Source organism: Malus sylvestris, chromosome 13 (genome assembly GCF_916048215.2).
Source record: "Malus sylvestris chromosome 13, drMalSylv7.2, whole genome shotgun sequence".
Lineage (NCBI taxonomy): Eukaryota > Viridiplantae > Streptophyta > Magnoliopsida > Rosales > Rosaceae > Malus > Malus sylvestris.
This window is the reverse complement of record NC_062272.1, coordinates 12,889,158-13,030,287: the sequence shown is the minus strand read 5'-3', so window position 1 is coordinate 13,030,287 and position 141,130 is coordinate 12,889,158. Positions and strand designations below refer to the sequence as shown.

The 141,130-nt window shown below is 37.7% G+C and overlaps 14 protein-coding genes, 2 long non-coding RNA genes and 1 pseudogene across 25 annotated transcripts; 9 read left to right on the top strand and 8 right to left on the bottom strand.

Annotated features, from left to right (window-relative positions):
- The first annotated feature begins 8,105 nt into the window (after positions 1 to 8,105).
- LOC126595697 (protein SRC2-like) lies at positions 8,106 to 9,294 on the top strand. Its single transcript, XM_050262003.1, has one exon. The coding sequence runs from the start codon at positions 8,269 to 8,271 to the stop codon at positions 9,145 to 9,147; it is 879 nt and encodes a 292-aa protein (XP_050117960.1). The 5' UTR covers positions 8,106 to 8,268; the 3' UTR covers positions 9,148 to 9,294.
- Positions 9,295 to 30,036: 20,742 nt separating this feature from the next.
- Positions 30,037 to 30,753, top strand: LOC126595257 (protein SRC2-like). The gene has a single exon (XM_050261615.1). It carries the CDS (start codon positions 30,037 to 30,039, stop codon positions 30,751 to 30,753), a length of 717 nt encoding a protein of 238 aa, XP_050117572.1.
- A 6,679-nt stretch (positions 30,754 to 37,432) lies between these two features.
- LOC126597312 (flowering-promoting factor 1-like protein 3) lies at positions 37,433 to 38,063 on the top strand. Its single transcript, XM_050264097.1, has one exon. It carries the CDS (start codon positions 37,469 to 37,471, stop codon positions 37,790 to 37,792), a length of 324 nt encoding a protein of 107 aa, XP_050120054.1. The 5' UTR covers positions 37,433 to 37,468; the 3' UTR covers positions 37,793 to 38,063.
- A 4,690-nt stretch (positions 38,064 to 42,753) lies between these two features.
- LOC126595256 (chaperone protein dnaJ 16-like) lies at positions 42,754 to 43,718 on the bottom strand. Its single transcript, XM_050261614.1, has 2 exons — positions 43,282 to 43,718; positions 42,754 to 43,156 (listed from the first exon to the last, which is right to left on the bottom strand). The coding sequence occupies exons 1-2, from the start codon at positions 43,716 to 43,718 to the stop codon at positions 42,754 to 42,756; spliced, it is 840 nt and encodes a 279-aa protein (XP_050117571.1).
- A 6,402-nt stretch (positions 43,719 to 50,120) lies between these two features.
- Positions 50,121 to 54,390, bottom strand: LOC126597705 (vesicle-associated membrane protein 724-like). Its single transcript, XM_050264511.1, has 5 exons — positions 54,089 to 54,390; positions 52,155 to 52,296; positions 51,930 to 52,050; positions 50,598 to 50,660; positions 50,121 to 50,502 (listed from the first exon to the last, which is right to left on the bottom strand). Exons 1-5 carry the CDS (start codon positions 54,276 to 54,278, stop codon positions 50,353 to 50,355), a joined length of 666 nt encoding a protein of 221 aa, XP_050120468.1. The 5' UTR covers positions 54,279 to 54,390; the 3' UTR covers positions 50,121 to 50,352.
- An 8,331-nt stretch (positions 54,391 to 62,721) lies between these two features.
- Positions 62,722 to 64,682, top strand: LOC126595193 (uncharacterized). 2 transcript variants are annotated; one of them, XM_050261569.1, is made up of 7 exons: positions 62,722 to 63,000; positions 63,117 to 63,155; positions 63,299 to 63,352; positions 63,440 to 63,493; positions 64,091 to 64,144; positions 64,235 to 64,306; positions 64,400 to 64,682. In XM_050261569.1, exons 1-7 carry the CDS (start codon positions 62,941 to 62,943, stop codon positions 64,487 to 64,489), a joined length of 423 nt encoding a protein of 140 aa, XP_050117526.1. In that variant the 5' UTR covers positions 62,722 to 62,940; the 3' UTR covers positions 64,490 to 64,682. The 2 variants fall into 2 exon arrangements, with proteins under 2 accessions (XP_050117526.1, XP_050117525.1); XM_050261568.1 differs by having other exon boundaries at positions 62,725 to 63,000; positions 64,394 to 64,682.
- Positions 64,683 to 67,446: 2,764 nt separating this feature from the next.
- On the top strand, positions 67,447 to 68,741 carry LOC126597187 (heavy metal-associated isoprenylated plant protein 36-like). Its single transcript, XM_050263957.1, has 3 exons — positions 67,447 to 67,580; positions 67,677 to 67,752; positions 67,895 to 68,741. Exons 1-3 carry the CDS (start codon positions 67,548 to 67,550, stop codon positions 68,548 to 68,550), a joined length of 765 nt encoding a protein of 254 aa, XP_050119914.1. The 5' UTR covers positions 67,447 to 67,547; the 3' UTR covers positions 68,551 to 68,741.
- A 524-nt stretch (positions 68,742 to 69,265) lies between these two features.
- Positions 69,266 to 73,180, bottom strand: LOC126597694 (probable protein phosphatase 2C 40). Its single transcript, XM_050264502.1, has 4 exons — positions 72,847 to 73,180; positions 70,694 to 71,878; positions 70,253 to 70,517; positions 69,266 to 69,590 (listed from the first exon to the last, which is right to left on the bottom strand). The coding sequence occupies exons 2-4, from the start codon at positions 71,873 to 71,875 to the stop codon at positions 69,463 to 69,465; spliced, it is 1,575 nt and encodes a 524-aa protein (XP_050120459.1). The 5' UTR covers positions 71,876 to 71,878; positions 72,847 to 73,180; the 3' UTR covers positions 69,266 to 69,462.
- Positions 73,181 to 75,180: 2,000 nt separating this feature from the next.
- LOC126597713 (uncharacterized) lies at positions 75,181 to 77,945 on the bottom strand. 2 transcript variants are annotated; one of them, XM_050264523.1, is made up of 8 exons: positions 77,744 to 77,943; positions 77,486 to 77,632; positions 77,266 to 77,378; positions 76,976 to 77,068; positions 75,892 to 75,994; positions 75,733 to 75,807; positions 75,511 to 75,606; positions 75,181 to 75,399 (listed from the first exon to the last, which is right to left on the bottom strand). In XM_050264523.1, the coding sequence occupies exons 1-8, from the start codon at positions 77,834 to 77,836 to the stop codon at positions 75,343 to 75,345; spliced, it is 777 nt and encodes a 258-aa protein (XP_050120480.1). In that variant the 5' UTR covers positions 77,837 to 77,943; the 3' UTR covers positions 75,181 to 75,342. The 2 variants fall into 2 exon arrangements, with proteins under 2 accessions (XP_050120480.1, XP_050120481.1); XM_050264524.1 differs by lacking the exon at positions 76,976 to 77,068 and having other exon boundaries at positions 77,744 to 77,945.
- Positions 77,946 to 78,981: 1,036 nt separating this feature from the next.
- On the bottom strand, positions 78,982 to 80,492 carry LOC126597363 (40S ribosomal protein S21-2-like). Its single transcript, XM_050264150.1, has 4 exons — positions 80,370 to 80,492; positions 80,194 to 80,265; positions 79,954 to 80,086; positions 78,982 to 79,245 (listed from the first exon to the last, which is right to left on the bottom strand). Exons 2-4 carry the CDS (start codon positions 80,241 to 80,243, stop codon positions 79,183 to 79,185), a joined length of 246 nt encoding a protein of 81 aa, XP_050120107.1. The 5' UTR covers positions 80,244 to 80,265; positions 80,370 to 80,492; the 3' UTR covers positions 78,982 to 79,182.
- Positions 80,493 to 85,041: 4,549 nt separating this feature from the next.
- Positions 85,042 to 85,703, top strand: LOC126597444 (protein RALF-like 33). The gene has a single exon (XM_050264241.1). It carries the CDS (start codon positions 85,099 to 85,101, stop codon positions 85,477 to 85,479), a length of 381 nt encoding a protein of 126 aa, XP_050120198.1. The 5' UTR covers positions 85,042 to 85,098; the 3' UTR covers positions 85,480 to 85,703.
- A 1,668-nt stretch (positions 85,704 to 87,371) lies between these two features.
- Positions 87,372 to 103,897, bottom strand: LOC126596287 (heat shock factor-binding protein-like). 5 transcript variants are annotated; one of them, XM_050262824.1, is made up of 5 exons: positions 103,150 to 103,897; positions 102,970 to 103,017; positions 102,525 to 102,548; positions 102,398 to 102,440; positions 87,372 to 87,720 (listed from the first exon to the last, which is right to left on the bottom strand). In XM_050262824.1, exons 1-5 carry the CDS (start codon positions 103,150 to 103,152, stop codon positions 87,572 to 87,574), a joined length of 267 nt encoding a protein of 88 aa, XP_050118781.1. In that variant the 5' UTR covers positions 103,153 to 103,897; the 3' UTR covers positions 87,372 to 87,571. The 5 variants fall into 5 exon arrangements, with proteins under 5 accessions (XP_050118781.1, XP_050118780.1, XP_050118779.1 ...); XM_050262823.1 differs by lacking the exon at positions 102,398 to 102,440 and adding an exon at positions 88,275 to 88,317 and having other exon boundaries at positions 103,150 to 103,578; XM_050262822.1 differs by lacking the exons at positions 102,398 to 102,440; positions 102,525 to 102,548 and adding exons at positions 88,275 to 88,317; positions 88,402 to 88,425 and having other exon boundaries at positions 103,150 to 103,567.
- LOC126596289 (uncharacterized) lies at positions 101,491 to 102,391 on the bottom strand. The gene is made up of 2 exons (XR_007613938.1): positions 101,810 to 102,391; positions 101,491 to 101,726 (listed from the first exon to the last, which is right to left on the bottom strand). It is a non-coding gene; the product is annotated as an uncharacterized LOC126596289 (long non-coding RNA).
- A 3,871-nt stretch (positions 103,898 to 107,768) lies between the features above and the next one.
- Positions 107,769 to 112,883, top strand: LOC126596286 (MDIS1-interacting receptor like kinase 2-like). 4 transcript variants are annotated; one of them, XM_050262815.1, is made up of 3 exons: positions 107,769 to 107,808; positions 111,096 to 111,832; positions 112,313 to 112,883. In XM_050262815.1, exons 2-3 carry the CDS (start codon positions 111,100 to 111,102, stop codon positions 112,708 to 112,710), a joined length of 1,131 nt encoding a protein of 376 aa, XP_050118772.1. In that variant the 5' UTR covers positions 107,769 to 107,808; positions 111,096 to 111,099; the 3' UTR covers positions 112,711 to 112,883. The 4 variants fall into 4 exon arrangements, with proteins under 4 accessions (XP_050118772.1, XP_050118775.1, XP_050118774.1 ...); XM_050262817.1 differs by lacking the exon at positions 107,769 to 107,808 and adding an exon at positions 110,490 to 110,783 and having other exon boundaries at positions 111,191 to 111,832; XM_050262816.1 differs by lacking the exon at positions 107,769 to 107,808 and adding an exon at positions 110,490 to 111,022 and having other exon boundaries at positions 111,191 to 111,832.
- Positions 107,949 to 108,815, top strand: LOC126595255 (MDIS1-interacting receptor like kinase 2-like; annotated as a pseudogene).
- On the top strand, positions 109,027 to 113,263 carry LOC126596290 (uncharacterized). The gene is made up of 2 exons (XR_007613939.1): positions 109,027 to 109,428; positions 112,952 to 113,263. It is a non-coding gene; the product is annotated as an uncharacterized LOC126596290 (long non-coding RNA).
- A 1,607-nt stretch (positions 113,264 to 114,870) lies between these two features.
- LOC126596288 (heat shock factor-binding protein-like) lies at positions 114,871 to 117,836 on the bottom strand. Its single transcript, XM_050262825.1, has 5 exons — positions 117,720 to 117,836; positions 116,359 to 116,406; positions 115,905 to 115,928; positions 115,778 to 115,820; positions 114,871 to 115,219 (listed from the first exon to the last, which is right to left on the bottom strand). The coding sequence occupies exons 1-5, from the start codon at positions 117,720 to 117,722 to the stop codon at positions 115,071 to 115,073; spliced, it is 267 nt and encodes an 88-aa protein (XP_050118782.1). The 5' UTR covers positions 117,723 to 117,836; the 3' UTR covers positions 114,871 to 115,070.
- Positions 117,837 to 141,130: the final 23,294 nt, after the last annotated feature.

Genomic DNA, 141,130 nt, shown 5'->3' with positions numbered 1-141,130 from the left:
GTTGTAAAAGTCAATCCCTATCACTTAAGTGTTTAAGTCCCATCATGATACTACATCTTTGTAGTGAAATCCATCAAATTTCTTTAGGTCAATTGCAAAGAATAAGACTCCATAATCCTTATTTCATTAGGACTATCATATTACTTAAGTTGTTAACAACTCAATAAACAAGTGGCCTACAACATAAGTAATCCAATACATCATTAATTGTCATTCACAACCTTACATCACTGCCTCCGGAGGATAGCAGCGGCAATCAGAAGAACAATCGGTGAAGAAGGCACAGATAGATAGCTCCGTCGACCATTCTCCTTCGCAACACTGTCACTTCTAGTTGGATTTTCTGTTGAATAAGGGTGGCTCGCATACAAGTTTGAAAATGTTATGAGAAATCATGTGAAATCTTTGTGATTCGGGGAATCTATACATTGGAAAATTTCTGTAACATGTAGGAAATTTTGTACCTCGTGTTTGAGGCATTTCGATTGCAACACGAATTGAGTGTTAAAGTTATTAGGGTTTTCTGTTATCGCTAGGGTTTTTCTGTTATTGCTAGGGTTCCTAGCTTTTAGGGTTGTTATTCAATAATCCCTATACTTAAGGGACAAGTATGCATTTTCTGTTTTGACATAGTCTTTACCACGATTCTAGGAGCTATAAAATCGTGGGCAGCTGTTATCCTTTTTCAGTTTCATTGTAAGGCTATTTAACAGCCACAAGTGTTATTCAATCTAATAAGAATTCTCCCTGAATTGTGAAAGCTCTCTAGTGTTGCATTGCTGAAACTCGTGTGGTTGTTCTTTGGTTCTAACATCTGGTATCAGAGCCCCGATACGGGGCCTGATCAACAGCTTGCAATCTAGGTGCTAGAGTGAAGAAACAAACATGGCGTCCGAGAACAGTTTCGTGCAACCAGCTATTCCAAGGTTCGATGGTCATTACGACCATTGGAGTATGCTGATGGAAAACTTTCTTCGTTCCAAAGATTATTGGAACCTGGTGGAAAATGGAATTACTGCTGCGGCAGAAGGGTCAGAATCCAGTGAAGTACAGAAGAAGACTATGGATGAACTAAAGCTGAAGGACTTGAAGACAAAGAACTATTTGTTTCAAGCCATAGATCGATCAATATTAGAGACTATCCTGAAGAAGGATACTGCGAAAGATATATGGGACTCCTTGAAGCAAAAGTATCAAGGAACTGCACGTGTAAAACGTGCTCAGTTGCAGGCTCTGCGTAAGGAGTTTGAGGTACTCCATATGAAGAATGGAGAAACAGTCACTGATTATTTTGGGAGAACACTAGCCATAGCAAACAAGATGAGGACTCATGGGGAGAAGATGGATGATGTGGTAATCATAGAGAAAATTTTGAGATCCATGATTTCAAAATTTGATTATGTGGTTTGTTCCATCGAAGAATCTAACGATCTGGACACCTTATCCATTGATGAGCTTCAAAGCAGTCTACTGGTCCACGAGCAAAGGATCAGCCGACATATGGTAGATGAACAGGCTCTCCAAGTCACTCATGGAGTCCAACAAGGAGGGCGAGGACGAGGAACCTTTCGAGGAAGAGGAAGATGACGGGGTAGAGGGTTTGACAAGTCAACCCTAGAATGCTATAATTGCCATGCACTAGGGCATTTTCAGTGGGAGTGCCCTAAGAAATCCAAGGAAGAGAAAGCAAACTTTGTGGAGACAGAAGAAGAGATGCTACTGATGGCACTCGTGGATATCAAGGAGACAACAATGGAGCATATTTGGTTTCTGGATTCCGGGTGCAGCAACCATATGTGTGGCAAGAAGGACCTGTTTTGTGAGCTTGATGAGAGTTTCAGAGAATCAGTTAAGTTGGGAAATGATTCAAGTTTGACCGTGCAAGGCAAGGGAAGCGTGCGAATGGAGGTGAATGGCATCATACATGTGATCACAAATGTTTTCTATGTGCCAGATTTGAGAAACAACTTGTTGAGCATTGGTCAGTTGCAAGAGAAGGGACTTACAGTTCTCATTCAACATGGAAAATGCAAGATCTTTCACGCTGAGAGAGGATTAATTATAGAAACCACGATGAGTCACAATCGAATGTTTGCAGTGTTGACTCGTTGCTCTCCAAAGGAACAAAAGTGTTTCTCCTCTCTCACCACAGATCCAGCAAACCTATGGCACCATCGCTTTGGGCATCTCAGTTGGAACGGGCTGAAAGTACTACAACAGAAGAACATGGTGAGATGATTGCCTCAGTTCATAGCCTCTCAAAGGGTGTGTGAAGATTGCTTGGTAGGAAGGCAACATCGAGATCCATTTCCCAAAGAAAGCCTATGGAGAGCCTCCGAGATCCTCCAACTGATCCATGCAGACATATGCGGGCCAATAAACCCTACTTCAAACAGCAATAAGAGGTACCTTATTACGTTTATTGATGATTTCAGCAGAAAAACATGGGTTTATTTTTTGGTAGAAAAGTCAGAAGCCTTTGGCGTATTCAAATCCTACAAGGCACGGGTTGAAAAAGAGACTGGAGCATTTATAAAAGGTCTGAGGACAGATCGAGGAGGAGAATTCAACTCACATGAGTTTGCAAACTTCTGTCTTGAGAATGGAATTCACAGGCAACTAACTGCAGCCTATACTCCCCAACAGAACGGGGTTGCAGAAAGGAAGAATCGCACCATCATGAACATGGTGCGAAGCATGCTGTCAGCAAAACAAATTCCTAAAACTTTCTGGCCTGAAGCAGTGAATTGGACGGTGCATGTGTTGAATCGATGCCCTACCCTTGCTGTAAAGAACAAAACACCAGAGGAGGCTTGGAATGGACACAAACCATCTGTGGATCACTTCAGGATTTTTGGTTGCATTGCACATGCTCATGTTCCTGACAATAGAAGGGTAAAGCTCGATGCCAAAAGCTGTAAGTGTATCTTGCTTGGGGTGAGTGAAGAATCTAAAGCATATCGACTGTATGAACCTGTTTCTCAGAAAATAATTATTAGTCGAGATGTTGTGTTTGAAGAGGATCAACAGTGGAAATGGGGAGACAGTCACAAGGAAGCCATAGTGACAGAACTTGAATGGGACACTGATGAAGAGAATAACTCATCAAGGAAGGAGAATGACCCCGAGTCTGATGAAGATGAAGCTGTGGGAGAAACTGAACCTGATTCGGATTCCAGTGACTCATTGGTTGAACGGGACATGCAAAGTAATGAGAGCTCACCCCACAAGGGACGAACTCGAAGACCACCAGTGTGGATGAGAGATTATGAGACGGGTCAAGGCTTATCTGATGAGGAGGGTGCTAGCATGGCTCACTTGGCGTTGTGTATTACACAAGATCCCACTACCTTTGAAGATGCAGTGAAGTCTGAGAAGTGGAGACATGCCATGGATCAAGAAATACAGGCCATAGAGAAAAACAATACGTGGGAATTGGTAGAGCTACCACCAGGAGGGAAAACTATTGGAGTGAAGTGGGTGTTTAAGACAAAGCTGAACGAGAATGGCAAAGTGGACAAGTACAAAGCTCGTTTGGTTGCCAAGGGCTACTGTCAACAGTATGGAATTGACTATGCAGAGGTGTTTGCACCAGTAGCACGTCTAGATACCATTCGAATTGTCATCTCTCTCGCTGCACAAAGGAATTGGGTGATATACCAGCTTGATGTTAAATCTGCATTTCTGCATGGGGAGATTGATGAAGAGGTGTTTGTTGATCAGCCACCGGGATATGAACAGAAGGGCCAAGAGTCAAAGGTGTATCGACTCAAGAAGGCTTTATATGGACTGAAACAGGCCCCCCGAGCCTGGTACAGTCGTATAGAGTCATATTTCATAAAGGAAGGATTCAACAAGTGTCCTTATGAGCATACTTTGTTCATAAAGTCAGCAGAAGGAGGTAAGATTTTAATAGTATGTCTCTATGTTGATGATCTCATCTTTACTGGAAATGATTATGCAATGTTTGAACAATTTAAAAAATCGATGATGGAGGAATTCGACATGACCGATCTTGGCAAAATGAGATACTTTCTTGGTATTGAAGTAAATCAAAGTTCTGGAAGGATCTTCATCAGTCAACGGAAATATGCTCAGGAAGTCTTAGAACGATTCAACATGGATCAATGTAACCCAGTACTAAATCCTGTGGTTCCCGGCTTTAAACTCACGAAGGATGAGGGAGGTATTGAGGTGGACAGCACTGTCTATAAGCAGATGGTGGGAAGTCTCATGTACCTAACAGCTACACGACCTGATCTAATGTTTATTGTAAGTTTGATAAGTCGATACATGGAACGACCAACTGAGTCTCATATGCAGGCAGTAAAAAGAGCTCTGAGATATGTGAAAATGACTGTTGATTTAGGGATATTCTACAAAAAGGAAGGAACTGAAGGGCTTACTGGATATACCGATAGTGATTATGCAGGTGATCAAGACGATAGAAAGAGCACTTCAGGTTATGTGTTTATAATAAGCTCAGGGGCTGTTTCTTGGTCCTCAAAGAAACAGCCAGTTGTAACCTTATCCACGACAGAAGCAGAATTCATAGCTGCAGCTTCGAGCGCTTGTCAAGTTGTATGGTTAAGAAGAATTCTTAACAGTCTTGGTCAGGAACAAAATGGTCCCAGCCTAGTGTATTGTGATAATGTCTCAACAATCAAACTTTCAAGGAATCCTGTGATGCACGGTCGTAGTAAGCATATTGATGTAAGGTTTCATTTTCTTCGAGACTTAGTTAAAAGTGAAGTTCTGGAGCTGGTACAGTGTTCAACTCTAGAACAAATTGCAGATATTTTCACAAAACCTTTGAAGGGTGATGTTTTCTTGAAGTTGCGAGGATTACTGGGCATCTGCAAGTTTTCAGAAGTAAACTGAATGTTTGAAGTATTCAGTTTAAGGGAGGATGTTAAAGTTATTAGGGTTTTCTGTTATCGCTAGGGTTTTTCTGTTAGTGCTAGGGTTCCTAGCTTTTAGGGTTGTTATTCAATAATCCCTATACTTAAGGGACAAGTATGCATTTTCTGTTTTGACATGGTCTTTACCACGATTCTAGGAGCTGTAAAATCGTGGGCAGCTGTTATCCTTTTTCAGTTTCATTGTAAGGCTATTTAACAGCCACAAGTGTTATTCAATCTAATAAGAATTCTCCCTGAATTGTGAAAGCTCTCTAGTGTTGCATTGCTGAAACTCGTGTGGTTGTTCTTTGGTTCTAACATCGAGAATCTGTTTACCTAAACTTCATGTCTGAGATTGCTGCAAATGCAAGGGAAAAATTCGCGTTTGCTTGTTACGGGTTTTAATTCTCTTTGTAGACATGTTTCCGCGAGTGCGAAAGGCGAATGTACTGGTACTTCGAGTCTTCGACCCGAAAAATATGTAAGAGGATGTACATGTTTCTGTAAGCACGGTGCTTCGCAAGGCGTCAAACATGTTTCTGTAAGCACGGTGCTCTACCGGTTTCCGACATCTTGGATGCCTCTCTAGTCCTTCAATCTACAAGGCCCCATTAAACAGAATTCGTATGACCAACCATCATTGCATTAACATGGAAGCATTTTCATGCACAATTTTCTTCCTTTGTATTCTTGGGAAAATTGGAAGATACGGACAATTGTTGTATCCAGTTACTTTCAGCAAAAGATCTTGCTCTTTTCTGGGTGCGTGGCCCTTTTCATTGATTATTTCAATTCAAATATCTAAACATGTCAGGTTATTTTTATAAGAGCGGGGAAGGAAGAATCGTATTTAGGATCTCAAATACTACGGTTAATAATGTTAACTAAGCCCCTGAAAAACTAGCCAATGTGGTTCATGTCCTTGTGAGACCTCATGACAAATATTTTCAACCAAAACAAATATATATTGATTTCCGAAACTGACGGAAATCATCCCCTCATGAGATTGAAAAATTCAAATATTTAGTTGAAAACACAAAAAAGAAAATAATAGAAATAGAACCAGATGCTTACCGAAATTTTTTATGACTTAGAAGAGATTTTACTATAGTTACCACCATCATGACTAAATATAAAATATTATACATATGTTAAGGTAGGTAACGCATATTTTGCGTACATATGTTAATTTAGGTAATAGCCTAAATATGATTACACTACAGTCAATTTTGATGGAATGGGTCAATTTCAAAAATTATTTATGATAAAATTCTTTAAAAAAATAAAATATAGCCTGCTTCGAGGTAGGTGTTGCAGTTTGGCTTACTTTTCAAAGTGTTCTATATAGCTTCTTTTTTTTTCCTTCCCCGTTGCATTTACATTTCAAAGTCTTTCTTTAACACTATTCTATTGTATTGGAAGATAAGTTTTACAAATAACTAGGAAGAACGAGTCAATTTAAGACGATGGACGTCAGTGATGCATAAAACATTCATCTTTGGGATGCAAGTGCTTCTTCTTTATCTGTTTTTTTTTTCCTGGTCAATGACTTTTTTCTTTTTCTGAACTCGATCTGCTTTGGGATGCGAGTGCTTTTTTTTTTTTTCTTTTCTGGTCAATGACTTCTTTTTCTCAACTCGATCTGCTCTAGAAATGCAGTTTCCATTTCCCTTCTTCTGGTGCTCAAAACAAAGACCAGTCAACCCTAAACATTTCTATTAGGTCATCCGTTGGTCGCTACTTTTAACAACCATCACTCATTCTATTCGTGTTATTATATCAATACTTAATTTAATAATGAATGAGATATAAACAAAATTAGACAAAAATATATCACATAATACTTAAATTAATCACAACTAGAAATAGTTTTACTTTAAAGATATACAAATTAAACGTACCCAGAAGTCAACATATGTGGAGCACTACCATCCCTTTGAGTAAACTTGAACCCCCTTTTACATCTGTAACCAGTAATAATTTTGCTAAAAAAAATTTAGCCACCCTCCTTGTCTCCTTGACTTACAATAACTAGTAATTTACACTAAACCCTAATTAATTTTTTTTAATTTACTTGTAAAAATATAACTAAAAGGCACTTTTAGATCACCAAAAGCGATTCCAATAATGTTTGACGTAAAAGGTTAAAAGTCCTTTATGCTTCTTCATGAAACACTTCAATTCCGAGTTTTCCACAAAGCACTTGTGCTTCTAAATTTCAATAGATGTACCACTTTTGAATAAGAGTATTTTTTTTAGAGAAGTATTTACAAACAAGCCTTAAGTGTTTACTAGAAAAGATCATGAATAATACTTGTATTCCCTTTTAGGGATAGACTCATTCCCACTTGCAAATAACGCAGCTTCATTGTAGAGATTTCATAATCAGAATCCTTTAATTTCTCAATTTTCATTGACAATCATCCGTAAAAAATCATTAGAATGAGAGATTGTTTAGTCATTCAAATGTATCAAATAAATGAACGAGTAACCAATAATATGTTACTTGGTTGTTACACCATTGATTTTTTTGATATATTTTGGATGACTAAATATAATCTCCAATTGAAATAATTTTTTGCATGGATAATATTCTTTTATATGAATGATCTTGAAATGAAGATTAAGAAATTGAACGATTCCAATTGTAAAATTTCTATAATGAAACTACGTTATTTGCAAGTGAAAGAATGAGCATATCTTCAAAGAGGGAATGCAAGTATCATTTAAAGATGATATGTGGTGTGGAAGATTTCGGCTTGCTTCTAATGAAGGCGATCTATTATTTTTGAAACAATTATTAATTGTGAAGATATTATATTAAGCATCTGATTAAGCTATTGCACCAAATGTTCCCAGATGTGATTCACCCTTCACCAAGCGCTGACCTAATCTCTCTGTGTTGATTAATTAGTGTTTACTGTTTCACAAGTGGTGAATTGTTTTCGTTGTTAAAGTTAAACAATTCTAAAAAGATTGCTAGTAGCCAAATCTTACCGAATCACTCATAATTAGTCCTTTTTTTTTTTTTTAGGATTTATATAGACAGTCTCGATTATTTTTTTAATTTTTGTTTTTACCGATCGTTTACCAAGACGTCAGAAACTTCGAACTTAAAACTTAATCTAGTGAAGAGAACATTTCTTAGCAACTCATCTTCAACCAACTAATATTCGGATTCGAACTCTTTTCCCCCTTAATATTTAATTTAGCATAAAATATTGCTTGTCTGGAAAAAAAAATAAAAATTTAGTGTTTGCTGTTTCAGACTGTCACCGATATATAATAAAGCTTATGAGCTTTTCTCTTTCCCAACCCAAATCCCATTTCCCAAATCCCGTTCTCTCTCTCTCTCTCTCACTCAAAAATGGAGCAGAGGATCCTAGAACTCGAACTCATCTCAGCCAAAGACATCAAAGACGTCAACCTCTTATCCAAGATGGACGTTTACGCCGTCGTATCCCTCCAGGGCGACAACGTATCTCGCGCCGGCAAGCAGAAAACCAAGACCAAAGTCTCCCAGGGATGCGGGACCCATCCCACCTGGAACTTCCACATGAAGTTCGTTCTCGACGAGTACCTAATTCAGCAGAACCGCATCTCCCTCGTCTTCAAGCTCGTCTGCCAGCGCAGCCTCGGCGACAAAGACATCGGCCAGGTCGTCGTCCCCGTTAAGGAGCTCTTGGATTCCGTAAAGGCTGACGCCGCCTCCATGAAGTTTGTCGCTTACCAAGTCAGAAAGCCCTCAGGGAAGCCGAAAGGTGAGCTCGAGTTCTCATACAAATTTGGTGACAAAGTGGCGGCTTCAGAGGCGACGCTGACGGCGGCTTCGTCAAAGGGTAATGAGCCGGTAACGGCCTATCCAGTAGTTGGACCGTCAGTCCAGCCGGTGGTGGGGTATGGTGGATACCCACCTCCAGTTGGCAGCTCTGCTGGGCCTCCGCCACCTGGATACGAGTACCCAGCGCCACCGCAGGGATACGGGTACCCGCCACCGCCGCCACCAGGGTGTGGGTACCCACCACCGCCACCAGGGTATGGGTACCCGCCACCGCCACCAGGGTATGGGTACCCTGGGCCGCCATCTGCCGGGTATGGATACCCACCGATGCAGCAACCCCAGCCGGAAGCAAAGAAGAAGAACTTTGGGATGGGGCTGGGAGCTGGAGTGTTAGGAGGGTTACTAGGTGGGATGCTAATTGGAGATATGGTATCTGATGGCGGTGGATGTGGTGGCGGTTTTTAGTTTTTTGGATGTATGCCTTTCAACTTTTTGTTAAGAGTACTGAAATTTCTTTTTGAATTGTTTTCTTTGTTTGATGGTATCATTGTAAAGTTCGGTATTGACTTTTTGTGAATCTGATGAATTGCTAGCAAATTTTCTTGCAAAATGTGACATGATATTTCATGTTTGATATAGGTAAATAGCAGTTTGGTACAACTGGAATTTTTAAAAAATTGGGTAAAAAGAAGTTGGGGTCTAAAATGTATTTAGGAAATATCTATAATCAGTTTTTTTTTTTTTTACAATTATGAGTGGGAAAAAAACCAAAAGGCTGAAGCAGCAAAAGCAAGCTTAAAAAAACCGGCTTATTTATTCCGAAACACATGTATATTGCCCATTAATTGAGAGTGGTGATGAATAATCTCATAATTATCATGTTCAAGGATCACATGAGATAGAAACATTAAGAAATAGTATAGCCGCAAGTTTGAGGAAAGCATTTGGTTAGACTACTTTCACAGTGAACAACTTTTGGTTTGTTATTCTATTTAAAGTATGTATCAGTTGATTATGGTATTTTAAGTGCATCAACAATGTTGAGCACTTGTACTAATGAATTTTAGTTATTTAGTTTGAAATATTTCAATATTTTGAAGTACTATGTTGTAGTAATTAGTATTTGAGATATGTATAAATTAGAAATAAATACATTTTCTTTTAAAATTATGTTTAATAATTGACTTTTATTTGTCAAATAATTAAATTAATACAATCTATTAATACACAATCATATTTATTAATTATATAAAAGTTTACGAAACACTGTAACAATGTTTTTTTTTGCTAAAGTTATTTTTATAATATATTTTATAAGACACTTTACTGTTTTATTTCACCACATTCGCATGCAAATTAAAAGATAATTAATGAAGAAATACAATGAGAAATCGCCAAAGGAGAAATTATAAGTGTACAAATCATATCCTTAATCTGGTGGACTGTTGGTGGAGGGTTAAAAGGTCCAAGTATCCAAAACACACAGAGAATTCCAGCACGAAAGCTGCTGATAGATACTACCACCTCAACCAAATTTCCAAAACCCATTACAAAATATGCTCAATTTGGAGAAAACTCATCTTAATTAAGACTAAATTAAATAATTTACATGGCATGAGATTAACCAACAATAATTTTTTTTTTGTCAAACAACTATTTTAATTGATGAGACTTCGTCCCATATCATGGACTGCAAAGATGGATCAATAATACTTTTATTCTAACATAAAGTTTTTGCCACGGGAAAAAGTAATCGAGATTAGAATATGATGGATTACAAGCCAACATCATCTTGATCATATTCCAACAGTATTTCTACTTGGTTTATCAGGACCCTTATGTAAAAACCCTAGTTATTAGGGAAAAAAACAAAGAAAAACCCATCGTAGGATTTTCTTTTATAATAAACCCATAGTAGGATTTTTTTTGTCAACAATTACAAAATCATCAAAAGTTGGTGCAGTTTTTTTTCTCATGGCGTTGTTGCGATAGCGTAATGGGATTTATACAGTTAGGTTTTGTGTTTTGTATTTATTTATTATTTTTTTTTTTTTTTGGTTTGTGGTTTTGTCATCTGTCCCCCAGACAAAGGACTATGAAGACCTCTTTGTCATGACTCGTATTAGGGTTTTGATGTAAGATCTTGTTCTCGGAAGCGTTATCTTTCCGTGTGAAATCAATTTCGATGATGGTGTTCATTTTATTTGATTAATGGAATGAAACTGCAAAAAATTAGAACATTCTCATATGCGTGTATATCCAATTGACACTTAAGATATCCTTGACGATCATGGGTATATATCCCTTCAATTCAGGTAATAAACTTATTCAAGTGAGACTCACTTCACATTAACTTTCAACGATTTGAACTATTAAGTTTCATATTAAATTTTAATGATTCAAATTGTTAAGTTTTAGGTTTTGCCTCAAAAGAGCATTGCTGCTAAAAATAGAATTTTATGGCTTAACTTTTCTGTATTCCATAATCTTGAATAAAAGTACATACAATCATTGTTACGAAAGGAAACAAAAATAAAGGACACAATATTCTTCCTAAAACATGACTCTAATCATTACAAAATATTTACATTCCTTTTCTCCTAAGATATAGATTCACGCCAATACTCCCCCTCAAGTTGGAGCATAGATGTTACACATGCCCAACTTGATAAGTGAATCATTGAACCTCCTACTACACACGGCATGAGTAAGGATATCCGCAAGTTGTTCCTCTGAGTTCATGAACGGTATTGACATAATCTTCTTTTCCGACTTTTCTTTGATAAAATGTCTATCAACCTCAACATGCTTAGTCATGTCATACTGTACCGGATTATCAACTATTTCTCTAGCAAACTTATTGTCACAATACAATTTCATCACCTCCTTCTGTTTAAAACCAAGACCCCAAAGCAACTTTCATAGCCAAAGGATCTCACACACCCCATGTGCCATACCCCTATACTCGGCTTCGGCAGAGGACCGTGATACCACATTCTGCTTCTTGCTTCGCCATGTAACCAAATTACCTCCAACAAATATGAAATACCCAAATGTAAAATGTCTGTCAGTCACATCGCCTGCCCAATCAACATCAATAAATCCCTCAATCCTCATATGTCCATGATGTTCATACAAAATTCCCTTTCCCAGGGCATACTTCAAATATGCCAAGATTCTCATTACTGCCGCCATATGATCCACACTTGGTGAGTGCATAAACTGACTAACCACACTTACGACATAGGCAATATCCGGACGAGTTTGAGACAAATAAATTAGCCTCCCTACTAGCCTTTCATATCTACCTTTGTCAACCGATTCCTGATCTAGATAAATCCCCAAATAATGTTTCTTTGTGATGGGAGTGTCCATATGTTTACATCCCAGCATGCCTGTTTCCTTTAATAAATCCAGAACATATTTACGTTAAGACAAGAAAATACCTCTAGATGATCGGGCGACTTCCACTTCGAGGAAATACTTCAAATCTCCCAAATTCTTCATCTCAAATTCAGCAGCAAGACTTTGTTCTAATTTCATCATCTCATCCGAATCATCACTTGTTATTTCATCCACATAAATAATTAAGGCTGTCACTTTACCACTTCTCCGTTTCACAAATAACGTTTGATCAGAGTGACTTTGATAATACCAAATCCTCCCCATAACTTGAGTGAATCTACCAAACCATGCACGGTTTGATTGTTTAAGCCTGTAAAGTTACTTTCGCAACCTACATACTCCGGTTTTCCCTCCGACATTATACCCCGGAGGAAAATCCATATATACTTTTTCTTCCAGGTGCCCATGAAGAAAAACATTTTTTACATCAAACTATTTCAGTGGCCAATTCAAATTTGTAGCTTGTTGATGCACAAAATCAGTGAGGACTTTGGTACAACAGAAAGTGTCAAGTTTGTGACCTTCGCTAGATTGCTCCGGTCACTAATGTGGATAAGTATGTAAATGGATAGAGACAGGGAAGCAAACACAAGATGTATGTGATTCACCCAGATTGGCTACGTCCACGGAGTAGATGAGTTCTCATTAATTGTGAAGGGTCTACACAAGTATATAGGTTCAAGCTCTCATTTAGTGAGTACTAGTGAATGATTTAGTACAAATGACATTAGAAAATATTGTGGGAGAATGATCTCCTTTTACAGAGGAGAGTTTCTAGCTTTGTTTTGACATTGACACGTGTCGTGTTGTGATTGACTTCTGATGTTGACACATGTCGCGCTATGATTGACTTTTGATTTTGACACGTGTCGCACTGTGATTGGCCTCCTGGTTTGAGGGAAACTCTTCTGGGTCCTTGATGGTATAACGTTGACCAGTGCTCAATAGTTTCAGGATTGGTCAAGTATGGTACAAACAGTGCTCCCCTAAGTTCCCGAGTGAGGGAATCTCCTCGGTTGGGGACTTGCAAGATCCAAGCCGCTGAGTAATCACGAAACTTCTAAGTACCGAAGTGTGGTATCATTTTCACTTGCCTTATCTGTCTCATAGGTTGATGTGGCATCTTCTCTGGAAATACTTTTCCTCCATCCAAGGGTGGTATCTTTAACCGGTGGAGATGCACAAGGTAATGTATCAATTTCACTTGAAGCTTACTTGTAGTTTCAGGCTTGGTCAATCGTGATACAAACCATGTAGTAGAAGTCCCCCAAGTCATCGAGTTAGGAGATCCGCCGAAAGAGGTGACAGACAAGGTAAGCAATCAGTCCCAGATCAGAAGTTTGATTTCGAGTTCCGGCTGATTGTTCTCATTCTCCCTATCATGCAGGCAGCAGGAAAGATAAAGAGAAGAAAAAGGAGAAGAGATGATATGAGATACTTTTTATTTTGAAGAAGTAACTTTTCAAAGGCTTATTCTTGAACTGGGCTGGAGGGTTTTCTGGTTTCCTCTAGAGTATAAGGTCGACTTAAGAATTTGAGGGTCAAAACAAGTCCATTAAATCAAGAGTGCGTTCGACCTTGGTGATATGAGATACTTTTGCTGTTGACAAAGTAATAGATGAATCGGCACGTGTTCTGTTGCGTTTATCTCCACATACTTCCTTGTATCCTTCTCACTTGCCCTATCTGTTCTTCGGGCAGATGTGGTATCTTTTCTGAAAGCATAAGATGTTGAAGATGAGTACTCGAGAGCAATGCCAGGTAAGTAATCAGGCAAGAGGTTCTAGGCAGTCAGTTCCTGACTGGAAGCTTGATTCCAAGTGCTGACTGATTACTTCTTTCTCTTTGTCTTGCAGGTAAGAATAATGCCAAAAGAAAAGACAAGGAAAAAGAATGATATGGGATACTCTTGCTTTTAACCCTAATGATATGAGATACTCTGGCTCTGGTGCGGCTTGTTTGCAGAGGTATTATCGTGGGGAAAATAAGTTGAGTATTTCAAGAGATTCTACTGAGAGTGCCCTCTCGGATGTGAAGAAAAGTTGAGCATTTTTTTTTATTTGCAGGTTTGCCTGGCTGTGGAGGATGAAGGTCGACATATATAGGAATTGTCCCAACAGCGAGTAGTAACGCTATTCCTTTACCCTTCTCGGTCATAGCAATGTAGTGGGAGCTGCAAGATTCACATGTTTTAACTTTGTCAGAGCACTTTGAAAAAGTGGTCTGTGGTATCTGGAAAGTTGATGTTGCGTGTGAAGATTGCAGATAAGCTTTATCCAAGGAAATCTGGCTTTCGAAATTCAAAGAGCGGTACCTCTTCGATTTTCGAACAAGCAATCCTGTCTGGGACCTGGCTCTCGAGATTCAGAGAACGATGCTTCTTTGATTTTTGAGAAAGCAATCCTATTGGGAGTCTGGCTTTCGAGATTCGGGGAGCAGTGTCTCTTCGATTTTTGAGAAAGTAATCCTATTGTGAGTCTGGCTCTCGAGAGTCGAATAGTGGTGCCTCTTCGATTTTTGAGAAAGCAATCCTGGTGGGAGTTTGGCTCTCGAGATTTGGGGAGCGGTGCCTTTTCAATTTTTGAGCAAGTAATCCTGTTGGGAGTGTTTTCTCGATGTGAGTAAAGGTTGGGCATTTTTGTCAATCTGCCTTGCCACGGAGCACAGAGGTTAACACACACATGGACTTTCCAGTTATCAAGCAGTGGTGCTATTCCTTTACCCTTGTGGGTAATGGTAGGGTAGCTGGACCTTCAAATTTTATGTGTCTAAACTTTGTCAAAGATCTTTGGCAAAGTTATCTCTGGTACCCGATGAGCTGATGTTACGTGTGGGGATTGTCAACATATTTTACTCAGGAAAATCTGCTTCTTGAAATCCGGAGAGTGGTGCCTCTTCGATCTTTGAACCAACGACCCTATTGCCTTTTCTTTTATAGGGGCACCAATTGTGTGCAAAAAGTACGTTCAGAGAGTTATTGCTTGCAAGAATTTTCCACTTATTTTTGTACTTCAGAGATTTATTGCACCTCATTTCTCCTTCATCATTCTGAGAATGTATGGCCCATCCGATTGTTGTTTTGACTTGAACTTTGGTGAAGAGGTAGCCATGCCTTCTCAGGACAACATATGGCGCCCATCCTTTTTATCCCCTACTAGTCATCTTACCGTTGGGGACTCTGTGATGAAGAATGATATGACCGCTGCGGTGGTGGCTAGGAATCTTCTCACTTCTAAAGATAACAGACTACTTTCCAAACGGTCTGATGAGTTGGCTGTTAAGGATTATCTGGCTTTCAGTGTTCAGTGTGCAGGTTCTATGTCTAATATGGCCCAACGCCTATTTGCTCGAACCTGCCAAGTTGAATCATTGGCGGCTGAAGTGATAAGTCTCAAACAGGAGATCAGAGGGCCTAAGCATGAGAATAAATAGTTGCACAGGCTTGCACATGACTATGCTACAAACATGAAGAGGAAGCTCGACCAGCTGCATGAATCTGATGGTCAGATTTTATTGATCATCAGAGGTTTGTGGATTTGTTCCAAAGGCATTCATTGCCTTCGTCATCTGGGGTTGTACTGCGTAATGAAGCTCCAAATGATCAACCTTTAGTGCCTCCTCCTTCTGGGGTTCCGCCTAGTATTGAGGCTCCGAATAATCACCCTTCTGTGCCTCCTCTTTCTGGGGCTCTACCACTGCTGAGACTTCTCCTGAGCAACATTTGTGAAGGTTCCCCCTTGTTTGTTTATTTTGATTCATGTATATGTACATATTTGTAACTTATCAGAGATATCAATAAATAAGCTTTGCTTCATTTCAACGTATTGTGTTAAATACACCAAGGCCTTCTTCATTAAGTTCCTTGAATTTTTTTTCTTTTGTTGAAGCTTGTATGTTGAAGCTTTTGTGAGTGAAGCATGTATGTTGAGCTAGTGCTCCCTTAATTTCCCGAGTGCGGAAAACTTCTCGGTTGGAGACTTGAAAAATCCAAGTCACTGAGTGGTCGTGAGACTTCCGAGTATCAAGGTGCAGTAGCATATTGTAGGAGTCCCCCAAGTCTCCGGTCGATGAAGTTGACGAATGAGGCATTTCCTTTCTAAGTGGTAGCCCAAAACTCTTCCTTCATATATATTTGTTATGAAAGTTATTAGGCCCAAAGAAGAGGAGGCCTAGCCAATTTTTTTTTTCAAATTTTTTTTTCGAATTTTCGAATTTTCGAATTTTTGAATTTTTGAATTTTTGAATTTCTGAAGAAAAAAAAATATATATATTTTAAGCTTTGTGGGTGAAGCTTTGGTGTTGAAGCTTTGTAGGTGAAGCTTTGAGGTTGAAGCTTTGTTGGGTACTATGAATTGATTTTGCTTCACACTATCTTGATCATGATAATGTGAAGCTTTTGTAGGTGAAGCTTTTGTGTTGAAGCTTTGTAGGTGAAGCTTTTGTGGTGGGTGAAGCTTTTGTTGGTGAAGCTTTTGTTGGTGAAGCTTTTGTAGGTGAAGCTTTTGTGCGTAAAGCTTTTGTTGGTGAAGCTTTTATGGGTGAAACTTTTGTAGGTGAAGCTTTTGTGGTGGGTGAAGAAACTTTTATGGTGGGTGAAGCTTTTGTAGGTGAAGCTTTTGTGGTGGGTGAAGAAACTTTTGTGGTGGGTGAAACTTTTGTTGGTGAAGCTTTTATGGGTGAAGCTTTTGTAGGTGAAGCTGTTGTAGATGAAGCTTTTGTGGGTGAAGTTTTTGTGTTGAAACTTTGGAGTTGAAGTTTTGTAGGTGAAGCTTTTGTATTGAAGCTTTTGTAGGTGAAGTTTTAGAGTTGAAGCTTTGTACATGAAGCTTTGGAGTTGAAGCTTTTGTTGGGTACCATGAATTGATTTTGCTTCACACTATCTTGATCAAGATAGTGTGAAACTTTTGAGAATTTGTAGTTATCCTCAATTGATGAAGCTTTTGTTGGTGAAGCTTTTGTGGTGAAGCTTTGTTGGGTACCATGAATTGATTTTGCTTCACACTATCTTGATCAAGATAGTGTGAAGCTTTTGAGAATTTGTAGTTGTCCTCCATTGATGAAGCTTTGTTTAATTTCCCTTTTTTTTTTGGAAAATTAGAAATTTGTTGAATTTCCCAAATTTTTTTTTGTTTTTTGGGAAACTAGAAATTTGAAAATGTGGGAGAGACAACATATACAAATTTTGCTTCCACACTGTTGAGCAAGAGATTGTGATGCAAGCCATACCTTAGAGTAGTCAAAGGTTTGGATGAACCATATAAATTAAATTTGCTTCGAACAGTCTTGATCAAGAGTGTGTGAAGCTTTCTACGAGTTGTAGTTGCCCTTCATTGATAAAGCTCTTGTTGGCACCATAAATTGGTTTTGCTTCACACTGTCTTAATTAAGAGTGTGTGAAGCTTTTGAGAATTGTGGTTAAACTCCTTTAATGAAGCTTTTGTTGACACCATAAATTGGTTTTGCTTCACACTGTCTTGATCAAGAGTGTGTGAAGCTTTTGAGAGTTGTGGTTGCCCTCCATTGATGAAGCTCTTATTGGCACCATAAATTGGTTTTGCTTCACACTGTCTTGATCAAGAGTGTGTGAAGCTTTTGAGGATTGTGGTTGCCCTCCATTGATGAAGCTTTTGTTGGCACCATAAATTGGTTTTGCTTCACACTGTCTTGATCAAGAGTGTGTGAAGTTTTTGAGGATTGTGGTTGCCCTCCATTGATGAAGCTCTTGTTGGCACCATAAATTGGTTTTGCTTCACACTGTCTTGATCAAGAGTGTGTGAAGCTTTTGAGAATTATGGTTGCCCTCCATTGATGAAGCTCCTGTTGGTACCATAAATTGGTTTTGCTTCACATTGTCTTGATCAAGAATGTGAAGCTTTTGAGAATTATGGTTGAACTCCTTTGATGAAGCTCTTATTGGCACCATAAATGGTTTTGCTTCACACTGTCTTGATCAAGAGTGTGTGAAGCTTTTGAGAATTGTGGTTGCTCTCCATTGATGAAGCTCTTGTTAGGCATAAATGCTCCCCTAGTTGAGTTGTCAAGCTTGAGGGTTTTTTATTATTTTTGAATGTTAGGAGTTCACATGTACAAGTTGTACAACTCGTCTTCTGGTAGGTGGAATGAATGGTGAGTTGCTTTCATCACTTGGTTGGTGGTATGAAGGTGAGTTCTTTCATCACCTTTAATCACATTTCATCACCTGGTTGGTGGCACGAAGATGAGTTCCTTCTTCACCTGGTTGGTGGCATGAATGGTAAGTTGCCAAATGATATTAGAGTACGGGTTGTACATTTCATCACCTGGCTAGTGGCATGAAGGAGAGTACGTGTTTTACATTTCATCACCTGGTTGATGGCATGAAGATGAGTTCCTTCTTCACCTGGTTGGTGGCATGAGTGGCAAGTTGCCAAATGATATTAGAGTAAAGGTTGTACATTTCATCACCTGGTTGGTGGCATGAATGGCAAGTTGCCAAATGATATTAGAGTACGGGTTGTACACTTCATCACCTGGTTGGTGGCATGAAGGAGAGTACAGGTTGTACATTTCATCACCTAGTTGGTGGAATGAAGATGAGTTCCTTCTTCACATTTCATCACTTGGTTGGTGAGAATAAAGGAAAGGTGTCGAGGCACATTGTAGCAAGTATCGAATGACACAAAGTATGTTGAACCTTTTCGAAGCACAATTGGCTTATGTATAAATGTGTTGGAATGTATGATTGAACGAATTTACTGTGAAGCTGTTCGTTTATTTGTATAGTCTTGTTGACATATACTTAGACTTTGTTTCATGTTGGAAACATTCATGTTGAAGCTTTGAACCCGAGTGTTTCATTGCTAGGAATGCAAGAGGATTAGAACCGAGTTGTTTAAATCACCTCTTTATTGAATTCATGCCAAATAGTCTTCGTTACATAGGATGCTGAACGGCTGAAGCTTAACACTTGTACAATGTGAGTTTACTTATAATAGTACTTCAAGTGATCAGCGTTCCATGGATGGCCAAAGGTCTTGCCATCGGAGCTTCTAAGCTTGTAGGAGCCAGGGCAACTGATGCCAACAACTTCAAACGGTCCATCCCAGTTTAGACTAAGTGTTCATTCACTCGAGACTCTATCGCAGAGTAATCTTTTCTTCAATACCCAGTCCCTCACTTTGAAAGAATGAGGTTTGACCCTTGAGTCATAGTAGTTGGAGATACGCTGCTTGTAGGTGACATTCCCCAAGTGAGCCTGGTTTCTGTGTTCCTCGACTAGATCTAAGTTGAGGGTAAGTTGTTTGTCATTTTCGCTTTGCACGTAGTTCTGGACTCGGAACGTTGCTTGCTCAAGCTCAACTGGGACAACTGCCTCTGTACCAAAGGTAAGTGAGAATGGGGTTTCTCCTATTGATGTCCGATACGAAGTGCGGTATGACCAAAGAACTTGGGGTACAAATTATAGCCAACAACCTTTAGCCTTGTCCAAGCTGGTTTTCAAAGTTCACTTGATTATTTTGTTGATGACTTCAACTTGTTCATTAGACTGGGGATGAGCTGGGGAGGTAAAACATAAGTTGATGTTGAACTTAGAGCAGAACATCCTGAACTTATTGTTGTCGAACTGTTGCCCGTTGTCAGTGACTATCGCATTGGGAATGCCGAATCTACAAAGGATGTTCTTCCATACGAAGTCTTCTATTTTTTCCTCAGTAATGGTTGCCAAGGGTTCTACTTCAGCCCACTTTGTGAAGTAGTCAACTGCAACGATTTCATAGCGGACCTTACCCTTCTTTGTAGGCATTGGGCCGATTAAATCAAGTCCCCATTGGGCGAAGGGCCAAGGGTTGATCATATGAGTGAATGGCTCAGGAAGGGAGTGAGGAATAGTTACGTAGCGTTGACACTTATCACATGAGCTAGATATTCTGATGGCAACTTGGTGGAGTGTTGGCCAGTAATATCCTTGGTGAAAAGCCTTGTGTGCTAGGAATCGAGATCCAATATGATCTTCGTAGACTCCTTCATGTATTTCCCGAAGGACAATTTCCGCCTCCGCCGGTGTAAGGCAACTTAGGTATGGTAGGTTAAAACTCCGCTTGTAGAGTTGGTCATTAATGATCAAGTAACGGGTAGCTTTGTATCAAATCTGCTTAGCTTGGACTTTGTCATTTGGAAGGGTGCCATGAGCAAGGAATCTATAAATCGGGGTAATCCAACTATCCCCCTGTTATGAGTTGCACACTTCCGCAGCCATGATGCTTGGTGCTACCAACAATTCGATTTGAATTTTTCTCCCAATCTTGTCTTCCACTGCTGAGGCGAGGCAAGCCAAAGCATCTGCATGACTGTTTGTCTCTCGAGGAATTTGGGTGATCTGGTAGTGGAAGTGCTTGAGCAACAATTGTGTTTGTACCAGATATGCTACCATGGAGCTATCCTCAGCGTCAAAGTTGTTGGTGACCTGGTTAACCACCAATTGGGAGTCACTGAAGATATCAATTCGTTTAACCCTAAGGTGTTTAGCCAAACGTAAGCCTGCTAGGAGGGCTTCATTTTCGGCCTCATTGTTCGACGCCTTGAATTTGAAACGAAGAGCATACTCAATCACCACTTTGTCAGGGGTCGTTAGGACTAGCCCTACTCCACAACCATGTTGGTTAGATGAGCCATCAACATATAGACTCTATGATGGGGCTATTGGCTCTATTTTCTGAGCTTCCGAGGGTAATGAAACCACTTCTTTAGGAGTAGAAACAATGTCAACAGGATATGTAAAGTCGGCGATAAAGTCTGCCACTGCTTGGTCATTCTCAACTGGCTTTGTTTGGTAGGAGATGTCAAACTCACCCAATGTTATCGCTCATTTGATCATTCGCCCCGAAGTGTCAAGACTTTGGAGTATCTGTCGAAGATGATGATTGGTAAGCACGATGATAGAGTGTGCTTGGAAGTAAGGGCGAAGTTTTTGAGCATACATGACCAATGCTAGAGCCAATTTCTCAATGTTGGAGTATCGTGTCTCTGCATCTTGTAAGGCCTTGCTAGCGTAGTAGACAGGCCGTTCGACATTACCATCCTTTCGAATGAGAACATAACTTACTGCTGAAGCCGATACCGACAGATAGATAATAAGAATGTCACCAACATTAGTTTTGGATAATAGAGAGGCTTTACTCATGTAGTTTTTGAGGTTCTTGAATACCTCGGCACATTCATCAGTCAATGTAATGTACTTCTTACTTCCCTTAAGTGCTTTGAAGAAATGAGCACATCTGTCTGTGGCCTTAGAGATGAACCTAGTTAAGGCTGCCACCTTACCAGTAAGGCTCTGGATGTCTTTTGAAATAACCGGTTCCTTCATGTCGAAGATTGCTTTAATCTTCTCGGGATTAGCCTCAATGCCTCATTGGCTTATCATGAAGCCTAAGAATTTGCCAGAGCCTATGCCGAAGGCACATTTGTTGGGATTCAACCTCATTCGATACCTCTTCAGAATGGTGAAAGTTTCAGATAGCTTAGCGATGTGTTGGTCAACATGTTTGCTCTTAATTAGCATATCATCAACGTAAACTTCCATGCTCTTCCCCAATCTGTTCGGCAAACATTGAATTAATTAGTCTCTGATAAGTCGCTCCTGCATTCTTTAGGCCGAAAAGCATGACTTTATAGCAATATAGTCCCTTGTCAGTAGTGAAGGCTGTGTGTTCTTGGTCCGGAGGGTTCATGAGGATTTGATTGTATCTTGAGTAAGCATTCATGAAGCTCAGAAGTTCACACCCTGCCATAGAGTCTATAAGTCAGTCAATGAGAGGAAGAGGAAAGCTATCATTCGGGCATTCTTTGTTTAGGTCGGTGTAGTCGACACACATTCTCCACAAGACCTTGTGGAGCAAGAGACTTTCTTTGGTCGAATTTTTCTTAACAAGAACCACATTTGCTACCCATGTTGGGTATGTAAGCCTCCACGATCAGTAGGTCGTTGTGAGGGTAAATGATACCTCTTTGTTCCTCATGGTAGAAACATATTGGATCCTAATTAGGCTTTTGATACTTGCCTCCCCTGATTTCTTCCATGTGAAACACTTGGTGACCAGGCCTTAAAGCCCGTTCGTTATTTTTCATGGCCCTATTGGAAGATTTAGATATGGGTGTGCCGCCGCTTATGGAATATATCACATTCACTTAGCGTTGGTTACGGTTATCCCTTAAAGGGTGAAGGAGGAATCAATCAATTTTTCCTTCACGCGCCAAAGCTTCAATATGATCACGAAGGGTGATACACTTCTCACCATCATGGCCATTATGTTCATGGTAGCAGCAAAACGTGCCCGTGTTCTTCGTGGGCTTGTAACTCGACTACCTCGGCATTGGCTTCGGTATCAGGTGTGCTATGATGGGGTAAATGGCCACGCATGTGGTGTTCAAAGGCGTGTATGTCTCATACCTCAGGGTAGGGCATGTCTTGACATGTGCTTGGCCCACTGTGTTGACTGCCTAAGGGCAGGCATTATCATGGCGATACCCTTGGTTATTGCGATAGTGTACAAGTCATCCACAGAGTGTACAAGTCATCAGCAAAGTGCAAGTGATCGATCTGGAAAATGTGTTGAGAAATAAACAGTTTCCTTAATGTTTCAAATGAGTCTACCGTCTCAGGTGGAAAATGACAATACCAGTTTAGAGCTCCGCCAAAGAGGGTGGAGGGGAAGAGAAGACATCATTCTTCGTCGGTGTGCATCCGGTATCCCATGGTGGACTCAAAGAGGTTAAGGTGTTCAATCGGGTCCTCCTTTCCAGTATAGAGTTGCAAGCCAAGTTTCTGCTTTGTCTTTGCTTGGAGAGGTGTCGAGGATCCTCCTTGTAAGAGGGCTAGGCCTAGGTTGGTTCCAATCATGTATCTCAGCTTGTCGGTCGGCCTTCAACTTGTTTACTTCCTTAAAGAGCTGTAGGACAAGAAGGTCCTGAATGGAGTCATGTACCACTGGAACTTTCTTTCGTAAATCTCCATCTCCTCTTAGAAGTATGAAGGTTTGATCAAGAGCATGTGATTTTTCCCTGGACTCGCCGTACTGACTTCCAAGGTATGTCTATCGGAACATCTCTGAGTCCTCTATACCTTCGTGTTTCTCTAGGACTTGTTGCCCCTTCCCCAAATTGGTAATCGGCTTGGGATATGGAAGGGGACCAAGTCTTTCAAAGACCCTTAGGTCATTGATCTTCGAGCTTACATGGATGAAATTGTCTCGACGTTGCTTTAGGAAGTCTCGATAGTCGCGAAAGACGACTTTCGATCCTTCCACTCCTTCTGTAAGGAGGTGTCTTCCTCCACTCCTCCTGCTTCGGATCGAAGCAGCTGGGTTGATAGAAGTCTCATATTGGTCGCCATTTCGATGAGTAGCTCATTCCTCAATAGGAATACCCATGTCGAGGGCAAATGACCCTCCGTGTTGGGAGCACCCAGTTGATGGTTGACTTCCACAGAGGTGATAAGCTCGTGTGTTTTAGTATATCTAGTCTCGTGAAGCATCTCAAAGACCTTCTCATACTGCTCTTGGAGGATCTCATTCTTCATTGCTATCTTGTTGTTCTGAGCCTCCAGCTCATCGACTTTAGCCTGAAAAGCAAACTTATTTTGTTCATTCTTTCATTGCTTGGCACCAGGTGCAATAGGGGTGTCATTTTGTGTGTTGTGGCTTCCTTCGCTCCCCATGTTGGAAAGGAATGCCTGGTCAAAAAAAAGTGTACGAATGGTGGAAACCAGCTTAACAAAGCTAAAGAGAGTGGGAATAAGTGTCGTTCCCACAGAAAGCGCCAAATATTGATGCACAAAATCAGTGAGGACTTTGGTACAACAGAAAGTGTCAAGTTTGTGACCTTCGTTAAATTGCTCCCGTCTATTGTGGATAAGTATGTAAATGGATAGAGACAAGGAAGCAAACACAAGATGTACGCGGTTCACCCAGATTGGCTATGTCCACGGAGTAGAGGAGTTCTCATTAATTGTGAAGGGTCTACATAAGTACATAGGTTCAAGCTCTCCTTTAGTGAGTACTAGTGAATGATTTTGTACAAATGACATTAGGAAATATTGTGGGAGAATGATCTCCTTTTATAGAGGAGAGTTTCTAGCTTTGTTTTAACATTGACACGTGTCGGGTTGTGATTGGCTTCTGATGTTGACACGTGTTACGCTATGATTGGCTTCTGATGTTGACACATGTCGCGCTGTGATTGGCCTCCTAGTTGGAGGGAAACTATTCTAGGTCCTTGATGGTATAACGTTAACCAGTGCTCAATAGTTTCGGGATTGGTCAAGTATGGTACAAACATAGCTAAAGAAATAAGAACTCGTACTGTATTCATCTTCGATACTGGAGAAAATGTTTCATGATAATCAACACCATACATTTGTGTATAACCTTTTGCTACTAACCTTGTTTTATACCTGTCCACTGATTTGTCTGCCTTGTATTTGATTGTAAAGACCCATCTACACCCAACTGGTTTTTTTCTTTTGGTAGCTCCATTACCTCCCACGTATCATTCTTATGCAGTGCCATCATTTCTTCATCCATTGCAATAACCCATTTAGGATCATTCAAGACCTCCTCAACTCGGGTTGGTGCTTGGATTGCTTCCACATTATTTACCCAGGCTTGACGTTTCGGTGCAAGGTTCGAGCATGACACATAATTAGCTATTAGAAACTTCACTTTTCCTTCAAGAGAAAACATGTCAGGAAGAACACCATAATTTTTCCTTGGTGGCAACTTATACGTACTCATAATATTATCCAGATTAGTTACATGAGCATCAGTTGTATTTACCTTAAGAATATTCAGAGAAGACACATTGGGTGGCACTATTGAGCTCAAGAGAAAGGGGGTATGAGTTCGGTAGTTGTTGGTTCGGTAGATTCATGTCGATACTCTGCATCATACTCAGCAGATTGTTGCAGAGAAGCTTCAACTGTCTCGGTGCCCGGCAACTGAACAATATTTGAATTTTCAGCAGGCTGTTGCCGATAGCCCTCACTATCTTCATTCTCAGCAGTGTCTTGCCGAGAGCCTTCACAATTTTCTTTTTCAACACACGCTTCCCCTGAGCTACATATTACATTGTATAGTATCTCCAACCACCCAAGATCACCACTAGTATTCTCCCCCTGGTGATCCGAATGTGATGGAATCAAAACATAAAAATACTCGCCGAGAAAGTAACATCCATGGTCACATACATGTGGCGAGTTTTAGGATGGTAGTACTTATACCCTTTCTGTTGGGGAGCAAACCCAAGAAAGACACACCAGATAGCACATGGATCTAATTTACTACAATGAATCTTGTGAATATGAACATAGACTACACATCCAAACACACGAGGAGTGAGAGTATTAGTGGACACTACGGGAACAAATTTTGTCAACGCTTGGAGAGGTGTACGAAAGTCCACAACCCGGGATGGCATACGGTTAATCACATACACGGCATAGGTAACGACTTCAAGCCAAAACTGTTTAGTCACGGTCGCACCAATAAGCAAGGCACGAGCAGTTTCCAAGATATGATGATTCTTTCTCTCAGTAACCCCATTTTGTTGCAGAGTATGCGGACATATAGTTTGATGAATAATCCCCATTTTTTTTGCGGAGTATGCGGACAGGTAGTTTGATGAATAATTCCACGATCTTGTAGAAACTTGGATAACTCAAAATTTATGTACTCTCCACCATTGTCAGAACACAAAACTTTAATATCAGATGAATACTGAGTTTTAATCATCTGTTGAAACAGACGAAACACTTCACAAACCTCACTTTTATTTTTCAACACTTACAACCAAGTTATACAAGTGTAATCATCCACGAAAGTAACAAACCACCTAATTCCTGAAGTAGTACTAACAGGGGAAGACCCTCACACATCAGATTGTACTAGCGCAAATGGAGAAGATCTTCTATTCATACCTAGAGGGAATGAAGCACGAAGACTTTTAGCTAAAATACATACCTCACATTTCAATTATGAGTCTTCAATACCACTTAACAAATTAGGTAATATATGTTTTAAATAATCAAACGATGCATGCCCCAAACGACGATGCAATAACAATACCTTCTGTAGATTACTATTACGTGATGCATGAACCAAATTAGCTCTTCTAGGAACCACGCCATCCACATAATATAGCCTATCTCTCTTAGTGCCACGCCCAATGATCTTATTTGTCTGAATATCCGTAAGCAAGCAAAATGAATGATACATTAATACAACACAATCCAATTGTTCAGTGACTTAAGGTACAGACAATAAATGATGGGACAATGATGAAACCAATAAACAATTATGTAAGGGAAGAGAGGGTGCAAGAGACATTGTTCCCGCTCCAATAACAGCAGCAGTGTACCATTGGCAGTTGCCACACACTTTCTATAAAGATCTTTCATGGACTAAAACAAAATTCTATCATATGTCATATGATCCGTTGCACCGGAATGTAAAATCCAACCGGTATTGGTCATTGTAATAACAACCAAAAAAGACAATCACAGGTACACGATAATCACAGCACCCCACCAATTACGGAACCACAAGCTACAAGAACAAACAAGAAACAGCCTTTTCTTTTTTTTTCTTTTTTTTAAATGACTGTAGCAACGGCAACCCATAAATACGGACAGCAATCCACATCACTTGTAGAACAACAATTGCAGTCAACTTTTGCAATAATCAGTTGCAACAATGGCAGGTAATACACACAACACAGCAAAACTAACTTCACCAAAAGACAGTGTATCAACAATTAGCAGTCCAAAAACAAATCTTATATGCAAAAAACAGACCACCCATATGCTGCAATCCAGCAGGACCAACAATACCCACTGCACGACAAAGACCAATTCACGACACCACCAGTAGAAATTATACACGGTGCACAATTGCATAAGCACAACACCATACACGGCAGCAGCAAGATCAAATTGCTGCAAATCCAATATACATAGCCTGATCGATTCCTGCAACAAGCAGCGTAGGAACAAGTCGACCGAACACAGCAACGGAAGCAAATATTGTTTTACAGTTTATAGGGTTACAGCAAACTAGACTCTGATACCAAATAGAACTTTACAACCTAACTTTTCTGTATTCCATAATCCTGAATAAAAGTACATACAATCCTTGTTACAAAAGGACACAATATCCTTTCTAAAACTTAACTCTAATAATTACAAAATATTTACATTCCTTTTCTCCTAAAATATAGACTCACGCCAATACTAAAATCATTCAAATCCTCCTCAACTGGAGTTGCCATTTTAGTATTATTCTTGAAATATCGTGTTCGTCTAATATTTTTTTTTTTGAACTAAAAATATTATCTACACTAAGGGGTGGGGGAGTGGGTTAAACCTCACAATGGGCTAAGCAAAATAATGTAGTTCAAATTCGTCTTTGGCAAGAATCAAACCTAAGACATCTTACTTACGAGTGAAGATGAATACCACTAGACCGTAATACTAAATGGCTAATAATATCTTATTAGTTTCATGTGTATCTAATTTTCTATAAGATTAATGATCTTGCAATAAAAATTAAAACATAAACAATTCATATCCTTGAAATAAAATCTGAAGTAGGACCTCATAAATGTATCTCACCCTCAAATTAATTTTTTGATAGGATTTTTACCACATACAAATGTAAGGATAAAAACACTTAAAATATTTACAAGAGAATAAGGTAGTTGTAGTAAAAATGCTCATGTAAGATCGTTCCCACATCTCACAGGGATTATTTAAAACAATTTATGTAAAAACCAAATCTTAACTAATTATTTAAAACAAAGTTTAGAAAAGGTTGTTTTTGGACTTAAAATAATAACAACGAATTTCAGTAAAAAAATTACTAAAAACATTAAAGAAACCAATTTGAAAGTAACCAATTTTAGAAAACAATGACAAAAGACACTAGGGTTTTGTCGTCACCTTAACAATCCTATGTAGTTTTAGGAATTATTTATGAATTTTACATGCAACTTTGAAGGTTAGGTTTTCCTTATGCATATTCTCCTCGTGATATTTAAGCAAGAACGTATATCTAACATTCAATTCGTTTGTGATATTCGGATCAAATGTAAACTTGCATGACTCATTAAGTTTTTTGAAATCCTTTTGAAAAACCATGCATCCCTTAAGAATGTGATATTCACCTTAAGTGAAATTTCACTTATCAAACATAAGAAGCCCTACTCAATCCTCCAATGATATTCAGACCAAATTGTATCCGATTACTTATTTAAACATCTTAATGGTAGTTAAGCATTAAGATATAGAGACAGTTTAAACACACTGATTAATAATTCAAAGTATGCATGCATAATATCATAAGCAATTAAATAAAGACTACATATTCATGCTAAGGCTCATGGTCTCATCCTAGCAAAAGAAATTAGTTACACACAAATATTGTTAAGAACATGGATATAAAACACCTTGTAAATAAATTTGAATCGTCAAAAGCTCTCTAAGCCGAATTCTCCATAGTAGTGCATCGAGAACCCTAATGGCTAATTAATCTTATTTATACTACTACAAAATAAAATTCTTCCTAGAAAATGTCTTAGAATAAAACTAGGAAACAAAATAAATTAAGAGAAACTAGAGAAACAATTTCCTACTCAAATATGGAAACAATTTCCTAGTCAAACATGGAGAAATCTGCCAGCAAACTGATCAGCCACGTTCCGGGCTCAAAACAGCTCAAAAAAAAGACCCAAGACAACTTATTTTAAAGATTAAGATGTTTTGAACATATCTCCAAAAGGGTCCAAACCCATAAAATGCCATCTTGGATGCCACAAAGTCCAAATAAGCCCAAAACGTCATTTTGACAGCTTCGTACACTGGTCCCTTATTTTATTGTCATAAATAAACTGCTCAGTAGAAAATTTTGAAACTTTGACACTAACAATCTGAGAGATTTACAAATATCCTCTGATTTGAATCACTCCAAAATTCAACTGTTTGATCACTTTTTGCTCAAAATGAATTTGCATGTCCTACATTAAAAAATATAAATCAAAGTATCAAAATTTCACTTAAATAATTACCAAAGCATACTATAGGTCGTACCCAGTGCACAAGGCTCCCGCTTTACGCAGGGTCTGGGAGAGGTGAATGTCGGCTAGCCTTACCCCCATTTATGGAGAGGCTGCTCCCAAGTCTCGAAACCCGAGACCTACCGCTCATGGGCGAAGGCACTTGTCATCGCACCAAGTGCGACCTCTTACCAAAGCATACTATATATATATATATATATATATATATATATATATATATATATATATATAGTATCAAATCGACTCATCATCTTTCTCAATGGAAGTGGGAACGACAATACATGCCAAACTGGATTTTCGTTTTTTTTTTTTTGTAAAACAAAGGTTCTACCAATTTATTTTTCACTAGTATTTCGTAGGAATATATTTTCACTGGTTAAGTTGGACTCTTGGAGAAGAAGTATAACATATAGATGAAATTAGATTTATCCTTGCCGAATTCTTTTCTACTTTGGATGGTACTCCCTTTCCTATTTTGTCACTACAAAACTCACTTTCTCCTGTAGAATAAAGTACTACTGCAAAACTCAATGAGTATTAGAATCGTATATATATGCATTTTTAAGATGAAGAAAGGTACTATATATATGTTCTTAGTAATGAATCTGTTTTGTAAAAGAAATCGTTTTGAAGATGTCTACACATTAGTTGTATCATGCAATCTGTACTCTCTTAGAATTCATATAGGAGTATAACTCCAATTTTCTTATATATCTCTCTCCTTTCTTAGTTATAGCCCAAAATTTGGATTTGAATTATTCGATCCCCTCTGAGCACCTATATACTCGAATATTCTAACCTCTCTTTAATTAACCCTCTCTCTCTCTCTCTTTCTCTCTCCCTAGATTAATGGGGCATATGACACTAGAAGTGGAGCTCATCTCAGCCAAAGACCTCAAAGATGTCAACTTCTTTACCAAGATGTCCGTATACGCCGTCGTCTCCGTCCTCGACGGCGACTCCCAAGAACAGCAGAAAACCAAATCCTTCGTATCCCAAAACTGCGGCACTCATCCCACCTGGAATAACTTTCACATGGACTTCACCGTTGACGAGTGTCTTGCCCAGCAGAGCCGCCTCGCCCTCGTCTTCAAGCTCATCTGCAAGCGCCGCCTCGGCGACAAGTACATTGGCCAAGTGGTTGCTCCCATTAAAGAGCTCTTTGACACCATGGCCAACCCCAACTCCACCATGACGTTCGTGGCTTACCATGTTATTACAAAACCCTCAAGTAACCCCAAAGGTGAACTCCGCTTCTCTTACAAGTTCTGCGATAAAGTGGCGGTTTCACCGGCGGAACCGCCGTTTGCTTGGCCGCAATTCCAACATGAACATACCGCACGGGGGCCACCGTATGTTCCAAGGCAACCTCAATATGAGGATACTGCACTGGCACCGCCTTATGTTCTGCCTCAAACCCAATATGAGTATACTGCAACGGCACCGCCATTTCCTCCCCCACAACCCCGATATAAGTATACTCCATCTGCACCGCCACTATTCGTATACACGTCCCCGCCACCCCGATATCAGTACACTGCATCAGCACCGCCACTGTATGGATAACCGTCTCCTACCAAGAGTACCCATGCCAGCGGCAGTGCCAGGTTACAGGTCTCCGTAGGTGCAGCAACTATGCCCCCTAGGCAGCTGGTTCGTGGGACTCCACATATTGTCAAATTGATTTTATGGTGGAACCTATGAGAGAAAGAATCTTGTATGGGCTTATGGTGGAACCTGTGAGAGAAAGAATCTTATATGAGCTTATAAGTAAATTAGACTCCTCTCCATATTGCCGATAAATTTTATGGTGAAGTCTCAACTTTCTTCAATAAGTACGCGGTTAATGTGATGGTTGTTGATGGTTCTTAATTTTTTTACCTATATGTGAATTTGAAATTAATAAAATGGGGTTTGTGTTTGAAGCTAAAAAAAGTTAATTAGTAATTAGGCTCTTACTAATTGGTTCAACTTTGTTATGATATGCAGGAGTTAGTCACTTCTGCATGTTTTGTTTCCAAATTATATCTCAATCTAAATGTTTTTAGTAGGGGTTTCGTCTAGTAGAGTTGAACTCATTACTTGCTTATATATAAACGGATTTCTGCTCGATGGTGGTTGCCTTTCTGTATGCATGCTTGGGTGTATCTGGTGATGAGGCTAAACATTTGATCAACAAATGTAAGGCTGTTGTTGCTTACATGGCATAACCTTGAGCTTTGAATCAGCTTGAAAATGTTTTGAACGGCTGGGAGTGAAAGGAGGGCACATGAAATACAAGGGGAGAGATGTTATAGTTTGTCTAGATACATGTTTCCATTTAGGGTTTGGTTTCATAGTCATTGTGAGACAACAAAACTTAATTAGTATTTAGGGATTGGATTGGATTAACACCGGTGGCTTCCTAAGTTGTGTTGGATTGTATAATCAGAGGCTAAAGGGTTTCGAAGAGTCTAGAACTCTATGTTGGCGTGAGGATCAAGAAATTGGCCATCAGGTTTGTTCTTTTATGAATGGAACTATATGACTCGAGCCACTAAAACTACACTCGAGGCCCAGAAGCATTCTTGGTTAGTTTTCGGCTCTTGGACCATGGAAGCTCAATTCTACCTTGTTCACTTTAGGTCTATAGCCCACAGTCCTTTTAACAAACAGCTCCTATAAGTACCTTAGGCTACTGAATGTCCACCAATTATTTAACAATAAGCAGGGAATATCATCAAGCGTAACATCACCTTCCATGTTTTTATTTTTATTATAACTGATATTTCTACTTTAAGTTAGATTAAGAGAAGGGGGTAGGTTTTGAATCCAAAATATAGTAGGATGTAGATTAAGGTTTATCCATTAGGACAATCCACCATTTGCGTACATCTCATACTTACATAATATATACAGTTAATTTAATAAGAAGCGAAATCTAACCTTTACAAATTAGTACGAAGAATAAAAATGATCGATCTTGTCATTGTTAATTATTTTGGAATATGATTAATATAAGAATTCATCCCTTAATTAATTTTTGTTCTTATGAAAGGATTGATCCTACATTCCTCATGTTTAGTACTTTATTCTCAAAATCATGGTAAAATGGCCTAAATCCATCTTTTTAAAACAAAGTTAGGCATGATCTAATGCTAGATAAGCACATCATTCTCTCTAGCTAGTTGCTTTATTTTATTTTGTTCTCTTGATAGAAAAATTCTCTCTCGAAGAAAAATTCCCATTTTTATATCTTAGAAGAACCTTAAGACACTCAAATTTTAATAAACCCAAATATCCAATGAGTTTTGCTGTATTATAATACAAGTATGATGGAGAATAAGTTCGGCCACACAGGCATGAGAGAGGGCATTGGTTATTTAAGAAACTACTACTTAAATTAAGAAGGATAAACATTTGGGATTTACTCATTGCAAGGGGAAAACCCCCCTTTTAAGATGTAACCAAAGATTACAAGGTGCTCCATTTTCTTTTAGATTATATGCATGGAATCCAGTTGCCTCTCCATTTTGAAAATTAAACGGATCTTCCTCTCAAGCACTCTTTAACAACTTTGGAAAGATATGGTTATACCGTCAAAGCGTCTAAATACATGGGCAAGGAGTTTATCAAAATATATTATGGCATTTTCGCACTTTACTTTTGTTCCACAGCATTCCTAATTTTGTTCAGTCATTAGATCGAATAAATCAAAAGAAAATCAAGAGATTGAAACAAGGAGAGAGCTGTAGAAAAGAAAATGAAAACTTACATGAAATGTGATGAACATATATGATGGTAGGAGGTAAAATGACTAATAATAATAGTTCAATGGGAAAATTGGCCAAAATAAAGATTCAAGCGAATCGAATAAATTAAGTTGTGCTTTAAATTCGATCCATACATAATTTTTTTTTAATACAAGAAATAGGGATAAAATGCGAAACTAGGACCTTAGGTGCATAAGTAAAACCCTCTTAACCATAACCACAATCCCCTTGCCATCCGTACATAATGCATTCACGTGAATAACGAGAGAATATATAAGCATAGGGGCTTGCCCAAATATATTACTATATATTTTGGGGAGAACCTACATTTCTTTTAGTGATTGAGATAGGTCATTCCTTTATTCTTTTAAGGAAGAGGTTACATATTAAAGGATGATATACAAATATCTTGCTTAATTAGTTAAATCGAGTACTTAAAAATTGGCTGTTCTTGAGGGACAATCACATGGGCATGTTGTATACATGTCACAAGTAATAGAGCTTTCCTTACTTTATGGAGATATATACTTACTGTGACGACATAGAGAGCTAGGGTTAAAGCAAAACAACCATGCATGATGATGAAAAAAGCTGGTCGAGGATATATAAAAATATTCCCTAAAAGTAACTTGGAATTTCCAGGAAAAAAAAATGGTTTGAAGAAAAAGATGGGGATTTAGATTTGAGAGAATCATTGATATCTGAGGTGGAAAATTTCTCTGTACACGTCATGATCTTGATGCACTGAAAATTCGATTTGGTTGCCTTGCTTTTCTCTGAAAAAAACAGAAAAGGATGGTGAAGGTAACATTTTCTTGAAGTTTCTAGCAAAAGTCTTGATAAAACGCATGCATGTTGCCCGTTTGTGAAGATAAACTACATATCCTAGCAAAATGAACGTGATCAACGATTTAGAGATAACAATTTGACAACATAATAAATGCATATGGTAAGACAAACACTTCCATCAAATAAAAGTGATTGTTCTGGAATATTTCAAGAATGATCGAGTTGTATAGTTGTGGAAGGAATTAAAGAAAAAACACTTGAGAAAACCAGGGCCGGGGCGGTGGTCCAAACTTATGAGATTGTTGAGAGGAATTTCATGAGAGAGATGTGACAAAATTGGAAACCCAATTGGCAAAGTTCATTGTCATGAGAAGAGAAATGCTGGGTTAGGTCGGGTTGGGAGGTCTGTTTCAGAGGGCCAAGTGGCTGGAGGAGGAAGAAGCAAAATCTAACAAGGGCATGATCATAGCACTGTGGGAAAAGAGAATGTGTGTCCTAAAGGCCAGCATGCTATATGCATATATCACACCATCTCCATTGGTTTGGTTGGGTGGGACTGGATTCTGCTGGAATCCATGGCTGCCGGTCTTTTTGGAAATTTCCAAGTTCCAAGTTGTTGGTTACTCCCCCTAAGAGTCTTAAGACAAAATAACCCTAGCTAGGTACGTACGTAGCTAGCCAAAATAGAAGATGCGAAAACTATAGGGAGTCTCATTGTACTTGTTCATATCTAGAATGCTAACTCTATAGCAATTTTTGAACATGAATTTTGTTTATTGTGTACAATAACAAAAAAGAGATGAAACTATCATGGGGAACATGTACAAATTTACCATATGACCTCTTATGTACTTTATTGAGTTTCTCCATAATACGAGTCTTATTTGATAAATATATAGTTTTCTACATACAGAAATACTATTGCTACAATAAAACTGAATTCCTACTAAAAGGGGCTCGTATAACACACAATGCTAACCTAGTAATAACTAATACATTTCACCTAAGTGTGCTGGCAATGCATAAGATCATAAATATAAGGACTTTAAGTAATGTTTTTCAATAAGAAATAATATAAAAATTGGAGGCAAATTGATGAGGCAAGTAGTCAACAGTTAGGCAGATAACACTACTGCAATCCGCATGCATTGGCTAGTGGGAGCTGGGGGGATTCACATTGGTCATCTTTCTACAGATAGTGAATTAGCATGGTACTCCCAAATATCCTGCTCTCCAAGACTCCAACAACTAGACTTTAGAATCCTTTTCATTTTGGTCCCATCATTCACAGCTCATATCTTTTGCCACAACCATTCACATTCTTTGAAAAAGACATTAAACTTTTTATAATTGTACAAGGCCTTGAGCATCTCAAAATTTTCCTCTCAGAAATTTTATTCCACGGTCATCCAACTACAATATTGAAACCGAGCGACACTTCCCTCTATATTCTACTTGAGATGATTTTCAAAAACATATAAAATTATACCTTTCATGTATATGAATGTGACAATCAATTCAACTATGAATATTTATACTCTTGTCTCGTTGTATTATCTAACGACATTAATTAGTTGTTTATATTGTGTTGGACTATATAAATTGATCGATCAATATGCAATAATCCAAAATCACCAATCAGGTGGCTACACGGGGGTCTTGAGAGAGCATCAAATAAACTGTGTCACATTCAATGTCTTTAAAAATGGAGTATAAGGGTGCGTTTGTTTGCACCGGACTATCTCAGACTGGACTAGCTACAGGGACTAAACTGGACTGATTTAGACTAGACTAAGCTGGACTAGCTTAATGAAGTGTTTGGTGTAGTGTCGGACTAATTTATGGACTAAAATTATTTTAAAGCCCAAAATATTTTTTTATCATTTTTAATTTACTTTTACTTTAAAAAACAAAAAAAGTCAAATATTATATTATAAAATATTATTTTTAATTTACTTTCCTTTCTCTTATCTTCATTGTTTCTATCAAACTCTGCATCTAACCCCTATCTCTCTGCCGTTCTCTTTTCTCCCAATTAGTCAAATCTCTCTCCTCTTTGCCCTCCACTTCTTGCGTTCTCAGCAAATTTGGGGGTTTTTGCAATTCCCAAATTCTCCCATTCTTCGTGTTTTGGCCAAAAAATGTGTTGAGAAATCGGGTTATTCGTCGTCGAATCTTCAAACAGCTTCTGGGGAGCGGTGAAACCGGCTTGCAGCAAGGCCTGGTGAGCTAACTGGCAGGAAGTGGGGGATTGTGGAGTCAGGGGAGTGAGAGACAAAGGTGACTTGGGGAACGCTTGGATTTCTCGAGACGCTGCAAAACCCATAAACGGTCTTAGTAGTCCGATGCTTTTCGGGGTCTCTCGCTAAGACCCCCTAGCGCGCTCTTTAGTCCATGCGAATCCCACCTAATCTCATTAAAGTTAGTTCCTTCTGCTAACAAACACTGGACTAGACTAACTCTTAGTTTAGTCCAGTCCAGTGAAAGCTAAGGAGGTCAAACAAACACCCTCTAAGTGTTACAATGAAAATTTCACCTAAAACTCAAAACATTCCACTTAAAGGTATATAAGGTAGCGTACATACCTAAGTGACTTTTAGTTAAAGCTAAAATATCATATTTTTAGTGTAAAAATATGATTTTTCGTTAAAGTAAACAGTACCGCAAGCTTTTCGTTAATGTTCTCTATTTTTAGTTAGTTTAGGTACTAGTTGAAAAGTCAAATTAATTTGTTAGTGAAAATGACAATAACGTCCAACCCTACAATCATATTTCATAGTCATTAACCTTCCCAATGAATTGTGACAAACGTGCATATGTAAGACTTTTTTAAGAAGGAAAATTTTTCACGACGTTAGCCGCTTTAGGGCATACGGTTTAGTTCTAAGATTTTGGGCGCCCAAGGACATTCTATAACCCTAAACCGAAAATGATCAACCCCAAACCTTAATGGACCTTCTAAAACCCTAAACCCTCAAAGTCAACCTCGGACTTTAAGGGACCTTATGAAATTCTAAAAGAAATAAACTTGAGAAAAAATGGTAATTACCCATGTCTTTTATTTAGTCATAGGTTCACTTGCAATAAAGTTTGTGGCTTATCCTTAAATATTTAATTGGCCTTTGATATTTTTCCTTAAATATAGTATTTTTTTCTTAAAACTTATGTTCAACTTGATATTTAATAATCTACCTTATAAAATTGGCAGCAGCATACAAATATATATATCCATATAATAATTTATGCCATCAAAACCACAAAGTTTAAATCATGATCATTTTCTATCAGTCATTTGGTCTAGCTAGCCAATAAGCTTTCTCGAGAATAAGTCTCCAACCTAATTATATTTTTTCACAAACAAAACAAAGATTCCCAATGTGGGGTTAAAGCCTTAGGAAGAAAAAAAAATTAAGGAAAATAAAAACAATGATTCTCCTATCGGATATATGATATGCCCATAGGTGATTGCTACTGGTCCATGGCTGCATGTCCCAAACACCATGACCCTTGTTGTATCCTTACTAAGACTACCCCGCAATCAAGTGGACCCCACCTTACCCTACTATACCCGCATCCAAACATGCCCATAATTTCATTTCTCCAAAATTTAACCTCACGACATTTCATTTTACCTATAAATACACATACCCTCCTACATACCCAACATCATACAAACAACACATTCTCACTCCTCCCTACGAGCTTTTGCCTGCAGTTGCTTAACCTTCTCATCACAAAACATGTCTGGGGTTTGGGTTTTCAAGAATGGCGTCGTCCGGTTGGTGGACGGGGCGGATTCCTTGCAAGGCTCCAACTCTCGGCCGCGCAAGGTGCTTGTCCACACTCCAACTGACGAGGTCATCAGCTCTTATGCCGTGCTCGAACGCAAGCTGTACTCACTCGGTTGGGAGAGATACTATGACGATCCAGACCTTCTTCAGTTCCACAAACGATCCACCGTCCATCTCATCTCTCTCCCCAAGGATTTCAACAAGTTCAAGTCCATGCACATGTATGACATCGTTGTTAAAAATCGCAATGTGTTTGAAGTGAGGGATACGTAGTCCTTGGACTAGTTTGTGCAGCGTGCTGGATGTATTTGTGATGACTTTGATTCTGTGCTAATTTGTGTGTGTTTGTAAGTTTTTGGTTTGGAGCTTACTTTTGAATTTTGGTTTAGTTTGGCATGGTTTAGGGTTTAGGGAAAGCTAATTAAGTATAGTAGTTTAAGGGTGTGTTTGGTGGTTGATTGTTACGTTGGGTAATATTACAATTTGTATAAATTTTTATTATGTATCGTTGTGCAATGAAAATTGGGTCTCGACTCTTGCGTTGTGTTCTTTGTTCCACAGCCTCTTGTTTTCTTCGAGAAGATCAAAAGACAGCAGTTTCACTCCCTTTATATTAAATCTCTACCAAAAAGAGAGGCGAATTTCGTAATGTTTTTAGAGAGGTAAATTCCACAGAAGTTTTGGCCTGCCTTGGTCACTCCCTGCAATCTTTCCAAGTTTGCATGGAATTATGATTTTCGGTCTCTCTTGATCGTTCTGGTTCTGGTTATGGCAGGAGGTTTGGGTTGTAATTTTCTCTTTTCTTACCTAAACCCTAATAAATTGTAATGTTCAAGGAGCTTGTAGGTTAATAGCATTTATCCTTCCCATAATATTGATCGTACATAAAAGAGATCCATTTCAATCCAAAATATTCGAAATGATTAATTATAGGTTTCACAAATATCTTGTGGATGAAAAAGATTGATCTAAATGATTGGAAGTGAGTGGAATTTTGAAGTCACAAGTGATGTGGAATTTCCATATGGCATACATGTGTAGCATTCTTGGCTTTTGATGGTGTCTTGTTGACGTGGACTATGAGAGGAAGGGGAAATGACACGTCTCTTAATTTGCTTTGTATGCTTTCATGTATGTTGGGTGTGTTAAGATTTTTTATTTATTCATCAATAATGTTATTCTTACCATATTTTTGTATCACAATTGCATACCATCTTAGGTAGCATCTAATGTGGACAATCACATCATCTAAATTAATTAGTATTTAATTTCAAAATGTTAATCAATATTAATAAAAAGATTGTTAATTAAATAATTATTGTGGTATACGAGGAGTCTTCTTCTTCCACCTAAGATTATTTAAGTGTTTTAATTAATAAAAAGATTGAAATTAAATTATGTAGCTTGTCCAACTCATGTGCCACTTAAGATGGTAAAGAAATGTGGTATAAAATTGTGGTAAGAATAACATTAATACAACAATATATTTACAATAATGTTATTCTTACCATAGTTTTGTACCACAATTGTATATCACCTTAGTTGGCATCTAATGTGGACAACCACATCATCTAAATTAATTAGCATTTATTTTCAAAATGTTAATCAATAATTAATAAAAAATTGTTAATTAAATGATTATTGTGATATACGAGGAGTCTTCTTCTGCCACCAAAGTTTTTTATTTATTTTATAGAGGAACAAAACTTATTCATATGACATGTGATGTCATAATTGTTTATTTTAATTGTCTTTGCATTTTCAATTTTACCTCTTTACGTTTAAAGATGGATTTTTGTCTCCTTATATCTCTCCTCTTTTTTCTTCGGTACTCTCTATTTTATTCCCTCCTGGCAACCCCTCTCCCCTACTTCTTCATACTTCTCTTGCTCCTACTCTTCTCTCTCGTAATATTCCCTAGATTTATGAGAACCATAGAGATTTTTAATTTTATTCTAGTATTTTGTTTTTTAAGTATTTGATTTTGAGGTTTTGATGATTTGGAAGCCTGAATTTTGAAACTGATATTGCATAAATGCTGAAATTTTGAAACTAAATTTGCAGAATTGTTGGAATTTTGAAACTATTCTTATAGAAGTGATGAAATTTTGATACTGATCCTGTAGAAGTGTAGGAATTTTGAATGATCTTAATTAATTGCTGAATTTTGAAACTAATCTTGCTAAAGTGCATGAATTTTGAAACTAATCTTGCACAAGTGCATGATTGTGAAACTGATTTCTAAAAGTGCGTGAATTGTGAAACTGATATTGCAGAAGTGCATAAATTGTGAAACCAATCTTACACAAGTGTATGAATTGTGAAACTGATCTTGTATGAGTTAGTTTTTATGGATCTAAAATCAGTTTGAAGTTTCTATAGATGGTGTAGTTTAGGACAAATCTATTGGGGGCATGGCTAAAATTTTGAATATTTGGTTTGCTTTTTTTAGTCTAGGTTTGTTAAGGTTTGGTGTGACATCCCACATCATCCAGGGGAGTGGATCCTGTAAGCCTTATATGTATATTCTCATCTCTACGTAGCACGAGGCCTTTTGAGAGCTCACTGGATTCGGGTTCCATCAGAACTCCGAAGTTAAGCGAGTTCACGCGAGAGCAATCCCATGATGGGTGACCCACTAGGACGTTCTCGTGTGAGTTCCCAAAAAAAACTATGAGTGCGTGGTCGGGGTCCAAAGATGACAATATCGTGTAACGGCGGAATCGAGCCTGGGATATGGTGGGGGCTCGGGCCTGGATGTGACATTTGGGCTTTTGTCTCTTCTTGAAATGATTCAACACTAGTGGAGTTTTATGAAATATATTTTATATTTTTGTCCCTATAGGTAAAAGTTTCATATCAATTAATACCTAAGAGACTTAAACTAACCCACACATGAGTCAACTATAATAATTTTGTTGATGCACAAAACCGGAGGTCTTGGAACAACGTAAATCCGATCGTGAATCTGCATGAAATGTAAATAACACAAGATGTATCGTGGTTCACCCCAAGGTTTGGGCTACGTCCACACTGATATTGTATTTATCTGAGATGTTGAAGAGGGAGAGAGATGGAGCGCTTCACTGTGATGTGAGAGCTTTGAGAGGGTGAGAGTATGGCCTAAGAATTGGTCTCCTCTAATTGTGAGGGTGAGGAGTCCTTTTATATAATAAGGGCTCCTCACTTATTACATATTTTCCCTTTCCTTTATTACATAATTACATTTAAGTCCCCCAAGTATTTGTACGAGATCTAAATACGGAAGCCCTAAGTATGGTACAAACAGTAATCCCCCAAGTCTTCAATCAAGAGAGTCTTTTTGCTGAAGACTTGAAATTCAATCCATGTGTGGGCTGAAGTAACCAGATGTCGTCTAGGACTGATACTCGATATGAGGCGGAGCTCAATCTGAAATGATGCTCAACTAGAAGTAGCACATGTTGCGAGGCTGCTCAGCTTGTGGCTTATGTTGCCTTGGTTGGCTCGGCTTGTGGCATCGAAGGTGAGTGAGTCCCTTTTTATAGATTAAGGGTTCGCTCCTCAATACATAAATGATGGGCTAGAGTTGATGCTCGCAGCAAGGCGGTTGCTCAGTAGGCGGCGATGCTCTCTAATGAAGGTGAGGGAGTCCCCTTTTTAAAATAAAGGCTCGCTCCTCAGTACATGAACAATGGGTTAGGAATGATGCTCGAGACGAGGCAGTTGCTCAGCTGGCGGCGATGCTCTCTAATGAAGGTGAAGGAGTCCCTTTTATAGAATAAGGGCTCGCTCCTCAATACATGAATAATGGGTGCTCTCTAATGAAAGTGAGGGAGTCCCTTTTATAAAATAAGGGTTCGCTCCTCAATACATAAATAATGGGCTAAGTCCCCTAAGTATTTTTCATGAGGCCTAGTTAAGGCCCAATATATGGTATATAATGTAGTCCCCCAAGTCTTCGGTCAATAGAGTCTGTTGGCTGGAGACTTCAAATTGAATCTATGTATGGGCCGAAGTGGCGGTTGTTCGGAGGCGGTATTTGTATACCCTGCACTGAAGCTTTGTAGGTGAAGCTTTGCAGGTGAAGCTTTGCAAGTTAAGCTTTTGAAGCTAGAGCTTTGTAAATGAAGCTTTTGAAGCTAAAGCTTTTGTAAATGAAGCTTTTGAAGCTAAAGCTCTGTAAATGAAGCTTTTGAAGCTAGAGCTTTTGTAAATGAAGCTTTTGAAGCTGAAGCTCTGTAAATGAAGCTTTTGAAGCTGGAGCTCTGTAAATGAAGCTTTTAAAGCTATAGCTTTTGTAAATGAAGTTGAAGCTAGAGCTCTGTAAATGAAGCTTTTAAAGCTAGAGCTTTTGTAAATGAAGCTTTTAAAGCTGATTGACATGAGTGATGCTCATGAATGTTGACATGAGTGATGCTCATGAATGTTTATGTATGATTGACATGAGTAATGCTTATGTATAATTTGGGAGTACTGGACGTACTTTTGATCACCTGGTTGGTGTTAATAGCGGCAGGTTACCGAATAATTTTGGAGTACTAGGCGTACTTTTGATCACCTGGTTGGTGGTAATAGCGGCAAGTTGCCGAATAATTGTGGAGTATTGGGCGTACTTTTGATCACCTGGTTGATGATAATAGCGGCAGGTTGCCAAATAATTATGGAGTACTGGGCGTACTTTTGATTGCCTGGTTGAAGCTATTTTGGGCTTATCGGCCTTCGCCCTTTACACAACATTCCAGCCCATTTATTTTTGGCTTGGCCGTTTTTTTTTTATTATTATTACCCTCTGATGAGGTTATACAGATGTCTTCGAAAGATAAGAAAAATAAATTACATCATTCTGATGGGGTGTTTATTCCTTGATTTTGCAGTGTCCCCATATGCTTCCTTTTTGCTTTCTCTTTTCACTTTCTTTTTCTTTTCTTTTTTTTGTGTAGGCGCAGTGGATTTTGATCTAAATCTGCCAATAGCATTGCTTCTGTCAGTGCTTTTGCTTTTCTTCTTTGTGAGCACATGACCTCTCCATGACTGCACCACTTTTTCTTTTTCTTTTTCTCTTTTCCTTTTGCTTTCTCTCTGTCCTCGTTTTCTGCTGCGATCCCAGCTCATTTCTTTGCCCACCCATGTTCCCCATCCCTGTCTGATGCAATCCTTTAGGCATAATTTTTTATAATCTCCAAATCCTTAAAGTAAGATCATCACTGCAGGTAATCATTACTAGTGCTCGTGGTATTCGCAGGAGATGGGATCTAGGGGTCGGCGACTACCCCAACACCTTGCCTTGATACGTAATAGCCTGATGTCCCACTGCCATCTCCATACTGGAAAGTGTACGAACACTGGTTATTCTGCGTGGAACAAATAGAATCTGATTGAGATCTAAGACTGCACTTTCGATCTGAGCAAGAAATGAATTGTGACGTTGATGAACTTCTAGGAGGAGAAGCAGATGATCTTTGACTGTGATGATCTTTGAATTCCAGATGAAACTGAATAAAATGCAAGTTGTGAAGCTTGATGTGGGCCCAGATCTGCTTGACAGCTTCGGCGCCGGAGGATTCCTTGACACTGAGGAAGCTTCCCAGAACTTGAGGGATCAGAATCGGCTTCATAATCCCGAGGGTGGGTTTGGGCTTGGTCGAAAGATCATTTCTGGCAGGGGTAAACATGTACCATACCTGTTGCAGATCTTGCAGATTTTCTCCTTCTCCATGGAAGATGAAAAGCACCGAATCTCTGTTTTCTCTCTCTCTAAAAAAAATTTCGTTATAGAGTGCCCCAATGGAAGTGGACGAGCAGTGACCATGCCATTTAGTGCCTCCTCCAAGACAGTAACTGATACGGTGGTCTTTATTGGCACTCCAAGCTTACTAAAAAGGGCATCAAAAATAGTATTTACAGCACCCAAACTTGAAAGATCTAGCCCCAACTCATGGCTTTCTGTTTCAACAGCCTGAAAGCCGGCAGTGTCATACCGACGCCGTTTGTCTGGATCAGATAATATATTATAAGAAAACGTGACCTCTTTGAAGATATCAGCTGCTTTAAGGTCATTAGCATTTTTGTCATGATGGTACTTGAAAGCCATTTTCCGGTAAGCACTTTTGATTTCCTGGTCGGTGGAATTCCTATTGAGGCCGAGGACCGTATAAGGGTCTCGCCGAAGCTGTTTCTCAGCTTCCTGCTTCTCCGATTTCGATCGGCTGCCGGGCATTTTCGAAATTAACAGTCGATTTCTTCACAAAACCCTAGAAATTGCCTCTCGATTACCTTCAAAACACCAAATTCACAACTCCTGGTTGAAATTTTTTTTTTTATTTCAAGGAAGTGGCGGAGGCAAATCAGCTGTCGCACAGCACCGGAGCATCAGGAAAACCTAGAAAACCAAGAGGCAGAAAGACTCCATGCACATCCAACCTGGAGCCTTACAAGAGAAAGCAGAGAGGAAGAGAAAAAAGAGATGGAGGGAGAAGCGATCTTGATGCATCGTCTGCGATTCCTTGGTGATTTGCTCGATCGAGACTCTAAATTCGTGGAAGTCCTTGCTATTAAGCAAGAATCGTGAGGAGTCGGAGAGCTTGGAAATTAAGAAGGAGAGAGGGCCTTTGGTCAGGGCTTGGAGGGCGTCAGACTCCATCTGCGACGGCGAAGATTGGTCCACGGTCACGACATCTGGGCCCATGGAGGTTGTGTAAATTGGGGAGGTTCTGGGAGTCCAAGAAAGAAGAATAAGCAGCGACCATAGATCTGGGAGTCCATGGCGCCTGAAAGATACGGCGAATAAGTCGGACTTGCCGCTACGTAGCTGGCGATGATAATGTTGGTGCACAGGTTTTGGAATGGGTTTTTTGTTTAGTTTCTATGTGTTTTTTCAAAGAGATGGAGAAGTGATGGTGTTTAAGGGATGAGTTTTGGAGCTTAGTGAATGCTTTTTCTGGAAAAGCCCAGTGAGGTTTGTGGGTTTTTGCAGATTTTGCAGATTCACGGTGGAGGTGAAAGAATGAAAGAGAACCGACACGACTTTTCGTATCGATTCCCACAGACGGCGCCAAATGTTGATGCACAAAACCAGAGGTCTTGGAACAACGTAAATCCGACCGTGAATATGCATGAAATGTAAATAACACAAGATGTATCGTGGTTCACCCCAAGGTTTGGGCTACGTCCACACTGATATTGTATTTCTCTGAGATGTTGAAGAGGGAGAGAGAGAGAGAGCTTCTCTGTTATGTGAGAGCTTTGCGAGGGTGAGGGTATGGCCTAAGAATTGGCCTCCTCTAATTGTGACGGTGAGGAGTCCTTTTATACAATAAGGGCTCCTCACTTATTACATATTTGCACATTCCTTTATTACATAGTTACATTTAAGTTCCCCGAGTATTTGTACGATATCTAAATACGGAGACCCTAAGTATGGTACAAACAAATGTAGTTAGAATTCGCCTTCAAAGAGAATCAAATTTAAAACTTATAACTTATAAGAAAAACATCAATAGCTATAATATTAAGGAACTATTTGGCACTACAAAATCTGTACTTCAAGTTTTCTATAGTTTAAAAGGAAAAATACACATATAAATGATGAGCAATGAAATTTTTATAATGCCAATAATAATGCCCTAAGTTTAAACGGCACATGTGTCAAGATTTTAGATCCATGGGTTTTATAAGGTATCGTTTGATATGCAGACGGGACGGGACGGAAGGGGGAGGGAGTAAAGATGCCCTCGGATGGAAACAAAGAGGAAGAAGAAGGAGACAGAGAGGTTATAATTTTGTGTTCCACGGATGTGGAACAAGTCGTCCAGGGAGGTGAGGTGGAACGAAAATTTACCCAAAAGTTGTCTCGTGGAACAGCGTGTTCCACTCGTTTTAGACGCACCAAACGTAGGACGGAATATCTCGTCTCACTCCATTCCGTCTCGTCCAACGTACTAAACAGTACCTAAAATACACATGGGAGTTTCATCATGACAAAGTTTGGTGTAACTAAATATAATTTTATTAATCTCGATGTACGACTAGTGGTTTATCATGAATCGATGAAAACCCAATATCATTTCGCTAGGCCAATCATTTGCTTTGCTTACCAACAATGTAGTTCCGCCACGTGTTCATATACAAGTGGCGGGGTCTATCCTTTCAGTAAAATGCATTCAAAATGCCGAAACTGCCCCTATGCAAACCGAACAAGTGAAGGCAAATTATGGGGTTTTCCTAGCCCAAAAATGGAATAATATAGCCAGGCAGGCATGCAAGCTTGCAAGTCGCATATTTTGGGTGACAAAACTACGATTTTTCTTGAAATATTCAGACTTTATCTGGATAAATAGTAAAATCAACTTTTACTCGAAACCGAAAATTTTGCCAAATATGGAAATATACAACTTTGTCAAATACCAAAAAAAATTGTTTTGAATTTTGACTTGGGAAATATATAAAGAGAAATAACGAAAAGTTCAAAAAAAAATTAGTTTTAATGAAAAATGACAAATAAATGTGTAGTGAATAGTATCATAAAAAGATAAAAATGTGATTTTTCGTTAAAAGTGAACAGTACCGGAAATATTTCGTTAAAACTCCCAAATATATAAGCAGATATGTTATTAGTTTGAATTTCTTTGAGGCATCATATTGTTAATTATTCAATCTGAATGTCTTTTGATCAAAGACAGTAACACTGAAACCTAGATTTATATTGAAGTTTACCCTAATGACCGTTCATCTCGTAAATATAGCGATAAGTATATACGCCTATATCTTCATTAATCACCAAGTTAGAATTGTTTCATTCACTAATTTTTTTCATAACCAAGTTTGAATTGTTTCATTCACTAATTTTGTTCATTGACTAATCACATAACAGTTTTTTATATATTTAAATCTCGGTTAATATAATCAAAACTTCATTATTTATAATGTACATACAAGATACTAATGTACAATGCACATGTCATTTAGGATCAAATTTTAGGGTTCGGCATTATGATCAGCACGTCCAAAGTGTAGATTAGGGTTTGGCATTATTATTTTTTCCTCTTTAGGGTATTCTAAATAGTTTCCCGAGAAATATGAAGCCCCATGCATGCATGAATGAATTCAAAGATTTTGCAGCCATCATCAAGCTGCCATGCATGGAGCATGTCCAAGCAACATGTGCTATAAAGAAAAGCTATGGAGGAAAGAGATCTCCTGATAAGTATCCTAAGGAAACTCCATCCTTTAGGTTTAGGGCGATAATTGTTCGGGCTACTGGACAATTGGTAATTATTATCTTAGTCAACAGTATTTGGCCGAGTGCATCTTCACCTGTAAATAAATTGCTCAAACATTTGTCATTAAAAAAATAATATTACCCTTAATTTCGAATAGGACTTGTAACCAATCACGTCATGACACATGTTATTACCCGAAATTACATTTGCCGTGACATCATCCTAACGTCAGACTGCCTCAGACGATGGGTTGGGCGATTGTGGCCCGATCTAGCAATCGGGCCTTCTTTTTTTCTCTGTAGCCCGACTGATTGCGCATGGACTGGAGCTTATTTTGTTGGTTTTGGTGAATTGCATCATCCAATTTTTTCTGGCAATTGGGAGGGGTAGAGTTGCTCTAAAAGGAAAGGACTGAGGCGCTAAAAACTCATGTGGATAAGAATATATCATCATGTGTCTATATAAAAACTCATAATTCATCATAATATTGTAGGTATATATGCCCATCCCTTGTTTGAATGGGGTACAATCACTTTTCGTCGAGTGGTCAGTTTCCTTCAAATTAATGGCCTTCTCAACAGTTTCAAAGGGCAATAATAATCGAACAAACCAAAAACCAACTGAGAATAAAGATCGATATATATAATATATATAGACATATATGATGGAGAAGAGCCAGCAATATTGGAGCTCTTTGTTTCTCTTTTTATACTACATATATTATATATCCACTGATTATCCACAAATGATGGAGCAAGAGAGATCCTATTTGTCTTTTATGAGTTTGATTTTGACGGCAAGATCAGAGCTTTTGTCATGTCAATGCCATGCAAACCAGTTTCATATGAATTGTCAAATATTTGTTAGAAGATATTATCAATGAATTTACAGTCATATGTAATTCCATGCCCACTCGGGACTACGTATCGGTATTGAATATATTATCCTTTTGGCCAGAAAAGTAGGGGTGAAGAAAAAAAAAAAAGAAGTGAGAGTCTGAAATTGTATTGAAATTCAACCTTGATTATTGTTCGGCCAAATCATTACTGACATTGTTCAATTATATTCACGATTTTGATCCTAACTAAATCAAGCCGAAATGTTCCCCCAGTTCTAAGAAATGTTTTCTTTTTTGCTACTTTGTAAGGGAGTTAAATACTTTTTATCGAATACAAGTAATATTCTACATTAATATACCCTAAAGAAAGAATTTGAATCGAGGACGCAATCAATTAAAGAAGAAGACCTATGTTTGGATGAAGAAATTTAAGATTATTAAGGAATTTTAAAATGACGAAAATTGAAATGATGGGATTTTATTTTCTAGAATTTGTGAATTTTCTTGTTTGATTATGTTTGGATGAAGGAAATAAACTTGGAATTTGGATAAAAGTCAAAATTTATAAATTGACATGCATCAATTCCTTTGTTTGGATTTATAAACATAGAAATTTAGAATTTCCGCGTGAAAAAAAAAACTTGGAATTTGAGGCCTCTAATTCCCAAGTTTAAATTCCATGTAAATAGGGGTCATTTCCCAATTTATATGATTGAGAGTTTAACATTAACAAATTCTATTGTTCTTTTAGGTTAACCAAATAAGAAAATTCACAAATTCTAGAAAATAAAATCCCGCCATTTCAATTTTCATCATTTTAAAATTCCTTAGTAATCTTAATTGAGAATGGAATTTGTTAATTTTAAACTCTCAATTATAGAAATTGGGAAATTACACCTATTTACATGGAATTTAAACTTGGGAATTGGAGGCCTCAAATTCCTAAGTTTTTTTTCACGCGGAAATTCTAAATTTCTATGTTCATAAATCCAAATAAGGGAATTGGTGCATGTTAATTTATAAATTCTGACTTTTATCCAAATTCCAAGTTTATTTCTTTCATCCAAACATAGTGTAAGAGTCATATTAATTAATTACTTACAAAAAAAAAAGTGGAATACTTAATCTAGTTTAATTCTAACTCGTTTCTTGGCCATGTGACAAAAAAAAATTCAAAAAGAAGACCAAATAACTCCATTATTGGTGAGCCAAACATGATTAAATAATGTAATGACAAATGTATGTTATCAGTCACATGATAATATTAATATATACAAATTCTATGATTTTCTAGGGGAACCCTAAACCCTAATCCACCAAAAAGGAACCCTAGCCAGCTCTAATTTCCAATTGATTGGGAAGACCATTGGGACGATGTATAAACTTCAGTTTAATTAGTCTAAGCACGCCATTCGTACTATTATAATTTATTTGTTACTTTTCTCAAAGTTCTGTTCTAGGGTTTGAAATTATGCTCAGCGTTACGTTTTTCAAACTATGTAACTGTTTTGCTTCTGCTGCGCCTACCTTAATTTCATGGGACTAGTCTTTTGGGAAATAATTTCATGGAACTAGTTGGACTTGGACTCTCACGCAGCACTTAAAGGTCGGTGCATTAAGGCAAAAAAATATTGAAGTTGTTCAGCAAGTTTGGCAGGCCATGACTTATGATGCTTCTAAATGATTATTAAAACTTCAGGGAATAATGTGTCGGAAGTGCACCAAAAGATGACTAAGTTAGGGCTCATTTGATAACCAGCTCGCTTTTATTTTTTTATATTTTTCTGCATAGAGAGAGAGAGTATGAGGAAAAACATATCCTTCAGTTTTCGGAAGAAAATTACCACAAGTGGCCTAAGCACATAGTTTAGACCGTTCACGTTCTCCTAGAAAATCAAGGTTTAAGAAAATTATGATCACCCGCTATTCGATTTTAATCTAACAGTAAAGGTCGTACCCAGTGCACAAGGCTCCCGCTTTACGCAAGGTCTGGGAGAGGTGAATGTCATAAAACAACAAAAGTTAAATAATTAATTACTGTTAAATAAGATTTGAAAAGGTGAGTGACTATAATTACCCTGGTATATAGGAGAACAAGACCGCTCATGTAAATTCTTTTGGTTTGCATGTCGTATAGAGTAGAGTATGACAAGTTCACATTTAAACTGTCAACTTAGGGCCACACATAATATCGTTACTCGTTAGAGGATCATTCGACATTAGCTGAAAAAAGGCAAGGAATTTGTAGCTAAAATGGTTTACAACATTTACTCGTGTACTCGAGCTCTATGTTCCATTCCCCTAGCCCAAATATTTGTTTGTGTCAAAATACATAAAAGAACTAGCTGAAGAGTATTTGTCTTGCCTAGTTCCGATAATATCCGACACACGCAGAAAGAAGACATCATTTGACAGCATATGATGAACATCTAGTATTCTGAATAGTAGCGTTGAGCTTCTCGACCCTTTGCCTAAGGATTAGTCAGTTCTGTTTAAGCTTCTTTTGGAACATATTAGGAATATCCTGATCTAATCAATCATGTAAGATTCAGAAACGAAAAAATTAATCACCAAAACCTTGTCTGCATTGTCGCCATATCAAAATAAAAATCTAGAAACATATATAATGAACAATTTGATAAAGCCAAATGTAAGAATTCTCTCTCTCACGCTATCCCCTCGCCTGCCCCCGGCCTGCCTCTCCCTCTCCTTCTCCCTCCATGTTCAACACAATCTGTTGAAATGAAGCTCATGTATCGCATAATTCGACAGCATTGCTTTGTGCCTAAATACTACTAGTTCGTGCAGTCAAATCCATGGCAAATAGAAAGCCAGATTACCAGGACCAGAAGTACGAGGATTCCGAAAACGACCAACTTTATCTTCATGTTTTGATACCACATTTTCCTTCTTATTTGTGTTCCCTTATTTTTGTAATCTTGGGCCTGAAAAATGCAACAAGCAAACTTATTCAGCACTTAACCAAGGGGTTAATACAGATGACAGATAAAAGGGCAGGGTTGATCTTGCCTCCACTTACCTGAGAACGAAGATCTTCAGTCTTGTCAACAAGAACAGTCAGGTTTTCCCCTCTATCGATAGCCTGAAAAGCATGTATAGGTGGAATAAGCATGAAATGCAATATCTACGGCCTGGTTAATTGGTGTAACGAATCATATAATGCAAGGTTTATACATCCCAGATGGTGACTGCAAAAAAAGAAGACGTACTGGACTAATCTCACTAGAATGAATAACCAAAGTTGTAACGAGAAGCTCTTTCTGTTCAAGTGTTTATTGGGATTGACAACCAAGAGTCACTTTACTCAATTGTGGTAATTTGTACAATGAGAAACCATATGCCTGGTAGACAGAACTATGAATTCGTACTTAATGCTAGTAGCATGGGGCTACCTTGTTTGCAAACAAGTAAAGTACTCCAACCACCAATACAGTACAGTACAAATACAGGGACCTCCCATACGATTCTAATAATTATATATAATCGAGTAAACTTTAAAAGCTGACATAACAGAGTAATAATACATATAGCACCACAGCCAGCAATGTAAATCACGACAGAAGCCCCTATACCCCATTCTATCAGTCCATAACACCTGTGAATTACAAAATCACAATCAGAGAGTGACAAACAAACAAGGTCTCCTTGCTTCTTTATATCTTTCTGATCCTTCTTAGTTTGGGATTCCTCTGCTTTAGGGATTAGGAACTATATCTGAATTTTTTTTTACTTCCTCTAAGGAAAAGCTTGCCACCTTGATTGAAACGCAAATCATTCCCTTGCCAAAAGAATTAAGAAAAAAATACTCTTCAAACAGATTCTCCATGCATTTTTACTCTCTAAAGCTATGGATTTGCCATTTTCGATGACCACCACACGCCTCGGCAAACCCCAGCACCAACATTACCACACCACCACCATGAATAAGTCACTCACATTCATGATGAAGCCATTTGACACATCCACTATGAGGTCACATCTCTTCCTATTACTAATAACTGCTAGTTGTTAGATTTTATCCATCGTTAGATTTTCATAAATTTTTGAAAGGCTAAGTTCAACAACTTACTTGATTAAGGGCAACTTAGAAATTTTTTTAGTCCCACTTAGTGAGGACCAATGTGTCTCTCATGTACAAATAATGAGGGAGGTCTAAGTAGACTTTGGAAAGACGGGATGTATGTGTTTGCTATAAGAAAAACAGAAGAAAAAAAAACAGGAAGACAAATAACAAACTTCTGGTAGAAACATCACTAATTAGACCTGCGTGAGCAGATGGTATATCAATAACTAAAAGCATTCCTACTTTGACAGTGAACAGATGCACTATATCTGAGAAAAGAAACCATACCTTATCAATATTCTCTAACATTATACTTTTAACTTCTGAAACTTGCGCCTTCACTTTCAAAAGTTTTTCAATCTCTTCTGCATGATCAATTATATACTTCATGTGCTCTTTCATAACTGGTCTGTAATCTTCAAAATCATCTCAGTTTCCATTTGGACAGAAATTTGTTCTCAAAAGAATAGAGTTACTTGAACATAATCTATCATGATTCACGAATGAACATACCCGAATTCCTTGTTAAGACTTTTGGCAACAGCCGTATCTGCTTTACCACCCCCATATCTTTTTCTGAAGTCAGCTCTCACTCGTTCTAAAAATGCAATAGATATCTGCTTGCCGACAGAGTCTTTGGCAACAACACAGTATGCTGCAAATTCCATAAAACACGGATAAGAGGTCTGACACCAAAAAACTTCCCCCTCAAAAAACTCTCAGATTCAAAGTACTTTGATTTGGGCACACACATAGATGCATCAACAAACTACGGGCTGGTTTGGTATTGCTGTGCTTTGAAAAAAAGCTGTTGTGAGAATAAGCGGATGTGCTGTGAGAATAAGCGGCTGTGAAATAAATCAGTAGAGTGTTTGGTAAACTTTTTTGTAAAAGTGCTTTTGGGAAAAAAAGCAGTCTGATAGTGGATCTTTTCATTAAAGGAGCAATGTAGCTCTGTGTGCTTTGAAAAAAAGCCAATTTTCCAAAGCTGCAAATAGCAGCTTTGACTTTTTCCTTTGATTTCAGCTTATTCTCACAGCAGCTTCCAAAATAAGCCCTTTTTTTTCAGTTTACCAAACACCTAAAATCCTCACAGCTTTTTTTCATGGGTGCTTTTTTTTTAATCACCTCACTCCCAAACCACCCCTACAGAAAATAACAAATTGTACTACTAATTCGTTAACATCCAGTTCATACAGAAACTAAGACTATCTCAAGCTTATTGTCCAGGTTAAAACCGATAAACTTTTAAATCTATATACAACATTTATTGAAATGGACATTTGTATGCAAATAGTACTAGCATGAAACATAATAAAATAAACATATAGCTATTGAAATGGTTCAACCCCAAGCTTAGATGAACTCACAGGTCATCTCTGTGGCCAACTGATAGGCAAAAGGCTAGAATAGACAATTTTTTTGCCTTTTTAGTTAAAGAAGGCCAAAAGCCTAGAGCTGAGAGTCGAACTCTCAGTGTGGGTGTGCGTGTGCCGTAACAGCTCTTAACAACTACGCTATGAGCGTCCACGAACTGATGCTAAATTTGATTTGAGTCATATAATAGCTATCTATTTCCATAAAGTAAGGGATCCAAAATACGGGGCAGTCAATTAAATTATGGGTTGCATCCTAAAGAATGCATGGTGTAAGTACAGGCTCTACTATTAAATGAACGCAATCTAAGAAATGTGATACCAATCCATGGAGACTAAAAAGTTTGTTTTTTTCTCTTCATAGTGAACTAGAGAATTCAAAACGCCATTTGAATTTTCAGCATCTAAACGCGGAAAAGCATTGATCACATTTACTATTATTCAAATGGTATTTAAAGTGCTTCCTTCTTCTTCATCTCATAATTATGTAAATTATTTCATCAAGTTCCTTCATTTTCAACAATTCAACCAAATCTACTCACCAAAATTCACCTGATTTCCAAGCCTAGTCAATATTAGCTAAATGCCTAGTGAATTGAGCTAAATGCCAAGTCTTCTAATTGTCGAAAGCCAAAAAAAAAACAAAAACAAAACGAGACTCAAAAATTCAAAAATTTTCTCAGCAACCAAACTGAAGAAAGTTGAGGTTTTACCATACAATATAGGAAGTAGCCCGATAACTTATAGATATAAGCACATGCAAGGTCCCTTCTTTCCCCGACGTGGGATTCATACTCAATACAAACAGTTTAAAAGACTGAAACTTTACCAAAGGCTCCGAAAACCAAGCAAACCCTAGTTCAAAAAGCTCACTAATTTCCAACTTCCCACTACAAACCAATCAAATCCCAGATCATAAATCCTCACATTTCTCTCTTTCACATTAGATCCAGCTACTCCGGCATGCAATTCAAGCTCCCGGACTGTCTGTTTTCCAGGAAAACAAAAGAAAATCATACAGAAACAGAAAGTAAAGAGATCAGCCAGCTGGAATCGAATAGAACTACGCACCGTATCCATCCTCCACGAGGAAATTGAAGGTGTGGTGATCGCAGTTGTAGGTGAACTTGTTGTTGGAGGAAGGAAGCTTCTGGAGACACTGCGCCGCAATCGCGGGGAAGTTGCCGGTGAACTGGGTGTACTCCGACAAGATCATCGTACCTCGGGCCACGAAGCTGTAGATGAACGATTCCTGAGTCATTGTCGAGTTGGCGAGTGAGCTCGCTCGGAGGTGTGGAAGCAGCGGTAGCAGGCAAAATCGAAGGCTCTGGTTGGTCTTTGTTTCTTTGTTATGAAGTAAGAACTTTTGCTTTTGGGGTTTATGATGCTTAATTAATTATGCTTAACGCTCATCATTAAGTCACTAAAACAGTGGAGTCTTGAATTAATTATTATTTTAATTGAATTTAGTGGACAGGGATGTGATTCAAAACTGTTTGAGAAAATGTTTTTCCTTGGACTGAAAGTCGTAAAGCGTCTCTCTGCTTTGACCGGTGTAGACTGTAATGGCGGTAATGCCCCTGCTTAGGCGCGAGGGCACTGTAATACAATTGGCGATCCAGGTCCGCAGAGGAGGGTATTCTGGGAAACACAACCGATTACTAAATAAAAAAACAGCCGGCGGCGTTTGCAGTTTTTCTGTCACCTTTCAATATTTTGAATTTTGGCTACTCGGTCGTCTTGAAAAAATGTTAGTTAGTTTACCAATTCGTAATGAGATTTAAAGGAAACAAAATCTAAATTCGTTGCCTTGACGATTGAGTTGTGAAAAGTCAAAAAAAATAAATGCGTGAATATTATCTTTTTAAAAGTTTAGTACTGAATTGTCATGTCCTTGTGCATCAAAGTTGATCTTGTGAAATTCTCATATTTATCGTGAAATTTTTTTTATTGTTGATGATTTGGGTCGTTTGAGTTTGTCATGCAATTTGGGTCCAGTTTTTTTTTTTTTAGCAAACTCCTCCTTCTTGCCATCTGTTGCTAATTGCAAATATAATTGGGTCTCGTGACGTCATGATATTCTTATGTAATCTTTCTTTTCTTTCAGGTTTATATTGTGACAGCCCGTCCCGGGATATTTGTTTTGATGGTGTGAAATGTCGATTCTACCCTTGAGAGTGAGTTGTGGTTGTGTAAATAAGCTAAGAAATTAAACAATTGAGTTTACTTATTTTCTTCCTAACCTTTTGGACCCAATTAGAACCAAAGGTTCTAATTGTTTTGGTTAGTTGTAAGAAAATTTGGACCACACACACTCTCTCTCCCGTTGACTCCCTTTCTCTCTCTTCCCTCTCGGTTTTTCTCCATTTTTCCGTACAATGTACGGACAAACCTCAAACCAAATCATTTCGTTGCAGATCGAGGTTGTGATCGATGTTTTTGGACTCCTTGCAAGCTTAGGACTCGAATGGTGGTGATAGTTGGACATGAAAACCTCGAAAAACCCGAGAAACCATAATCTCCGAATTGAGCACTGTTCATGCAATCGTGAATGTGAGGTTTTTAGAAGATTTTAAACTGCTAGTGAGCTTTAGAACATCTTCACGAAGCTCAGAGAAGAAAAACGAAGTGAATTGGACGTCGGGTAAGTTGAGTTTGGCGAGTTTCAAGTTTGGCAAGATTATCGAGGATTCTTCGGCGAATTCTCATGGATTTTAGGGCTTTAAATTGGTAAGGTTTTGTTCTTCTCGTTGTAGGCTTCAATTTGATATAAATTTTGTGAATTTTGGTTGAGAATCGAAGAAGATATGAAGGTTTGATTGTTTTTCCAAAAACCAGCGCCGGCGAGATTCTCTAGCGAACCAAGGAAAACGAAGGAGAATATTCCGTCAAGTCTGATGGAATATTCTAAAGGCGTTAGGTAACGCCGTTAATTTCTGTTAAGATTTAACGGAATATTCCTAACGGCAATTAAGTTTCAGTTAGGGTTTGACCGCGCGTGGGGACGCGTCTGGCCATGTCTTGGCCGACGCGTGGGAGGTCGAAATTTTTTTCTAAAAATATGGGGATGTTCTCGAGGTTGAGTAGGTCTCAGTGGTATATTCAAATACCCCATTTAAGCATTGTATGAGAAGTTATTTCCTAGTTTTGTGTATGTACTTCAAATAACGTTTATTCAGTTATTTCGCATATAGGTGAGACCTATCCTGAGGACGAGCACAATCAAGGCTCAGGGACTACAACTCTTTGACATATCAGTGAGTGGGCTTTTGGTTTTTCCGTATATACCTATATACTTGATTTTTCCCAAAAAATGAATTTGAATGGAGTTACGTTTTGAATTGCCATGCAAAGTATCTATCTATTTTAGTATGCATTAGTAGTTGCATATATATATAATTGGTGTTACGGACGCACAAGTAAATACCAGGTAAGTTCATAAATAAAAGGTATAAGGTAACTTCAACTATGTGAGATATGATGTGATGTATTGAGAGCTCATAAACCTGCACCCCCGTGTTAGTGCTCCCGCCCAGAGTTAGGGCACAATCTTTCACGTGATGTTCACCTCCCGCACCAAATGCTCACCTTGGATCCAAGTTAGGTGCACAGGCTTGTCGTACAGACCACTTTAGGTGGTTCCGACTCGTAGGTGACCCGCGATTATTCGCACAGCCTTCACGTGATCGTAGCACTAGAGCATATTTATATTACACATAGTCTTGTCGTATAGACCACTTTATGTGGTTCCGACTCGTGGGCATGATTTGATTTGATATGATTGAGATTGGTTATGAGCTATATATTCAGTCGTGCATATTAAGTTAGAGGGATTTGGCTGATACGATATTTGACATTGATATATTTTGCCTGGATTACTTATGGCATTGCATTGAGATACTTTGGCATGGTATACTTCTATGGATTTTCATCTTGAGTATGATTTCTGATACAGCTTATTATTATTATATTTTTCTGGGAAAATTATAAAGGTTTTACGATGAGGGGTTACAACTTTTGAGAAATGAAATGATTTTGAAAAGCTTTGTTTTTGCTCACTCACAGTTTCTGTTTTGCACCCCTCCAAGTTTTAAGTAGCAGTGCTTTGGTGACTCACAAGGACTTCAACGGTGGTTTTGACAGAACATCATAAATGTAGGATCACCTTTGGGTGTTATCTATATCTAGTACTTGTTCTGCTTGACTGCATCTAGGATATTTATGCTCTGGTTGTGTAATTCACATTTAATCTCACACTAGCACTTTATCTTAGCTAGTAATGCTACTAGTAGTTGGTTTTTATTTAGTCATATTTCCCTTGTATCTCTTTTGCTTCCGCACTGTGCACATGGTTACGTCACTCTCACGTGACGGTCAACATGCTTCGATCTAGGTCGGGGTGTGTCATATATCTCGTTGTCAACAAAAGAAAAAAAGTAAAAAGAAGTTATGAATAATATCAAATTATGTGGACTATCATAAATTAATTTTATGAACATTTTAACCTAAAAATATTTACATTCCGATAAACATTGAAAAATCACTAAACCGACACATGAAACTCATGAAATACTATGGAATAATATGAAACACATGATAAAGATAATTAAACACAAGACATATGAACAAACACATGGTTTTGGAAGATGGTAGAAAGAAAAATTGGAACAATTGTAGGATAAAAGTGAGTTTTGTGTGGATGTTTCTACAAATACATAGGTATTTATAGAGTTTTTAGGTGAATTTTGAGTTAAATAATTTTTTATAAATATTTTAACCGTCAGATTTAAATTTGGGCCGTTAGATTTTTTTTATGCCCTTAGATTTGATCATATTCGATATCAATTGTTAGATTCAATAAATTTATAAATATAAAACAAAAATATTTACTAAATTAAATATGGACCGTTGGATAACCAACAGCCCATTTGAATGTGAGTCGTTGATCAACCAAAAGAGTTGTTGGGCTCAATTTTATTGGCAGACAAGTGAGAGACACACTCATGTGGGTGGGGGTCGCAAGGGGCTGCACTTTGCAGCTTTGAAGTTGGCTGAAAAGCGTGCCTCAAGTGGCACGCGTGAATTTGGGCGCTTGTTGTCCAATTTCATCTGTTCCACACTCACATGGGCTCCACCACTAACCTTGGCCTAAATCTTGGCTGGAATCTAGCTTTTTTTTAGGTTTTAGGCCCAAATTAGAACTTGAGTTGGAATGAATTGGGGGAATAGAAGGGAAGTTATAGGTTTTAGGCCATGGTTTGGAGTTGGCCTAATGAGATTTAAGGGAAACAAAATCTATATTCGTTGCCTCATTTATTGAGTTGTGGGAAGTAAAAAGAAGTATATAAATATATATCACTTCTAAGGGAGATTTTTCAGTGTGACCGGCACACGAGGTGGTACACCATGTGTTACTATACAAATCGTGGGATATATGTGTTAAAAAGTTAATAACTTAAAAAATAAAATTTTCCACCACTTACATAAAAACACATGGTGTACCATCCGTATTCCAATCACAATAAAAAATTTCACCACTTCTAAAAAGTTTAGTACTGAATTATTGTGCCCTTATGCACTAAAGTTGGTCTTGTGAAATTCGTCATATCTAATTCGAATTTTTTTTTTGTTGTTGATGATTTGCGTAGTTTGAGTTTGTCATGCAGTTTTAGTCTAGTTTTTTTTAGCAAGCTCCTCTTTTTTGCCATCTGTTGCTAATTGCAAATATAACTGAGTTTTTGTGACCTCGTGATATTCTTATATAATCTTTCTTTTCTTTCAAGCTTCTCGTTGTCAATAAAAAATAAAAATAAAAAGAAGTGTATGAATAATATCAAATTGTGAGTTACTTTTTTGACGAATTACTTTGATGGCATGTTTACCAAACCGGAATGGAATGGCAAGAACCGGAATTGCATTCTTTTCCAAGCATTCAAGCTGTTTACTAACATTTCCGGAATGAAAAACAAGATGGGGTCCACTTAAAATCAGGAATTTGATCCCTAAATCTCCCGGAATCAGATCCCCTACATGGAGGTTGTATTTGGATTCCGGAGAGAAGGCTCTTCTAGGAATCCAACTTTTATACCCAAACTACCCCTAGATGGATGGGCTTCGAAGACTGAGTTGGTGGAATCGGTTGTCGTTGGCGAAAAACGAATTTGAAACTCGTTCGGTGCCGTATCTGCCAATTGAACGACACTCTAACACCCGAAATTGAAGCTGCAATGGTGGTGGATCCACTGCTATGGTGGTTGTGGGGTGTATTCCAGTGGCTGTGTGGTTGGAGAAAGATGGAGGGAGATGAGAAGTAGATGGAAAAATAAGAGGGGGAAGCTGAAGATAGTTAGGGTATGTGCGATGCAGACCATGAAAGAAGATAGTTAGAGTATGAGACGGCAACGAGATCGCAGTGCAACTGGACAAGGAAATGCAAGGGTGAAAGGCAAGGCAAGGAAAGGCAAGGAAAGGCAAGGTGGGCTATGGAGGCGTAAGGGTGTGGATTTGGTAATTGGAATGTTTGGAAAGGCAGGGATGGGTGGAGAAGGGAATCTGATTAAGAAATTATATAGAAGAATTTTATTATATGAATTAATTAAGAAATTTAATTTAATTAATTAGTATGAAAATAATTTATTTATGTAAGGGCAATTTAGTAATTAACCTAATTTTAATTCTGATTGAAGTGAATGAGTAAACAACTCCATCAGGAATCTGATTCTGATTCCACCTCATTTCAATTCCTCATTAATCCAATTCCTCTCAATCTGATTACAGATTAGTAAACGCGCCCTGATTGTCGTTCGTGGAAGGTCTTGCTTTACTTTCTATGAGTTACTTTGATTTAGGAAAAGTGGAAAAGTCAGTATATTTTCTCCACTACGTTTATTTACGTGTTTAGTTTTCATAATTGGATGCATTTTAGATTATGTTTATATGGCATTCAGTGCAAAGCAGAGGCAATCAGGCAAAGTGCAAACAATCAGAATAAAGAAATTAAAACATCAAACCTATTTTGTTGCAAGGATGGAAATTCTAATGTGGCCTTCAACGCTTCGTTACAGATTTTGGTTTCAGGAGTATACGGCATAGATAGGAGAACCGAGAGGTGGAGCTGGGACTTCCGATTGGTAATTATGTGATGAGCGATAGTTTTTATAGGAGAGAAGAGATAGTTTTTGTGAAAATGAAAAGGCCACTACAGTTGTATTTTTTGGGGTAAATTATATAAAATTACCTTAATTATTGGGTCAATCACAGTTTCAAATTCCATCTTTAAATTTTTTTTAATGTCATACCTCTTCTACCAATTTTTTACAATTTCATACATTCCGTCAAAACGTGGCATGAGACGGGACCCATTTTTCTATTAAAAAATTTAAAAAATATTAAAGAAAATAAAAAAAAATCATTAAATTTTTTTTTTTACATATCCCCTCACCCTTTTCCCCCTCCTGTCTTCCCCAAAACAACTAAACCCAGAACCTACCTCACCTTCTTCCCCGCTCATGTCCTTCACCACCCCACCGCCGCACAATTCATTCCTCCCCCCCATTCCTCCCACCTCCCCATCTCAATTCATTCCCCAATTAATTTCTTTCTTTTTTTTTCGATTTTCGATTTTAATTTTTCCAATCACAGCCGGGACCTGCAATATCGACGGCACGGCTCCGGGACCTGGAATCGCAGGAAAAAATGGCAGCATCTCGACGGCTCCGTGACTTGCGGCAACGAGCAGGGGAGGAATGAAGAAGATGGATGTCGGCGGCAACAAGCAGGAGAGGTGGTTCTGGGAATAATGGGGGTGGGATTGTTGGGACGACGATGGTTTCAGATCGTCGAGCGATATGAGAAAGGTGGGAGGGAGAGAGTCGAACGATGGCGTGGGATCTGGGTTTGGGTGGTATCTGGGTGGTTTTGGGTTTGGGGAAGACGGGGGGCGGAGGCGGTGGGGGTGAAGGACAGGATTGGGGAAGAATGGGGATAGGGTTTGAGTTTAGTTTTGGGGAGGACAGGAGGAGGGAAATGCTTACAAAGGGATTTTAAAATGATGAAAATTGAAATGAAGGGATTTTATTTTCTAGAATTTTTGAATTTTGTTTTGGTTAATTTAAAAGAATAATGGAATTGAAAACGGAATTTGTTAATTTTAAATTCCTAATCATAGAAATTGGGAAATGACACTAATTTACATGGAATTTAAACTTGGAAATTGGAGGCCCCAAATTCCAAGTTCTTTTTCCACGCAGAAATTCTAAATTTCTATGTTATAAATCCAAACAAGGGAATTGGTGTATGTCAATTTATAAATTCTGACTTTTATCCAAATTCCAAGTTTATTTCCTTGTCCAAACATAGTGTGAGGGGATATGTAAAAAAAATTATTAAATGATTTTTTTTAGTTTTTTAATATTTTTTTATTTTTTTAATAGAATAGTGGGTTCAGTCTTATGCCACATCACTATTTAACAGAAGAATTGACAGAAAACTGATAAAAGAAATTGTAAAAAAATGGTAGATGAGGTATGACATTGAAAATTTTAAAAGATGAGGTATGAAACTATGATTGACCCAATAGTTAAGATAGTTTTATATAATTTATCATATTTTTTGTGAAAATTGAGAGAGAAGCGATAGTTTTCTGAAAACAAAGAAAGAAAGCATTTGGCTGTTTTGAGAAAAAGTTATGATATTTCGATTTTTTAATTTTAATAAGACTTGACCCGTTAACCCGTCATGAAACAACACAAAATTAACAGGTATTTAGGTCGACACGATAACGAATTGTGTCGTATCAAGTAACTCGATAAGCACTTGTTAAGATAATAGGTCGGTTTAGGTATACACGTGGATATAACGTTACACAATAATAAAATATTAATTTAATAATATTATGCTACTAAAAAGAATACTATAATTACCAGCAGTAGGATTTAATCCTGTACCGAATTGAAAGTTAAAATATATATATATATATATTCAAATTAAATTTAGAAAATTGATGAATGTTAGATCAATTAAGATTTAATTTTGGGCGTCCAATGTTTTTCTCAACCATAAATGAGACTCTTTCTTATTCTTGAAGGCTCGAATTGTAGCAGCAGCTCTCTCTCTCAAATTGAACTCTCGAACCTCAACTTCGGTCAGCCACAAGTCCACGACCACCATCTTTGTTACTGTCATTTGAAAAAAGAAAAAAACAATACTTTAAATTACAATTTACACACCCAATATAATTCTTTACACACACACTATCTCCGCAACCAAACAAACCCCAGTACATGTACGTAAATAGAATAAAATAGCTTGATGTTGGCAATTTCAAGAGGTAAAATGGGATAAATTTAATTTTAGAGAAAAAATGAATTAAAAGATATGGCTATCAATATAAATGAATCTCATATCTATTAGATAGATAATACAAATGTGGTATGAAAAATATGAATTGAGATCATTTTCAAATCTCTGTGTTCAAAATTTAAGGATCCAGAGATCCAATTGTTGAAGAGAGAGATCCAGCTCTTGATTTATCTTAGATAATCCAATAAAATGAGCTAATAGAAGCCATAAAATTAAAATTGAATGATCTGAATTTCTCTATTCCTAAACTTCGAAACATAAATAATAAAAAATAATTTCAATTAAAAAATAGGATAAAAATAGCATTTTTCAAACAAAAACAGTCAAAGTTGTCGAACACTCGCACACAAAACTCAGTACATTTTACATGCGGCAATCTCAGAGTCCCACTGTCCGCTAAGTGCCTGCTTGCCGACCCAACCGACACTCAAAATTCAAAATTTGAACTTCCTCTCCTCCTCCTGTTCCTCCAACTGAACTGAAATCTCCAAATTTCAAACAAACACAACTCAAACAAACCTCAGAAAATCAAAAATCGTCATCTGATCCGGTCCCAATCCCAAATGGCCGCCGCCAACTCTTCTGATTCCTCGATTCCCTCCACTCCTCCTCCACTCTCCTCCGTACGCACGCTCCTCCTCTTTATCCTTACCATTTCTTTCTCTTTAATTTGTAATTTCATGTTTATAAATCTTTTAAAAATGTTTTCAACTTGGAATTTGGTTGTGTATGATTGCAGAGCAAGGAGAATGTGACCCCGATTGGCTCCAAGCTTGCGGTAAACTATTTTTTTTGTCGCTATTTTTTTTTATACATGTGTTTTGTTTAGGGTTCTGAGAATTCGAATTAGAAAACCCCAGATTGTAATTTTGGATTTAAAACTGTTTTTAATTTGGTCCACAATGTTATGGTTGTTCATAGGAATTGAATGAATCGAGGTCTGAGCTACTTGGTAGAATTCAAGGGTTGAAGCAGGTGAAACAACTGACCACTACTTTCTCTCATCTCATCACATAATGGTGTTTGTGCCTAATTTGCTTGTTTACTGATTTGGGTAATTAGGATTTGCAAAGTTGGAGGTCGAACTTAGACACTCAAGTGAAAGTCTACCACGATGTAAGTGTTTATATAATTTTTTCATACATTTGAAAAAGCATGCATTTGGATTCAGTTTATTAGTTAATCTTGGTGGGATTATTTGTTCTTGCTAATGTATGTATGGTTAATGTACGATTTGGGTGCCTGTCATATGCATTTGAATAATTAGCTTTTGGAATTTGTACGTTTGTTATCTTAGTTGATGATGTTTGTGTTGTGTTTAGGCGTGCATGCAGTAAGAGAGCGAGAGGATTTTTTAATCTGTTGAGAACACTTACGAGTTACATCAACAAACTATTTCCCTGTTCATATTCTCAAACCTCAAAACCACAACTGTTGGTGTTTCCCGTTGACCTTTGATATCTATAAATCACATATGTCTGATGTATAGAAGGTGATTGAAATGGCCCAAAAAGTACAGAAATTGGGTTGTGCATCAAACTTGGATGCAAATAGTAAATACGAATAAGTTTGCTGAATGTGTTTGTTTCGTTATATCGAATCTCTCTTCTGATTGGATTGGAGCTAAAACTTGTTTGCTCATAGTTGTATTGCATTCTTCTTGCAAGTGTCGACCATGTTCAACTCTTGATGCAATTCTCTTCCTTAATGCAGGAGCTTTCAGAACTCAAGAAATCCCTCAACACTGAAGTGGATCAACTTCGATCTGTAAGTTGTGCTCCAGCGATCAATATTCGTCCAAGTTTGATTTTGAAATGTGATCGTTTATGCTAACTTAAGTCTTTGAACTGAAACTAGGAATTTCAAGATCTGAGGACCACTCTTCAGCAGCAGCAAGAGGATGTTACGACTAGTCTTAGAAACTTGGGGGTATGTTTTCATCACTGCTTACGGGTGTGTCTTTTGAGTAAAAATGTTAGCATAAGAGCTGGATTAACATCTTATTAATTTCTTCAGCTGCAGGATGTTTCAGGAGAGAAAAAAGAAGCCCAAGATACCGAAGAACCAAATGTTTCAACCAAGGTGGATGAGGCCAAAGAAGGTGAAAGCTAGATTGACTTCACCGGAGCATGCGTGGCATACGTTCATTCCTAAGCAAATTGTGATTCTTCGTGAATCTGAAATTTGTTATGGTGGTTTAGATAGAAGTTGCCACAACCTTGTTGTCTTGCGTAACGCACAACTCGTTTCTGAATCAAATTATGTAGTATTTAACAATATCCTCAGCGTAAGCAGCTTTCTATCAGTTTTTTTCTCTCCTCTCATTTGTGCATCCCCGTTGTTAATATACATCCAACGTGAGATGATTTACTGTATTGTCCTGGCAAAATGGTTGTGCTGGAGAACCGATCCAGAGGACGACATTGCTTGTGCTATTGTGTGTGATGCTGTCACGGAGATTGCGCTGTCGGCAAGATGCGTGCTTAACATCAGATTATCTGGTGGTGCCTCATCATATATGATTGCACTATACATGTATACCTCATGGTTTTTTGAGTTGGCAATGCGTGAAGAGAGCCTCGTATCTTTTAGGCGCTAATGCAAAGCTTCTTTCATTTTCCGACGTGAAATCTCTCAACACGCATCTGGAAAAAACTTAATTATACAAACAACCGTGAGTGATGAGTCGTAATGAGTGTTGTAGGAACATCCATCGTCTTGTCAAGATTCCTGCTGTCTTGGGCCTTTGGCTGTCGGGTCTGGGTCGATATGGTGGTTGAAGGTGGTGGCAACTCTTAATGCGACTAACAAATTTTGTACTCTAAGTATGTAATCATTTGAATTGGCATCTATCCAAATAAATAAACGGTGCTGCTATTCACATACATATTTTTACCTCTTATACATCTCTTTTAATTTTCGATCGTCAGATCTTATGAATTGAAAAAGATCAATGAACAAAAATTAATAATGATGTGTGAAAAGTAAAATAAAGTGTGTGAATTACATTACCCAAAATAAAAGTGTTATAATTTGTGACATGCAAATGTCTCTCGTCATCATTAATGCATGGAGAGAGTGTTGTCGTAATGATATGATCGATTGATCAGCAAACTACATTTTCCAAGGATTTAGGTGCCCTTAATGAATCGAATTTGGGGTTTGTTGCGATATTTATGATCCAAATAATTAAAGAGTTCTGGTCTGCAGGGGTAATTTTTGCATGGTGGATTTTGAGTTGTATTATTAGCTGCACATTTAAATCTTCATTTATTTAGTGCACGTCATATATCAGAATACAACAGAATTTTTGCATATTTTATCATATTTAATTGCAGTGTTTAATTATTCTTTACTTTTGACAAAAAAAAAAACAAATTATCCTTTACTTCATCTTTGTTTATTCTAATTTATAATTATAGTGTTTTTTTTTATCTTTATACATATATTCTCTACCTCTATATAGACTTAATCATAAGTTAAAGCAAGATTAGACGTTTTTAATTACTCTGATGTTTAGAAATTGGATCCTAAAAATCCCCACATCTTAAATATTTATCATGTATCTTGCGATCAGAAATAATTTATTTATTTTATTTAAAATTAAACACAAATAGTATCTGATAAAAACTAGCCGCACGATATACGATAAACGGTTAGGATGTGGGAATCCCTAGAATCCCCACAAAGTGAATCCGGAAAGGAAAGTAGAAAATCTCTATATCAATTTAATTATTTATTTCTTGTTTTATTTATTGACAGACATAGTTAATTATAAAATTTAAGATTTAAATGGTAATTTCACGCCCTAAATAATTAAACGTACCAATAGATGATATTAGAGATGAGGAAAATTGTGTAAAAGTGAATTTCTTGAACTTCAAGTTCAGAAAAGAACTGGATATGCTAGGGGGATCGTATTGTACCACCTCTTTAACATATGAAAAATAGAGTCTACCTATACAAGTAAGTTCATATCGATAGAAGAGATGACATTACGCGGTCTACTAAAATGTAATCTCCCTAATATTTTCCGTGTTAATTTATACTACAACAGCATAAAGTTTGGTTGGTTTCCAGGGAAAATGAAATGAAAATAGAGCAGCTTTTTCTTTGTCTGTGTCAATTTGTTTTATCTGTAATTGACTGAAACGAATTGTCCATGTCCTCTGCTAGGTTAAGTGCCCATGAAGCAAGCTCAACTTTAATAGATGAAGTGGGAAAGTTTCTATTTATTACTTTAGGGCTTCTGTGTATCCAAATCTGTTGTATGTATACTGCCCTCTTTGTACTGCACATACCGCTCCAAAGGCCAAACTAATCTACTTTTTATTATTTTTATTTATTTATTATATTTGTTTCTTGAGGGTTTTGGTTGTTTGAGAGAGAAAGGCCTGAACTTGAATTCAATGTCCTTGGGAAGCAACGGATTTATCATTCTCACAAATGTGACTTGTGATCCACAAAGCCTCTAGTTTGGGTTAAGATGTTGTTTGGAATAAGTTACATCTTAATCTGATTCGATCTAATTAAACTTTTAAGCGTAACTGTCACACCGTCACGTGATGTTATCAGTTCACAATCAATCATGTCAATCCATTATAATGAATGGATGTGACTGTCACATTATTCTTGCTATAATGTGGTATAAATATGTGGTCTCTCTAACATTACTCTTATTACAATGTGTGACCGTCACACCTAAAATCTCATTAAATTGCACGTCACTTGTTTTTTTTATATACAACGATATATTGCAGTAGTGGTTCGATTAAGTCACACAGTAAAGCAACAATAATAACTTAGTACTCACTCACAATAAAATCTAAAATTTCTCACATACAAGAGAAAAATATTATTAACAATTGTTTGATATTGTTTTAGTTTTTGAGATCAGTATGATTAACACACCTTAATTACTACTTCCCTCATATATCATCAAAGGATCATTAATTGTAGTCAAATATTTCATCATTTTTTTGGTTGAGGGAGAGCAGGAACTTTGATAGCTGCGCACTCGCTCTCCTCCTCATACTTGTGTTTTATATTACACTCCCATCTCTTCTCTCACTCACATTCATCCCTCTTCACTGTTTTACCTTCATTTTATACCTCTGGTAAATTTTGCTCTCTCTCTCTCTCTCTCTCTCTCTCTCTCTCTCTCTCTCTCATGGCTTCTCAACAAGAACCTCTCAAATATCAGGTACACAAACAAGACACATTGTTCTTCTTTCTCTAACTAACTTGCTACTGTTGTACTTTATAGTTTTTTACACCATTTTCACTGTTTTTTCTTCAGACATGGATCTTGAGAGTTCCTATGCACTGTGAAGGTTGCAAGAGGAAGGTCAAAAAAGTTTTACAAAGAACTGATGGTACAAAATTAATTACCTTTTTTTTTGTGGTATAATACATATATTAGTCACTGTGTTTCTGCTCGACTTCAACTTTGATCACTGTATTTTAATTTTTTTTTTCAATTTAGTCGCTGTATTTTTACGAAAATGTTTATTGCAGGTGTTTACACCACAGCTATTGACTCACAGCAAAACAAAGTAACTGTCATTGGAAACGTCGGCATTCAGACCCTCGTCAAGAAGCTGGCCAGGAAAGCAGGCAAGCAAGCACAGGAATGGCCGGAAAAGCTCACCGGAAAAGATAACAAGGCGGAGAAATGCAAGAACAAGGAGAAACAGAAAGTCCCAAACCAACAAAGTGTAGAGAAAGTTGAAGTCCACAAGCTTACCACGGCTCAAAACAGAGCAACTACTACTACTGAAACCGACCCAACTAAGTTTCCCGGCGAAACTTCGCAGAATAAGGCCACCGGCGGCGGCGGGTCTCCGGCCGTGGAGGTTCAGATCAGTGAAGGTGAGAAGAGTGTGAGTAGCAAAAAGAATAAGGGGAAAGGGCCAAAAGATGATGAGAGTGGTTCAGCAGGCTCTGGTGCACCAGCATGCATAGGATCTCAACCAGTAGATCCAGTTGATCTCTTCCGTACACGCCAGATGGCATATGTGTACCCGCTGGCTCCTTATCATTCTTATGTTCCATCGTCACCGTACACGTGTGCACCAACTGGTCATCAAGAGGCTGATTGGGTGAAGGCAACAGAGCTGGAGAGTTTGCAGGTTTTCAGTGATGAAAACCCTCATGCATGTTTTATCATGTGAGGTTAGAGTTGCCAAAAAATCAAGATCTAACGGCTAAAACATACCACAACGTAGTAGAATTTTCAATTGTAGTGAGGAGGAAATAAGAGAAAATATTAGAGTGGAGAAAAAGTAGGGGACGTTCGGAATTCCATTAACATGACTAATGTTGTTTGTGAACAAAGAATCATTTATGCTTAATTGTTTAGACATGACATGCTTCTGTAAGGACTGAAAATGCATTCAAATAATCAAAAACGCCTTTGATACAGTTAAAAGGCGTTTTTGAGTTAAAAGAAAGTGATTTTCAAGAATCGCTCAAATTTTTTCTAGGAAGCACGAGAACTTTTCATAGAAACTTTAGCTTTGCTCAATTCTAATAAAAGCGTTTATGTTGAAAGTGATCATGAACATAAGTGCTTCTTACAAAAGCATTCTCAAATTTGCTCATAGGGTTCCTTGTGAAGTTTGGAAAGAATAGAATCCAATCAATATATTGATTCCCATCTGAAACTGCAATTGACATTCTCAAGAAAAAGCACAGGTCAAAAAAAGAGCAACCCATCTTTATTCCTGAGTATCTGCCAGAAAATATTCTTTTCTTTCTTTTTGGTTGAATGCTAGAAAAATATTCTTAATTATCAGCAAAATAATAACAAAAACAGCGATCCCAAGGCAACAAGGCTTCCCGCTTTGTTATAATATATAATTTATCTGCCCTTCTTGAACAAGCCTCTTAAGGAAAATAAAGATCTGTAATTTGCAGACGAATGCAATGAAGCAGTCTTTTTGCCAAGCAAAACTTGACAAACTATAAACATTATTATACAGCAGGAGCAAAGTATATCTCTGACATCCAACTATATACAATTTGGAACCTAAAACTAGACTGCCAAAAATATTAAACATTCTATTACACCACAAAAAATAATCTTACACGCAAGTTGTCGCCTTTGTCGTGCGCTGATTTGTACCGAGAATAATCACCATTACTGTTACATCATCGTGATACTTCCTCCGCCTTCCTGCTGGAATGTTCATGAGTTCTTCCATACTGAAACCTGCAACGAAAGTATTAAGGACCTGGCAAACGAAAACTATGCGAAAGGGCTACTTATTCTGTCAGATAAAATAAAATGTAACCAACCCTGTGGTGGGATTTCCTATTTGAAGACTTTAGAATACCATACGTTAGAGAAAAATGTGTATGCATGCCTTAGGGTGTGGTGTGGTGGGCGGAATGTATATATTTATATCATTCAAGTTAAACTTGGTCTTAAAATGTTTCAATTTCGGGATCAAAACTGGAGCTTTGTTCACCCATCACCAAAAAGTATTTTCTATTTACAATTAAGAGAACATTATATGAGAAGTTAACAAAAGACAGCAAATCAAACTGAAACTACTTATTTTAAACTGAAAGATCTGTTATCTTTCAACAAATGCAAGATGCCGTATGGTAATAATACAGCATAGGCCATACAAGCAGGGTCTACGAAGCAGAGAAATGAAAGGGAGAGAACTAAGAGCACATAACATGGAGGGTGAGCATAGCCTTCTCCAATAACAAATCAATTGTTTTTCTATCTTGGTTAATCTGATCGAGGGTTAGTTATACATGCTTCTGTGTTTAATAAAGGTAGCCGAAATGAAACAAAGCAAACTTGTAAGGGATATGGATGGAATGACAACAAAATCTCCACATGATATAAAACATGTCTACCTGCAGAATTGGCTGCTCTTACTACAAGCTGCTCGAGCAGAAACTTAGCTGGATCGCCGGAGGGGTTGCTCAAGATATAGGAGTGGACAAGCTTTACTGCCTCGTCATTGGTAAAAAAGTCAAACAAGCCATCACTACCAAGTACTACAAAGCAATCAGATGTTGATATTCTATGCACATTCAACGATGGTTGAGTGGAAACATATGGTGGGCTTATAAGGTTACGAACTTGAAGAATTCCCATCAATGCATCATTCAGGTTTTTCTGCACAAAAGTGAAAAGAAAATAGAATCAGTAAAATCCACTAATGGAAAATATATTAATTATGAAGAAGGGGCTTAAGATATAAACACACCAGATAATGTCAGTTTATCTAAAAAAAACTTCTTTTTAACCTACTTGGTTTTGGTACATAATTGTTAAACGGTAAGGGTGACCACCTTTTTCAAGTATCCAACTCCAAAAGCTCGAGTGACCTTCAATTTCCCTTTTACTTTTCCAGCCACAACGGTCATGGGATCGTCAGGATGTTCACACAAAACTCGCATTCTTTCACTTTCGTCATCAACTGTATGACTATCAGTGAGCTGGATGGCTTTTAACCTCTCACTCCCACTCATTAAATAATCATCACCACATGTTGCCAATACAGCTCGGCTGTCACCTAAATTTAGTGTGTACAAATCCTTCCCATGTAGAAGCACAACTAAAACACAAGACCCAACAGAAACTAAATCTGGGCGATCCACCATTTCCTGGTCAACCATGTACAGAAAATCATTCTCAGCCTGACTAAGAGCTCGTTGGAGACTATCAAGCACCCTGTGCCTAAACGAATCAGTTGACGTTTTTGCTTTAGCACGTGGAGCATTCTCAGAGATATGGTCAACACTTGAATCCTTTTGTGTATAAATTCTGGATGAAAATCTTTCTTCGCTGATAGTATTTCCACCATCTCCTATATATGGAAGGGACCCATCTATATCTAGACCATTAGAAGCTTTGAGGGATTCCTGACTTGATTCCCAGTCTAATGAATTAAAGTGAAATATGATGGTTTCATACAGTGTCCCAGCCAGAAAATCAGCTGCGTCTCTTCCATTGAAACCATCATAAATTGCACAAAAGAGCCACTCATTTTCTTCAGAACAAACAGCTTGAACCCTGTCTTCACCAGCAGCTCCACCCGCCACTTGCACTTCCATACCATTAAGAAAACCTTCATTTCTGGAAGGACTCGTGGATTTCATTAAGTAGGAATCAGAATCAGGCGTAGACGGACTGCAACTTAAGTTTGACATACTACTCTGAAGAGAAGATGATAATATATCCAACCTCGACATAGCCGGTGAAGAGGGAACTCTACGAAATGAATTAGGAGAGTCCCAACTAGGAAGTATTTCTACCCCTATCAAACCATTGCAGATATTTGTGTTTGCCAGAGTGGCATTTGCGCCTATTGCAGCACCAGACAAGCAAGAGAAACTACTGTTCCTTCGGAGTTCAGGCAAGGTTTCATATTCATCGGAATCCTCACAAAAACTGCCTCTGTTGCTATTGCATTGATAGCCAAAGCTTACTTTTAGTTCTCCTTTAGTTTTAACCATAGTCTCTCCTCGCATGATCTACAGATGAAAACATACAAAGTACAAACATCTTGGTTATTCATTAACTCAAACGTTTGCAACATGACAACTTGGAATTGATTTGGTTATCTTTATTGCATGAATACCAATTTTTTTTTCAAATAACATGAACTTATAATTCATAACTGTACCACTGTTTTTCAAAGTGCATCATTATAGCATTCAATGGTGAAACATTGGAACTCTTGAAAATCAGTTGATATAACTACAAAATAAAACAGTAAAAAGACAGCTTCTCAACTCCAAATTCTTTTATTTATGACGATGATGTAACAAGTGTGTGCCTTTGATTGGATGTGTGAGAGAGCAAAACGCCAAAAGACAATTTTCCTAGCTATATGCCACAAGAATGCATACATCTCCAAGTTCAATGATCAATACTAATAATTCAAATGCTTATCCAGAACAATAAAACAGACACAGAGATAAATAAATTGAGCTGATCAACTAAACATGGAGCTTATGGGGGCTAATAGCTTGTGGTCAAGAACACTACTCTGTCCCCAGACATAAACTTGACGATCAAGGAAAACAGAAGGAAACTTAAAAGTTAGAACCAGGGCAGTGTGACCGGCCCGTTGCATTCAAGTTTGAACACCCCCCCCCCACCCCATAGATTAGACTAGTTTAGAATAGAATATCGCCTTGTGAAAAAGAAAAAAGAACTTAGAGCTTAAGGAAATTAGATAAGAAAATTACGATAATTCGAAAACAAATAGCAATCATAATATCATTCTATCCTCATTGCTCCATCGAAATACGGTTCCAAAAGTGATTCTTTGCATTTCAGACGCAATAAAAAGGGTGAAACAATAAGCAAATTCAATCAAATAAAAGGTTCAGAGACGTAGAGAATATGGTTCAAACAAAACCCAATAAACATTAGTGAATTGCAATACATTATCGAAGAAAAACACGAAGAAACGGAGCTGGGATTGAAAACCCACCTGGGTTTGTTGGTGTTCTTCAACAAAGACGCCTCCAGAAGAGCAATGGAAGCAAACCCAGAATGCGGCTAGAGCTATACAACATATATAGGTGTATATATAAAAAGAGTGATGGAAGTGATAAAGGATACGACTTTGGAAAGAAAAAGCAAAAAAAGCAAACAAAGAGCAGATCTGAGAGAAGGAGAGAGACCCAGAGAGAGAGGTGAGTGGAGTGGAGAATCTGTATCTGGGTGGTACATAAAAGGGAGGGGGAGGTGGAGGTGGAGGGAGAAGAAAGGGAATGGGGAAAATGGATGGTGAGGAAGGGGTCCTTGCTGAAATTAGCGGAATTTGTTTCGCTGGCGTTTTGGCTTTTTGTCTATTCCTCCTCTTACCGGTAATGCCGTTTTCCAAGTTCCATTTCAACTCCACCATTCATCCAAATATTTATTATGCTTACTACATTATTCCTTTCTTAACTCTAAAAAAAATAACTCAAAAATCTTCATTTTCCAAATAAATAAAAACAAAAATTAATCATATAAGGTCATATAATTAGCAACAATAATGCCATTAAGGAGGCATTGTGTGGGTGAGTCGGCACGTAGTATTACTAATTCACTAAAGTCATAATATTATTAACATCATGAGGTAATATTATTGTATGTTAATGTTGTATTATATGACAAGTGATATATGTATGTTATGTCAATTAATAATGTCATCGCATTAAATGTTGATATTATGCTCTGCCCACATTATGTGTTACAAGATAATCTATGTACTAAAGTGTACTTTGAAATGATACACTTGACTACAATATTTCCACTTGTGACATATTTACTTAATAGAAACGAAAAGTAAAAAATTCGAAAAATTTAGTAATAAAGTGAGGAAAGAAAATCTAATTTTAAACCAACTAATCCCTCTTTGTTAATTTGATACATAATTTTTATTGAATTACAGATTTGAAATGAAAAACTAAAGATTTTTTTGTTCTATTTCTGTATATGTAGTAAACCCAAGAAAAAACTAATAATTTGATGACTTCAATACTCATATTTTAGAAAACAAAACTCGAGAATAATTCCAATTCTCATTACCTATAAGTGAACATGTCAAGTAATGTTACATTTACCATCAATTTGTATTATCCCTCTAACAAGGTAGGATCCAACAACACGTAGGTTCCATCTCTATTAGAGAGATTGTATAAATGATAGTATAAATAGATGGTAAAAATAATATTTTTGAAACATGTCAGTTGATAAGATAATCTACGCTAAATTACAGGAAGGAAATATAAACTTGAGTGCGGAAAAGGGAGCACATTACGCAAACCAACTTAATTAATTAAAGCTCATATCTACGTAAGCCTAGCCCTAGGAACTCATGCAAACTACAAGTGAGGTATTTTATTATTATAATTTTACGAATTAATAATTTAATTGGGCAGATGAAAATAATTTCTTATTTTTATATTTATTTTTTAACAAATAATAAAATAATCTACATTAAATTCATTTAAATTACAAAAATATAATTCAAACACAAGTTGTAAAGGGATAAATACACTACTTTAATCAATTTGGCTTAAGCCAAGTTGAAATATATAGCTTGTGTCCTTGTTTTGCTCCTTGTTTTTTTTCCTCGTATACAATTGTCAACGAAGGTCTCCATCACATGATATATTTTGGCTGTGTCAATATGTCATCAGATGTCATGTTAATGAAAGATGGCTTTAAACCCTAACGAGAAGCCACATTTCAACTGAAAAGATATGAAGTCAAAGAAAATAAGAGCCAACATAAACTTTTTCTAACTGTCGTCTGTGTTAAGCTAAGTTGGCTAAAACAATGTGTTTTATCTTTTGTGCCCAAATTCAAATCTCCATCCTCATATCTTAGATGAATTCAACGTAGTTGTCCTATCGCTTATCAAAAGAAACTTTTTGACCGAGACAAATGTGTAATCCAAATTTGTGTACAATTCCAATAATTTTGTAATTTTGTGGCAAATAGTGACTGGGTTCGACATTTTGTACGAAAATTTTCATGCATTTTTAGATGTCGACTGTGGACCGCACACGTATGGCATCTCCGGGTACACCCCGCAGGCATTGCGATTTCCGGCTGCCGGATTTAAGTTTCGAGTCTTAATCGGAACCTCAAACCATGAAATCCGAATGAGGATGGTGTCGCTTTCGACTCGTCCGAACGAGACAAACTGCGCTCCTTGTCTATTCCTGTGGAGTGTCGATGGAGTTTCTCTGTATATACTAATTAAGCGGCGGCTGTTTAATTAAATACTGAATACATCATGTACACAATACAAACAAATTACAACCAGTGATTCACTACTCGTAAAATCCTTTTAAAAGCCCGAAAAATTTATAGTTTTACAAGAACACTCTATAATAAAAATATAAATTGTCAATTTCTAGTTTCTACACAATGATGCAGATCTTTGTATCAATGAGAGTGCAAAATATTACATCAAGAAATAGGACCCGAGTCACCCGATATTGTAAAAGACCTTTGTCGATCCTTTCTTTGTCCGTACTTGAGTAACCTGAACAAGCAGTAAAAGACTTTCTTGAAGCACTCACTTCATCCTACTAATTTTGCAAAAAAATTGGGACATCAATCAGTTCATAAGAACATTGAAGCAAATGGATCTTACCGTAATGCTCTTGATCTCTGATATATCAGAAACATGGGTACCGCCACATGGGCAGCCAAGGCTGTCCCCTAGCTTCACAATGCGAGGAGTGCTGTCCTGCAAGAGATCAGAGATGCAAAAAAGGAAATGCAGTTAAAGTTAGTACTCGACGATTTTCAGCACTGAAGTTTGAAGGGTCCAATATGAGCATGTATTGAAAACAGGTCTAGTGTAAGGAATAACCTTTGCAATATAATCGGGAAGGCAATCACCACACAGCTTACACGCTTCTTCATATGGTAACAAGGCAGCAGAAACCTTACAAAAATATGGAAACGGATTAGATCTAATATTCCATACCAAGCATGCAACTTTAGATAAATCCTAAATATTGCAACTCACTTTTCCTCCTCTCGATATTAATGCATTAGCTTCTACCTCCAACTCCTTTCGCTTACTTTCTGTATCTTTTTGTGGAACTGTGCCTTTATATTCCACATATGGCCTGGAAATATTATGAATTTACAAGTACTAATTCAGAAGGATATGCAAACAACAACATCGTGTCTCAAAGATCAAAAACTGTTCACATCTCAGAATACTGAGGCTAGCAATGAACTAATTTAAATTTGAGAAGAATTGGTGAAGCATGTGTCATTGACTCATCACTTATGCCAGTGCTGGTTTTTTTGTACGGTTTATCTGTTTTGGGGTAACAGCTTATCCGATATACAATAATGGCTTCATGTGTCCTTCGAGACAACTCCACTGGATCCTCAATCCAAAGGAACACTATTGACCTAATTGGCTCTAAGTAGCGTATTTATTTGGTGGCTTATATTGGGCCCCATAACCCTTTCCACTAGAACCACATAACATACAGGAGACTTTATGGAGAAGGTTTGGAGGCCTACATAAGGCAGCTGCTGCCCAAGCCAAATGGGTCGGGGTGCTCTCGGCTACACTCAAATCATCGTGTTTACATGTGACTGTTATTAGGCCATCTACATATGTCGATCCGAATTCACGCGTCAACAACATAAAAGTTCCTAGTGTTCATTCATGGGATGGTGAAAAATTTTCACTTTAAAGCCCACGAAGACCGATCATTGTGCTGTTTTCCACAGATAGATTGACTCGTGGAAAGTTGAAGTACAAGTGAGTGGTTACTGCATTCAAAAGGAAGGATCATTGTGCTGTTACGTTGAAAAAAATCCTGGCAGCTCACATTTAAACATATCTAAATTGAGCGTGATCGTGTCTTTTCTGTTTTGTTTATTTTAAGATAACTACGAAATTTTTCAATATAAATTGCATAACAAAGAAACTCAAATGCCAAGAAACGAGGATTGAGGAAAGAATTAGAAACAAGATTCTTGCCGACTAATCGTTTAGGTCCCTGATATTAACAGAAGATTTTGCAACAAGAAACATACCTACACTTTGTAATCTAGGCTTAAAGCAATAAAGCAGAAATAAATCATACCCCTGAGGGAAATGGTAGCCTTTGGTTGGCTCTAAATCACCGAATCCCACATTTCTCATGCATGTATCCAGCAAATGCCCAGCTGAGTGAAGCCTGCACATAAACAATTCCACAACATTCAAAATATAGAACACGAAACAGCAAGTAAGCAAACCATCTTCGGAGTTTTTTGGCCGAAAATCGAACTTGATTTTGGTTATACAATAAATGCTCAATCAAAGAACAAGTTGAGCAACTTAATTATAAATATAAACAATCAAATGATCCGATTTCTTCGAGTATATGCGTACCTAGCATTAAGCCTGCGCCTAGACTCATCCACACACAACAGCACCTCTTTCCCCTTCTCGAATTTCGACTCCGATTCCTCACCGGAATTTTCAATGAAACCGTAGTGGTAAACCTAATCAAAATCAAGTGAAACACCAATCGAAGACATTAATTTTTTATTTTCTAATCAAACATTTGAAAATTATAGAGAGAGACCAAATCAACAATTTGATTACTTACTATGCCGTCTCGGGACCGCACATCTTCTACTACGAATTTGACCCCGGAATCGGAAGCGGCGATGAAGCCGGTGTCGGCAGGTTGCCCGCCACCTTGGGGATAGAAGATCGTCCGGTCCAATACCAAGGCGGTTCGTCCATCTTCCCCCTTTCAAATAATACAATTAGGGATTGCATTAATTTTCTGGCAGTATTTTCTCGGGAAACAAACAGAATAGAAAGGAAAGGAATGAAGAGTGTGAAGTGAAAAGCAACTGACTTTAGATACGGATAGCAATGTGGCGGTGGATTGGAGCTTCCACGTGTCGTCGAAGTAATCAAGCTTCGTGGAGCCCGAGCTGCTCGAATCCATGGCTGCCGGCGAATGCCGATTCGAAAACTGAGTCGCCGCGGCGTTCGGAACTCGTAAGCCGTTGCGTGGCGCTGGCGCCTCTAGTAGTCCACCACGGCCTAAAATACAATGCCACGTTTGATTTTTCTAATTTTTTTAATTATTATTTAGCTGTCGAATTTTGAAATTTTTACCTTTTTTGAAACTTTGACCTTGTAGTTACGTTTACGTAACGCAATCTATTTCCATGAAGAAATTACTGTGTTAATGAGAAGTTTACTATTTCTTCTTATTTTAATCTTAATGTATTTTTAAGCTTGGCAAAAGTAAGATACAAAACGTAGAGAAGCTTTTTTTTTGGTTCAATACCTAGAAGGCTTTTGTTCAGGCATCGTCAATGGCCTCTCACAATATCAATGAAGAAAGCAAACGCCTCATCGTCCATACAGTCTCTTCGGAACAAGCTTTTTGTCGATGAAACGCCTCATCATCCATACAGTCTCTTCCGAACGAGCTTTTTGTCGAAGACTCGCGAAGGTTGCTGTGCGCTCTTTCGATGATGTTTACTCGGCCAAGTTAAGTTGCAAGAATTTCAACAAAAGCGCTCAGGACAATCAAATATTGGAGGAGGTCAACATCAGCAAGATCTTGCTGGTTTCTTGACGCGCAGGGAAAAAACTCTCCCGATTACTGGAACACCGCAGGGCTCGCGGCAATGTCAGGGACTTGTATAGGCAAAGGGATGTGCGACCACTTCATAGAAGCAACCTACGTGTACAGCACGATCTTGGTGCATTATGGGGTCGATTTGAGGCAGAAAGGCCTCGAGCTTCTGCACTTGCTCAACCGCCACAAATCGAAAGGGTTGAGCGAAACAGAATCCAGAGAGGAAATGTTCCGTAATTAATGATAAAACATTGCGTATTATTCTACGCATTGACAATTCACACGAGTCTTGACAAAGTTAACGACAATTCACAAGTGCGGGGGATCTAAACTAGTGTTACTTGCTAGAGAAGGCAATACCCACAGAACATAATCTATGTCGATGCTCATAAGAAATATTGGGGTCACTAGATCAAAGCATGTACCGTCCTGGATTTCATCCGAGGACAATTTTTGACATAGATCATAAGAATAATCATGCATATCATCAGTGGAAATAATTTTACGAAACCAGAAATATAATTAAGATCTCAATGGGTGGAAGTTTCACTACTTAATCGTCAAAAGAACAGCCCATTTCAAGAACACCAAAAGGTTGGGAACTACTTGCAACATTCAGTACTAATGGAATAAGACATCACATAATTTAGTTCAGAAATTAAACAACTCATCCCCATGAACTGAAGAAGAATCATCTCTTTCTACTGTTTAACTTCGGTTTTCTTCTTCTGCCAGAGACGGTCCAAACCACTGTCGGCCTCTCCCTACAAAACAAAAGAAAGCACAAGAAATCAGAGCACAACAGATGGAATGCCAATATTGCAAATGACCGATACGAAATTATAAGAGGATGCTCATTACCGTTGAAGAACAACTGAAAACCTAATAAAACAAAACCTCAGCAACCCAACATCAGAATCATGGGGAAAATTCATACTTGGGATAAGAAAAGTTTGGAGCTTTTCGAGTTTGACTGTGGGCGTCAACAATTTTTTATTTAAATCTATCAGTCGGTCGTACCCAGTGCACAAGGCTCCCGCTTTACGCAGGGTCTGGGAGAGGTGAATGTCGGCTAGCCTTACCCCTATTTATGGATACTTCAGTAGCAATTGTATCCAGATGTAATAAAGAAAACGATATCTGAATAAAAAGCGATTGTTTCAGCATAGTTAAGGATTTATGACCGCAGCAACAGTCAGTGTGTGATTCGTATGTTATTTTCCTCGTGGGTTTCGAATGCAGCCTCTCAAGTCATCTACTTTGTAATGTAATAATAATACAGCTTAGAACGCAGTCTTAGAAAGCAAATGATAGAATCAACTGAGATTAACCGAACCGAAAAATACAAAACTATAATCAAATTCCGCAACCGTACTGCACATTCTTATCACCCAATACATTCACAAGTGCCCAATAAAAACACATATATTACCACAATAACACAGAACAGAAACGAGGGAAAGAAGGCAAACCTGAGCGCGGACGTAGCCGCAGAGAGCGAAGGTGGAGCACTGGCCTGTGTAGATGCCATGCTCATCCAAATGCCCAATGTTAATCTGAACAGACGCGTGGTCCTTGGAGGTGATCAGCCTGTTCGTCGCCGAGCTGCATCCAAACAAACACAACAAAATTTAACCCTAAAATCCCAATCCCAAAAACAAAACAATCGCACAAAAAAAAAAAAAAATCGCCGATTAGATTCGAATGGGTACCATTTCCTCGGGATGTAGAGCTCGGTGATGATTCCCTCCTCGTTTTGCATCTTGGCGGTCGAGATTATAACCCTAGAAACAAAATCCAGCAAACACAGAAACGGATTTGAGAATTTGATTGAATCGGCGAGGATTTTGAAGACTCGGAATGGAAGGAGGAGAGAAGAAATCTATACCTTTGGGGAAGTCGGAGTGGTGGCGGCAGCTGCTGGAAGTGAGAAGCTCTGCTTTTGTTAGGGTTTTCTAAAATCTCAAGGGGTTATAGCTTTTATAGGAATGAGAACTGGGCCTATCAGATGAACCCAATTGGCCCAAATAATTATATGCAACGGTCATATAGCACCGTTGGGGGCGTTCTGTTCTGGACCCGTTACTGGATTGTCAGCTTTTTAGCCCATTTAGGAAGGCATGAGGATTGGGACTAATTTTGGACTTTGGGCTAGACTGGTGACGTAAGGTACCGTTTGGTACGTGGGACAGGACGAAATGGAATGGGACGAGGTGTTATGTCCCACGTTTGGTGCGCCTAAAATGGGTGGAACGCGTTATTCCATTGGACGAATTTTGGGTGAATTTTCGTTCCGCCTCACCCCCTGGAATGACTCGTTCCACATTCGTGTAACACAAAATTATAACCTCTTTGTCACCTTCTTCTTTCTCCTTGTTTCCATCTAATGGCATCTTTGCTCCCTGTCTGTTTCGTCCCGTCCTGTCTCGTCTCGTCCAATCCCATTCCGTTCTATCCCATCCCGTCTGCATACCAAACGATACCTAAGAGTCCGACACAGTGCGTTACATGCTTCAATTATGTACTTGAAGGGTTAAAGCCTTTTTAGGCACTGTGTTTTGGAAGAGAATTTTGTATACGATGCGGTCTCTCTTAATTACGAGGGAATAAGCGCGGGTTCCATTAAGGGATATGTTGGGTCCCAACCTCTTACCAAAAACCGGAAACGGCTCGAAAGGTCCTTTGGGAACTCTATGACAGTCTGGTACAAGCCTCAATAGAGTTCATTAAGGCCTCGTTTGGCAGCTCGGACTGTATTGACTATTTCTGTCGGATAGGATAAATAGTTATCGGATAGTACTGACTAAATTAGTCGGGCGTTTGGTGCAGTATCGGACTAATGACCGTATTATTTATACTGTGTTTGGTTTTATACCGGATAGGCTAAATCAAACTTAAAATTAAATTAAACTTATAAAAATAAAATAAAAATCTGAAACCATCCCTTCTTCTTCCCCATTCTCTCCGCCGCACCCCTCAAACGCCCTCCCTCTCTCTCCCTTCTTCTTCCCCGCCTGCCTGCACATCTGGTGAGCAACCATGAGTCATCAAATCCACATCAACCCAAATCAAGATGCAACTAACGATTTGTTGACAAGGTTACCTCCTGCACTGCATCATCGCAAGTGGGATGGACTGGCGGCGGTTTGACAGAGAGAAGGAGAGTAGTTTGTTGGCGTTTTGAGAAGAGAGGTTTCCCAAACACCATGCCGGCCAAGAGAGTGCATGCTTCTTTGCAAGACCCAATTGCAGGGGAGGACGACGACGGCGACGGGGAGGACGACGATGGTGAGAGAAGGTGACGGGGGGGGGGGGAGGACGACGACTCCTAGAGAGAGAGAGAGAGGGCCGAGAGAAGGCGAGAGAGAGAGAGGGCCGACTAATAATCCCGGCCTTTTGGTTGGTTTTATTAGTCCGGTGTATACCGTGCTAAATAAGCACACCGGTTAATTTAATCCGGCGCTTATTTAATACGAGTGAACGCCAAACACCCGCGTCCGTATAATTAGTCCTATCCGATCCTCTATCCGATCTGCCAAACAGGGCCTAAATGTTTGATGAAATGCATGGAGGATAGTTCTCAAGGCTCGGCAAAGTGATGCCCAACACAGCTTGACAGATGTCGTTGGACCTCGATATCATTGCTCAGCATAGGTCGACAAGCCTCATCAGCATAGCTCGGAAAATGTCGATACGTCCACCACCTAACATAATTTGGCAAAAGTCACATTCAATCCTCTACAAGAAGTTTTGAACTTTCACACTAAGACCTATATTCGCCAGAAAGGTGGGACCACGCGTATAGACGAAATCAATTGGAATACATTGAGCCTTTTTTCGTGTGTTGCACAGACATGTAGCCCTAATTTGGTATTGAGGTAATTCGGAAAAAAAAGGTTATTAAAAAAATTGTTTTTTTTATGTTTGAAACATTCAGCTTCAGTTTTTTTTCACAATTTTTGATAATAAAAAAAACCAAAAACACAAAGTTGCAAAACCCAGCTTTGAAAAACCAGTTGTTTTTCACATCTGTTTTACATAAAAGTTTATCAAATACTATAATACTGCTTTTTTTTTTCTTTTCCAAAAGCACTTTTACAAAAAAGTTTACCAAACACTCTGTTACTTTATTTCACAGCTGCTTATTCTCACAGCACAGCAGAAACAGTTTTTTTTTAAAGCACAGCAATACCAAACCAGCCCGTAGTATAACGAACGGAACCTTAGAACTTTTTTCCTTGTTTTGAAAAGAAAAAAAAAAGGTATATGTATTTTAAATTTAGCTAATTTTATAATTTTGTTGTCCGACGTCAATAGATTTCAATCCAAAACACAGTGATCAAGAAGGTTTTAACTATTGATGTAAAGGGTTTTGAAGCATGGCAAGATTCAGTACTTTATATTTACCTATCCAAATATGCATGATTTAAAGACTTAGGGCATGTTTACGTATCTGTAATCATAATAAAAATGTAGAATTGAATTTTGATTACAAATTACTCCGATGTTTATTAAACATGAAGGAATCAAAAAAGCAGTGGGGCCCACACAAATTTTGGAATTCAATTCCTTGTATTGGTGGAATTGGATTCCCTCGATGTATGTAGTAATCTAATTCATGATTGCTTGGGCAATCGGAATGACACTTTTGTTCCCTTTATGCCCTCACTTACTTTTTTATTTCCAATACTATCTTTATAAACCCATTAACCCTAGTTTAATTATGCACAACTTCTTACTTTTTTTATTTTCATGCTCATTCACATTATGCACAACTCCATGCATATGCCGAAGAGAAGAAACTACAACTTGAGCTAGAAAATTTAAATATTAAAGTAAATACTTAAATTTATAAAAATAAAAAAAAAACAAAAGCATTTTAGTGTGTCTATGAAATAAAAAAGCAATTTAATTTTTTTTCTTACTATTATATATTACATCAAATTTTATTTAAAAAAAGTATAAAAAATATTTGATTTGGGACAAGGGCATTTTAGTAATCATACTAGTTTATATTCTAATTCTGCTGAATTAGTAAACAGCTTTATAGAATTCTATTCCGAATCTAGAACATTTAAGTAAACAACTTCAACAAGAATCCGATTTTGACTTCTCCTCATTCCAACTCCTTCTCAATTCAATTTCTCCTCAATTCATTCCTCCTATTTTCATTACAATTACGTAAACGCGCCATTAATGTTTTCATACATATTTCGCATTTTTTGCCCGTTAAGCTTGGCATGTAGTTGTAGACTCGAAGTGGTTTACCAGCTTTTTTTTTTTAGTAGACAATTGGTGGCAAGTTACGGTTATCTACTTTTTCTGGGAATTGGAAAAATGCACAGAGACATTTGAGACTCCACCTGACCACAAATTTGGCTTCCATAAGTCTAGATTACAAGCTTGTTGGGTTCAGTCCTTGGATTTGCAGCAATCAAACTAAGCATTTGACAGATTTTACTTTCGACAAAAAGAAAAAAAAGAAAGAAAAAAAAAAGGATTTTACAAATTCTCCCCCGATGCACTAACTCAAGTGGGTGAGAGAAAGAGATTTCTTTTTACAACGTCAAGGGGGAATGAATTTACTTTGCACTTTACCTAAATCATCCTCTACTCTTTTAACTTCAAATATAATTTTTGCAATGAAAAAGGGTAAAACGATTATGATATGTGAATATTCAACTATAAATTAATTCTTTAAGCACTTATGCTAAAGTTTGATTATTGAATATGAGATACTCTCATCATCCTTCTTAATATGTGGTTTCGAGAGTAACATTGGAGCACATGTAGCAATTTGGCCGGCCACATACATAATATACTCTTATGTACTGTTAGAATGAGCATTGAACTCAAAGTAAAGTGACAATGGTTGTAGATGTATCGGAGATTTTAAACACAAAAGGCTTCCACATCTAATATGAGATACTCTTAATATATCATCTCACTTGTGTCGTCTTTTAAACCTAACACACTTGTTCAATATTATCAGTTGATGTCGAAGCATGTATTTTTTATCCGACCTAACACTCCATTTAGTATGAATTTACGATGTTATTGTTAGTTAGAAATAATATAAATGTGTCTATCAAAAAAAAAAGAAGAAAATGAATGCTAGTTTGAAGAAGTTGAGATTCCACTATAAAACTAATTGACAATATTGGTAGTTGTCCAACTCCTTATAAACTCTTGTTAGGTTTATCTTTCTATCAATGTGAGACTTTTTTACCTTCAAATTCGCACACACCCTCTCACGTGTGACGAATTTTCAGGCCAAATACGTGAACAACACGAATTGGATGATGTAAGACATGTGTGACCGTTGAGTTTCACATGTGAATCAATATGCTTTGATATCACGAAAAATTTGAGATCGTAACATTATTATTTTTGTTTAATCATGACAGCTCCCAAAGAAAATGCGTGATCAGTGGGTGTCCAGAAAGTCATTGGCATTCTTAAACTAGAAGCCAAAGACGGTAAAGTGGCATATCCCTGTAAATAATCCAAAAACAAGTGGCATTTCCTCTCCAACGGTCAGTTATAACGCCAAACCACTCCACAAACCCAGTTCCTCTAAAAAAGTTCAGATTTTAGACAAAAACCCAAAAAAGAAAATGGGAAGCTCAAGCTCAAGAACTCCATCACTCTTTGGCTGCATCTTAATCTGTGCAATCCTGGCCGCCCATTTGGTAGCGATTGCTTCGGCCGTTGATTTCAGCGGCGGCCACCAGCTGGGCGAGTTGAGCTGGGGTTCGATTAGATCGGCGGCGGGGGGACTGATAGCTGACGAGGACGAGGATGCAGAGATGCTGATGGACTCGGAGATCAACCGGCGCATCTTAGCCTGGAGGAGGAGGTACATTAGCTACGGTGCGCTGAGGAGGAACACTGTACCCTGCTCGCGACGTGGCGCGTCCTACTACAACTGCCGACCCGGGGCTCAGGCAAATCCCTACCGTCGCGGCTGTAGCGCCATTACTCGCTGCAGGCGCTAATTTCAATTTTTTTTTTTTTTAAATTTAATTTCCACCTCCTTTTTTATTATAAAAATTATATTGCTTACGGTCTAGTGGGTGATTGTGTGTTATATACCTGATAAGATTTTAATCAATGTTGTAATATTGTTGCTCTTCCATTTTTGTATTTTTTATTTATGATTATTTGTGATGAAAATTAGAGAAAATAATAATAATAATATTATTATTATTTGTGATAAAAATCCAGATTCCAGAAAACGTGCAAGTGGGTTGTAAAGGGTACTTTGTGGGGCGCGTGTGCGTGTGATCTGTATCCTTGCAGTGTACAACTGTCTTGCGATAGTGCAATCAAGAACATACATGATGATTGGATTTTAAAGCAAATGAAATTTAGATGCAAAATTTCAATTTCGGCTGCGGCTTTTTTGTGGGATATTTTTATGTGTTACGGGATGTGAGAGATATGTACATATATGATTGTATATAGTTATGTACGACTGGTGAGACCGTGGTAGAGTAGATTTTCTCTTCTTTAGTGGGGTGGTAGCCTATGGGAGTGAAATTATGAGAAACTAACAAATTTGGGTGGATATTAATGTAAAGGTCGATACTTTGTTTGCAGAAGAAATGTTGCTATGAAAAGTAATACAACCTTCACCGAAAAATAAATTTATTTGTTCATACAACACGATTTGACTTCATTTATGGCTCATTTGGATATGCTTTTAAAATGTCTGAAAACGCTATTGGTTAAATTGATTTTGAGTTCCAAAAGCACTTTAAGTGATTTTTGGAATAAGCACCAGATATGTGCTTCTTACATGAAGCACTTAAAATGTTTTTTTTAGGATCCACTTGGATTTTTACTAAGGATTGGTATAAAAAAACATTTTCATCAAAAACTATTTTAGTCATTTTACAAGTGCATCTAAACGAGCCCTTATTAAAAACAAATAAATAATTAGTTATAAACAATTGTTATCATCATCCTAAAATAAACATCTCACAATGTTAAGTATCAATAACAACTCTTTTATATGCCAAATATTGAAACTAGGACAAACACTTGGAAGGTGTGGCTTCAATACTACGTAGCACTAATTGGTGTTTTAGCTGTTAAATTTAACTTGCACAACAGTTAGATATCATATTTTCAATATTAATCGTTGATTATCAATCCAATCCAACGCACTAATGAAGAAAAATTGTGTCACGTAATAAAAACGAAAATTGTTATTGTCAAAGCGTTATTCGTATGGTGCTGGGGTTTGCCAAGGGTCACAAATCCAGCGCATTCTAATTGGCATTTTAATATGATGGATGGATGGATGGATGGATGGAAAGTGATAATATAATGGAGGATGGGAATCTCAGCGTCAATTGCCGTCCACATGCACTTGCGGAGGGTCCAAGACTCCAAATCGGTGGATGTGAGAGCACGAAATTGAATTATGGGTTTCTTTTAAACCTTTTTGTGACATACAACACAATCAAATCAAATCAACACCTCATATGTCTTTGTCGCATTAGCCTTCCATAAACCACCAAAACCATCCATCAACATTTGGGAATCTAGCAGGACCACAACATGATATTACGTTATGGTGGAAAGGTAAAAACATGAGATTACATTATTCGTTTGGAATACCAACAAATACTGCCCTAGTAACGTACCAAATCTAGACAAGTACGAAGTTATGTGATACAGAAGAAGATGCCTATCAATAATATTATTGAAGGGGAAATGAGGTTCGAATGTCTGGCTTCTTTGAGAAGAGATGTACCATTAGATTAAGAGCAAGTTGAACGTTAAACCCTCAAAATTAGACTCAGCGCCCCTCGTGCCAAGGTTTTCAATGATAAAGGGCATCACACCAGTAAGACACATCATGAAAATATAAGCGAGGAAATGAGAATCAAAAGGGCTTCCTACATTGCTGTCAGAAAATGAGAATCAAATTTGGCCTTGCTTACAAATCCATGGAGTATAGATCTGCTCCGAGAGATCTTCTATATGGTATGATTTGGATCCAAATGGAACAGCCAAACGAACACTCAAAATCAGGCAGTAAACACACCCTATCGATTAAAGCAACACAACATGACATAGTTACTCCTTGCCTGAATCATCAGCTGACTTGGACTCTATTTTTTGCTTCAACGAGGCTGAAGGAGACAGCGATCCTTCCACTCCCATCTCAGTTCTGAGGTCATTGATGCTCTGCTCCAACTCATCGATCCTGCTGCCCATCTCATCAAGTGGATCAAGGTCAAGGAAACAAAAAACCAATTTAATCCAATCCAATGTGATCTATTTAGTTTTTGTATTTATAATCACAATAACAATAATACTGGTTCCATATTTCTCATCGCAGTCAATGTTCGAAAGAAATTACAAGTCCCGCGCAAAGAATAATTCAAATGTGATCAAGAAAGATATAGGTCAAACAAACATGGTTCCCACAACAATCAAAACAAAATATATAACCTTATTAATCAAGTATAAATATGACAGGTATCACCAATCGCAGAGTCCACCAACTGAAGAATTTGACAGAGAAAAAAAAAGAAAGATGATTGGATTAATCATAATCTATAACATTCCTCAAGATTCTTATGTAATTTTCTCATACGCTGCCAAGCAAGCAGAACAGAAATCTAGGACAGCCAAATGGACCAAATTCAAATGCTACCCACTTAATAATTTTGCTCTCTAATATCATATAACAAAACTAGTATAAAATAATTCATAAAACCAGTGTACAATAATATAATGATCAATTTGAAATTAGCAAGCAAAACAATAAGGATATTCTTTGTAATGATGGAGTCGGACATTGTCTGGAACCTGGATTGCTGCAAAACTCAAAAACATAAGTCACACAGTCCATTGAACTTCATTTCAATTACAAAACCTCACAAAATGTATAGCAAACTCACCATCTGTTGAAGAAGATTTTGGACCTGAAAAAACCAAATAATAGCGTATAAAACTCACCATCTGGTGATATTTCGATTGCTGTATAAAATTCAGCTATGAAACTAACACGCAAACGGAGTGACAATATTATGTAAACATATGGGAACTACCACGTGTACATGGTAAACACCAATAATTGTGAAACCAAAAAAAAATGCCTGCCTCTTAACATGGTATTATGGTTTTGTGAATAGTGGCAAAAACAACAAATCATCATATTAAACAACTGCTAATCTCTTCATCGTTCAGTTTTAAATAATGTCCATCATCATTGAAAGGTTAGGATACCCAATGCTTAAAGCCGCATACTCATCAGCTTCAGCATGCCCACTACTCATCCATACGGCCACATGGAAGTAGTGCAAATTAATTTAACATATAAAGTGAAAAAACTAGAACCGGAACTCACAAAAGCTGTCATGTCAGCAGTGCTTTGCTTTGGGTCATCTGTATCATCCTGCCAAAAATAAATAGATAAGCTGCTTCACCAAAGTGTCATCAATAGTATAACTATTAGTACATACAATGGTGCTGGATCAGACGAAATACATAGCAAGTTCATATGAAAGGAATGTTAACAGTACGAAACCATTTTCAGTTGATAAATGTGAAGTGACTGTAGTTTAACTGACTTCTATTTTTACCCCAAAAGGCTACAAAGGGCTGCACAGTATGGGCTCTTTCACCCAACTGGACATGTCACTGACATGTAAGCCTAGATCTTGCCCCAAACACTCGGTTCACATTAACATATCGTACATTTTATTTTTATCTCATCCTACAAGTTTACGAATGTGGCCTTGATATCTCATGTACCGAAAGGAAGATGAACTTCACTCAACCTTTGTATAAGATTCCGAAATTCACCAAAGACAAACTTGTTCCAGAAACTCCAAACTCTAACAAATAATATTGAAACTTTTGCCAACAGGCATATCAATGCAATTGTCTGTAACCATAATATGGTAAAAGTACTTGTTTCACGGTTCTCTAATCTTTATATGTCAAGCTTCCACAAAGAACATGCATTACTTTCCCCATACACTGTTATGCACACGTTTGTGAATTCTGTATGGACATTGGACACTTTCAGGATGATAATCACGTATGTCACACCATCACCATTGCAGGGTAATCCAGCCTTTACCTGATTCTCCTTACTAAAGTAGTAGAAGACACTACTGAGCTTCTCTCATTACCTGTACCCCCACTTAATAAGTGCTCCACTAGTTACAATTCAATGAGTACCCGACAATGACAAGCTACCAAATTTACTGCAACTCGTAATATCACACCATCAAGGAATTCCAAATTTATTTGAGTCTGATGAACTTTAGTTAGCAGCTGTAAGTACTCAAATTCCATCACAACAACCATAAACATGCTACCGAAAAGCAAGTACGGATTTTGCGAACAGCGAAAAGCAAGTACTCAAATTCCATCACAACAACTATCACATCAGAACTACTTGCCATACGAATTGAATTTCCAAATTACAATTTCAGAAACAATGCAAATGTTTTCAAAAACACACCAATTTTCTCAGCAACCAAACAGAACGCTAAATACAAAACGAAAATGACTCGCAAAATCGATAGAATTCAAACTTTCAAAGCAGCAAAACAGCATGAGATTAGTAAAATTGTAATATACGGCATAAAATAACAGATCGGGAACCATTATCAACGGATTTACAGGTGAAAGTGAGTGAAATTTTCGAAACCCTAATGAAATCAGTGTAAATGCGTTGACGAGTAAAAGGGAAATTACCATGTTCGAAGTCTCTGTGGGAAGGTTTTGGAGACGCTCGAGAGCGGAGAAAGGCGTATACGTAGTATTTGGTTGGAAGAAGAGGGGGATTGGTATAAAAGCTACCCAATTACCAATTTGTCCTTATTGCTTTTTGGAATTTTTTTTTTTTTTTTAACAAAAGAGATTATCTATAATATGAAGAGAGAATAAGCTTAGCTTTTCAATGAGCTAACAATAATGTGATTCAAATTTGTCTTTCGACGAGAAGTGAACCTAAGACATCTTACAAATGAAGAGGAAAACCGTTAAACCGTAATATTAAGTAAGCTATTGCTTATTGGAATGAAATTACCTTCTTTTTTACCTAACCTGAACGAATTTTACTCTCTTGTCCTTATACTTAGTTTTTTTTTTTTTTTTCTTCTTCTTATACAAATGATGTATTTTAACTCCGCCGTGTAAGTTTATCTTACATTGCCGGTCCCAAGCCCGGATAAAGGAGGAGGGGGAGGGCGTCAGGTAGTCGACAGCCGGCACTCCATGATCACGTCGAATCCTTATGAAAATGAATCCAGAACGAAATCGCGCTAAAGCTAGGGCGTCACCTGTAAGTGGCGCGCTGTGTGGCCCGAGCACAGTGATAAGTGAGCAAGGGTCGCTGTATCTCCATCGGCACCCGGATGCAGTGTTAAATGAGCAAGGGGGCTATAGAAACTCCTTTTCGAACGACTTCACTCAAAGTTGTTTGGGAGCATATGCTCCTATCAACTTTACATGGGACACACAAAAGAAGTACTTTGATCCTATTAGACGGGGAAGGGTGAAGAAGCTAGGACAGAATGGTAGAGTTCAAGAGAGCAAAATGCGTTTAGGAACGTGGAATATAGGAACCTTGACGGGAAAATCTATGGAAGTAGTAGAAGTTATGGTGAGGAGAAGGATAAATATTATGTGCCTACAAGAAACTAAGTGGGTTGGGCATAAGGCAAAGGATCTAGAAAACTCAGGGTTTAAACTATGGTATTCGGGCACAAATAGAACGAGAAACGGTGTTGGCATCATCGTGGACAAGACCTTGACACAAGATGTTGTAGATGTCAAGAGGGTAGGAGATAGAATCATGGCAATCAAGATTGTAATAGGACAAGAACTTATCAATGTGATTAGTGCGTACGCACCTCAAGTAGGGTTGGATACGAGTTCGAAGGAGAAATTTTGGGAAGACCTTGGAGACTTGGTGCAAGGAATTGCTCAGACGGAGAAGTTATTTATAGGAGGAGATTTAAATGGACACGTGGGCAGGGAGACAGGCAACTATGGAGGTTTTCATGGTGGCCATGGTTTTGGGGAGAGAAACGAGGATGGGGAAGCTATCTTGGATTTTGCAATGGCATATGATCTCTTCTTAGCCAACACCTTCTTTAAGAAGAGAGAAGAACATGTGATCACCTACAAGAGTGGGTCGTCAAAAACACAAATAGATTTTCTTCTAATGAGGAAAGGGGATCGTATAACTTGTAAGGATTGCAAAGTTATACCAGGAGAGAGCGTGGCTAATCAACATCGCTTGTTGGTGATGGATGTACATATCAAACGAATGAGAAAAAAGAACAAGACTTGGAAGTGCCCAAGGACTAGATGGTGGAATCTAAAAGAAGAAAAACAAGCCATTTTCAAAGAGAAAGTAATCACCCAGTGTGTGTGGGATAGAGAGGGGGAAGCTAACCAAATGTGGGATTCCATGGCTAGTTGTATCCGAAAAGTAGCAAAAGAGGTATTAGGAGAGTCCAAGGGCTTTGCCCCACACCAAAAGGAATCTTGGTGGTGGAATGAGGAGGTACAAACAAAGGTGAAGGCTAAGAAGGAATGTTGTAAAGCCTTATACAAGGATAGGACCGATGAAAATGGTGAAAGGTATAGAAAAGCGAAGCAAGAGGCGAAGAAAGCTGTGAGAGAAGCTAAGTTAGCGGCTTATGACGATATGTATAAGCGACTAGATACCAAAGAAGGAGAGTTGGATATCTATAAACTAGCTAGAGCAAGGGAAAAGAAGACAAGGGACCTAAACCAAGTGAGGTGCATCAAGGATGAGGATGGAAAGGTTCTTGCTACAGAGAACGCGGTTAAAGACAGATGGAAAGGTTATTTTCATAATCTTTTCAATAAAGGACATGAAAGGAGTGCTTCTTTAGGGGAGTTGAGTAACTCAGAAGAGTGTAGAAACTACTCTTTTTATCGTAGAATCCGGAAGGAAGAAGTGGTTGTAGCTTTGAAGAAGATGAAGCATAGAAAAGCAGTAGGCCCAGACGATATACCAATCGAAGTGTGGAAAGTTTTGGGAGAGACAGGTATAACATGGCTCATTGACCTTTTCAATAGGATTTTGAAAACGAAGAAGATGCCAAATGAGTGGCGAACGAGCACTTTGGTGCCTATCTACAAGAATAAGGGCGATGTACAAAATTGCATGAACTATAGGGGTATTAAGCTAATGAGTCATACAATGAAGCTCTGGGAGAGAGTCATTGAGCATAGATTGAGGCAAAAGACACGGGTTTCGGACAACCAATTCGGGTTCATGCCAGGGCGCTCAACCATGGAGGCAATCTATCTCTTACGAAGATTGATGGAAAGATATAGAGATAAGAAAAAGGATTTACACATGGTCTTTATAGATTTGGAAAAAGCGTATGATAGGGTCCCAAGAGACATTCTTTGGAGGATTTTAGAGAAGAAAGGAGTACGAGTAGCATATATCCAAGCTATACAGGATATGTATGAAGGAGCAAAGACTGCCGTAAGAACTCATGAAGGACAAACCGAAAGCTTCCCTATAACTGTAGGATTACATCAAGGCTCATCCTTAAGTCCTTACCTTTTTGCGTTGGTAATGGATGAGTTAACAGGACATATTCAAGATGATATTCCTTGGTGTATGCTTTTCGCAGACGATATAGTGTTGATAGATGAAACTCAGGAAGGGGTAAATGCAAAGCTTAACCTTTGGAGAGAAGTGTTGGAATCTAAAGGTCTTCGCCTAAGCCGATCAAAGACAGAATATATGGAGTGCAAGTTCAGTGCAAATGGAGGCCAAAATGAGTTAGGGGTGAGGATCGGAGATCAAGAAATACCAAAGAGCGACTGTTTTCGTTACCTAGGATCTATCTTGCAAAAGAATGGAGAATTAAATGGAGATCTCAACCATAGAATACAAGCTGGATGGATGAAGTGGAAGAGTGCATCCGGCGTGTTGTGTGACTGCCGTATGCCACTGAAGCTCAAGGGAAAATTTTATAGGACGGCAATAAGGCCGGCGATGCTGTATGGCACAGAATGTTGGGCGGTGAACCATCAACACGTACACAAAATGGGTGTAGCGGAGATGAGGATGCTTCGTTGGATGTGTGGGCACACGAGAAAGGATAAGATTAGGAATGAGGATATCCGGGGTAAAGTAGGAGTAGCCGAAATTGAAGGAAAGATGAGAGAAAATCGGTAACGGTGGTTTGGACATGTGCAAAGAAGGCCTACTGACGCTCCGATTAGAAGATGCGACTATGGGACAGAGGTTCAGGGCCGAAGGGGTAGAGGAAGACCTAGGAAAACTTTGGAAGAGACCCTAAGAAAAGACTTAGAGTATTTGTATTTAACGGAGGACATGACACAGGACAGAACACAATGGCGTTCTAAGATTCATATAGCCGATCCCGCTCAGTGACTTGGATTTTCCAAGTCTCCAACCTAGAAGTTTTCCTCACTCGGGAAATTAAGGGAACACTACCTCAACCTACATGCTCCACTCACAAAGCTTCAACATACAAGCTTCAAGAAAAGAAAATTCAAAGAACTTAGCGAAGAAGGCTTTGGTGTATTTAACACAATACGTTGAAATGAAGGAAAGTTTATTTATTGATATCCCCGATAAGTTACAAATATGTACATATACTTGAGTCAAAATAAACAAACAAGAGGGAGCCTTCACAAAGGTTGCTTAGGAGAAGTCTCAGCAGTCGGTAGAGCCCCAGAAAGAGAAGGCACCGGAGGGGGATCATTCGGAGCCTCCGTACTGGACAGAACCCTAGAAGGAGGAGGCATCAGAGGTTGATCATTTGGAGATTCATTACGCGGTACAGCCCCAGAAGACGAAGGCAATAAATGCCTTTGGAACAAACCCACAAATCTCTGATGATCAAGTAAAACCTGACCATCAGATTCCTTCATCTGGTCAAGCTTCCTCTTCATGTTTGTAGCATAGTCATGTGCGAGCCGGTGCAACTGTTTATTCTCATGCTTGAGCCCTCTAATATCCTGTTTGAGACTCATCACTTCAGCCGCCAATGATTCAACTTGGCGGGTTCGAGCAAATAGGCGTTGGGCCATATTAGACACAGAACCTGCACACTAAACACTAAGAGCCAGAGAATCCTTAACAGCCAACTCATCAGACCGTTTGGAAAGTAGTCTGTTATCTTTGGGAGTGAGAAGGTTCCTGGCCACTACCGCAGCGGTCATATCATTCTTCATCACGGAATCCCCAACGGTAAGAGGACCAGTAGGGGAGACGAAGGATGGGCGCCATATGTTGTCTAGAGAAGGCGGAGCTGCCTCTTCAACAAGGCTCAAGTCAAAACGACGGTCGGAGGGGCCAGACATTTTCAAAGGTGTTGAAGAGAGAAGAGGTCGGACAAATCAAGATCTTAGAAGTGCAAGAATGAAGCTTCTACTGGTGGATATTCAAGTGTGCTTTGGAACTTAATGTCTGCCCCTATAAAAATCTGCACTCGATGAAGCTTCAGAAACCGAAGAGGCGCCTGCTCAGAAATCGAAGAGGCGTTTGCTTTCTCAAAAGCTGGGCTGCTCAGAGACCACGAGGGTCGATCTCAGAAATCGAAGAGGCGTTTGCTTTCTCAAAAGTTGGGCTGCTCAAAGACCACGAAGACCGATCTCAGAAATCGAAGAGGCTTACTTTCTCAAAAGCTGGGCTGCTCAGAGACCACGAGGGCCGATCTCAGAAATCGAAGAGGCACCTACTTTTCCAGCCCTGTCAGCACCTGTCACACGCACACTCAGCTTTGCGGAAATTATGGGCATTCTGTCGAAGATTTCTGGCGAAGTAGAAAGCACATGAATCATATTGTTCAATCACCCACTTCCCACACGCAACAGTAGCTCATGGGTACCACATATAACTTTGCCAAAGTTCTCTGACAAAGTTGAGACACGTGAAGCTTGCAGCTCCCACTACATCGCTCTGACCAAGAAGGGTAAAAGATTAGCAAAGAAACAACACTAACAAAGTTTAGACACATAAATTTTGAAGGTCTAGCTATCATATTATTACCCACAAGGGTAAAGGAACAGTACCACTGTAGATAATTGGAAAGTCCCGGTGTGTCAACCTCTGTGCTTCGTGGCAAGGTAGACTAGCAAACATGCCCGACCTTTACTCACATTCGAGAAAACACTCCCAACAAGATTGCTTGCTCCTAAATCGAAGAGGCACCGCCCTCCGAATCTCGAGAGCCAGACTCCCAACATGATTACTTTCTCAAAAATCAAAGAGAGGGTAAAGGAACAGTACCACGGCTGGATAATTGGAAAGTCCCTGTGTGTCAACCTCTGTGCTTTGTGGCAAGGTAGACTAGCAAACATGCCCAACCTTTACTCACATTCGAGAAAACACTCCCAACAAGATTGCTTGCTCCAAAATCGAAGAGGCACCGCCCTCCGAATCTCGAGAGCCAGACTCCTAACATGATTACTTTCTCAAAAATCGAAGAGAGGGTAAAGGAACGATACCACTGCTGGATAATTGGAAAGTCCCTGTGTGTCAACCTCTGTGCTTCGTGGCAAGGTAGACTAGCAAACATGCCCAACCTTTACTCACATTCGAGAAAACACTCCCAACAAGATTGTTTGCTCCAAAATCGAAGAGGCACCGCCCTCCGAATCTCAAGAGCCTGACTCCCAACATGATTACTTTCTCAAAAATCGAAAACACCGCTCTCCGAATCTCGAGAGCCAGACCCCCAGTAGGATTGCTTTCTAAAAAATCGAAGAGGCATCGTTCTCCGAATCTCGAGAGCCAGATCCCCGACAGGATTGCTTGTTCGAAAACCGAAGAGGCACCACTTTCCCAACTTCAAGAGCTGGATCTCCTTGGATAAAGCTTGTCTGTAATCTTCACACGCAACATCAACTTTCCAGATACCACAGACCACTTTTTCAAAGTGCTCTGACAGAGTTAAAACTTGTGAAGCTGGCAGCTCTCACTACCGTGCTATGACCAAGCAGGGTAAAGGAATAGCATTATTATTTGATGTTAGGGAGACTCCTATATATGTCGACCTTCATCCCCAACGGACAGGCAGACCTGCAAAAATGCTCAACCCTTCCTCTTATCTGAGAGGGCACTCCCAACGAAGCCTTTCGAAATATTCAGCTTTCTTTCCCCCCGATAATACCTCTGTAAACAAGCTATACTAGAGCAAGAATATCTCATATCATCAGGGTTAAAAGCAAGAGTATCCCATATCATGCTTTTTCCCTGTCTTTTCCTTTGGCCTTGTTCTTACCTGCAAGACAAGGAGAAAGAGAGCAATCAGTCAGCACTTGGAATCAAGCTTCCAGCCAGGAACTGACTGCCTGGAACCCCTTACCTGATTACTTACCTGGCATTGCTCTCGAGTACTCATCTTCAACATCTTATGCTTCTAGGGAAGATCCCGCATCTGCCTGAGGAACAGATAGGGCAAGTGAGAAGGATACAAGGAAGCATGTGGAGACAAGCGTAACAGCACACGTGCCGATACATCCATTACTCTGTCAAAAGCAAAAGTATCCCATATCAGCAGGGTCGAACGTACTCTAGATTTGATGGACTTGTTTTGACCCTCAAATTCTTCAGTCGGCCTTATCTCTGGAGGAAACCAGAAAACCCTCCAGCCCAGTTCAAGAATAAGTCTGTGGAAAGTTACTTCTTCAAAAGCAAAAGTATCCTATATCATCTCTTATCATTTTTCTTCTCTTTATCCTTCATGCTGCCTGCAAGATAGGGAGAATGTGAACAATCAGCCGGAGCTCTGATTGCTTACCTTGTCTGTCACCTCTTTCAGCAGATCCCCTAGCTCGACGACTTGGGGGACTCCTACTACATGGTTTGTATCGCGCTTGACCAACCCTGAAACTACAAGTAAGCTTCAAGTGACATTGATACATTACCTTGTGCATCTCCACCAGTTACAGATACCACCCCTGGATGGAGGAAGAGTACTTCCAGAGAAGATGCCACATCTACCTATGAGACAGATAAGGAAAGTCAAGACGATACCACACTCCAGTACTTAGAAGTTTCGTGGTTACGAGATCATTCTCCCACAATATTTCCTACTGTCATTTGTACTAATTCATTCCCTTGTACTCACTAAAGGAGAGCTTGAACCTATGTACTTCTGTAAACCCTTCACAATTAATGAGAACTCCTCTATTCCGTGGACGTAGCCAATCTGGGTGAACCACGTACATCTTGTGTTTGCTTTCCTATCTCTATCCATTTATATACTTATCCACACTAATGACCGGAGCAATCTAGCGAAGATCACAAAAAGTGACCGTTTTCGCTACCTAGGATCTATCTTGCAAGAGAACGGAGAATTAGATGGAGATCTCAACCATAGAATACAAGCTGGATGGATGAAGTGTAAGAGTGCATCCGGCGTGTTGTGTGACCGTCGTAGGCCACTGAAGCTCAAGGGAAAATTTTATAGGACGGCAATAAGGCCAGCGATGTTGTATGGCACATAATGTTGGGCGGTGAAGCATCAACACGTACACAAAATGGGTGTAGCGGAGATGAGGATGCTTCGTGGGATGTATGGGCACACGAGAAAGGATAAGATTGGGAATGAGGATATCCGAGGTAAAGTAGGAGTAGCCAAAATTGAAGGAAATATGAGAGAAAATCGGTTTCGGTGGTTTAGACATGTGCAAAGAAGGCCTACTGACGCTCCGGTTCGAAAATGTGACTACGGGACAGAGGTTCAGGGCCGAAGGGGTAGAGGAAGACCTAGGAAAACTTTGGAAGAGACCCTAAGAAAAGACTTGAGTACTTGGATCTAACGGAGGACATGACACAAAACCGAGAGCAATGGCGTTCTAGGATTCATATAGCCGACCCCACTTAGTGGGAAAAGGCTTTGTTGTTGTTGTTGTTGTATACAAATGATGTATTTTACTTGCACATCTTATTAATGCTTCCCAAAATGGTACTTTGCGGTGCTTCCCAAAATGATGTATTTTACTTGCCGTTAAACCGTAATATTGTCAAGTACTTTCTTCTAAAAAAACTTTACTAAGACCTAGAGGTGCTTTTTAAATTCTTTTACCAAATGTAGTCAAAAGCCCTTATGATTGCTAAATAAAATTTTCAACTTTCTTTTATAGAGTTTGTCATGTGGAGAGTAATTTGTATGGTACGATGTGCTACTACCGCACATCTTGTGCAAATTATACAAGGACACATGAAGAGAAACCAACACGTCTTTCTATTTTTAGTATGTAACACCATCGTGAAGGTGTATCCATGTCATATAAGTTATTCTTGTTAAAATGATACTTAGAGCAGTTCGAGCTTGGTGGAGGCCCCCTAGGGCTATCCACTATGCTATCCATTCAGTGAACAGTAATTGGTTTTAATGAACAGTAATCACCATTTGCATCTTCACCCTTACATTGAATAGCCTTGTCAATTAGCTATAAAATAATAGTATTTTTTTATTTATAAAATAATACAAAATAATTTTATTTGTTATTACCTCTCTCACTAACTCTCTCCCTTCTCTCTCCCCTAACCTCTGTAACTCTCCCCTCTCTGTTTTGCACAGAAACCCCGAAGGCACACCACTATCACATCTCGCCGAATCGGGCCAGTGTATGAGCTGCCATCTCTCTCTTCCACTCTCTCTACTTCCCTCACCTCTCTCTCGATCAACAGCACATGGACAGAAAACACAGATGGTGCCCCGTTGCTGTTTTCTGTCGAAACCTGAGCAACCCAAACATCCACCTTTCTTCCTCTCACCCTCCTCGAGTCCTAGAATTTTAGACAATGGACTCAAACAGAGACCGACATGCCACGAAATTTGGTGCAAACTCAAGGGAAAACTCAGGCGAAATTCTACCATTCACGACCAAGGTAAGTCTCGGGGATACCTTATTTCTCTTCCTTTTGGTGACCTGATGCGATTCCTGAGTCTGTATGCATGATTTGGTAGAGTTTTGGTGCAGATGCAACTGGGGAAACATTTCCCCAGTTTTTTTGCGAGGGGACCCATGATCTTCCAGGCAAATTTCAGGCATCATTATCCAAAAAGGCGTCTGACGTCAAATCCATCCCAGGCTCTCGGGCCAGCACGAATTCATGGCCCTGATGCTCGGGCCTGCTCGGGCTCCCTCGCCAGCCAACGCTGGCCTTGCTCCCTCGGGCGATCAGGCCCTGTTCCACCCACGGTCCCTCCAGCAACTCATCCCGCTGGAGTTGCTCTTAGAGAGTAGAAATTGAAGACAGACATTCTTGTCACCAGAATAAATTTTACTGAAAATATGACTTTAACCCCTCAAACTCAATTTCTTTCATATAAAACCCGACATAACATTTTTACTCGAATAAAACCCAATGACTAGACTTCACATAAGCAAATTCATTAATTATGACATTTTAAAATTTTCGAATGCCTAAAATACCCCTTTTTGCATGTTTAATGTGCACAATTAAACATATGCAAATTTTAAGGAGGATTAATGATTTTACAAAAATAAAATAATAAAAAAGGCACAAATATTCTAAATGCATTGCATGTTATATGAATTTGGTTGATTCATGTTTCTCTCACTTCATAAAATTTGCTTCTAATTTGATATAGGAATTAATTTGGAAAGTTTTCTTAATCTTAATAACAATTTTCAATTTAAATATATTTTTTAATGAAATAGTCTATCTTTTAAAATATTTATCAATAAAATAATGTACCTATATATATATATAATTTTTTTTTTGCCAACTATAAATTTTTACCATAATTTACCTATATAATAATGTACCTGTTATTTAATTTTTACAACACTAATGTATCTTAAAAAATAATTTACTTATTGTTTAGTTTTAGCAAAAATAATTTACCTACTGTGTATAATTGGTGAAGCTAATGATGTACATATTGTTTAATTTTTTAAAAATTAATGTATGTACAAAAATAATTTATCTATTGTTCAAATTTTAGGATAAAAATTTACATGTTTTTATTTAACAATAATGTATCTACAATTTTATTTTTGTATGAATATAATTTACCTACTTTTTAATTTTATATGAAACTAATTTACCTACTGTGTCAGTAATGTATCTACAATTTTACATACAATATTTACCTTTTTTTTTTTTTTTTCACAACAATAGTGTATCTACAATTTTGTTTTTGTATGAATATAGTTTACCTACAATTTAACTTTTCAAAAAATGTATCTTCTATTTTATATTTTACTATCATATATATGTTTATGTGTTCGCAAAATAATTTATCTAAAGTTATATAGTTAAGAGATATGCTAATGAATTATATTAATTCATTATTAGACTGATATAAGAAATTGTTAAAAACGTTAGCCATAATGGTTGGCTAATAATGGTTGTATGAGAACAGTTATAGAAAGTTGTGGCATAAATTGTAAATAACTTATATTAATAGGTTACTTATTTTCTTATGTGGTAATTTATTTAAATTTTGGGTTTTGATTAAATGTTTATTCATAGGTGGGTTTTTATCTGAAGTATATGAGTTGTATGGGTCTATATCTAAACAACCCTAAATTTTATTGTGCACTTGAACTGTATAAGTCTCTTCCATATTTTTTTAATGGTTAATTTGCCAAGAAGAGAAAAAAGCAATTTCGCATACCAAGCCACATTCTTGGAAAAAAAGAAACCCAAAATTTTTCTTTTGGGCCCGATAGTATCATCCTTTAAACCTTGTGTCTTTTTGGTAACGTGCCATCTAGGGATGTCAACGGTTTGGTTTAGGGATGAAAATGTTATATCCATCTTCATAACTACATAAATTAGCCATATCTATAACCGCAAATTAACCATCGAAGATTATCCATAACCATATCTACCGGGTAATGGATTTTCAATCTGTTATCGATTATATCCATCTTCGTCAAAAAAAAAATTTACATTCATTCAATTGACGCACTATAAATTTTAGTAGATATTAATTCCATCATTAAATAGCAACATCCAATTACTAAAAACATAACAATATATTTGAAGTTGTTCATGATAAGCCAATATGATAAATTGGTCCAATAAAAAAGAAAAAGAGGACAAAAGCAAATATGAAAGGAAGACAAAACAAATTGTTTAATAATTCCAAAACTTGTGACGACAAAAGAACGAGATATTTGCACTTCGCTTCTAGTTCCACCAAGCCAGCATCATATTTCATGGTGCTTCACATCCATCAATGGAGCATGAATCCTAATAATTAATATGAATCATTGTACACATATAATCTACAAGGAAGATAGTTATACACATATAATATAACTGCCAATACTTACCTCATCCATATCCATATCTTCAAAATAAGTGCAGCAACTGACATGCGCATTGGAACAAGAAGCTAGTTGTGAAACATAAATACTTATAGTTCTAAAACTGAATGCATACTAATAATTAAGTTTGAAAAATAAGTTTGAAATTAAGATTAAAGAACATGCACAAATATAAGATGAAAATAAATTAATACTTTGGGGTACCTTGAATTTCTTTCTATAACCAATTTTGGGCGCACATTAAGGCTTCCAATGTCGTTGAATGAAGTCTACTACAGTGTGGACTTACAAATCTATCACTAGTACTGAAAGCTGATTCGGAAGCAAATGTAGATATAGGAATAGCTAATATATCCCTTGCCAAAGCACTTAAGATAGGATATTTAGTCCCATTTGATTTCCACCAACCCAAAATATCAAAATAAGATGTTCTAGGCAAAACAGCCTCATCCAAATAGTGATCTAATTCTGACTTTACAATATCAGTACTTACAGTACTTGAAACGAACAAGTCAAAGTTATCCATTAAAGGATGCATCTCTTCAAAGTCAGATTGATTCAATTTGAAATTAGCAAGCAAAACAATAAGGATATTCTTTGTAATGATGGAGTCGGACATTGTCTGGAACCTGGATTGCTGCAAAACTCAAAAACGTAAGTCACACAGTCCATTGAACTTCATTTCAATTACAAAACCTCACAAAATGTATGGCAAACTCACCATCTGTTGAAGAAGATTTTGGACCTGAAAAAACCAAACAAAAACGTATAAAACTCACCATCTGGTGATATTTCGATTGCTGTATAAAATTCAGCTATGAAACTATTACGCAAATGGAGTGACAATATTATGTAAATATATGGGTATCAAAACTACCAAGTATACATGGTAAACACCAATAATGGAGAAACCAAATAAAATGCCCGCCTTTTAACATTGTATTATGGCTTTGTGAATAGTGGCAAAAACAACAAATCATCATATTAAACAACTGCTAATCTCTTCATCGTTCAGTTTTAAACCATCATCATTGAAAGGTTAGGATACCCAATGCTTAAAGCTGCATACTCATCAGCTTCAGCATGCCCACTACTCATCCATATGGCCACATAGAAGTAGTGCAAATTAATTTAACATATAAAGCGAAATTAGAACCGGAACTCACAAAAGCTGTCATGTCAGCAGTGCTTTGCTTTGGGTCATCTGTATCATCCTGCCAAAAATAAATAGATAAGCTGCTTCACCAAAGTGTCATCAGTAGTACAACTATTGGTACATACAATGGTGCTGGATTAGACGAAATATACAGTAAGTTCATATGGAAGGAACTTTAACAGGAGGAAACCATTTTCAGTTGATAAATGTGAAGCGACTGTAGTTTAACTGACTTCTATTTTGACCCCCAAGGGCGACAAGGGGCACACTTTTCTCTCCCTTTCGGTGAGAGTCCTTCTCTCTTACTGAGAGTGCTTCTCATCTTTTGTGTGAGTGACCAGAGTTCCTGATTTCGATCAGTCGCCGGCCCTAGCAGGGCATGGGTCCGTGGCAGCGCCTTCTTTTTCTTCCTTCTCTGTTTTCTTTTTTGCCCTTTTCCTCTGCTTCCGCCTGTTTCCGACTGCTCTTTCTCCTTCCTCTTGCATCGGACCTAACGGCACCTTGGCCTTCGCTGGAAAGTTCTCAATTCATACTATCTTTTTTATGTTCCCCTGCTGCCTTCCAACATCCATGATTCTTTTCACCCCAACTTCTACCTACCACCGTGCTATCTGGCCTCTCTCTATCCCATTATTTCTCAGATCTTTTCCTAACCGCGTTTCGCGGCTCTTCCGGAAGGTGCGTAGAGCGTCTGCTCGGGTGGTCACACCACCTCCTTCCATCTGTGTGCCTTTGTTGGCACGATTCCTTGTGGGATGTTTCTCCCATGAGTTTCATTTACATGATGGTTGCGGATTAGGATCTTGTGGGATGTTGGATGAGGGTGGAATCTTCTTGATTTTCGGTTTGGAGGCTTCGTTTGTTTGGATTCCGGTGATTGCAAGAGGCGGTCACGGTTCGTGGTCGGCGGTGTTCACGGCGGCTCTGTGCTTAGGGTTCCTGTTTTTGTTTGCTCAATCTTTGGATTGGGCCTTTTGTTTTGGGATTCGTTTTGTAGTTCTGGGCTTTATCGGTTCACATTTATCTTGTACATTTTATTTGTATCTCATCCAACAAGTTTACAAATGTGCCCTTCATATCTCATGTACCGAAAGGAAGACGAATTTCACTCAACCTTTGTATAAGATTCCGAAATTCACCAAAGACAAACTTGTTCCAGAAACTCCAAACTCTAACAAATAGGTGTGTGATATCCACACATCATTTTTTACTTCTCCCACATCTTTTTGGTTTTCGACCGTCAAATCGGATGAATTGAAGAAGATCAACGGAGAGAAGTTAACAAGAGATGAATAAGAAGTAAAAATAGGTGTGTGGATAGCACATCCTAACAAATAATATTGAAACTTTTGCCAACAGACATATCAATGCAATTGTCTGTAACCATAATATGGTAAAAGTATTTGTTTCACGGTTCTCTAATCTTTATATGTCAAGCTTCCACAAAGAACATGCATTACTTTCCCCATACACTATTATGCACACGTTTGTGAATTCTGTATCGACATTGAACACTTTCAGGATGATAATCACGTATGTCGCACCATCACCATTGCAGGGTCCTCAGCCTTTACCTGATTCTCCTTACTAAAGTAATTGGAAAAAAATTGCTTCACTAAAGCAAAAGACATGCGAGATAAACCTCGTGAGCATTGAAGGATGACGATGACAAAGTCACAATGACGAAAAGAAATCACAGCCACAAAGCTTGAGCAGCACGGCAAAGATGGCAGCTACAAGACGGTCGGTCCTTTAAAGCACGCTACAATAGCAAAGAAAACCAAAATGCTACCTAATCGCACTACGTAATCCCACAGCGATTACGCAAGCAGTTTCTCGCACTGCACAACAACGTCACCACCGAGGTAAACTGCGACCAAAAGGCACTACATAGCGTAACCTCACTGCAGTCTTTTGCATAGCATCACGATGTAAAAAGTGATGCACTGCAACAAGCTCTAAACACCAAAACTCACGGCAGCAACAGCAAAAAATCCCACAACAGCAAGCAAAGTCAATGTGCACGGCAAGGAATTGTGAAAAAAATACACACCCAATTGTCCTATAAATAATGGTCAATTACCTCCTAATGCTATAGGGAGAGTACATACCAAATAGCAAAAGGAAAATAAAAACAAGGAAGCAAATTCGAAGCAAAAAAGGGTAAGGTGATACACGACAGAGACAAAAAAAATGTTGTTTGTTGTAACAAAAATCAGCAAAGAAAAGAAAAGGAAAAAAAAAAAGGAAAGGACTTTAAAATTTCCAAAACATCAAAGGAAAGTACTTTTGCTTGCCAAAATACACAAGGCAATCCCTCCAAAGTAAGGACAAGCCTTCAAGTTTCCCAAACCAAGAGGGAAAATACCCCCTTGGCCGAAAAAAAGAAAAGAGGAAAGAAAAAAAATGCACATCCTACTTATCCAAGGACAAGCATTAAATCTTTCCAAAATCTTGAAGAAAATCATCAAAACTTTCCAAAATCTTGAAGGAAATCATTAAGGTTTTCCAAAACCTTGAATGAAATCACCAAAGTTTTCCAAAACTTTAAAGGAAATCACCCTCATTGCCAAAATTGAAGGATGTTCCTACCTAACGAAGGAAAAAGCATTTTTCCTACAACCACAAGAAAAAAAATTCAAAACACACCAAATGTATTTTGTCAAAATTATGGAAAATCAATACGCACAATAAGTATGTGCCGATTTATCCATTTCCAAATTTTCTTTCAAGATCAAGTATCTATGGCCCTTGAAGAAAATTTCTCATTTCTTTCAAGATCAAGCATCTACGGCCCTTGAAGAATTTTTTTTTTCAAGATCAAGCCTTTACGGCCGTTGAAGAAAAATTTCATTTCTTTTAAGATCAAGCCTTTATGGCCTTTGAAGAAAAAAAATATATCATTTTTCTTTCAAGATTAAGCCTCTACAGCCCTTGAAAAAAAGTTTAATTTCATTCAAGATCAAGCCTCTACGGCCCTTGAAGAAAAAATTTCATTTCTTTCAAGATCAAGCCTCAACAGCCCTTGAAGAAAGTTTTCATTTATTCAAGACCAAGCTTCAATGGCCCTTGAAGAAATGTTTCGTTCAAGAAATACGCATCAACGGCCCTTGACGAAATTCATCATGTCAATTCAAGAAATACACCTTTACGGCCCCTGAAAAAAACAAACTAATTCAAGATCAAGTTTCGATGACCCTTGAGTTAGAACATTCATATTGTAGGACTTCAAAACACGTTTCATACATGTGACAAACACATGCCTACAATGTGCCTTGAAGTGGGGGCATTTGTAAATATGTAAATTTCGTTGCATGCAAATGATGCATCACAAAGCTCCACGTGACATATGACTCAACACAAATGAACAAGTCATCAATCACATGTGGCACAAATCAAGCAAAAGAAGATCAAAAGCATTCCTAAAATGCGGCAAAAGGGAAGAAATCTCCTTAAAATCAGCAAAGGGCCCAAATTGCTCCCAAAACCATAAAGAAAGCTAAAACATCTTCACAAAACAAGCAAAAATTGAAGATTGCTCACAAAATAGGCAAGAAAGCCCTATAATTCGGCCAAGCAAGGGAAAGTGGCTGAAATTAAGACACAAAACATGCCTAAATTCTCCCATGGATGAATCAAAACAAAAATCAAAGCCAAAGGCAAGCTTTGAGAAGCCTATAAATACAAGGTCCCAAGACAAGTATAAGGTTGACGATTTCTACATTGAAGGGCCGAAATTCTCACAAAAGGAGAATCCCTGCCAAATCTTTAAAGACTAATACGCTATCAAAGCTCTCTTCAAAGAACGCACAACCAAAGCTGAAGCTTTCTTTCAACCAAAGCCGAAGCATTCCCTTGAATAATCAACAAGCACTTGTGTCGATTCCTTCAAGACTTTGTTACAAGCTCAGAACTTGTAACGACGTTTGATTCAAGATCAAGTCGCCAAGACCCTTGAATCAATGAAATCCTACATCAACACTACATTTACCACAACTTTGAGGTGAAGACCATTCAAGCGTTGTTTCAAGCTCAAAACTGGAAGCAGTTATTCAATTGTTCATTCGAAATTAAGTCATCGCGACCCTTGGATCAACAATCAACCATCTCCATCAAATTTGAAGACTGAATTAGAGGGAAAATTGTAAACAAAGATTGTAAGCTACAAATTCAAATCAATACAAATTTACTTTGTACACATGTTCTCGTTTCATTTGTTACAAAATTTTCGTGTTTACAGCATTCTCACTATTGCATTTTCCTGTTGTACTTTCATATGCTTTAATCGCTGAATTATGTTACTTTTGCTTCTACTAGTTCTACCACTGAAGTAAAAGCACTTCTCAAATGGAAAGCCATCATTTAAAACCAAACCCATAATCTCACCTCTTGGACTTACTTTCCCAATAATCATAGTGCCACCAATTCTTCAAGCAATTCTAAAACGCAAGTACCCCTATGGTTCTGGACGGTATTTCATGCAATACTGCGAGAAGTGTCACTGCGATAAACCTTACCATTTCGAGTATACAAGGTACGATGCATGGAATTTCATTCTTGTCCTTCCCTACTCTTGAATACCTCAACCTCAGCTACAATAATCTCTTTGATGTCATTCCACCTCAGATCAGTTCCCTTTCCAAACTTATCCATCTTGATCTCTCTAACAATCAGTTTTTTTTGGAGTATTCTACAAGAGATAGGGAATTAAAATCTCATGTGGACCTAGATTTGCCTAAGAATCAACTTAATGGTTCAATTCCAGCATTCCTAGGTGATATCACAAATCTTACCCTTCTCTAGATCTCTACAAAAATCTATTATTGAGCTCGGTTTGGATCAGAATCAGGTTAATGACCACACGCTTCAATTGCTATTTGTAAACACATTCACCTTTTTAGCAGCACTTTACATTCTTGCTGCTATCTTTACAATAATTGTCTTCGTAGTAAAAAGAAAGAAGAAGCATCACAATAAAGGAGAAAAAGCATGCATAAAGAAGTATCGTTTTCAATTTTGAATTTTGATGGAAAGTCAATGTATGAGGAAATCACAAGGGTGACAGAAGACTTTGATTCCATATGTTGCATGGGGAGCGGAGGACAAGGAAGCGTCTACAAAGCAAAGTTGTCATCTACCATCACAGTGGCTATGAAGAAACTCCATCACTTGTGGGATGGCGAGAAGAACTTGGAGGAGGGATTCTTGAATGAAATAAGAGCACTAACAGAGATAAGACACCGGAACATTGTGAAGCTTTATGGTTTTTGTTTGCACCACCAATACTCGTTCTTGGTGTGCGAGTTTCTTGAAAGAGGTAGCTTGGCTAAAATTTTGAGCAAAGCTGAAGAAGCTAAAGAAGTGGGATGGAGAAAAATGGTGAATATTGTTAACGGTGTAGCTCATGCCTTGGCATATATGCACCACGACATTGTGCCACCGATTGTTCACTGTGATATATCAAGCAAGAACATTTTGCTGGATTTTGAATATGAGGCCTTTGTTTCAGACTTTGGCATTGCTAAGTTTTTGAATCGAGACTCAACTAATTGAACTGCCGTTGTAGGCACATATGGATATATTGCACCATGCATAATTGTTCTCTGTTATATATATTCTTTTGTTTTTTCTTTTAGACCAACTCCGCCTGTGTAAGTTTATCTTACATTGCCGGTCCCAAGCCCGGGTAAAGGAGGAGGGGGAGGGCGTCAGGTAGTCGAATCCTTATGAAAATTTCTTTTAGACCAATGATTCTCACATCTTGCATAAATTTCTTAATTTATTCTGGGATAACTTTGTTCTGAATAGTATTCATTTTCGTCCATAGGCAGGAGTTACATTTTGATTTTGGAATAGAACTTTGTGATTATGTACAAGATAATCTGGTTGTTACTCGTGATCTAGAATCTACTTGCTTTATATTAAGATTAATTGGTGATCAAAAAAATTTCTCGTCCATTTTTCTTCATGATGACAAATTGTTCTAGACATTGAAATCTTATATAGTTTATTATATACCCATACTGATTATCCCACTGCTATGAGCTTATTCTGAGCAAAGCTTGCATATACAATGGAAATGAATGAGAAATGCGATGTTTATAGCTTTGGAGTGGTCGCATTTGACATAATTATGGGAAGGCATCCCAAAGATTTTTTCTCATCATTCTCAACAATACCTTATTCGTTCTCGTCATCATCATCTACATTACCAGCCCATTAAATGCCAATTGTGGATGTTCTGGACCAACGCATTTCGCCTCCAACGCATCAAGAATCAAGGGAAGTTCTCTCTCTTGTGAAGATTGTGTTTTCATGCTTGCATCCCAGTCCGTAATCTCGTCCAACAATGAAACAAGTTTCTCAACTCCTCTCAACTCAGAAGCTGCATTTGTCAAAGTCATTACGTATGATAACCTGCAGTGAATTGCTTACTCTGGATCCTTTAACTGTATGAGAATCAGAGAAAGTGGGTATTTCCTATAAATACGTTTTCCTTACATCGAGTCTTCCTATTAGAAGAAAGTTTCTTTGTAGATGTTTCTGATAGCCCCAAGTCGAATAATATGCACAAGTTTGAAAACGCCGCCATCATTCACAATGCGTTCAAAGAACATTAAGAAAGAGCACATTTCATGGAGCATATCACCTCCCAGAAAAGATTTGGCATGGGAAATGTGAACCCTAGCACAAAGTAACTCAGGTGAAATTTGATGGCTCTCTTCCCAGCTTTAGCAGCTTCACTACATGGTTCATGGCTACTCCATCCCTTCACCCGCTTCACGCGAACCCATACAAGATCCCGTGTTGCAAGTCTCAAGGAAATCCCAAAACAGCTCATCAGAAAGATGGAATTAATCACCAAGAAGTTTATTCAACAAGGTTCTAAATATTTTGGTATTTGGCTACTTCGTCAATAATTAATTAAAATTCATTTATACTAGAATGATTACAAAGTCGTTTCCCCTCGATCCATTTCAGAATTGAATTATTACTTATTCAACACGCATCGCATACTACAAAACATGTCCATTTCAGAATTAAATTATTACTTATTCAACACGCATTGCATACTACGAAACAAGTCTATTTCAAAATTGAATGATTTCAATCAATCATGTGCAATTCTTCAATCAATTAACCCTACACACACGCTCATTTTTAAGGCCAATCAAATACATTAGTCGTATTATGTCCATTCCACCAAATATGTGATGGAGAAGGATAATTTAGTAATTTCATCATAGTTGGCACTTACAGTGCCATTTTCTATGGGCATATGAAAGAAATACTTTGACTTTAAAGAGAATCTTTGATCATAGTCATGAAATACAGAAGAATACTGAAAAAAAAAAAAGTGTCAATTAAACATTCATTCAGCTAGCAGACCCGTAGGCATCTTCGAAGGAAAAATTTGAAGACAAATTGCCAAATTGCATTTTACACACACACACACATATATATATATATATATAAGAGACAAAGACTTTGACTTGGAGTAAATTAATTTATGGAGGACTCCAAAGTCATGAAACAAAATATTAGTTGGAAAGACTTTTCCATGGTCTGAACCATGGAGATGTCAATTTCTTGTGGAAAACAGAACATTCTGCAAGTCCTGTATTTTTGTTCTTCTCTCCCACCCCTTTTTCTTTGTGCAGGTCGAATTAATTTGAATAGCTAGTGAAAGGATTATAATACGCCCTAGAAGTAGACTATAGTATGTACACAAAATTGAACAGAGAGGCCATGAGATCTTTATCTTTTCATGCAATCCTGCTGGAAGTGTCATTGCGATAAACCTTACCAATTCCAGTATACAAGGTATGCTCCATGGAATTTCATTCTTGTCCTTCCCCAATCTTGAATACCTCAACCTCAGCTACAATAATCTTTTTTATGTCATTCCACCTCAGATCAGTTCCCTTTCCAAACTTATCCATCTTGATCTCTCTAACAATCAGTTTTTTGGGAGTATTCCAGAAGAGATGGGGAATTGAATTGTCTTGTGGACCTAGATTTGCCTAAGAATCAACTTAATGGTTCAATTCCAGCATCCCTAGGTGATCTCACAAACCTTACCCTTCTCTATCTCTACAAAAATCTCTTATTGAGCTCCGTTTGGATCAGAATCAGCTCAATGCTTGACCGCACGCTTCAATTGCTATTTGTAATCACATTCACCTTTTTAGCAGCACTTTACATTATTTTTACAATAATTGTCTTCGTAGTGAAAAGAAAGAAGAAGCATCATGATAAAGGAGAAAAAAGCATGCATAAAGAAGTATCGTTTTCAGTTTTGAATTTTGATGGAAAGTCAATGTATGAGGAAATCACAAGGGTGACAGAAGACTTTGATTCCATATATTGCATGGGGAGCGGAGGACAAGGAAGCGTCTACAAAGCAAAGTTGTCATCTACCATCACAGTGGCCGTGAAGAAACTCCATCACTTGTGGGATGGCGAGAAGAACTTGGAGGAGGGATTCTTGAATGAAATAAGAGCACTGACAGAGATAAGACACCGGAACATTGTGAAGCTTTATGGTTTTTGTTTGCACCACCGGCACTCGTTCTTGGTGTGCGAGTTTCTTGAAAGAGGTAGCTTGGCTAAAATTTTGAGCGAAGATGAAGAAGCTAAAGAAGTGGGATGGAGAAAAAGGGTGAATATTGTTAACGGTGTAGCTCAAGCCTTAGCATATATGCACCACGACATTGTGCCACCGATTGTTCACCGTGATATATCAAGCAAGAACATTTTGCTGGATTTTGAATATGAGACCTTTGTTTCAGACTTCGGCACTGCTAAGTTTTTGAATCAAGACTCAACTAATTGGACTGCCGTCGCAGGCACATATGGATATATTGCACCAGGTATAATTGTTCTCTGTTCTATATATTCTTTTGTTTTTTCTTTTAGACCAATGATTCTCACATCTTGCATAAATTTCTTAATTTATTCTAGGATAACTTTGTTTTGAATACTATTCATTTTCGTCCATAGGTAGGAGTTACATTATGATTTGGAATAGAACTTTGTGATTATGTACAAGATAATCTGGTTGTTACTGGTGATCTAGAATCTGCTTGGTTTATATTAAGATTAATTGGTGATCAAAAAAAAATTCTCGTCCATTTTTCTTCATGATGACAAAATGTTCTAGACATTGAAGTTTTATATAGTTTAATTATAAGGAAAATTAATGAAAATGACTTGAAAACTTTTGAGTTTTTAAGTGAATAGTATCAGGATTGACTTTTTAGTGTAAAAATGTAACGGGAGCTTTTCGTTAAAGTTCCCTTTATTATATACCCATACTAATTATCCCACTGCTATGAGCTTATTCTGAGCAGAGCTTGCATATACAATGGAAGTGAATGAGAAATGCGATGTTTATAGCTTTGGAGTGGTTGCATTTGAAATAATTATGGGAAGGCATCCCGGAGATTTTTTCTCATCATTCTCAACAATGCCTTATTTGTTCTCATCATCATCATCTGCATTACCAGCCCATCAAATGCCAATTGTGGATGTTCTGGACCAACGCATTTCGCCTCCAACGCATCAAGAAGCAAGGGAAGTTCTCTCTCATGTGAAGATTGCGTTTTCATGCTTGCATCCCAGTCCGCAATCTCGTCCAACAATGAAACAAGTTTCTCAACTCCTCTCAACTCAGAAGCTGCATTTGTCAAAGCCATTACGTATGATAACCTGCGGTGAATTGCTTACTCTGGATCCTTCAACTGCATGAGAATTAAAGAAAGTGGGTATTTCCTATAAATACGTTTTCCCTACATCGAGTCTTCCTTTTAGAAGAAAGTTTGTTTGTAGATGTTTCTGTTATTGTAATTTATTTCGTGCACTTGTTTGCTATGGCTCTATGTACTTTTACGTACTTGTTTGCATGATTTAAAATTTCAGATACTATATACATGTTCCGAAAAAGAGTACCCAAATTGCATTGCCAATCTAATTGAACCTGTTGTCATCAGATGATGAATAAATCAAAATATCGGATGATTCGAGTTAGCCTGATTGAGCTGTGCGCTGGAATTTCGAAGACACGGCGATATGTAAAGTTGAAGCAAGTAAAAATCTGGAGAAGTGTGCTGAAGGAAACAAAGAGAAATACCAGTCATTACATTAATAAACCCTCTTGCGGTTTTGCAAATGTAGAAGAAGACCGATGTGAGTTTTATCATTTTCTTTGAGATATCACATCAGGGAATTAAGGGGCCTCAATTTCCCTCAAAATCATGTTTCTCTTAACAAAAGAAAAATAGTAAGTAAAGCGTTTCCCACAAGTATGGCAGCCTATCAAGGCCGGAGAGGTTAAGATTCGTGTTTGCACGATTTCTCTAATGCACAGCAGAAAAAGGTGAAAATAGCCAAATCACATAACAGTGAACAATCACAAACACGCTCCCAAGTCAATACAGAAATTAATTAGTAGTACAGATACATGCTTTTCCATGTTCATGTGCAAAACATGGTTTTGCTATCGATGAATAGCACAGCTAGCACTGAAAACCCAGGACACAGGAAGATACCAAGCGATGGAAGATGGAGGATGAAGCATGAGAAAGAAAATGAGTTAGAGAAAAGAGGAAGAAGGCAAGACAAATTAAATGCTTATCTTAGGGAGGAAAGGGGTTTAAAGCAGTTGCCGTGAAGGAATGGGGGAGTACCCAACGTTTCCTTGTGGTGATGAGACGTCCATGGGAAACAAGGGCGCACATCATCACGACGATAGTTGCTGCTGCAATGAGGAAATGGGAGAAGTCCCATCATCAAGGCCACATTTAAAAATGTGTTGAACTTGAGTTTGATTATTCAGCCTATTCAAGGTTTCTCATAGCCCAAATAATCAAGAAGGCTAATGTTGAGGTCCAAAAAATGTCACATGCAAACCTAATTAAGTCTTGAGCCCCAATTGTTATACAAGCTTCATGTTAAGCCTAAATACATGCAAATGTGCAAAATAGAGAAATGAATATATTCACAATCATGCCACGTTACGGTAATTAAACCATACATTTATATAAAGCATGCCCTGCCCATGCATAATCGTCACGCCAAGCTTTTTCATGGTAACCAGTATTCACGCTAAAATAAGCCCAAGTCACATACCCAGGGCTTGTCAAGTGAATTGTGGTGTGGATAGTTACTGAAGTTAATCGGGCATGTATAGAGTCAAGATTATGGAAGACTTTCAACTGCTTAGGAGCCCAAAGATCCACGCCTATTACCCTTGAAGTCCACATGGGTAAGCTTGAAAGAGAACAGACTTAATTTACCTCTTTCCCTAGCAAGCCAACCAAATCCAGCGCATTCTAATTGGCATTTTAATATGATGTAATGGAGGATGGGAATCTCAGCGTCAATTGCCGTCCACATGCACTTGCGGAAGGTTCAAATCGGTGGATGTGAGAGCACGCAATTGAGTTATGGGTTTCTTTTAAGCCTTTTTGTGACATACAACACAATCAAATCATATCAAATCAACACCTCATATGTCTTTGTCTCATTAGCCTTCCATAAACCACCAAACCATCCATCAAAATTTGGGAATCTGGCAGGACCACAACATGATATTACGTTATGGTGGAAAAGTAGAAACATGAGATTACATTATTCATTTGGAATACCAACGAATACCGCCCTAGTAACGTACCAAATCTAGACAAGTACGAAGTTATTTGATACAGAAGAAGATGCTTTATCAATAATATTATTACAGGGGAAATGAGGTTCGCATGTCTGACTTCTTGGAGAAGAGATGTACCATTAGATTAAGAGCTAGTTGAACGATAAACCCTCAAAATTAGACTCAGCGCCCCTCGTGCCAAGGTTTTCAATGATAAAGGGAATCACACCAGTAAGACACATCATGAAAATATAAGCGAGGAAATGAGAATCAAAAGGGCTTCCTACATTGCTGTCAGAAAATGAGAATCAAATTTGGCCTTGCTTACAAATCCATGGAGTATAGATCTGCTCCGAGAGATCTTCTATATGGTATGATTTGGATCCAAATGGAACAGCCAAACGAACACTCAAAATCAGGCAGTAAACACACCCTATCGATTAAAGCAACACAACATGACATAGTTACTCCTTGCCTGAATCATCAGCTGACTTGGGCTCTATTTTTTGCTTCAACGAGGCTGAAGGAGACAGCGATCCTTCCACTCCCATCTCAGTTCTGAGGTCATTGATGCTGTGCTCCAACTCATCGATCCTGCTGCCCATCTCATCAAGTGGATCAAGGTCAAGGAAACCAAAAACCAATTTAATCCAATCCAATGTGATCTATTTAGTTTTTGTATTTATAATCACAACAACAATAATACTGGTTCCATATATCTCATCGCAGTCAATGTTCGAAAGAAATTACAAGTCCCGCGCAAAGAATAATTCAAATGTGATCAAGAAAGATATAGGTCAAACAAACATGGTTTCCCACAACAAGTAAGAGAACATATCAAACCTTATTAATCAAGTATAAATATGACAGGTATCACTAATCACAGAGTCCACCAACCGAAGAATTTGACAGAGAAAAAGATGAAAGATGATTGGATTAATCATACTCTATAACATTCCTCAAGATTCTTATATAATTTTCTCATACGCTGCCAAGCAAGCTGGCAGAACAGAAATCTAGGACAGCCAAATGGACCAAATTCAAATGCTACCAACTTAATAATTTTGCTCTCTAATATCATATAACAAAACTATTATAAAATAATTCATAAAACCAGTGTACAATAATATAATGATCAATTTGAAATTAGCAAGCAAAACAATAAGGATATTCTTTGTAATGATGGAGTCGGACATTGTCTGGAACCTGGATTGCTGCAAAACTCAAAAACGTAAGTCACACAATCCATTGAACTTCATTTCAATTACAAAACCTCACAAAATGTATAGCAAACTCACCATCTGTTGAAGAAGATTTTGGACCTGAATAAACCAAACAAAAGCGTATAAGACTCACCATCTGGTGATATTTCGATTGCTGTATAAAATTCAGCTATGAAACTAACACACAAACGGAGTGACAATATTATGTAAACATATGGGCATCAAAACTACCATGTGTACATGGTAAATACCAATAATTGAGAAACCAAAAAAAATGCCCGCCCCTTAACATGGTATTATGGTTTTGTGAATAGTGGCAAAAACAACAAATCATCATATTAAACAACTGCTAATCTCTTCATCGTTCAGTTTTAAATAATGTCCATCATCATTGAAAGGTTAGGATACCCAATGCTTAAAGCCGCATACTCATCAGCTTCAGCATGCCCACTACTCATCCATACGGCCACATAGAAGTAATGCAAATTAATTTAACATATAAAGCGAAAACACTAGAACTGGAACTCACAAAAGCTGTCATGTCAGCAGTGCTTTGCTTTGGGTCATCTGTATCATCCTGCCAAAAATAAATAGATAAGCTGCTTCACCAAAGTGTCATCAATAGTATAACTATTAGTACATACAATGGTGCTGGATCAGACGAAATACATAGCAAGTTCATATGAAAGGAATGTTAACAGTACGAAACCATTTTCAGTTGATAAATGTGAAGTGACTGTAGTTTAACTGACTTCTATTTTTACCCCAAAAGGCTACAAAGGGCTGCACAGTATGGGCTCTTTCACCCAACTGGACATGTCACTGACATGTAAGCCTAGATCTTGCCCCAAACACTCGGTTCACATTAACATATCGTACATTTTATTTTTATCTCATCCTACAAGTTTACGAATGTGGCCTTGATATCTCATGTACCAAAAGGAAGATGAACTTCACTCAACCTTTGTATAAGATTCCGAAATTCACCAAAGACAAACTTGTTCCAGAAACTCCAAACTCTAACAAATAATATTGAAACTTTTGCCAACAGGCATATCAATGCAATTGTCTGTAACCATAATATGGTAAAAGTACTTGTTTCACGGTTCTCTAATCTTTATATGTCAAGCTTCCACAAAGAACATGCATTACTTTCCCCATACACTATTATGCACACGTTTGTGAATTCTGTATCGACATTGGACACTTTCAGGATGATAATCACGTATGTCACACCATCACCATTGCAGGGTAATCCAGCCTTTACCTGATTCTCCTCACTAAAATAGTAGAAGACACTACTGAGCTTCTCTCATTACTTGTACCCCCACTTAATAAGTGCTCCGCTAGTTACAATTCAATGAGTACCCGACAACAACAAGCTACCAAATTTACTGCAACTCGTAATATCACACCATCAAGGAATTCCAAATTTATTTGAGTCTGATGAACTTTAGTTAGCAGCTGTAAGTACTCAAATTCCATCACAACAACCATAAACATGCTACCGAAAAGCAAGTACGGATTTTGCGAACAGCGAAAAGCAAGTACTCAAATTCCATCACAACAACTATCACATCAGAACTACTTGCCATACGAATTGAATTTCCAAATTACAATTTCAGAAACAATGCAAATGTTTTCAAACACACACCAATTTTCTCAGCAACCAAACAGAACGCTAAATACAAAACGAAAATGACTCGAAAAATCGACAGAATTCAAACTTTCAAAGCAGCCAAACAGCACGAGATTAGTAAAATTGTAATATACGGCATAAAATAACAGATCGGGAACCATTATCAACGGATTTACAGGTGAAAGTGAGTGAAATTTTCGAAACCCTAAAGAAATCAGTGTAAATGCGTTGACAAGTAAAAGGGAAATTACCATGTTGGAAGTCTCTGTGGGAAGGTTTTGGAGACGCTCGGTTGTGCAGTGTAGTGAGTACAGAGAGCGGAGAAAGGCGTATACGTAGTATTTGGTTGGAAGAAGAGGGGAATTGGTATAAACGCTATTACCAATTTGTCCTTATTACTTTTTGGAATTTTTTATATTTTTTTAACAAATGAGATTATCTATAATATGAAGAAAGAGTGAGCTTAGCCTTATAATAGACTAACAATAATGTGATTCAAATTTGTCTTTCGACGAGAAGCGAACCTAAGACATCTTACAAGTAAAGATGAAGATCATTAAACCGTAATATTAAATGACTATTGCTCATTAGAATGAAATTACCTTCTTTTTTACTTAACATGGACGAATTTTTCTCTCTTGCCCTTATATTCAGTTTTTTTTCTTTTCTTATACAAATGATGTATTTTACTTGCGCATCTTATTGATTCTTCTCAAAATGGTACTTTGCGGTGCTTCATGAACAAGGGAAGCACATGTCAAGTACTTTCTTCTAAAAAAACATTACTATGACCTAGAGGTGCTTTTTAAATTCTTTTACCAAATGCTGTCAAAAGCCCTTATGATTGCTAAATAAAATTTTCAACTTTCTTTTATAGAGTTTGTCATGTGGAGAGTAATTTGTATGGTACGATGTGCTACTACCGCACATTTTGTGCAAATTATACAAGGACACATGAAGAGAAACCAACACATGTCTTTCTATTTTTAGTATGTAACACCATCGTGAAGGTGTATCCGTGTCATATAAGTCATTATTGTCAAAATGATACTTAGAGAGTAGAAATTAAAGACAAACATTCTTGTCACCAGAATAAATTTTATTGAGCACTTGAACTGTGTAAGTCTCTTCCATATTTTTAATGGTTAATTTGCCAAGAAGAGAGGAAAGCAATTTAGCAATACCAAGCCACATTCTAGGGAAAAGAAAAAAAACCCAAAATGTGCTTCATTAACGTTCATTTCTTTTGGGCCCGATAGTATCATCCTTTAAACCTTGTGTCTTTTTGGAAACATCATGTTATAGGGACGGCAACGGTGGTTTGGAGATAGAAATGCTATATTCATTTTCATAACCATGAAAATTAATCATATTCATAACTGCAAATTAACCATCGGGGATTATCCATAACCATATTTACCGGGTAACGAATTTTCAATCGGTTATCGGTTATATCCATCTTCGTCAACAAAAAAAAAAATTTACATTCATTCAATTGCCGCACTATAAATTTTAGTAGATACTAATTCCATCATTAAATAGCAATATTCAATTACAAAAAACATGACAATATATTTGAAGTTGTTCGTGATAAGCCAATATGATAAATTGGTCCAATAAAAAAGAAAAAGATGACAAAAGCAAATACGAAAGGAAGACAAAACAAATTGTCTAATAATTCCAAAACTTGTGACGACAAAAGAACGAGATATTTGCACTTCGCTTCTAGTTCCACCAAGCCAGCATCATATTTTATGGTGCTTCTCCTTCACACCCATCAATGGAGCATGATTCCTACATTATTAAGCAAATGATGAAATAATTAATATGAATCGTTGTACACATATAATCTACAAAGAAGATAGTTATATACATATAATATAATTGCCAATACTTACCTCATCCATATCCATATCTTCAAAATAAGTGCAGCAACCGACGTGTGCATTAGAACAAGAATAGCTAGTTGTGAAACATAAATACTTATAGTTCTAAAACTAATGCATACTAATTAATTAAGTTTGAAAATAAGTTCGAAATTAAGATTAAAGAACATGCACAAATATAAGATGAAAATAAATTAATACTTTGGGATACCTGGAATTTCTTTCCATAACCAATTTTGGGCGCACATTAAGGCTTCCAATGTCTTTGGATGAAGTCTATTACGGTGTGGACTTACAAATCTCCCCCTAGCCAAAATATCAAAATAAGATGTTCTAGGCAAAACAGCCTCATCCAAATAGTGATCTAATTCTGACTTTACATTATCAGTACTTATAGTACTAGAAACGAACAAGTCAAAGTTATCCATTAAAGGATTCATCTCTTCAAAGTCAGATTGATTCAATTAAGATGAAGTGAATGATGGTTGATGACCCATGTTAGAGATATGATTAGATCCACGCTCTTTTACCAAATCATAATAATATTTGCAAATCTTATCAATTTCATTCGAAGCATATTGCCCATACATAAGAGGAAAGAAATACTCAATCAGCATCATCTTGAATCTTGGATCCAATACAGTAGCTTCAACCATTATTCCATGAATCATACTCCAATATTTATCAAATTTCTCAATCATACTTCTTGCCATATTTTTTATTTCATCACGTCTAGAGGTAAGCCACCGGGTTAGCGACAACATGATTTCACAAATCTTTGGAAAATAAAGATTGAATGCAGGGTACTTAGTTCCAGAAAACAACTCGGAGACATTATAAAACAACTTTAACTTCTCACAAATCTCTCTTGCCATCTCCCAATCTCTATCATTAGGCAAACACTTAGATTGCAACTCTTGTTGTTTCAAACGAGGGAAAACATCCTTGTAAATCAAAGCAGATTGAATCATTAAAAAAGTGGAATTCCACTTACGTGCTGCTTCCTCAAACTTTTCCTCTTTTTTTGTGTTGATGTCCAGTAAACAACACTATCATGAATTCTCTCAACACCACCACCAATCATTTCTAGACCATCCTTCACAATCAAGTTTAATATATGCGCACAACAACGCATGTGAAAGAATCCTCCACCCAACAAAAGTGAACTACTAGAAAGTTTTTCAAGAATAAGATCAATCATTTTATCATTTGTAGTGCAATTATCTACGGTTAGAAAGCTTACGATCGAGGTTCCAATCTAGCAAGCCCTCCATCAAAACATCTGAAAGTGTCTTGGCGGTATGCAGACAAGGCACATAAATAAATTTGAAAAAAAAATTACGAAGAAGATGGTTACAATAAAGAATTTGAAATATAAATCTAAAGCTGGACAATAATTAAATAGAAATTAAAGTATCAAAAATATCACCTTATCATTTGGCTCTGCAACGTCCAAGAGTCATCAATAAAATGTGCCGTTATTACCATAAATCCTCTGTCCTAATTACTTGCAGTCCACATATCAGTAGTTATGACAATTCTACTCTTATTTTCATCCAACAATTGCATTGTTTTCGAACACTCATAATCATATATTTTTAGGATATCACTCTTGATTGTGTTTCTTGAAACAACCTTGAACAATGGTTGGACATCACTCATGAAGTTTCTAAATCCAACATGCTCAACCATGAAAAGATGGTATTCATGCAATATTATCATTTGGGCAAGAGCTCTCCTTGCACTTTCTTGATCAAATGTATACAACTCTACTTTCCAATCTCCCACTTTTTGGGTTAGCGTTTGCTTCAAATTTTTTTGTCTCCGACGAGGACATATCGTCACATGATGCATCAAATGGCTAGTTCCATTTCCAGTGTTCCCACCAAGCTTCTTGTTACAATAATTACATATTGCTTTCATCACCCCCATCAACTATTGTTCTCGTTTAATGTTGCCACACCAAATTGCGAAGTCTCAAATTATTACCTTCACCATCATCACCTCCAGGTTCCTCGATCTCACCAACGACCTCATTTGGAGTTGGTATATCTTGGGGCCGAGCAGTTTGATTTGGTATTTCTTGTTGCACAACACTTGGATTCAATGTATGTGCTAGATTACAAACAGTTGGGGTAGATATTGTTTCTTCTTGAGACTTAAATTTTCTTTTAGACATTTTGATTGTTGCGAACACAACCAAATCCATTAATATGTAAACAAAGACATGGTATAATACTGAAACTGAATCAATTAACATGTAAACTAAATATATAACAACAAACAAGAAGACAATTATTGTTTTAATTTTTCATAATTCTATGGGCTCATAACATATGTAATAAACTAGAAAACTGATGCTAATTGAGAATTTGCATGAATCAAATAACATGAAAAAGAATGAAAGAGTACCTATTGAGCTGACAACATGCACCAATTTCTTGACAGTGAGACTCTTGCATAGAGATGTATCTGATAAATTTGGAACATTTGATAATTGATGTATAAAATGATTCAATGAATTAATTTGGTTGAGTATAATAATAAGAGTATTGAATTGGTGAGGTTGTTGGTATGCCCCATGCATGATGTTTGGTGCATAATAAAGATAGTATAGGATTTGATGCATGCATAATGAATTAGTATAGGGAGGGTTCGGTAAATTGAATAAAATTATATTATATATGAAATATATATATAATATTCGGGTCGGATTCGGGAACAGATACATATTGGGGACCCCTATAACCATATCCAAAATCATAACCAAATAAAGTTCACGGTTTTTCCCCTTATCCATATCATACCTGAATTTTCATATCCAAATCCAATTCATTTAGACGGTTATCCACGATTATCAGGTTTAATGGTTAGAATTGCCATCCCTAATCCCGTCCCATTCTTCCCCATAATTTTCTTGCCATCCATGGCTTCCAATCCCCTCCTCCACCACCGACTCAACAATGTCCAATCCATCCCCACCAAACCCACCACCATCACCACCAAACAAGACACCAAAAACTCCAAAGCCAAAAGAGCTCTCCGATCTCTATCCATCGGGATTGCAATCCCCATCTCCTTAACCACAATCACAATTCTCTTGGTTTGCTCAAGCTCCAAGTACAAGGCCTTGGCCAAACCCTTTTGGCTTCCACAACTTAGGCCATTTCCAACCAAGAGCTAAATGTAACCAGGTCCAGAATTATACTGTAATACCCTGAAAATTTAAAATATATGAATATGTGGAGTAAATCGAGAATAAATAGATTTATGATTATGAAATTCGAATGGGAAAACGTGAAATCCCGCTTCCGTATTTCATTATGATTTATGTCGTATAATTTTTTGTTAAGTAGAAAATGACGAAATTGCCTTATTGTATTAAACGGATTTCCTCGCGGACGTATTTGATCCTTTCATGATTTCCAAATTTCTTTACATATTTGAATAGTACGTTTCTATATGAACGCGTGAGCGCAAATGGAATGTGATTTGGAGTTAGGACAAGTAAGTTACGAATTTTTAAAGTTAGAGGGCAAAATGGTAATTTTGGAAGGGAGAACTCTAGAAGCCACTCTTTTTTTTGGACTTGGATTGTCTGCCCTCCAATTTTTGTGCCCTCCTCGTGCCCTCCTGTTTTTGTGGTCACGGTTAAGCCACGTCAACATTTTATATTACTATTTCTTTTTGTTTTATTATTTTTATAAAAAAATAATATAAAATATTGACGTGGCTTAACCGTGACCACACAAAACAGGAGGGCACGGGGAGAGCACCTAAATGGGAGGGTAGACAATCCAAGCCCCTTTTTTTTTTCCTTTCCCCGGCAGGCAGATGCAGCAGGGGGAACTGCTGTGTTGTTCTCCCCTTAATTCTTCTTCACTCCAAAAATGATAATTTTCTCATACGGCAACGAAATTACGCACGATTAAAGGCTATGTATTCATAGCGAAGCCCTCTTCAATTTGATACCAAAACCATATGCTAAAACCAAGCATGCTCATATATTGAAGCCTAGAAGTTTCGATGGTTTTCGTGGGCTTTTCGCCGATTCCGGCCAACCTCGCCAAAGATGGGTCTCGACCCAAAAGAGAAAAATACTCCTCTCATCATGCACTTTCAGGATATGTAAGTGGATCTTCCGAATTTCAAGTTTCATTTTCGAACAAGTTTGAGATTCATGTGTTTAACTTGAATTTCTGGTGTTCTTGTTGAGGAGTTGTGGTGGTGACATTGATTTAAGAGCTTAGTAGCTAAGTGGTAGGTTGATGAAATGGTTCATACTTTAATTTTATAGAATTTTTTGTAGTCTTTGGCTAAAAGAGGAGGAATTAAGCATGATATGGGTAAGCTAACTCATTGAAATAGAAGTTAAATATGATTCCTGGATAGTTTGGGATTGCCTTGAAATTGTAAATTGGATTAAACGAGTATGGGTTCTACATTGCAGAAAACTTATTCATTTTGCAGAGAGAAACTATGTTTCAAGTAGCCTACTTTGGCTCTTGATTTCTATGTCCTTGTGAGTTCCTTTTGATCTAATATTGTGTGTTTTGAAATTAGACATGTCCGTGATCAAAACCCATCTGATTTCACTTAATTCTGTTGAATTTTGATTGATCAAAATTATGTCCAAAGTTGAGTCACAGGGCCGTCAGACAGTAGCAAGTTTTGTATATCCAGTTTTGGGACTCCATTTTATAGTTGACATTAACTTTCAATTTAAGGCTCCGTTCTCTACCACTATTATATGATTTTACCTCCAAAAACCATTTAAGATGGTACCATTTGGTTCAGGTTTGAGCGTTCATTATGAGCTTAAACTTGGTTGATCAAAGGAGTTATATGCAACTTTTGCACATAAAAAGAGTGTTATTTCCACATTATGCAATTCTTATCCGAGTTTTTCTTTAAATTACTTTGCTTTAACTAGCGTTGTTATTGGAAGTATAAGTTGTATTAAAATCATGCCTATGCTACACAAGTTAATAAATTGTAATTACTCACTTCCATGTTTGCTAATAGGCGTTTACTTGTGTTTGTTTTCATTTGTTCATGCTTTTTGCTTGAATGTACTATGTTAAACATCGGAGTGTAGTGAATAGTGAACTATGAATGACTTGATCCCGTTTAAGGGTACGTAGGCAGTCTAACAAGAAAGTTAGATGCAGCCATAAAATGATCAAATTTGATTTATGGTGGTTAATAGAATATTGATTAACCATGATTTTATTTTGGGCCTATCACTGTGATTAGCTTCCAATTTTTTTTTTTTGGGGGCGTTACTTATACCCCCCAAAAAATTATTTTTAAACGAACAATGTCAGACTATACTCATATATCATCTCCAACCGAATAGGTTAAACATAACCCCTCAATAATTTATTAGTTTTAAGTTTATACTTTAAATTTATTGGTTAACTTAGTTAAATTACCGTTAAATGTTTTCAAATCTAATCGTTGAATTTGAATCAAGTATTGCAACTGAAGAGCTAGCTCCAAAAAAATGGCTAAGAAATGGGCTACATTTGGCCTGCCTGACGCCTCTTGTGCCAAATAATAGTCTTGTGGGCTCCATAGAATTATAGTTTAGTCATTGGTTTGAGATAAGTTTTTGGGCAAATCAGGCCATTTTTTTAGCTTTTGGACCTTTATGCCATCTCCAACCGAAGGGGCTACATTTAGCCTCCGTCTAGATTATAACCCTGCAAGAAATTATTTTTTAATAAACAATGTCATGCTATATCTATATACAATCTCCAATCGAAATGGCTATTTTTTAGCCCCCTCAATAATTTATTGTTTAAGTTTGCTCTTTAATTTTATCGGTTAAGTGAATTACACTAGCATATTAAAATAAGGTTTTCGGACATATTTTGATGGTCACTTATCACTAACTGTTATTTTAAGTTTCATGTAAATATTTAATTTTACTTGTGTTAACAACTTAGACATTGAAATGAGGTAAGATAGTACGGAAATGTGAAAATAATGTGAGAAATTGTGTAGAAATGGCTTAGGTATATATATAGGGAAAAAAATTAGAATTTTTAATTTTTTTTTAAATTTCGCCTTAAAAAAAAGAAAAAAAAAAGAAGAAAAAACTACATGATGTAAGCTAGCAACACAGCTGGGCCCAACTTTCAAGGTTGGCTGGCTATGTAATTAGTTTTGTGTCAAAACGAGCTATGTTTTGGCCTTTAGCCATTTGGCCGGCTCAGTTGGAGATGGAACCCTTTCCATTAGAGATGGCCTTAGGCTCATACATTTAGATCAACCCTACCGTTGCTTATTGCATTGGGAATAGACAACCCAATCCACTCATCCTCCTTCCCAAAACACTCCAACCCATTCGGGCAATTAGACTCAAGCTGACTTCATCATGATGTCAACCACAATTTAAATTATTAAAAATTATAAATAATATTTTTTTTTTAAATATTAAAAAAAAATTAAAAAGATATACAAAATTATAAAAAAAAAATTTCTATAAATACCTCATCACGTTCTTCCACTTTACACTACATTCCAACATTTTCAAATACTTTCAACCAATCTTTTATTACTATCTGAAATTAAAAATAAAATTATCTTTTATTATTTTATAAAATATGAATTGTTTGAGCTATTTGGATTGAGATGCATTTTGACAATTATTATTCATTTAAGGAGATTAAGTTGTCTATTGTCCTCCGAAAAGGCCTTACTACACTAGAAGTGCCCGGAGCCTCATTTTCTCCTCATTCCTCATTGGACTATCAGCAGCATGACTTGTTTGGGCCGACGGTGGATTCCATGAACAGCCCAATGCATATGTCCTCTGCATTACTCGAATTTCATTGAGCATTTTGTGGGATCCTATTGTGCGTAGGGACTGGGGTTGCTTGGATTGGACGATTCCTCTGTTTGGTGCATTCTGGAGGTCTTTTCGCCTGCTATAAAGTGCTTTCGACGTGTGAATGCGTTTGCCAAAGATCTTCTAGAACCATGTTTGGCTTGGGTGACATATTCTGCCCTTGTTACTTGCAAGCTTGTGCGTCTTGGATTTTGAAATGTACACAAACTAATTATTCATGCCTTCATGGTTAGGTTTTAGGATTTTAGGGCTAGAGGCACGGGATGAATCAAACTGGCAATCGCCTTGGAGAACGAATCTTGTCCAGAATCAGCATATTTAAGAAAGCTATTGGCATAATTTTTCGCATGCAAGTTAGGCCACCGAGTTTTTTTAAATACAAGTTGTGTACAACAGTTGTATGCAAGAATTTCTCCAACCTAAGAGATGTAAAACAACATGGATATAATTTTTTACTTGTTTGTATGTTTTTTTATTGCAGTCACACAACAAAAGTATGAACATTTTTTTAACAAAAATTGGTGATATGGCGTATACAATACTCCAGGTTTTTAGCCATTAGCCTTTACTAGATCATGTAATCAGTTTTTTTTTACCATATATTTTTTATATGAAATTATCAATATTGTAATACTTTTGGATGAAAATTGAAAAAAGATCATCTCCGGATCTCTTCCACCAAGGGCACATGATCAAGTGATCCGGGGCCTTGAAATTTGATTCAACGACAAAAATGATTATAACTTTTAAAGGGGATCTCTGTTTTTAGCCGTTTGACCAAATTTTAAGGGTCCGGATCACTTGATTTAGTGGCCTTAGCGGAAGAGATCCGGAGATGATCTCTTTCCATGAAAATTAAAAGGTGTTTATGAGTGATGTGACCAAACTCATATGCTCAATTCCTTCTCTTGTAATATATGGTATGAAATGTGTTTTCCAGACATCCTTTTTACTTCTCACACTTCTTGTTAATTTTTGTTTTTTGGTCTTTTTTCCATTATTTGATCTGATAGCTGAAAATTAGAAAAATGTGTGAGAAGTAAAAAAGGACGTGCAGATATCACACTCCATATGGTATATAAAGTTAGAATGTTGTGTGGGTACCATCATCTGGAGAGCAACTTACATAAAACGATAAATTTACCGTCACGTAGAGTTCTTGTTCAATAACACAATATCATAAGAAAAATTTGCACATAACTTGTTTTATGTAAGTCTTTCTCCCTCATATGTGCTTTCACATCCAAATGCCAAACATTTCCAATGAGATAAAGACATGAATTGACTAAAGAAGATTAGTGAATATAAAAGATGATTAAAGAAGATTAAGGCAATTTTGACTAAAGTAGATTAGTGAATATAAAAGAATATTAGCACCTTACAAAATGTTGAATGCACTATACATTAAAATTTAATATTAAATAACTTATTTACCCTACTATCAATGACAATTTTGACCTTATTAGGTTATTAAAAAAAAATCTAAATACACCCCAATTCACATTTAACATATTATTAATCTTCTTTAACTATCAAAACTCATCCGACCCTCCATTGATGAACAAAACTCTAACCAATGAAACTACAAACATATTGATTGAGAACAATTCTTTTTAACGAATGAAACATGAAATCGATGTTTTGAAAGCTTCACATGATGTAAGACTTCATATTTTTTTATTGTTTTAGTGATTTTGACGATATCGATAATTATTTAATCTTGCTTTTGCTGCGTTATTTAAACTTCTATGTTCGTATTCATCTTTTAGGGATCATATGGATTACATGAAGAATTAAACATCTAAAATTATCACCAAATATTAAAAACAGACAACATGAGTTTTAATGGTGGAATTGAAAACAACCCACATATACTTTAAATCTCAGGCGGCATATTTTGTCAAAATTCCAATCGGCATTTTTTGTCTAAATTAAAAGCTTTATAAGATTTGAGAAATGTGAGGTGTATAGAAAATATAGGATGCATGTAGAAAATGTAAAGTGTATATTGAGAAAGTTGGGTGTGAGGGTATTATGGAAAATTATGTGAGAGTGTATTAAGATAATTTTTAATTGAAAAAGCAAATGTGAAATGTATTAAATATGTGTGGTTTATTCAACAATTTATGTGGTGTTAATATAATAAACTAAGATTAATCCCTATATTAATAAAGTGCAAAAATAAACTTGGACTATTATTTATATTAAGGGTAAATTACATAGTATCTCTCAAGTTTGAGTTCTATTACAACCTCATACAATATCTTTAAAACATTTCACTTTCATAACTCACATACTATTTTATTTCAAAATAATACATCCATTAGAGTTTCCATCCCTTAGTCTGTTAAATGCTAACGTGGCTGCCACAGTTGTGCCACGTGGCTGCCAAATATGTACCACATGACAATTTTTTTTTATTCATTTGAAATATTATAATAATTTATCCTTTAAATATTATAAAAAAAAACCCAAATTATAAAAATATTTTAAATATTTTAAATATTATAATAATATTAATTACCCTTTAAATATTATAAAAAAAACCCAAAATGAAACCCACTTCCGCTCGACCCCTACCCCTGCAGACAAGCCCAGAAACCTTCCCCCGACCCACCTCCCTCTCCTCCCATCACCACCACATCCCTTTCGCATCACTATCTCAGCCCCCCATCCCACCTTCTCCCTCACCTCCCTCTCTCTTACTACAACTGCAACTCCTCTTTGATTTGAATTTGTATGTGCTCCCAACTCCTATTCGAACGAGAATCTGTATGCTACAACCATTTCCACCCCAACCTGCTGCAAATGCAGAGCCCAAACTCCATGGTTGCCACATCACACCCAGAAACTGATGCAGTTGCACATGACGTTCAAAGGTAAGAACCCTAATTTTTCCCCCAAATTACTCAAATCCCCATCTGGGTTCTGCTCATTTTTCGATTATGCAAACTGGGTTTTGCTTATTTTCAATTTTGCTAATCTTCCCAAATTACTTGAATCATCATCGCCCAAATCTCCCCTCTGAGTCCCCCAAATATCTCATCTATTCTATTTAAAGAAAAGTTTTTTGAAAAAAAAAACCCATATCTTCCCACCCAGCCACCCCCTCCCCATCACCATCGCAGAGCTCTCTCGTTTCCAGTTTTCAATACTGGAAATAATCAATTAAACCAAATTAAAAAATTTTAAATGAAAGAAAAATATGTAAAAAACAAAAAGTAGATCTGTAATTGCAGATCTTCAATTACAGCCTTCAATATGCCTTTCCACCTAACATCCTGGACACTTCCCCTTTCCCTCTTTTCCTCTGATCTCGGTGAGCTCCACCATCAAACGGATATGCAATTGTAGTGAGAGAGAGGGAGATAAAAATTCAAAAAATTGTAGTGAAAGAGATGAGAGAGAAAGGAAGAGGGAGGGAGAGTTTGGGTCCTCGGTCGCGGAGTGCTTGAGGGATGGGGGAGGAAGAAACGGGGTTTAGTTTCTTTCCTAGTCGACAAAGAAACCAGAAAAGGGATGAATCCTAGTCGACAAAGAGATGAATCCTTTACAACAACAACAACAACAACAAAGCCTTTTCCCACTAAGTGGGGTCGGCTATATGAATCCTAGAACTCCATTGCGCTCGGTTTTGTGTCATGTCCTCCGTTAGATCCAAGTACTCAAGTCTTTTCTTAGGGTCTCTTCCAAAGTTTTCCTAGGTCTTCCTCTACCCCTTCGGCCCTGAACCTCTGTCCCGTAGTCACATTTTCGAACCGGAGCGTCAGTAGGCCTTCTTTGCACATGTCCAAACCACCGGAACCGATTTTCTCTCATATTTCCTTCAATTTTGGCTACTCCTACTTTACCTCGGATATCCTCATTCCCAATCTTATCCTTTCTCGTGTGCCCATACATCCCACGAAGCATCCTCATCTCCGCTACACCCATTTTGTGTACTTGTTGATGCTTCACCGCCCAACATTCTGTGCCATACAACATCGCTGGCCTTATTGCCATCCTATAAAATTTTCCCTTGAGCTTCAGTGGCCTACGACGGTCACACAACACGCCGGATGCACTCTTACACTTCATTCATCCAGCTTGTATTCTATGGTTGAGATCTCCATCTAATTCTCCGTTCTCTTGCAAGATAGATCCTAGGTAGCGAAAACGGTCACTTTTTGTGATCTTCGCTAGATTGCTCAGGTCATTAGTGTGGATAAGTATATAAATGGATAGAGATAGGAAAGCAAACACAAGATGTACGTGGTTCACCCAGATTGGCTACGTCCACGGAATAGAGGAGTTCTCATTAATTGTGAAGGGTTTACACAAGTACATAGGTTCAAGCTCTCCTTTAGTGAGTACAAGTGAATGCTTTAATACAAATGACATTAGGAAATATTGTGGGAGAATGATCTCGTAACCACGAAACTTCTAAGTACTAGAGTGTGGTATCGTCTTGACTTTCCTTATCTGTCTCATAGGTAGATGTGGCATCTTCTCTGGAAGTACTCTTCCTCCATCCAGGGGTGGTATCTGTAACTGGTGGAGATGCACAAGGTAATGTATCAATGTCACTTGAAGCTTACTTGTAGTTTCATGCTTGGTCAAGCGCGATACAAACCATGTAGTAGGAGTCCCCCAAGTCGCCGAGCTAGGGGATCTGCTGAAAGAGGTGACAGACAAGGTAAGCAATCAGAGCTCCGGCTGATTGTTCACATTCTCCCTATCTTGCAGGCAGCATGAAGGATAAAGAGAAGAAAAAAGAGAAGAGATGATATGGGATACTTTTGCTTTTGAAGAAGTAACTTTCCACAAGCTTATTCTTGAACTGGGCTGGAGGGTTTTCTGGTTTCCTCCAGAGATAAGGCCGACTGAAGAATTTGAGGGTCAAAACAAGTCCATCAAATCTAGAGTACGTTCGACCCTGCTGATATGGGATACTTTTGCTTTTGACAGAGTAATGGATATATCGGCACGTGTGCTGTTACGCTTGTCTCCACATGCTTCCTTGTATCCTTCTCACTTGCCCTATATGTTCCTCAGGCAGATGTGGGATCTTCCCTGGAAGCATAAGATGTTGAAGATGAGTACTCGAGAGCAATGCCAGGTAAGTAATCAGGTAAGGGGTTCCAGGCAGTCAGTTCCTGGCTGGAAGCTTGATTCCAAGTGCTGACTGATTGCTCTCTTTCTCCTTGTCTTGCAGGTAAGAACAAGGCCAAAGGAAAAGACAGGGAAAAAGCATGATATGGGATACTCTTGCTTTTAACCCTGATGATATGAGATATTCTTGCTCTAGTATAGCTTGTTTACAGAGGTATTATCGGGGGGAAAGAAAACTGAATATTTCGAAAGGCTTTGTTGGGAGTGCCCTCTCAGATAAGAGGAAGGGTTGAGCATTTTTGCAGGTCTGCCTGTCCGTTGGGGATGGAGGTTGACATATATAGGAGTCTCCCTAACATCAAGTAATAATGCTATTCCTTTACCCTGCTTGGTCATAGCACGGTAGTGGGAGCTGCCAGCTTCACAAGTTTTAACTCTGTCAGAGCACTTTGAAAAAGTGGTCTGTGGTATCTGGAAAGCTGATGTTGCGTGTGAAGATTACAGACAAGTTTTATCCAAAGAGATCCAGCTCTTGAAGTTGGGAAAATGGTGCCTCTTCGGTTTTTGAACAAGCAATCCTGTCGGGGATCTGGCTCTCGAGATTCGGAGAACGATGCCTCTTCGATTTTTGAGAAAGCAATCCTACTGGGGGTCTGGCTCTCGAGATTCGGAGAGCGGTGTCTTCGATTTTTGAGAAAGTAATCATGTTGGGAGTCTGGCTCTCGAGATTCGGAGGGCGGTGCCTCTTCGATTTTGAAGCAAGCAATCTTGTTGGGAGTGTTTTCTCGAATGTGAGTAAAGGTTGGGCATGTTTGCTAGTCTACCTTGCCACGAAGCACAGAGGTTGACACACAGGGACTTTCCAATTATCCAGCAGTGGTACTGTTCCTTTACCCTCTCTTCGATTTTTCGATTTTTGAGAAAGTAATCATGTTAGGAGTCTGGCTCTCGAGAATCGGAGGGCGGTGCCTCTTCGATTTTGGAGCAAGCAATCTTGTTGGGAGTGTTTTCTCGAATGTGAGTAAAGGTTGGGCATGTTTGCTAGTCTACCTCGCCACGAAGCACAGAGGTTGACACACAGGGACTTTCCGATTATCCAGCCGTGGTACTGTTCCTTTACCCTCTCTTCGATTTTTGAGAAAGTAATCATGTTGGGAGTCTGGCTCTCGAGATTCGGAGGGCGGTGCCTCTTCGATTTTGGAGCAAGCAATCTTGTTGGGAGTGTTTTCTCGAATGTGAGTAAAGGTTGGGCATGTTTGCTAGTCTACCTTGCCACGAAGCATAGAGGTTGACACACCGGGACTTTCCAATTATCCAGCAGTGGTACTGTTCCTTTACTCTTGTGGGTAATAATATGGTAGCTAGACCTTCCAAATTTATGTGTCTAAACTTTGTTAGCGTTGTTTCTTTGTTAATCTTTTACCCTTCTTGGTCAGAGCGATGTAGTGGGAGCTGCAAGCTTCACGTGTCTCAACTTTGTCAGAGAACTTTGGTAAAGTTATATGTGGTACCCATGAGCTACTGTTGCGTGTGGGAAGTGGGTGATTGAACAGTACGATTCATGTGCTTTCTACTTCGCCAGAAATCTTCGACAGAATGCCCATAATTTCCGCAAAGCTGAGTGTGCGTGTGACAGGTGCTGACAGGGCTGGAAAAGTAGGTGCCTCTTCGATTTCTGAGATCGGCCCTCGTGGTCTCTGAGCAGCCCAACTTTTGAGAACGCAAGCCTCTTCGATTTCTGAGATCGGCCTTCGTGGTCTTTGAGCAGCCCAGCTTTTGAGAAAGCACACGCCTCTTCGATTTCTGAGATCGACCCTCGTGGTCTCTGAGCAGCCCAGCTTTTGAGAAAGCAAACGCCTCTTCGATTTCTGAGCAGACGCCTCTTCGATTTCTGAAGCTTCATCGAGTGCAGATTTTTATAGGGGCTGACATTAAGTTCCAAAGCACACTTGAATATCCACCAGTAAAAGCTCCATTCTTGCACTTCTAAGATCTTGATTTGTCCGACCTCTTCTCTCTTCAACACCTTTGAAAATGTCTGGCCCCTCCGACCGTCGTTTTGACTTGAACCTTGTTGAAGAGGCAGCCCCGACTTCTCCAGACAACATATGGCGCCCATCCTTCGTCTCCCCTACTAGTCCTCTTACCGTTAGGGATTTCGTGATGAAGAATGATATGACCGCTGCGGTAGTGGCCAGGAACCTTCTCACTCCCAAAGATAACAGACTACTTGAAGGATTTATTTTGTAAAACATGTTCATTTGAGCAACATCATATAGCATGCAATTAACAATTAAAGGCGGAATCATGCTTGCATGTACTCAAAAACAAAACATTACCATGAAATTCAAAGCCTAGTAGATTGGTGAACCAATTAATCAACTCAAAACAAAGTGAGTTGAAATTAATACCTTTGTAGATTCCTCTTTGCATAAGCAAAGGCTAATCACCCAAAGAGATAGGGCCTTCATTCCTTGCTTCTTAGATCCATGGATTTGGATGGAAGAATAGGTTCTCTAAGTTCCCAAAATTGAGAACCTCTAAGTCTCTTCACCAAGGTTAGATTGTAGAAGAAATGAGTGACCTTGGAGTAGTAGGATTGCTAGATGTACCCTCCAAGGTGTTGGCCTCTTTAGAGAGAAAATGGAGAGACAATTCTCACCAATTTTCCCCCAAAATAAACCCTTAATCACTTAATGAATATTTAGTTATAAAGTCATTTATATAGTCACTTCTTTAAGTGACCTAAATAACCAAACAACCCTAATTCATATTCATGGCCGGCCATATAGGGATTTATGGGCTTTTGGGCTTTAATGAATCTTTATTCATTAAATTGTCATACAACTTAAGTTAATGGGCTTGACGTTCGAAGCCCATTGGGCCTTAAGGTCCAAAACTATCCCGAAGTCTTTAACGAACTAATTCGTTTGATTAATTAACAGATTAATTAATCCTTGCCATAAATAAATGATTAAACCATTTAATCATTCTTACTCATTTCCGTTTAATCTCCAATCTCTACCTTTCACGGTGTGCGATCCATTAGGTTCCTTTTAGCGAGGTAGTGGGCGATTAAAACCATTTTACATCGATTGTGAATTGAAACTATTTTCAATTCTCCCTTTAGTGATTATACACGTTTAGGGCTTCCACAAACCATGAGTGACACCTAGCAGCATATCATGGCTACCCAAGCTAATCAGAAGAGGTTAGAGAACCTATTCAGTTCGAGATTACAAATGCAATACGGTCCTTCTCTAATCTAATACTCTTGACCACATTGTTTGGTATGATAGTTTATTTATTCATGTCTACTATCCAATGTGATTCGTGTGCTTATATGATTTCCTTGAATGTGATTTGGAACGCATTCCCTAATCTCATTCATACTCTGGCCAGAGATTCCAAATCATATCATAGAGTATTCTCCCTCAACTGTTTGAAGGTTAGAGATCCCTTGTTGCGCATTCACTTGTCTCCATAGCTAAGTGGCTTAACCCCAACGATGCCGTGGACACCCCGAGGGGGTGACTTTTACATAATCAAAGATCAAGGACTTAACCACAAGACAACTGTGATGCCTCAGGTCAAAGGACTACTTTGCATTATCCCAACCATGAGTTCTTATGTGACATGGAATATGAGAACTCTTCGTTGATCACGTTCAGTGTACTCATTCTCTATTGAGCACCTACGTACTTGTCTTGATGTCACACACACCAATGACTCGAGACTAATCACTCTCCCTGAGAGAAGACATAGTACGTACCGATCTTTACGGATTGTCAATGCCCAATTGACAATCCTATGATCAGGAACATTTAGGATGTGTCTACGAAAGAATGGTCTCATGAATCTAACTTCATTAGATTACATTCTCCCAATCACATATTCCTTGGACTTTATCGTTTAAGCATATAACATTTATATGAGACCGCTCAAACAATAATGTATGCCCTTTATATGTAAAACTAGATTAGTTTAACATGTGAAATGTCCGTAAAGTATCATCACATGATTGGCTTTAGGGCACATTTCCAACAATCTCCCACTTGCACTAGAGCCAATCAGCTTGGTCATCTTGATGATACCTCTTTTGTAGTCATTTCATAAATGGCTGAATAGTAGGCCTAGGCAGTGGATATCTATATGTGTTATCCACAGAAGCAACCTTGAGAATAACGACGTCACCATTATACATGATTCTCAATCATGTGGTTCAGTCTCTCATTTGTGTTCGGATCTTGATGAGACCTTGATTCCCAGGCTTGAGTTATCGCCCCATTAGTGTCATACACTTTCTGGTTGGAATCGAATAGAGAGTTCATAAATGAACTTTCCCATCCAAACAACATTGTTGTAAACTTCTATATGGCAATATATCTTGCATTCATAATGGAACACACTAAAGTCATTACTTTAATGTTTCCATCCAAATATCTCTTTAGTCATAATAAAGAGATATTTGTTTATCTCTTCATTCATAATGAAGAAACATCCAATGATGGATTAGATTCATAATCTAATACATTTACGCTTCCATTACGTTACTCTAATTCTTCCTCATTCTTTGAGGAATCTATCCTTTAGTATTTCTTAAATACTTAAGGACTCACTTGACAGTTGCCACGGTTCTGATCCTGGGCTTGCACTGATATCGTCTTGTACCGTTCTAGGTACAACTCATATCAATGTTTTTCATACAATATGAAATACATAAATCACCTTTCTGCTTATGCATAAAGGATTCAATTTACGCATTATTTCTATGGGAGTCAAAGGGTACGTTCGCTTTGAGAAGGGCAACTTGCTAGTCTCACTAGAATCGTCCTTCTTATTGAAGTTTATCATCATATGAGAAACTTCCTAGCATCCATTGTCTATTATTAGGGATTGATATAATCCAATTATATCATGAAATATATCATTATAGATTTTCATCCCATGTATATAGACTATATCTCCCATATACATTCTATCTTCATATAATGTATTAAAGTCATAACTTTAACGAAGAAGTATTCTTTTCATTTCCAAAATTAATATATCATATATACTTAAATTTTAGGAACATGATTAACTCCCACTAATCTTTTGTAAAACTCGTAAACAAAAGATTTATTTACATCTTGATGAGAAATCAAACGATTTGATCCTTTTTCCTCATAAAATGCAAATAGCTCCCACTAACTTGCTAAGATCCATGATGGATGGATCTCTACAACTTACATGTCTTGTGATTTATAGTTTTGGACATATATTATCAAGACTATCTTAATAATGGTTTCGGAAACCCATATTATGTCAAAACATTGAATCACCATTTTAGTTGTAGCTAGCAATCTTCGAATTAATTGAAACCAAGCCTATCTCAAAGATGGTTTCTTCAAAGTCAACCATTCTCTTTGATTGTAGTTACCTTAAGCTACCAATTAGCTATGAAGGTTTCATTATTTCGAGTCAAATGGTACTTTACCATTTCCTTGAGTATATATCGTATATGCACTCAATGTAGTCATAAGGATTTTCATTCTTATCGACTACCTTGGAGCTTTTGGTATAGGAACTAGGTTGTTATATTTGTTGATTACTATCTTGTCTCTCAAAGAACCCATTCTTTGAGTTCTATCTCTCGTTCATTTGCTTTTAGGCAAATCACATTGTAGAATTACAATGAACTACCCAACAAAACAACATTTGTTAGTTGGTTTATAGAAGCGATATCCAAAAGTTATTTTAAGGATATCCTACAAGATTGTTATCAAACAAATATTGCTTATTAGCACACAACCCCAAATCTTTAACATGCTTAAGATTTGTCTTTCTTTTCCAACTACATCTTATGGAGTCATGAAAATATTGGAAGATCTTCTCATTGACAATCATATTGTTTTAGAAGTATATATCTATATATTGGTAATAGATAACATTTAACGAACTAAATCTTATTCAAGTTCGTTCTTCTCCTAATGGAGAAATACATTATCTTATGATGCTATTTTCCTTGATATCTTTCAAGGAAACTTATCTAAAGTGTTACCTTTCCTTGGATCAAATCTAAGGAGGTAAATACTTTAGATGTCTTACTCATCAACTTACATTACTTGAATTCTTTGAAACATTTTACAAAGTATTCGGACTTGTGTTTATTCAAAATAAACTATAGTCCAACCGAGAGTGATCTTCGGTGAATGTTATTCAACATGAGTAATATTATGTTTGTGGACAAGTGCCACTAACATCTAAGTGAATTAACCTCAACAACTTTGTGATTCTTTCTTCTTTCCAAAAGAATAAAGATTCGAACATTTCGCCTCCATACAATTTTAACAAGAAGGTATTGGATCCAGATCTAACGATCCAAAGCGTCCATCTATGACCAACTCGTAATTTATGTTTTTAGAGGTATCACAACTTTAGTTGGGATTAGTCACTACCTTGCAACCTTTTGGGTTTTAAGCATCATTATTTTCTAAACAGTTAACACTACCATATTATCTCTACTATAGAGACAATCAATTAGATTACTATAATCCAATTTCTTTGGTAGTTCATATGAGGAAGTAAGTACTATCTGCTTTCGCAGAGATCTATATCTTATTCACGTTCCGTATGTGAAGCACCTTTTCTTCTCTCATATATCTTCTACTTCTTATTAGTCACACTTTTACAACGATTTGTAAAACATAGTTACTAATACGGAATCATGCATTCAAGTAGAAGAACCAACTGTTTTGAACTTTTCAAGAACATTTTTCAACACCTTCGAAAGGTGTGTTCTTGACACTTGCAAGACATTTCTTGCAAATACCCCTTCCAATGTCCATCCTTTCATAAAGAAAGTTTGTTCCCTTGGAGTTATTTATCTTCTTTATTTGACTTTCACCTTTGACTACATTAGTCATGGTCCCTAAACTCCCACTATCTCTCTTGAAACCTTTTTCAATTGTGTTATACACATCAAACAATTTTGGAGAGCATGTGGTTTATTGTTCACTACATAGTTTACAATAAACTTAGTGAACGATTAGGATAGGGAAACAAAGGTGAAGTCCTTGCCTAGTTTCCGTCTCGTTAAGTGGTTTATCACTTCAACACTCAATGATTCAAAATCATCATAAGTCCATGTTGATGGACTATTTTTGTCAACCAACCATTATGTTCTAAACATAATTACAAACTTTAAAGAGTTGTACAAGGCAACTCTCAATTTCTTCATACAACAATTTGTAAGTGAAAAATCATGTCACATAAAGTGTCCATGCCTTTGTGCTTTCTTCTCAAGTTCTTTGTTCATTTAACAAAGAAACAAGCACTAAGTGTTTGCATTGACTAAGGGTTGTTCAAAGCAACTCCTATTTCTTCATACAACAATTTGTAATTGAAGAATTATGACATTAAAAGTGTTGTCCTCTTTATGATAGACCTTTTCTAACATATTCTTCTAATGATACATTATCAATAGGAAGATTGTGAGGATGAGACTACTTTGGTACTTTTACAAGCCATTAAAGACAATCTATGGTTTTGTAGTACCAAGTCCGTAAACTAAACGTTCGGCTTTTATTTGTCAAGTGTTGGATAGCGTTTGCAAATATATTGGTAAACAAATACATAACGAATATAAATTGATTGATTTTAAGCCATTTGATTCGGGTCTTTAAATCAAAATAGCACCACCCACTATTTTTGGCAAATTCCATATCCCTCATTGGAATTCGAGAGCTTTGGATAAAACTCCTAGTAGGTTATGGGAGACTCACTATTACCAAGCCCACCTCACGATGATACGATATATGGCTAGCAACAATAATAATGAGAGAGTACACTTACTCATTTGCAACTCATGCAAGTACCCATCTTATTTGGCCTCTAGAGAATGTAACCTCACAATGATATGATATTGGTTCCATTGCACTTAGTTAAGTTCTTCCCACCATGCTTAGTGCGTGAAGGGGTTCAAGAATAGCCTCACGATGATACGATATATAGCTATCCTCGTTGCCTACACTCACCTCATCATATGTATATGGATTCCTCCTGAGTATAAGCATGCACTGTGTACTCCCCCATGATAGGGTGAAGCCGGTGTACAAGTCATAAACGATTGGATCCCACCACGGTGGAAGGCCACGAAGAGATATTCTAAACATCTCTCGCTTATCAACTTAATATTTGGTTGGTTGAGGGTTTTAGGTCTCATCACATATCAATATACATTTTAATCTCTATTAAAACAATTTTGGTCCTATTACAACTATTGGTCCATATGATTGTTTTAGTTGTACATAATACTCCCACTATGCTTTTAAAACGGTTTTTAAAGCAAGAGTATATGTTACTACTAACATAAGGTTTGCATTCATTTGATGGACTATATAGTTGCCTTAGGGCCTTAGGATGACTATGAACCTTTGTTTAGATTCAACATGAGCCTTGTGTTGAATCTCGGTCTAGGGATGGAGATTGATTTTAGTTACGCGTTTAATCACATTAAGGCGTGTTGTCTTAGGGGCGTTGGACCCAATTACTTCATTTTCATGCATATCATATAAAGCAAGAAAGAAATACTTCAAAGTAAAGGATGAGCTTATGCTCATTACAACATTTGCATAAAACAAATTACCTTAAAGTAAAGAAGGACTTATGCCCTTTTACAACATTTGATCAAATCAAATTACAACCAAAATCTAATCTACACATTCCCATGGTTCAAACAAATTTGAAACGCCTTTCACATAGCTCAATTATATTAGGCTTAGGTTCATAATCATCCTTTAATTAATTAACGCTTTAACTAATTAATTGAATGCAACATTTTCATTTGGTTTTTGTATCCATAAAATTGATTTAAGTGGAGCTAAACAAAATGAAAATCCAATTCTCATTTAAAGAGACAAAACAATTTTGTTCTCATCCTATTTGGGCCATCATGCAATAACCACAACTTTTTGGGCCATATTGCGAAAACATAAACTTTTGGGGTCACTTTGTAAAAACACAAAAGTCACTACTTCATGTAAATACAACTAGAACCCAAAATTTAAATAAATTCAAAACTTCATTAAAGGAGCAAAACAATTTGTCCTTTAGCGTTTTTAGGCCTTAACGTCAAAACGTAAACTTTCGGGTCAAAGTACAAATACACAAAAGTATCAAAACTTTATGTAATTGCATAAAAGCCCCAAAAATACCCTATTTTATTAGGGTGGCCGGTTTTTAGGGATAAAAAGGAGTGGTGGGTGTTTTGATTTATTAGTTTTGTCAAAAACAATCAAGTAGTGCTTTCACCTTTCATAAAAATAATATATGTTTTGATGATTGATATTTCTTTCATCATTTATACAAATATTTAACACTTTAAATACTTTCATAAAAATAATATATGTTTTGATGATTGATGTTTCCATCATCATTTATACAAATATTTAACACTTTAAATACATGATAAATCATTTGAAAAACATATATCATAAACTTTATGAAATAAATCAAAACTTTGAATCAAAACACAAACCTTTGTGTTCTTGGCAAGAACATCAAGAACATATGAAGAACATCCATGAAAACCCATAAGAGCTCCATGAATGTTTTCAAGCCAAAAAACTCAAATTTTCATCATTCAAAATGAGGCTAACATCCTAGGGTACTTAGGGGTTCCAAAAGTCACCTTAAAACCATTTTAACAAGACAAACATGAACCCAAAAAATCACCCTTTGGATTTGGCCGAAAATCCCTAAAATCATGGCACCAAATTTTAGCTCCAATATTCATCCTCATATGAACTACATCTACAACATTTGAGATGGCAAATTTTCAAACAAA

Coding starts and splice junctions, on each gene's coding strand:
- LOC126596288 (XM_050262825.1), bottom strand. Junction 115,821..115,904: donor AAAATCTTCTTCAACAGATG/GTGAGTTTGCTA, acceptor TGAGTTTTGCAG/CAATCCAGGTTCCAGACAAT. Junction 115,220..115,777: donor CGACTCCATCATTACAAAGA/ATATCCTTATTG, acceptor ACCTTGATCCAC/TTGATGAGATGGGCAGCAGG.
- LOC126595257 (XM_050261615.1), top strand. CDS start 30,037: ATGGGGCATATGACACTAGAAGTGGAGCTCATCTCAGCCAAAGACCTC.
- LOC126597312 (XM_050264097.1), top strand. CDS start 37,469: ATGTCTGGGGTTTGGGTTTTCAAGAATGGCGTCGTCCGGTTGGTGGAC.
- LOC126596287 (XM_050262824.1), bottom strand. Junction 102,549..102,969: donor CTGCTGACATGACAGCTTTT/GTGAGTTCCGGT, acceptor TGGTTTTTTCAG/GTCCAAAATCTTCTTCAACA. Junction 87,721..102,397: donor CGACTCCATCATTACAAAGA/ATATCCTTATTG, acceptor ACCTTGATCCAC/TTGATGAGATGGGCAGCAGG.
- LOC126595256 (XM_050261614.1), bottom strand. CDS start 43,718: ATGCCCGGCAGCCGATCGAAATCGGAGAAGCAGGAAGCTGAGAAACAG. Junction 43,157..43,281: donor GCTCGTCCACTTCCATTGGG/GCACTCTATAAC, acceptor TACCCCTGCCAG/AAATGATCTTTCGACCAAGC.
- LOC126597713 (XM_050264523.1), bottom strand. CDS start 77,836: ATGGATTCGAGCAGCTCGGGCTCCACGAAGCTTGATTACTTCGACGAC. Junction 75,808..75,891: donor TAATATCGAGAGGAGGAAAA/GTGAGTTGCAAT, acceptor TATTTTTGTAAG/GTTTCTGCTGCCTTGTTACC. Junction 75,607..75,732: donor TTCCCGATTATATTGCAAAG/GTTATTCCTTAC, acceptor GATCTCTTGCAG/GACAGCACTCCTCGCATTGT.
- LOC126597363 (XM_050264150.1), bottom strand. CDS start 80,243: ATGCAAAACGAGGAGGGAATCATCACCGAGCTCTACATCCCGAGGAAA. Junction 80,087..80,193: donor CTCTACATCCCGAGGAAATG/GTACCCATTCGA, acceptor GTTTGGATGCAG/CTCGGCGACGAACAGGCTGA. Junction 79,246..79,953: donor GCGGCTACGTCCGCGCTCAG/GTTTGCCTTCTT, acceptor TTTGTTTTGTAG/GGAGAGGCCGACAGTGGTTT.
- LOC126595193 (XM_050261568.1), top strand. CDS start 62,941: ATGGCCGCCGCCAACTCTTCTGATTCCTCGATTCCCTCCACTCCTCCT. Junction 63,001..63,116: donor CTCCTCCTCCACTCTCCTCC/GTACGCACGCTC, acceptor GTATGATTGCAG/AGCAAGGAGAATGTGACCCC. Junction 64,307..64,393: donor CTAGTCTTAGAAACTTGGGG/GTATGTTTTCAT, acceptor TAATTTCTTCAG/CTGCAGGATGTTTCAGGAGA.
- LOC126596286 (XM_050262815.1), top strand. CDS start 111,100: ATGCTTGACCGCACGCTTCAATTGCTATTTGTAATCACATTCACCTTT. Junction 111,833..112,312: donor ATATGGATATATTGCACCAG/GTATAATTGTTC, acceptor TATTCTGAGCAG/AGCTTGCATATACAATGGAA.
- LOC126597705 (XM_050264511.1), bottom strand. CDS start 54,278: ATGACTCAGGAATCGTTCATCTACAGCTTCGTGGCCCGAGGTACGATG. Junction 52,051..52,154: donor AGTCTTAACAAGGAATTCGG/GTATGTTCATTC, acceptor TGAAGATTACAG/ACCAGTTATGAAAGAGCACA. Junction 50,503..50,597: donor CTGAAGATCTTCGTTCTCAG/GTAAGTGGAGGC, acceptor TGCATTTTTCAG/GCCCAAGATTACAAAAATAA.
- LOC126597187 (XM_050263957.1), top strand. CDS start 67,548: ATGGCTTCTCAACAAGAACCTCTCAAATATCAG. Junction 67,581..67,676: donor AAGAACCTCTCAAATATCAG/GTACACAAACAA, acceptor TTTTTTCTTCAG/ACATGGATCTTGAGAGTTCC. Junction 67,753..67,894: donor AGTTTTACAAAGAACTGATG/GTACAAAATTAA, acceptor TGTTTATTGCAG/GTGTTTACACCACAGCTATT.
- LOC126595697 (XM_050262003.1), top strand. CDS start 8,269: ATGGAGCAGAGGATCCTAGAACTCGAACTCATCTCAGCCAAAGACATC.
- LOC126597444 (XM_050264241.1), top strand. CDS start 85,099: ATGGGAAGCTCAAGCTCAAGAACTCCATCACTCTTTGGCTGCATCTTA.
- LOC126597694 (XM_050264502.1), bottom strand. CDS start 71,875: ATGCGAGGAGAGACTATGGTTAAAACTAAAGGAGAACTAAAAGTAAGC. Junction 70,518..70,693: donor GAGTTGGATACTTGAAAAAG/GTGGTCACCCTT, acceptor ACTTTTGTGCAG/AAAAACCTGAATGATGCATT. Junction 69,591..70,252: donor AAGAGCAGCCAATTCTGCAG/GTAGACATGTTT, acceptor CTTTCGTTGCAG/GTTTCAGTATGGAAGAACTC.